Source organism: Musca vetustissima, unplaced genomic scaffold (assembly GCF_032173495.1).
Source record: "Musca vetustissima isolate MV318-11 ecotype Yass unplaced genomic scaffold, APGP_CSIRO_Mvet_v1 utg4915, whole genome shotgun sequence".
In the NCBI taxonomy this organism is placed as follows: domain Eukaryota; kingdom Metazoa; phylum Arthropoda; class Insecta; order Diptera; family Muscidae; genus Musca; species Musca vetustissima.
Genome location: NW_026885991.1, coordinates 217294 through 320086, shown reverse-complemented (window position 1 = coordinate 320086; position 102793 = coordinate 217294). Strand labels below are relative to the sequence as shown.

General features: G+C 32.7%; 4 protein-coding genes across 4 annotated transcripts; 2 read left to right on the top strand and 2 right to left on the bottom strand.

The window, feature by feature from the left end:
• Window positions 1–9133: 9133 nt before the first annotated feature.
• Window positions 9134–68580, bottom strand: LOC133333407 (dual specificity calcium/calmodulin-dependent 3',5'-cyclic nucleotide phosphodiesterase 1). The gene is made up of 11 exons (XM_061541725.1): window positions 68163–68580; window positions 58137–58248; window positions 40656–40810; window positions 35942–36262; window positions 33395–33917; window positions 32994–33107; window positions 32035–32097; window positions 28572–29054; window positions 15994–16243; window positions 14729–15920; window positions 9134–9195 (listed from the first exon to the last, which is right to left on the bottom strand). Exons 1-11 carry the CDS (start codon window positions 68572–68574, stop codon window positions 9134–9136), a joined length of 3687 nt encoding a protein of 1228 aa, XP_061397709.1. The 5' UTR covers window positions 68575–68580.
• On the bottom strand, window positions 25743–26934 carry LOC133333393 (polycomb protein esc). The gene is made up of 2 exons (XM_061541712.1): window positions 26716–26934; window positions 25743–26660 (listed from the first exon to the last, which is right to left on the bottom strand). The coding sequence occupies exons 1-2, from the start codon at window positions 26932–26934 to the stop codon at window positions 25743–25745; spliced, it is 1137 nt and encodes a 378-aa protein (XP_061397696.1).
• LOC133333412 (uncharacterized) lies at window positions 43957–44213 on the top strand. Its single transcript, XM_061541730.1, has one exon. The coding sequence runs from the start codon at window positions 43974–43976 to the stop codon at window positions 44190–44192; it is 219 nt and encodes a 72-aa protein (XP_061397714.1). The 5' UTR covers window positions 43957–43973; the 3' UTR covers window positions 44193–44213.
• On the top strand, window positions 51746–54780 carry LOC133333413 (maltase 2-like). Its single transcript, XM_061541731.1, has 8 exons — window positions 51746–52153; window positions 52230–52567; window positions 52735–53022; window positions 53085–53471; window positions 53534–53684; window positions 53746–53941; window positions 54358–54501; window positions 54632–54780. Exons 1-8 carry the CDS (start codon window positions 51856–51858, stop codon window positions 54705–54707), a joined length of 1878 nt encoding a protein of 625 aa, XP_061397715.1. The 5' UTR covers window positions 51746–51855; the 3' UTR covers window positions 54708–54780.
• Window positions 68581–102793: the final 34213 nt, after the last annotated feature.

Genomic DNA, 102793 nt, shown 5'->3' with positions numbered 1-102793 from the left:
ATTTCCTATTTTATTTACTTTAGTACTGTATAAAACTGCATTAAATGGAAATAAAACAATGCGTTGTACATAACGTCATCGTCCAATCTGCAATACTCCATTTTTAAATAATCATTCTCTAAATGTTTAAGGAGGATGTGCAGGTCAACTCGATTGCAATGACTTCTCTTCGTTTACTAGTGAAAAGATCGCTGTTATCAATATATTAGAAGGGCTATTTTTAAATTGTTACCATTGAGTCGATCCAATTATCAGTTAATTTGATATTGATGCAAAATATTTATATTTTAAAATATATAGTGGGCTTAACGACATTGCTGCTGACATACTGGCGTCATAGACAATGTACACATATAATTATTGCGATAACTTTTTAATACTATTGGGTTTGCTTTATTTCAAATACCGTCGCCAATAAAACAACAGCAGTTACGTACACATATTTGCGAACAAATAGAGTGCAGGCACACAGCTCATTTCGTTTTAAAAGATTTGCCGACTACTCCAGTATGGCATTTGTGCTATATGTGCTTGAGACAACAACACTTATTCTACAAAAATATAATCTACTCTGACGGTTCACCCACTTGTGATCAGATGTCTTAAGATGCAGAATGCAGACACACAAAGAGAAAGAACTGAGAAACAATGAACCAGTAAAGAAAAAGACTTTTGGTAAAGTTTAGGTCAATATCGCACACTTACACCAACAGTACGTGAAAAGCTACAAAACAGTTGTGCCAACACAAATAGCGGTCTTTTCTATACACATTTATTTACTTATTTGTCCCTGCACAAAATGTAAAGCATTGCCAATGGAGATAGGGATACCGACAAGAACATTTATAACTGAGAATGGATCCGTCGATATAACCTCCTATAAGATTATTTTCTTTGTCCTTGTTTAAGATACTAGGGCTGGCGATTCATTATAAAGCCAACATATAACTTATGAACAAACATTTGTGCAATTGTGTACCTCTCTCTGATAATCGTTCAGACATAAGATCAACAAATGACAGTGACAACGACGATAATAATTTCATAATTAAACAATCGAATTAAATAAATATTTACAAATGTACCGTATTCAGAAGATAACTTGAACACATTCCCATTTAAGGAAAGCAGGGGAACAGTAATCCGAATGAAAAATAGCATGTGAAACTCACCAGTCACCAATTTTTGTCATCGCTGGTAGGCATAACCAAACCGACGTCGCCGTCGCTATGTACATGTATGATTTGGGTGGGGGTGGGGCGACCGTCGGAACGGCAGTAAAGTTAAACTGCTTTGCCGAGCAAATAATGAAATATTTAACAATTTCAAAGCGAAATAGTGAAAGAATTATGCACTTCTGGATACGTTTGCGGATTTACAGATTATATTTACAATTACAGTTTGTGTTTTTTCGAAGTTGCAGCACTTCAATCTCCTCGACGCGACACCCAGCTGATTGATGTGAATTCGTTTATTTCGTGTCTACACAACTTTGTATCTAGCCATAATGTTTGCAGTCGATTTTATAGATATTTCATGGTGTTTTACACATCAATGCTGATTTTATTGTAAATTTTCGTTGAAATTGTGTTCTTCACTTATATTTTGTCTTTGGTATTTTTTCCTTAATTCTGGTGATGACACAGTAGCGATTACAATTTCGATAACATTCGATACTTTATTTCAGATGGCGTGGCCAACCTTACGTTAGTGAATTCACCACATATGAACTGTGTAATGCCATGTTCTGACGAGCATTTAAACAACGTCTATTTATAAACGTTATTACAGTCTGTTTTTAGCTTTTTCCTGAGTGCCACATATATCGTCTGATTTCAAACGGATACGTTTATGCCATATTCTGGCCGACATTTGAACAACTGACTGATTTTGATTCTGCCCTCTTAAAATGTAAGCAAAATGAATACGTTGCGTCATCCGTCGTGTTTTTCTAAATCCTACCATTATTCTTTATTTAAAAATGCAGTTGTGGTTACCTTATTTTTTATTAAACAAATTGTTTTGCGTTTTTTTACAATTTATAACAAAACAGCTGATAAAATATTAGTTGATGTTATTGAAAAACCTATACTGGGTGAATTTTCCAAATAAGAGTTTGCTAATACTCAGTAATACAACTGTTGAATGTTCTCTCTCAATTCGCTCTCTTTTACTGGATTTTTGCGTAAACGAACATCTTCCAGTAACAGGGATGGAAAATTCAGTACAATAGTACTTTTTTCGGTACCTTTTTACCCAAAAAAAGTACCGTAGTACCCCCGTGACCATTTCAGTACCATTCCAATCCTTCATTAAATATATATATATATTTTTTTTTATTAAAAAAAATGAACAGGTTTACGACTGATAACTGTTCAGTTATGATTAAAATTAAAACATTAAAATAATATAATGAGTTCCTTTTTTTAAATGGATATGTTTGTCAGATACTCAATTTGGCATACTCTGGCTATCTCCTGAGGTAGGCAAATTGATGACATTCCTAGTCGTCGTGATTACTTCAATAATTTCAAGAGCACTTTGGGGCTTAAATTCATGTTAGTTTGGGGTAGTGAAATTAAAATTAGTCAATATCATACATATTCAAATGGAATCGAAAGATGCAAAAATTCTCACATCAGAAAGATACACAAAGTGATATCTTGAAAATCGATCTTTATAAAACTGAATAAAATGTTTTTTTTTTGTATTTTCTTGAAAAAGTACTCTTTTATTAAAAAGTACTTTTTTGGTACCTTTTCACATTTTTTTTCCATCCCTGTCTAGTAACAATTTATACAAATTATTGAGTAAACGAACAATATGACAATTGTATGGTTCAAGAGAGGAAAAAGAGAAAGCTAGTATGACAGTTTTACGCTGAGAACTTACAGAATGTTGTGTAAATTTGTTCTAGGAATATTTATTCAGAACAATTTAATGTATTGGGAATTAACAGCTGACTTTCGCTGGTTACTTTTCCAGTAACATTTATTCAGTAAGTTCTAGTTCAGAGAGTAAGCCTTTTTTACTCTCTAAGCAAGTAAACAGCTGATAAACAGCTGATTCAAGAAAACATTTGATTTGCGCCAAAATAATCGACAAACAAAGGACGAACACAATTATTTGTATTGCATTTAATATTAAAAATAAAATGAATAATAAAAGAAAAATTGATCTGGTATGTTACCCGGGAACATTTAAGCTTCCTGCATCAATATATTGCCCTCTATCTGGAACTTGCCTAAAAATATATAAGGAATTAGTTTCTAATTTAATGAAACTTTGCCTTACTTAGGAATTTTCTTCTATTTTCTGTAATTTTTATGCAACTTAACTTCAAATTGAACTTTTGTAAATTAAAAAAAAATGCTTGGAATAACTTTTGTGTTTGGTCATAAAACAGCTGATCGAAAAATGGCTGAGTTTGCAAAATCTTACTGCATAAAATTCTTTCAGTAAACTCCAGTAAGTTTGTTGTTGTTCAACTGTCAAACTTGCTCTCTCACTTGACTCTCTTTTACTGGATTTTTGGGTAAACAGACAACATTTAGTAACATTTGGTAACAATTGTTACAAAATATCGAGTAAACAGACAGACCTATTATCTGCAGCTTTGGATGAAAATCTCCCATACTGTCAAATTGTTTATTTTGACACATGGCGCAATTTTGACACAATCGTATGAAAACGTAAACAAACAAATTTTTTTATCAAAGGTTGACCATCTGTGGAGAGGTACTAGAAGACATTGCCATGGTCCATTAATAAACTGTCAAAAATTTGGGAGGTGAATTCGAAGTCTTAATTCACTGTCAAATTTATTGTTTGAAGAATAAATCAAGGCCTATATAAGGTCGGACCAAGGTAGATATACAAGGTAGCTGCATCGGCGAATTTCTATAACAAACATCGGTTGTTGTATTTTGATATGTCAAAAATATTTTGCCAAAACAAACAGATTGACAATATTTTTTTACACAAATTCTTGTAGAAAATGTTAATAAAAGTATTGCCAAAAAAGCTCTTCGAAATTAGGAGATTTTCATTTATAATTTTGTTTTTTTTTTTTTTTAATTTTTTGGTTCAACTTTACAACAACATTTTAGACATTTATTTGCACCAACAGCTGGGCCGATGCGGCTACCTTATTAAATATACCTTGGGTCGGACAGTAAGCACAGCTGATTATTATGTTTGCTGTCAAATCATATTTTGATCATATTCGTACAAAATTGTTTTAGACGTCAAAACGAAAATATAAATATTTTGTGAACATTCAATTTTAATTTTAATTGTCTTTGTCAAGCATATTTGGACTATTTCAAGGTTCTAAAGAACACATTCAAAAAAATTATCTTAAACAATTATAAATTATGTTGGTTTTTTTTTTATTTAAAGGCGAAGTAATTAGTTTTCGCATCGGCAAAACAAATGACGTTAAACTTAGTTTTTTCTATGAATTCGGTTACTGGCCGACCTTATATAGGCCTTGAAATAAATAAACAAATACTATTATTTACTACGATAACCATTTTTTCCTTTATGATATCGAAATAAATTGTAAATAATAGTAGATTCTTGCAGTACGGGAACAGACCACTTATGAATAAACCTTGATTTTTACATGTTTTTAAAATGTTGACAATTTTTTGGGGGATATACCTGAAGGAGTGGACCAATGGGCGCCATCTTCGAGCTTGATAAAGGCTTCGTAAAGATAATAGGTTTTGCAAGGTTTGGTTCAAATCGAAAAGTCCGTTCGAATGATAAAAATAAATTTTCTGCAAAATATTGACCATTTTGTGGGGGAGGTACCAGAAGTAGTGGACATATTTGAACTTGGACTAAGTTTGGAAGAAATATTATGCTCTTCAATATTTGAAAGAAATCGGTTACTCCCTTCGGGTGTTATCGCGCGCTCCAATCGGCCAGACATACGGACGGAAAATTGTAAATCGACTCCAAATTGTATTTGGTCTAAAGAAACATAGGGTCTATAACCAATACTTCGATGAAGCACATTTTTGCCGTATCATGTGTATACCCTGATTAGCCATAAGGCTGAGGATATCAAACATTTAACCAAAGTACCATTTGTATGTCAAAAACTGATTGTCATAATGACAATTTAATTTCAATAACAATTGTAAAGTTTTACATGGATACACCCTATTAAATACACCTTGATGATATCATGGACTAAACCATAAATAAAAGTCTCTTCAGGTTTGCTGTTATTTTATAAGTAAGTAGATTTATTATTTTTATTTCTTAATGTTTTTTATTATTAGGTATGTATATTAAATATATAAGTATATGAATATATAATAAATGTCTTTTTGTTCATTTATGAGATTTCAATTGTTAATAATGGTTTACATTAGCAATTTGTAGAACGTTTCACATTGTCATGGTGAGTGTTAAATAAATGTATATTTATACGTTAATAAATTCTTAAAATAAATTTTGGTTGTTGGTTGATGTCATGTTGTTGAAAATAAGATATCATATAATTTTCTTTAAAAAATGAAACTTGAGAAAAGTTCTGGTGTACGCTTCTGAGAATTTATACATATTAAGGAATTTTGTTGTTGTATTAGGTGCGTTGACTTAAGGTTTGGTTTCTATGTTTGTAATACATGTATACTATTTTGTGTCGTTATTTTTGTTTCTACATTGTCAAGTGTATATATAGTTAAGGTATTTCCTCTGTTATATATTTACTTCAATATAATTTGTATATGTTTCTTTGTGGTTGCTGTTATTCATAAACCAACTAATTTTAAATGATTGCTTCCTTTTCAATGTATATATTTTATATATTTTCACTTTTTATACTATTTGCTGGTTGTCGCAGCAGCGCATTATAATTTAAATTAAGCTTAAGTTCAACTAATATTCTTCTACTAAAACTACACATTTCATTTTTTTATTTTAATTTTTGTGTATGCTACAGGTAATTTTAATAATAAATATTCTTTATTGCAACAAGTTCCATTATGCCTTCCATGTAAATCTATTTTTGATTCAAATCTAAATTAACGATATGCGTCAATAGAACAAGAAATAAATTAGTAGATTTTAGAGCATGTCTGTAAATAAACATCTATAAATTTAAAAAATCAACATTTATTTGAAGGTGTAAGTTTTAAACGATATAAAAATATGAAAACAGCAGTTGTATTATTGTATAACATGAAATATGTGTTCAACAGTATTTTGTTTCATTTATTATGTATTTTCACAGTCATAGAGGCACTGGGTGCAGAAAATTAAAAAAAAGTGTAATAGGACAATGAACTCAACACTGCTGCGTATTGCCACGCGTTGTCGCCTAAGTTAATTTATGCCAATGTCGAGACCTCTAATTAAAGAACACCTGTTATCAAATCTATGTTCAAATATGACGTCTGTATCAGAATATGTAAAGTATTATAGATTAAGTGTGTGCTGCTTGTGTTATTCCGCAGCTAATTTGAAAAATTAAAAAATATCTGAAAAAGTATTCTCATGATTTTGGAATTGTATCATGAATATAAGAATTAGAAAACAATTTCCAAAATAATATTAGAAACTTTTTGTCACTGATATATCTTTTCGAAATACTCTTAGCAAGATGTATGTATCCCCTACATTTAATCATATTTAACAATTTGCAAGTCTTACGTCCTGTGTCCCATAAATTAAGGTTATTTTTAATGGAATTATTATTGTATGAATAATTCAATTAGCCCAATAGATCATGGCTAAAAACCATTCAGATTTAGTTGGTTGTTACGTGCAGTGTTGTTGTTGTTTTCTTGTTTACTAATAAATTATTATATTTCTTATATATTATTATGATGATTATTATTATTTGTTGCTCATTTTAACAGTGTTATTGCTAATGTTATGCAATACATATATATGTAGTATATTTTAAGTATAGTTTAAATCGAGTGTGTATTTCTTTTGTTGTTTTACTACCTTAATAAAGCTATGATCCCAATTTCAGCTGATATTATGGTACCTTACTGCTAAGTATATTTACCATTGCTCTGATTAAAACTGAAACGAAATTGATTTTAATTGCAGATTTGCTCGTCATAATCTTTCTATTTGACAGCGCTATTGTTTTTAATGCTGATAAAATAAACGTTATTGGCGTTTTCGTCCCGCGAAACACTTCCCTACTTCAGGTAAACAGAAAATATGTACAAATAAAATTCAAAATAACAGACAGGCTAGCTTGTTCAGAGCAATGGTAAACCTTAAAAGACTGGTCCCGCTATCAGACATTTTAAAAAACGATTTTATTATAATTTTCTAAACACTTTGTGTGTATTCTCAATTGAGTTGATAACCGTAAAAACCAAAGGATCAACATAACCTGTTTTAAACCAAAAAGACATTCTTCAACACATTCATTCATTTGACTAACCAAAATCTATTTCAAAAGCTGTATAAAAATAAATAACAATCCTCATACCTGCGTTCGTTCATTCTTCCATTCATTCCATTGTTTAATAGTAAATAGAGTTATAGGCTAATTATAATAAATATGTATTTGTCTTAGCAAATAGTATTGTATTGTATTTGTGTTCTATTCAGTTTCGAGTAAGGAGAAAGTTACAGTAACAAGTAAAATTTTTCTTTATTCAAAATAAAAACAAACAAAAAGGTATTCAAAGTTTAGCATAGATAGTGGCAAATAGTATTAAGACATTCAAACTTATTTACAATTTCAGAATAAAATAAAATCGATAACAGTTTTAGGTACATTTTCATTGTGGAAATCACGTTCTGTATCTGCTTTACTATCTATGTATGCATTATGTTGTTGTTATTCAATTGTGCCAAAATTAAAATATTGTACACATATTATACGCAGGAAAGGGGTATTATGCAATTCGAAGTTTTACATGATGTTTTGTGGTACTACGAATTTACGTAACATGCCAAATGTACCAAATAGAATAATGTTTGCGAAATGGTTATGTTTAGCTTGAGGAAAAATGGGAAAACGCCCCTTTTTCAGGCACAAATTGTCAATTGTTTTATCTGCAAATATAAACACTATATTGCATTTGATAGCAAAGATATTTATATCCAAAGAAAAATATAAATTACGAACATATTATCTATGACAAGATTCACACAAAATTCGTAAACCGATAATAAATTTCTATTCATTTTATTGGATTGTGTTTGATTACAAAATTACAATAAGAATCGACAGTTGTGCTACAGAGAGAATTGACGAGTGAAATTTATCAGTAAAAAATTATATTGTGACTAGAAATGTAAACGAACAAGGAATTATGTTTACTTGAGTCATTAAATTCAGGCATTGTCACATGTTTTGAGAAAACCTATTAACGGATATTGAAGAATTGACCTACTTTTAATTTAAATAGTTCTAAAAAACGAATGTGGGCAAGGAAATCAAGACATTACAATATACATATAACTTTAATCTGTTATTGCAGTTATTGATTCTTGATTTATGCTACTATAATATGTTAAGAATTCCACAACAAATCGTACAAATAACTTTGATTCCATATGCCCGTGTATATTTGAAACGCTTTTTAGATTATTTAAATATTACCAAACAATTTTTATTTCACCCTAGAGCAAAATTCCATACAATTGCATAGGACTCCTTTTCCGTACATTCAAATATGTGTATATTACTTTTTAATGTACACTGTATTTATTTAAGTCATATATTTACAATATAGATATATATATATATATATATATTTATTTTAAATGGTAATATACATACACATGTTTAGGGGTTTTATTATTACTTTTTTTTAATTCAAGCGTATTCATGTGGTGTTTTTGTTTGTCTTGTTATTTTTGTAAATAATAATAATATCTTTTTAAAATATATATGTGTATATTTTTTCATTATTTTGTAAGTTAGTATAGTAATTATGTAAAATTATGTTCAATAACATTCTCTTTTTATGGCTTTGTTTTCAGGGTCCTTTTAATATTTAATAATATTATTTAATTTGTATTTGTTAAATATATTTGAGCTTGCATCCAATTGTTATTTCATTTAAATATTCAAAGTTCAAACGAAGGACGTTTAGTTATATATTTCCTATAGGTTCGTATATGGTGATGATTGGTTAATTTAATCCTCAGGCTTTTTGTCAGATTCTTCTAATGCCGTTGCAGCTGCTCTGGCTTCAGCATCTATAAAAGAGAATTACAAAATTAATGGTCATATTTGCAAATAGTTAGGTAGCAATTTATAAACAAATATCGTACTCAATGAAAGTTCTAAAATATGTGGGAGTGGGAGAGATTCTAACCACGGAAAAAAGTGTATAAAATTTTAAAAGTACATTTACATGTTTGTTAAAAATGACATGAGTTGAATAGCTTTTCCTCTTATATAGTTGTAATAAATCGTATTGCCTAAATAGTTTAGAGTAAATATTTCCAAATGCTCAGTACTTCTATGGTCAAAACGGCTCATACAGTTCATACTATTTTACTGAACCTCTGGGTGGAAAACCAACATTTTGTACATAACCTAATATGTACATATTAGGTTATGTACAAAATTTAATTTAATTTAATTTCATTTATTAAGCATAGTAACAAAGCCAAATAGGCCATTTAAGTTACACAAAACAACATAACTTATACTACTCGAAAAACTTATACCTATAATAAAATAACATATAAAAATTCAATTATTTATCCTTAATAACAATTTAACATAAAGCTAAAAAACGATTAATGTAACCGCAGTTATGTAAAAACAGAAATAAACAAACAAACCAAATTAACTAAAGCTTAGATATCATGAGATTGAACATATAATAGAAGTTTCTTTTTAAACGTACACGGAGAAAAATTGAACGCCTTAAGATATGGTGGAAGATTATTAAAAATTCGAGCAATTCTTACCAAAAATTACCTTTCCAAAATAGAGGTTAATTTCGGCAAAATAATTTGTGCGTTGCGTGTTGATCGCCCAAAGGAAAACAGTTCAATGACAGTAGACGGGAGTTGAAGTTTAAACATCTTATAAAAACAATACAAATTACGTATATTGACATAATTCTTAAAACTAGTACCAAGAAAATTTTCTACATGAAAGGAAATATGCTGATGCCAACCTACAGAAAACACATACCGCATAACCCTGTTAAACAATAAACGCAATCTACGCATCACAAAACCACAACTACCACTGAAGACTTCAAGGCCATACAAAAATTTTGGCATTATAAGAGCATGCACGAGACGTATCTTAATAAAACGTGGCAAAACAATGTCTAATGTGTATAACTTTCTTAATGTAAAGTTAACCTTAGACACAATAGAATTCACATGGTCTTCATACGTCAATTTATTATCAATTATTACCCCCAAACAATTTACCTTGCTTACAACATCTATAACTTCATTACAGATGGAAACAGAAATTGCATTGACGGGTAAATTACCAAAATACATAACTTTAGTTTTTCTTGCATTAATACTTAGGCCATTTTCACTCATCCATCCTACCAATATATTCGTAATAAAATCGATTGTATTTTGAAGAACATCTAAAAACACAATATCACCCAAAAACAAAATCTGTAGGTCATCAGCAAACGCAAAAGATAAACTATTCCGACAGCTAACCATACTAAACAAGTCATTAATATACATTATAAATAGCATTGGGCCCAATACAGAACCCTGCGGTACCCCACTACTCACAGACAAGACACTAGACATAAGATTATTGCTGCTAACATACTGCTTCCTATCACATAAGTACGAATACAAAATCTTGCAGGCAGATGATGAAAATTTAAAAAACTGAAAAAGCTTTTCAATTAATTTTGCGTGATTAATCCTATCGAATGCTTTCTCAAGATCAATCGACAAGAGTACGCAACAACCCCCATCACTGACTTTCTGCCTTACGTTGTCGGTCAGACCAATAAGCAGCGATGTTGTGCTACGATGACACCGGAATCCATACTGGCTTTCATGTAAAAGAGAAGACTCATCCAAGTATGTAATCATTTGCCTCTTCATTAAATGTTCCACCAACTTAGACAGAATAGGCATTATAGAAATTGGTCTCAGATCATTAGAACCATTACTCTTTGAAATCGGTACAACTCGTGCTATCTTCCATTCTGCAGGGAATACAGACGTAGTGACAATGGTATTAACAGTATGGACAACATAATCACAAATATAAGGAAACACTAGTCTTAAAAATTTTAATTGAAATCCGTCACAACCAACGGCATTTGACTTAATTAACTGGAAAGCTTCCATAACCTCCTCACCACATACAGAGCGGAAACTAAACCCTTCCATAACACCTTCAGGTACAATTAAGACTCTCAACGTCATCACTATCTGCTACATCCTTAGTATCATAAGAAACTCCATTCGCTTTTAAGACAGACCAAATTTGCTTCGAAGTTTTACTGAAAAAAGATCTTTATGGGCCAGTCTCTTAAATTTCCTCACAACATTTTTTGCCTTATTACGTAATCTGCAGAATATTTTCCAACTCTCTTCACTTCTATCACTCAAATATACTTTATATGCAATATCTCTTACAGATAAACTATACCGAATCTCACGAGATTTGTACCAGTCATCGCTTTTTATTCTGACCATATTTCTTCTAACTGGAAAAGCGGAATTAATGAAATGAAGATGTGTATTCAGCAAGCTCAATTGTACATCAACATCAGACGTACTTAAAATCTCATTAAAATTGCACTGCGAAATTATATCTTCTAAAGCAGCAGTGTCAAGTGCATTATAGTCAATATATTCATAATACATTTTTTTCACGAGGAACGTAAACACCAAGAGACATAAAAATAAAAGCATGATCAGACACGTCAGGACAAGAAAATTGGTTGCTCAATTTTAGCAAATTTGAACAAGAACTGAGAAAGTAGTCTAACAATGACGTAGAAGCATGAGCAACATCATAGTGCGTAGGAATACAATTATGAACTACATCAAGATTCATCCTATTACATACATTCCTAACAATAAAACTTTTAGATACATCAAACAAATTGTTGTTAAAATCTCCCATGATAACGACATTGTCATATCTAACAACACTATCAGAAACTTCATTCTCCATAACATATATATCACCATGTGGAAGATAAACAACACCAACTAAAAGCGTACAATTATTAAATGTTAACTCGCAAAACAGATATTCCGCAACACCATACGAAGTACCTCTACACATAACCTTGTGTTTAATAGATTGGGAGATAAACAATGCAACACCACCTCCTCTTACATCAGGGCGATCACTCCTGTAACATACATATCCTGGAATTTGGACTGCATTAGAATGCACCGAAGAATTTAACCAAGTTTCAGTGACGCCAAAGACATCCAAATGATTACCTTCTAACATACTCCTAATCTCATGAATCTTAAAGGTATTATTTTGCAATTTAAAACTTCTCACATTAATGTGACCAATATTAAGATTATTTTTAAAGTTACATAACTGGGTTGACAAAAAAGAATTATCACTGACAATATCACCTAACATAGTAGAAAACATTTAAATAAATAAATTGCAAATAATAATTCCCGAAATATTAAAAACTAATAAACTATCAACTACTCAGAAATATTCAGCATGCTCTCAATGACATCAGCACTATTATGCGGCGAGTTAGAAACTTCATTCTCAGCATCCTTCAACATATTAGTACAAGCATTAATATCACATTCATTTTCGGTTCCATCGGGAAACATTATCAAAACTGATTTGTTTGCATCTCCAAAGTTTGCGGCATATATACATTAATTTTCATGCTGCTCGATTGTGATGATCGTTCGAGTATATACGACTTCGAACATTCACACCAGTAACATCACAAAGCATCAATGGATCCCGCCGCCTTTGATAATTTGCCATTATGCAGTCTCTGACATAAACGGACTTAAATTTCACTAACACCGACTTTCCTCTTGATACATAGCAACAATGGTGTATATCCCTAGGATGTATTTCAATACCACATAAAACAGAAATTTTCATAATAGGATCTCTCAAGTTCTTAATTCCATCAGGTAATCCACTGATTATTATATTGGATCGGTTTAGACGTCTTCTAAGTATGTCATTTTCAATTTCAGCTTCCTGCATTTCTCTCTCAAACTTCTTAACCGCCGCACAACAATTGTTGTTGTTGTTATTGTTTTAACAACATCTTTGATTTTCAACATAAAACTCTCAAACTGCTGTGTTAAACATAATTTGTAGGATTCAAAATCCTTTTGTATCGACTCAATGGCCTGCGTACCAATGTCAGCATTATTTACATCCTCATTATCGATAGGACTACTTTCAGTAGCAGCACTGTCACGATTATCACTATCAGTTTGCCTCTTAACACATGATGGACATTTAAACAAAAACATCATATTTTTCCTATTCTTATATAGGAAATTGTGCTGCTCCTTCGTAACATTAGCACAATTTATGTGATAAAATAATCCACATATACAGCATCCAACACTGTTTTGATTACTTTTGACAGTGGTATCACACGTAGGGCAAGTATATGTTTTTGTTGTAGAGGGCATTTTTTGTTGGTAATATAAACATAAACATCCAAATCCAGATACAAGATTGATCAGTAAGCAGCAACAAATAATCAATAAACAAAAGAATCGCAACAACAACAATTGTGTTATAACCAAAAAAAATATTAGAGATGTTACAACAACACAGCAGTACAAAGTTTGAGAGACACCAAATACACACCGCACAGCAGCTGCTTCCAAATTTAAAAGTTGAACCAATGAATTCAACGACAATATATGCTAAGGCAGAGAGTATACAGCACAATTAAATTTTCTTCACCATACATACATCAGTAAGCATATAACATTAGCAGCAGTATGATTGCGCGGCAATTTAGCAAATTTTCTTCTTCTTCTTACTCCGCTTCTACAGCACTTATAGTTTTTGTTTGCAATAAATAAACAAATAACAAGCCAAACAACACTCCTCCAATAAGGCTTGACCTTAATACTGCATTGATTGAAATTCGGGATTTTTTATACTGCTTTATACAATTTGTTTATTTATTTTTAAATATTTTCGGGAGCAAAAAATATTTACTGACACATCACGACAGCGTTGCCAGATATCAATGTTGGTTTTCCACCCAGAGGTTCAGTAAAATAGTTTGTTTACTTTGCCAGTAACATTTACTCAGTAAGAATAAATACGATTTTTTCGTTCTCAAGAGAGAATATTGCAAAAAGTAAAATATTGTAGAATTTGTCTGTTCAGTAAAAGAGGGCGAAAAGGGAGAGCTAGTTTGACTGTTCTACACTAAAAACTTTCTAAATGTTACTGGCCTAATTTCTTCCAGTATCCATCACAATTTGATGTACATATTTGAATCAGTCGTTAGTTTTAAATTTTAAGCAACATATTTTCTGAAAATTGACAAATTTTTGGATACGGTTATACAGAACATATTTCTGGTTATAAAGAACATGTTCCAAGTTTCAAACGATAAATCCTACTAAACTATTATTTCGGCGTTTATATCAATGCTATATTCTAGTTATATATAAAGATGTTATACCACTTGAAAATTGGATTCAGCAATTTTTTTTAATTCCACGTACTGTTTTGAGTCAAATTTGTTCTACTTGCCACAACAATTATAAATTCGAATTAATTGATTTTACGTACCTTTGATGGCCTGCTCCTTCCATATTTTCTTATTGTCAGTAAGACACGCAACCCAAGGTTTACGAATGGTAAATTTATGTTTAAATGCAGTTGCTGCCGTTGAACTGGTTCCGCCAGCGCCAACTGCTCCCTTACTTTGGGATGACACTGGCTGTGTGGAATTGTTAGCATCTTCGGATAATTTGTTCTCATTGTCTTCGGTTATTGCTTCGCAGGTTGGACGATTTTTCAAATTATTTCGACTTGTGCTACCCGTTGATGGTGCTCCGTCAACGGGCACGTCTCCAGCATCTATACTAGCGTTGACATTCTTGCACATCGGAGCTATAGGCGCCAATACATGTTCCAACATATCCGCCATGACAGACATACTAGGATCCACAATAAAATCGATAAAACCAATCTGCGATTCTGCCACCAAAGTGTTATTGCGGTCACACAATGGACTGAATGGCAGACCTAATTCCCTTTCGAGATCACCCTGGCGGAAGAATTCTTCCAATAACAACATCGTCCAGCGATGATGGAGACTCCATCGTTTGGCAGGATGCGAAATGTCACAACAATGAATCACCAAGGCCAATGCCTTGGACTTGTCGACAGTAGCCTCATTGAGAGTCAGTAGGTTCTTCATGTTTTTCAGTTGCTGGAAGTGGAAGGACATATCGGTCGAGAGCACCATATCAATGACGAGTGTGCGCAGTTCACGGTACTCCTCCCTCGATAGATTCGAGAGCACATTGCAGTCATCATCTTTGAGCAAACGAAACGCGGCGCTTATATGATGATTTTCCAAGACCGCTCGGTCGTTGTACAACAAGGCCGTCTCAGAGCCAGACATCACGTGGAAATTGTTGGTGGTACCCGTGTGTTCATAGTCATGGATGAGTGCCGCCAACAAAGTTGCGAATATTTCGAGATCTGTTAGCCAGTTCATTAGGCCCGTTTGGCACAACATATGGTGGACCGTTTGGGTGACATCTGCAGCGTGCAAGTTATTGTGATATGGATTCCTATAGCGACAGTAGCCCTCCTCAATACGATTCAAAAAAGTTTCCAACGTAGCAGGTGCAATTTTGAATTTGTGAATTATGCCGTAGCGGTTGAGCAAATCATAACCAAGGTATTTGACTGGCTGACCATTGGCAGCCTCTGCCAATGCAAACACATCGAAACACCAGTCGTCCAAAGTCTAAAGCGGATGATAAAGAACAGTTCATATGGATTGCAGTTATAAATTATAAATCTCAACAGTGTGCACGTACCTTTAGTACTTTGACCACTTCCGGGGGAAATGTCATCAGCGCAGTACTAGAAACTCGTCGATAAATACGGTCCACAAAAATACCAGCCCGTATAGCATGAGCCACAGAACGGAATTTGGGCTTCTCATCTGTTTTTTTGCGCGTAGTGGCCAGCTGTCGAGTAAATGTAGATGCCAACCATTCCCGGACCTCTGGCGGCACAGCATCAGGTTGCACCTCGGATAGTTCATCATCTTCATCGGCAAGGCGTCTAAAGGATTTCAAGGAAAAGTGATGGGGTGTTGGGGATTTTCGGGGTGGGGAAAGAAGCCAATAATATGATTATTAGTATGTGATTGCAAGATATATTGTGGTGGAAAATCAACAACAAAAAATTTAACAAAAATATAAAAGTTCACCAACAAACTTAGAAATAAATATGACAAATTAAAATTCTAGGAAATAGTTTAGAAAAGCAAAAAGCCTTACTCAAATTTAAGGGTTGATTTAACTGAGAATCTGAATCAAAAGAAAGTATTCAATAACTAAAAAAAATTGGTTATGTTTTACGAGTGCGTTTTTAGCTGTTAGATTTTGCAGAACACAGGCAAGTTAGTGGTGTTGGGTATTTTGTGCGTTGTGTGGTGATTCGGTAAAAGGCATTGTATTTACGTGTAAATATATTTTGGGCAATGTGTATAAATGGATGTGAAGTGCTTGTAATTGTGCAGAGCTGTGTATTTGTAGTTTGTGTGCGGAAAGCGGAACTACGCAGAGTATCAGTTATAATTAATTTACTTTGGTTTCAATAACTTTAATAGGATCATGAATTTTTCAAATTGGTATTCCTTGCTGTCCATTAGTATTTACAGTATATTTGTGTTAAATCGAATTCTAGAGAAATAAAAGTGTTTCACTGTTTTCATCCAAGATATTTTAATATAAATATATGTATTAATGTATTCTACAATTCATGCGAATATAGTAAGTAACCTAAAATTCGAACAATCCTCGTATTTATATAAAATATACTATTTTTACTTCATATTAACAAACAATTAGTTTATTATAATGTTAAACTGTTTATACATTATCGTATACATTCTAAGAATTTCATGCAAATCACATATAAGACTACATTATATATATTATAATAGACTATAAACCATATAACCCTTGCCAAATGTTAGTTTGTCTCCTATATCCGTCCTCTTACATCGGGATTGACAAGTTCAACCATCCCTATTTCATACACTTTTCTGTATCATCTCTTCCCGGAATATGTATGTACGCCATAATATGAACATTTTGTAATTTATCACACAAAAGTCTTGGTCTCTTTGATCCTATAAATATTGGACGAACATCTTCAAAGCATGCTTATTCGTGGGCAAAAAATTGTAGATACCGCCATTGGCCAGGACCGAACCAACATTACAATTGGTCCATATCTGCGACTTGTGCTTTGATTACAAATTATTATGGACAAACATACGGACACATCGATTCCTCTAGTCCAAATTTGACGATATATCAAAAGGTGGATCTAGGACCATATAATACCACCAAAGCATTGTTGTCTAGGATGTAATCATGAAAATATATTATGATCAAAATAGTTAAACAACAAAATTGAATTTTATTTCCCTCCAATATTGGTTGTAGTTTTTGTGTTGTTATGACGTAGCGTAGTGGCATATTACAAAACTAATTTTCAGCAAAATTTTGAAATTTTGTGGAAGGAAGTGGACCGATATTCCCCATCTTTGAAGTTGATTTAAGTATGGAAGAATTCGTTGACTCCCTTTGAGAGTTATCGTGCGCACCAGCCAGTCAGACATACATACAGGCGGACGGACATTTGTAAATGGCCTCCAAATTGACTGAAAGGGATTTGGCACAAAGAAACATGTGGTTTATAAACTTGGAAACTTCAATTTCATATTAATATTCAACTAATTTGGAAATTTTATTTATTTCCGAAGAAAGTATACGATTACAGCCTTACCTAAAATTCAACTAGCTCGTTCGACGTTTTTCAACACAAAAGTAGAACACATGTACTTATGTGCGCACCAGCCAGTCAGACATACATACAGGCGGACGGACATTTGTAAATGGCCTCCAAATTGACTGAAAGGGATTTGGCACAAAGAAACATGTGGTTTATAAACTTGGAAACTTCAATTTCATATTAATATTCAACTAATTTGGAAATTTTATTTATTTCCGAAGAAAGTATACGATTACAGCCTTACCTAAAATTCAACTAGCTCGTTCGACGTTTTTCAACACAAAAGTAGAACACATGTACTTATGTGAATGTTACCGAAATACGTCGAACGTACAAAATTTCAAGTTGAAAATTTTCAACTTTGACACAACGTATTTATCATTTTTTTTACTTACACTTTTTATTTGAATACCAGCAATACGAAAAAATTATAGCAAAGAAAATTTGTATACCATTTTTATGAACCCGTCGTCAGCGCAATCTATTGTTAGGCATGATTCAAATAATGCACATCTAAAAAAAAACTGATTTGCATTATTGGAATTCGACCTTCCAAGAGTACAGATAAACGCATTTCAACAATAATGGTATCATATGAAAGCGTAAATAAATTTCTTTACATTGATTAGCAAATAGGGGTCAATAGTTATAGGAAAAACAAATGTGATTTAAATTTTGCATAATCGATTTTTTAATCTACACAGTGCTGCCAAATTTAGAAAAAATATCGGTATTTTAGATTCTTCATAACATCTTAAATCGTAATAATGATTTATAATTAAGAATATACACTATCTTACAGTATCAAAGATTGTTTGACAGAGTCATGTTAACAGAAAATTACAGTTTTCTGGGCTTCTTCAAAACTTTGGAACGTCAGCGCCATCTATTGATGGACATGATTCTAATCGTGCATATCAGTCTTTCCAAGCCCAACTTTCGGAGCGTATAGCATTTGAACAGATTATCGCATTTTTACTGTACTAGACCATCACATTATTACCTGACCTGCAAATAATTCCTATAACAAAAATACTACCGAGAAATTAAAGAAAACTTTAACACATTTCATATTAAAGAATTAAAATAAATATGGTTTTTCTTAGTTCTCAACAAGTACACAAATACACCTTTCACATGACACGAATTTCTTTTAAATATCTACAGGTCAAAAGTTGTAGGAAAAACAAATGAGGTTTACATCTTGCAAATTCGATTTTTGGATCTACTCTTTCAATAGATGGCGTTGACTACAAGTGTTTGATTTAAATTTGAATGAGCATAGAAACATATAACAAAGTTCAGTCTTGATAAAATCGGCTCATATTTTGTCTTAGCTGCAGTATACAACCTCATTCAGCATAGAAGAGCATGTTCTGTTCATTTTGGGTAAAACCCCAAACTCTTACAGATTTTTATGTAATTCCAATCTCAAACTTTCTGTTTTCATTATTATGCTAATAAATGTTTAATAGTGTTTTTGTATATTGAACAATTAACCTGTATGATTTTCCGTACACAGAAACTGGAAAACATTTTGAAATGTACAAAAGACAAATCAACAGTAAAAGATTTTCCATTTAAATCGGCAGATAATATTTTTGTTTTTAGCGTCATTTGGCGATTGTTAAACTGTAATACAATATTCTGTTGTCTGTTGAAATTGCCGAGAGGTAATAAAATTGTCATTTGTTTTACTATTTTATATCCTAATTACATTTAAATCATAACCTCGAAACGTCTTATCGAATGGTTCGACATTTTGCATTCTTTGATTCTCAGTGGCATAGTTTAGAGTTTAAAAAAAATACCTCACAAAAAACCCTTATTGGTATGTTATGCGTCCACGTGTATGCATATTTTCAAGATATTTTTCAACTATCATCATATAGAATTCGATTTAGCCAATTTCTTTTTTAGAAGCAGGTCTTTCAGTCTTATAATGAAAATTTTAACTACATTAGGAATCATGTTTTTTGTTAATACAATTTTATACAAAATACTTTTGTAATTGCATTGTCATTGAGCTACGGTGTTAAGATGATGAATACACAATACAAGAACAACTTGTGCGGATCTTTCTAAAAATTCGTAAATCATTTTTATACACTTTCCTTCTGCCATCGAAATACAACATTTAGGATATTAGTTATTTGAACGTAGTCCTGAAGCAAGCGCAAACACACAAAAACAGAATTCAATAAACGATTCACTGGAAACGTAAATCCAAATTGAAAAAGAATTGAAAATCTGAAGGATTGCACACCTTTTTTTCGACTCCTTGGCTCGATATTGAATTATGAACTGAATTAATTCTACGGTAATTACACTGTTGCGGCTATTTTCGCGTCTTAAGCGACTCATGTCGCATCTGCACTTGGGGTACACACACACGGTATTTTTATTATAATCGTCTTCTGATGTTGGATTTCAAGTATCTACATTAGAAATGAATCTGGCGACTTAGCAAGTCACTATAGGCGATTTAACATGTCACTACTTTTCCACAGATTCAGGCACATTCGGTCCACTAAATGCCAATATTTGCAAATTCATTTTGTTCTTATGTGTGTTCTCGTATTTGCGTATGTATTTATGAAGGCTACAACGATTTCTTGATTATCCGCACTACCGTTGGTCGAATTATTTGTGACTTAATTGGCCGAAGTTAGAATTTAAACTAAATGCTGGCAAAAATTAGCTTTATGAACCATCTATCTGTCTAACTGTCCTTCTGTTTAGTTTATTTCTTTTGGATTGTAATTAAAGAAAAACATTCCCCCTCCCCGTCATTAAATACAACATTTTCTCTACGTCAGTTATTGTCTGTTACCCTTTCGATGGCGCAAAATTTCGTTTGTTATTGTTGCAATACTTGGGCTACCACACGCTATTACGATTAACGTTATAAATTTGTGGCTATAAAGATTCTATAAGAAAATGATATCAATTATGCTGCCACGACGCGAACAGAATTTAGTGCACACACACACACATACACTCATAGGACGGTATCATCCAATTGGAAGTATGGCTAAATTTCTCTGCTCGGCTGGTTTGGCATTTTTGGGCCATAAACACCAACTAACCAACAACATCAACAAATAAAAGAAATGCTATCGAGTCATGAAATGTCATCCGAAATCCTAAAACCAAATAAATTTTTATTGTTACTTAGCTTGTGTTGCTATCGTTGTAGTTATTATAGCTGTGGCTACTATCCAATGGCTTTTTCTTTAATTGACTGCGAGTTCTAGCCACTGTACAACAACAATGAACGATAATCTGACGGAAAGATAGAAATGGCCTGAAAATGTCTGGAGGATCCAAAGACTTGTATCTTTAAGATAACACATGCAAACAAAACACGGAACACTCGAAGGACAAACGGCTGGTTGGGGTTAAACTTCCATTTCTATGATTTGCATGTCTCGAATAATTCCATTCCAATTTGTGTATAGAGGACACCCCATTCTCGATTACAAATTTTGACGATTTTCAGCCGTGCGTTATTTTGAATATTTGCGCATGTTAGTGTTAGGAAACTTGAAGTATAAGTGAATTTGCCTCGTATTGTTGGTCTTGTATTTTTTGGGAATAAAGAAAAGCCCTTCTTACCGATCACTGGAACATTCGAAAACAAAACCCCCTTAATTCACATATGCCATAAGAGTGCTCCCCAAACTCTCGTATATATATCTTTGACTCTTACACATAAAATATTTGAATTCTAACACATAAAATATTAATATTAAAACATGAATACAAACATTATTAAAATCCATACATATTTCTTTTGATATGGTCGTTGGTGAAACAACAATGACCGACATGCCAATGAATCCTTATTTCTAAACGATGCTGAACGACAAAAAAGTGTCACGTGTAGGAACATTTGATTTATAATACTTGCGATGTCGGAAATTTAATTATTATTGAAACTGAAACTGGTTTTATGATTCAAATTTTTAAAAATTATAAAAATTCGGATTGCTGGTTTGCTTTTGCTACTGAATGTCACTTGAGATATGTTAAATTATAATACACATTTGCAAACAAACATATTAATGTCTGCCTTTTTTATCAACATTTATGTTGATAAATATAAATTAAGAGCAAATATGATGATTGTTCGGTAACAAAAGATATCATATAACCTATCCATTCGGGAAATTTACTTTTCTATTAGTTTCAATATAAAATATGTATGGTGTACTCATTATTAACATTATTCACACTATATACATAGTAAGATGTTTTATTGTGGATTGCGTAGTAACCCCCACCCACAATGACAGGACTTTGCGAATTAGGTTATACCCCCCGAATAAACACAGTTTTGGTGGTGTAATGTGAATGAGTATCAACTAAAATGATAATAAAATGTGAAATTCCATTTGGTTGCTATGAATCTACCTCCCTTCCTTCAATCGCTCTAACGATTCATAATGCCGTTTTTAGGTCAATTTGGCAATAGACAAAATCATGTTATCACTAACTGTGGTCGTTACGGGGAGTTAAGGTGGCTAGTTATGGATATCAGTTGGTATTAAGGAAGTGTTTGTGTATTTGTGTGTTCTAATGTAATGATGTGGCTATGAAAGAGACAAGTGGTGAGTGAAAAACTATTCATGGCGCGAATTCGACATGAAAACTTTGGCAAATTCTGGACGAATTTGTATTTTATTATTTTTTGTTTGTTTTGTACTAACTCAAGGACTAATGGGGGAGTAAGTGGGGAAACAAATTGATGATTGATTACAACGCCAAAAATTAATGGACAAATTTGACAAATTAAAAGAAAAAACAATAACTACGCGAAGGAGACAGACATAAAATGAATATGCGATTCGTCAGTAAGGGTGTAGAACAAATTCGTACAAAACTACGAATAAATAGTAGTATGACCTTCAAATCGACAAAAAAGTTTTTAAATATTATTAAATAAATAATAATTTTTTCAACACTATAATATTGCGAACTTGTCCAGAATTTTTTATCTGTTTTAAACAATTGGATTTCATCTATCCGCAGAGGACGATACTTTTATCGAATCACAATTTTATTGTTTAAGTTTTCAAAGCAAAAGAAAACAATCTGTTTAGCGTTCACTGATATTTGGAAAATATAAACCACTTACCAAACCTGTATATTGTAGGAAGACGGAAGACGTATACCTTATAGAACCTCCCTCACAAAGGGTCAACATTTTGAAAACTTGTAAATCTTATATGAATCGAACAGAATATTCATTTCCATCGAAATTTCGCACATAGATCAAGTTTGAAGCCGGGACCCGTCGGTCCTCCCGTTCCGTACCTTCCCCAAAATGGTCAACATGTTGAAAACCAGTAAATTTAATTCCAAGCGAATTGAATAATCGATTTAATTCATTGTTTGCCCATCATAATATTTTACGATGGGCAAACCACTTTTATATATAGGCATATGCCTAATATAAAACGACATTAAACCACGGCTGAGGGTATATATCTCTCGGCAACACCGACTGACACTTTTTGCATGTTTTATATTCAGTTGTTGAAAATAATATATCTCTATAACATATAACATCGACGTTTTAACTCGCCAACTAATCCAGCTGTGAACGGTATCATACGTACATTTTACTTTTTTCGTATGACAAGGACGATGTCGGCATTTGTAGCAGTAGTATTGAAATTAAACACTAATTTTAATAATGAAAAAATAAAACATTTTTTATTCGATTGTGGTGTCGTTCACGTGTGCAATCACAGTCAGTGATTCAAAAGTTACTAGTTTCGATTTTCGCCATAACAGTTATGAGCATTTCTGAATACCTTTTTTGTTTCGCTGCATAGCCTTATATCTAATTTTTTAAGTTAAAATGTTTTTGTTTTCCTAAAACAAACATGTGTATTGTTCGATAAAGTCAATACAATTGACATTATCAGGGTTTCGGGAGGCATGTCATGTTCTGCTTTAATAATTTTACATCATATAGTGTTTTCCCCCAATACAACATATATTGTTGGAGTTTAAAAAAGAAACAATGTGAATTGGGTTTTAACAAATACATACAAATTTAGGTATGTGGCCTGTATATTTTTTGTTTATTTTTTAATAATTGATTGCTGCAATGGTCGTTTACACACTTTTCTACAAATGACGCCTGTCTACGAAATTTTATCAGTCCGATAAAGTTACCAAGTCTTTAAAATGAATTGAAGAATTAAGAATTTAATTGAGTTTATTCATAAAAATTTCGGTGTTCATAGAAATTATTGATACAGTATAAACCATATATATTCAATCGGCTACTCTCACAACACGCGAATCTAAGCAATTGAATAAATATACCCTATATCTCTACTTGTGGAAAGAAATTGATTTGGAATTTTTTCAAAACTAAAAATGAGAAACCAAAGATATTTCTTATGAGTAGCGGCATGTTTTTAGAATAACTTAATTTGTTGGTATTGATACAATTTATATATGTTAAACATAATGTCCACTGTTGACATATCTATAATTTCAATGTGTTCTAAAACTTTGGGATGTAATACATTTCTAATCTAAACAGACTTGACAGGGTTTTTTTGACTTATAAAATCTTTTAAAATTTTAAATGCCATCTCGTATAATTTTCATTTTATTGTTGTATCACGCAACCAGACAAAATCATAATCTTGCCATTTCCAAAGTGAATATCGATTTCGAACATAATTTTAAACATATCTTGGGTGTACACAGCAATCGGATGAAATATCTTGATTTGTTTTTTTTTACTATTATAAATATACAACAATGAAAACACTAATACACTACATCTATATAAATGACTATGTATACACACATCTCACAGGTATTGGATGGAAGACCAAACAAGGAGAATACTTTAAAAGTAACCAACCCCAAAGGATAATTATTATTGTTAAAGTTGTTTCTGTCGTTATTGTTGTTGTTATTGGACTCGTGTTGTTGGTGTTGTACAGATACGTGGTGCCTGTTACGTCTATTCGCCATGGTAACACTCAGGGAGGCACTGGAGTAGGATAACGAAGTAGAGGAAGCTGAAGAACATCTACTAGAATATTAAAGGGAACAAGTACAAATACAAACATACAATATAGACGTATATGCTGCCATAAGAAAACTACATATATAATGATGTAGGTACACACACACAAATAACTATAGAGTAAATGTAAAATTTAGTTCAAAAAATACGTAATTTAATTAAAATATGAAAATACAATTTGTGTGGCACCTGTTGATTTAAAAAAGCTCATTATGTGATCTAAATAAAAATACATTAAGATGGTTACAAAAATAATGGCAAGAAGATTTTTCTAGCTACCTATGTTATATTTATAGGTATTCAGTAATATGCAACATTAGAAAGACAATTTTACAAGTTAAAAAACGAGTACCTAAATTATATGGTGTCATAGAAGTTTCAATAATCTCAATATTGTTATTTATAGTGATGTCATACTAATCGTGCCCTTCAAAAGTTTTTTTTTAGTTCCTTGTAATTTGTTTCTCACTTTTGTGGAAGGGGCTTTTTTAAGTTACATCAGCTTCATTTTTATTTTCTCCTACATTTCTATTCCAATCATTTAATAGGACTTGGATCATTCCAAAACTTTAATAATATGACTATAAAAAAATCCCGAGTTATACACAAACATTTTTTTTTTATTTTCGTTAAAGCACTTTATATTTAAAAACAAAACTGATATAAATTATGTGCTATGTTCTGAAACCATCTTCATGGTGTGTGTACTTCTGCATTTCGCCGATTCCAACGCCATACTGTGCCATCATCACAAACCCACACAAGCACAGTAGCATCACGAGAAAATGCAGTCTGCCGCACAATTGATGTGCATCGAATGTTATTCAATGTACTGGAATGTGTATGTCTCGGATCAGAAGGATCCAATTCCCAAACGTATACCTTGCCATATTGGTTCCCCAGGGCTACAATTTTGTGCCATGGATTAAAACCAAATCGAACAAACCATATTTCACACTCATCATAATTGAATTCGCTAATGATTGTGCACGAAGGGTCATTGGGCTTTAGCTGAGACAGGGTTTGATGTAGTTGTCCCGGTTTCCAACACACAATTGAATTTTCACATGACTTTGAGAGAACAAAATCTCCAAACCACTGAACACAATCAACATAGTTGCGATGGATGTCTCTGGTGGAAAATTCGGGAAAGTGTTGCATAATTGTGGGAAAAGGCAACTGTGATTTATTTGGGTTAAAAGTGCGCGACATATCAATTTTCTCCTTAAACTCGGGTGTGTCAATGCGCCACAGTTTCAATGAGTGATCCATACCACTTGACATAATACGTTCTCCACGTAAGTCAAAATCTATGGAAAGAACTTCATCACGATGGCCCTCTACTCCACCAAAAATTGCTATGCACACATGCGTCTGTGTATTCCACAACCGAATGGCATGATCTTTGCTGCCAGAGAGTAGGAGATTCGCTTGCCTTGGATGAAATTTCAATTCATTTATAGCCTGCCCATGGCCCACATAATTTCCAACCGATTCATTTCTGTGTATGTCAATGACTCGAATAACGCCACGATATCCAGCCGTGGCCAAAAGAGGGGCTGAAGTTTTCAAATCATACGACCAACTGCATGTATAAAATACTTCGTCCGGCTGAAAATTAAAAATTTGTATAAGACATAATACCACTAAAATTCAACAAGCATACATCTGGATCAGCGTAGCACATAATTAGTTTTAAGCCACCCTTGCGTGGACACTCATATATGTTGCATCGATTACTGCCCGCTGTGGCGAATACCATTGGCTGTTCTTTACCCAACAAGTGGTTGAAAGATACACCGAATATTGCCTGTCCATGATCTTCTTTTAAATGGCAGCTAAGTAAAAACAAACTGTTAGCATTTCCAAAATTAGCTTTCTGCATGAAACCTACTCGTATTTATAAGCCGGCCTCTTCACTTTGGATTTACTATGTCCGCGACTCTGTCTTCGACCCCGCGAACCAGGAGATTTGCTGCGGGAGGTAGTGCTGGTAGCAATACTGGCTGTATCGTCCTAAAGAAAAATGGAATGTAATTCGAATTTTCTGCAAAACTTGGCAAAAGCTAAATACTTACTACTGACTCATTATCACTGTTTTCTGTTTTAGCGTTCTCTTTTGGCGATTGTTTATCTACCTTAACTTTTGACATGTCGTTTGGCAGACACGTTACACCAACAATTTTATACACACAACTCTCAATTTAAAATGAATTAGTTTTTTGCACAACAATCTAAAAACAGCACAATCAAAACATAAACAAAAATTGACAGTAAATTACGCGCCAAAATTTCCTTTGTTATCGAAAAGACAACTGAGTCACACTTTTAATATTGCCGGCGATGAACAAATCAAATGAAGGGGTTTAGAAATCGATATATAGAAAATAACATTTGACAGCCCTTACCATGGCCTATAAATCGAAAATACAACAACCACAAGGAAACGATAACACAAACGCTCGAAGTTGATGTGCGCTGCGCTTCGGAGTTAAATATATTTTAACTTTTTGCGTGCGTTAACGCGATAACAAAAAACGCTTAACGCGAGCATTCTGCTTAGCCCTTGACAGTGTAGCCTCTCAAGTTTGTCATTCATGAGGCAACCACAAATATATAAAAGAAGCCAATCAAAGGAACGAATTTACATGAGTGTACCAAAACAAAAAGTAGATTTATTCTGACGTTAATGAGTACAGATTGCATTGAAAACAAAAATATTTTAATATATCATATAATTCATGCCATAATTATAGCGACAACATTCAGCTTTCAAAATTGAAATGAGAATATCAATATCGAAATCTATGCAGAACATGTGTTCAGTTGCCAAAATTACAAATTTTTTAATATTGTTTAATATTATGAAGTTCCCTGCCTCTATAATCTATAAATATAAGTTGTAATACCAATGGCTATATCTTGAGAAAAATGTGTGCCAAAAAATTAAGATATTTTCACGAGTCCCGAATAAAATCGTTTGAAAATATAAATATAATTTTCATATTATAAATTTCTCAAATGAGACTACCTTCCATAATTATGCCATGGATATAATTTTATAAATATTATTTCAATTACTAATAGTCAAATCAATAGAGATTCATGCCGTTTACGTTCTAATTTATAATAAATATATTTACATACATATACACATAGGAAGGAGGATAGTTCAAACGCTTAATTCGCTTAAAGCATGCACGTTGCTCTCAAAGGTGAAATATATTATTTACAAAATAAGAACATTTAGTTGGTAAGAGAGACAAGGGACAGATAGTTATCAGACAAAACGAAATCAGTCAGTACAAGAGAGAGAAGAATTTGTCAGACAAGAACAAGTCGGAAGAGTTTATTTGTTGCGCTATAGTTCGGTGTTGTACTTTGTGGTTTCTGGTAAAAGTGTAGCTGGAGAAGGAGAAAAAACAAACAAAAATAATAATAACAAAGAGAACAAAACATAAGGTAATAGACCAAATACTCATTTAACCAAAATAACTTATTTATAGGTATAAATTTATGTACGTTTTGTTCGTCGACATGGATCTCGCCCAGACCGGTGTTCTCAGACGTTTTTGCCTTTGAATGGTTGCTTTGTTACTACAACTGCTACTGCTAACTGTACTGTTATTCTGCGGACTAGTTGTTGGGGCGGCGGTGGTTGAGGTTTTGTTCCCGTCGGCATCTTTCTGATGTTCAGCATCTGCGGCCGGTGGACCTGTGGGCCCACTATGTGTTTGTGGCGCTAAGCAAGCTCCCTTGGTGCGACTGTCTATGCTAATTTGATTGTTGGACGCATCGTCACCGGGCGCAGGCATTTTGTCCGTCTCTTCTGTTCTCAGAGAGCATTGGCTCTGATCTGTATTGTTGTTATCACTTGATCCGACTGCCGGCGTTTCACCTTCCGTTGTCATTGACGATGTGTGTGTTTGATTGTGTGAATGCTGATGCTCTCGACATTGGACATTTTTACAATTTCCATTACATCGCCCGGTTTTCTGTTCATCTCTGTTTTGTGGTTTAACATAACAGACGTTAAGAAAATAACAGTAGATTCAGCATTTAGCAGAGGAGTAAGGAGCAACCGCAATATAAGGAACGAAAGAATTTTCATTTGAAAGGCAATCACATTATCGGTTGAGAAAAAGAGGCGGCAATAAAAAGTATAAGACAAAGATAAAATAAAGGAAATTAGCAATTAAAATTAGTTTTTTTTTGAACTTCTTTGTGGTGTGAACCTTAAATTGTTATTCGATTAGGGTGAAGATTGGAGACTGTAACATCATGGAATCCATGTTTGCACACATTGTTGCATTAGTATTGGATAATTGACGCAAGTATCGTAGCAATTAAAAAGGCTTGCAGATGATTACGGAGCGTTGCCAAATCCTATCCCATTTTTTCTTCTATTCCGAAATTCGTGAAAAAATACCAGCCATGTAAACATAACATTCGATATAAACGAAACTTATTGTTCATTTCGGGTTTTCGCTTCATGTTATAGAATTAATTTCATGTATTCAAATACGAATTTTAATACTCATATTCTTTATTTATTTATTTATGTATGTATAAAGAGCGCGGGAAAAATAGCATAACATACTGTCTATTACTGAACAATATTTAGAATGAATAATATATGCATGGAATGCAAAACAAAGTACTTTACGAAATGCAAATATGTATATGGACATTTTCGGGAAATTGTGCTGCATTTGTCATTTTCTTCTTCTTGTTTTATGCTAAGAATGACTATAAATGTTATAAAACTGCAATAATAATGCTTAATATTTCTTATTAATGGCAAAGATTTTTGTAGTTTAAAATTTCAAATAATTCGTACAGTTTTCTCAATACTAGCAATGAAGTCTAAAGTCGGTCGATAATATATATGGGAGATATATTTAAATCTGAACCGATTTTCACCAATTTCAATAGGATTCGTCCTCGAGCTGTAACAAATTTCTTTTTAATTGAATTATATATTCGACCTTTTTACAATTTAACATCAACCGACGGACGGATGGACATGCATAATTGGAAAGTGATTCTATGCCTATTCTCGTTTCCTTTTACATATTACAAACACATGCTCAAAGACGTAATACCCAGTACCACAGTGGGGTGAAGGGAAACAATTTATTCCGTGTATTTCAACACCGATTTTATTAAACTTTGGTGAAATTAAACATTTATCAATTATCCGGACTTCGCATTATTGTAAAACTGGGATATTTGGGACAAGCACACTGCATTTCGCAACTTTCAATTAAGCGGATTGATTGTACTCTTGAAATACTACCAAAATTTATTAGGGGCGAATTGTTTATGTAACATATAAAATATTTTAGGCTCCAAGAGTCGTGTAAGTGACCGCGGAAATGCCCATATACATATGCATGTTTGTCATTTGATGTATGTATTCGGCACTCGACTATGCCAACTTTTGGAAATACCTACATTGATACTAAACCTTAGGGTATGCAGGAACAGGTGTCACGTGGATCAGTTAATATATAATAAATTGGTAATATTATGTTTGGTGAATTGATGGTTAAAAAGGGTCTTCAAGAAGAATCTCTTAACAGAGAAATGAATTAAACAAACATTTTTTTATTATTTCCCAACTCTTCGTTAAATTCCTAATTATTTGAAATTTAATATGCAATTTTATGAATTTAATAAGAGTTGAATAATTAGCTATTACTGTGAATATTATCTTTGACGATTAAGAGATTTTAAAATGATCTTTAAGTAAAGAGCTCTTTAGAGAGAATTATATTATTTGTGTTATTTCTCAACTCTCCACTAATGTTCTAAGTACTTCGAATTTCATATGCAAATTTATGTAATTAATAAGATTTGAAATTATTAAAGGTCATTTTACATTTGTAAAGTTTTATTAAATAATATACTTATATAAATATATAGATGATAGTCGGAAACTGTGAAATGGAAATTATTCAAGTATGAAAAGTTAAACAAAGTCTGTACTTATATATTTAGAATAATGTGCATAAAATACACCCAATATGGAGAAAAAAATACATTAATTATTTAGTTGCTGATATTAGTCGAAATATGGTATTTCACATTGTTTTAAATGACAACCACCGAGATATCTGGTGCTTCACTAAACTAAAACACTACTTACGTACGAGTACAAATTTGTTTCTCTCTCCCTCTTTTCTTCTTGATTCAACCAAATCAAAACTTATGACACTACAACTAGCATTACATTTAGATGTACATATATAAAACTAAATCGACACGCAATACACACGAGCATATCTATACGGACATAATACATATTATATATTGTATGTATATATGTTCGTATATGCATATAATAAACTGATGTGAATACACGAAACTTAATATATATTTATATATATATTGAGATATAGAAAGAGAGAGGCGAAACGAGTAGAAGGAATAACAATTCCTTTGATAACACGCAGCTAAAAATTCATAAGTAAATTTGGGAATACAAGCTTCGCATGGAGCAGTTGAAGGAAATTGAGTGTGTGGTATGTGGAAGAACTAATACCAATCCATCATTATCTATCCACATGGAAAGGGGGAATACGGGATTTGTGGGCACTTAGGCAAAAAGAAAGGCATTTTAGCATTTACGATTAGAAATTTGAAATAAGATAGTGGAAATGGAAAACAGGAATGAATGGATGGATGCTGATATGCTGATGAAGATATTTGAATGGTATGTCTGATGTAACACATATTTAAAACATGCCCCGAGAGAAGTTACATTGGAATGAGTTTTGTGCGGTCACAGAATATACGCACAACTATTTTTTTTTTGTTTTGTATTTTTCTTGACGGCGGACTAGGACTTGGGGAAATGTTTGTATGTATGGAGATAGCAAGTGAGATGAGCTAAAAGTCACACAAATGATTTAACATAAAGGGACAATTTAAACAAATCATCATTTGGATGTGGCCAATACCACACCACTCTAAAACTTACTCTTCGCATTCAATCGATGAACTGGAATTTTGCCTCAGTTTTGATTTACCTGACGTGGGACTTCTGTTCAGATTGTTTGTGTTTTGATTTTGATTCGTGGGCGATGTGGAGAGAAAACAAAAATAAAAATTAAATCAAAATAAAAACAATGTCTAAACTAAAAAGAACAACAACACAATGTTGTACATGAAACACTGAAAGCAACATTGGCAGACATCGAATTGGCGGGTCAGGCCATAACGTGGATGGCATAAACCTTGGAATGTTTGTCTAATGGCCCGCAGGAGGCCAAACACAAACAAACCAAATGGGAATTATTAGCATAGGAGTACATCAAGGGTAGATTCAATAACTCTCGCAATGACTTTTTTATACCACAGACACCGATGATGAGAAAAAAGCTTTATGTACAAAATGATGTTTGAATGTTCGGAGGCAAACAATGATTAGTTCTATCTTTTGTTTCTCACTCTGAACAATGATGATTAGGCTAACACTCAAATACAAACAGTAACGATGTATATGTAGATATTGATAGATGCTAAGAGTATGTACGAATCTACGTACGGGTCTCAAAGTCATGAAGAAATGGGAGAGAGAGATAAAAAACTTTGTTATGTTTCATGATCCAGATGATGGTGTTATGTATTTTGATGTTGCAAACCATGATTCTATCTACCCATAAAAGCGTTACCTCACCATTCAATTTCCAATTCGTATTTGGTTAATGCATCACTGGCTTTTTAGTAGTGACAGTTATCACAAGGACTAATGTTCTAAGAAACTAGTAAATTAGTTGCTGGCTATTTAGCATTGGCTGCTGCTGTTTAACTCATGATCGCCGGTACCGGCCATAGATTATTTTCTACAAACTGGAGGTTAGCGTACATAGGCTTGTCGGCAGCCGAATCAGCCGCACAAAAACTTCAGTTGCAATGTTTTAGCGAAACAATACTTACTTGGACTCGTCGATGAAAACGGCTTCCAATACCCGTGCTGCATAGTGTAAGTTCTTTTGAAGAACGTCAGCGGATATTTCGCCAGTACTTAGCATGCGCAAGAGATACCGCAATCTGTGCAAAAAAATAATAAATGATCACAAATTGTCTTCTGTATGCAATAGGAATACATATATTTGCGAGTGGAATTTTCGATATTTTAAAAAAGACTTTAAGTATCTCTTTTTCTATTAATAATTTATTTTATTTTAGAAAATTAAACTCTGATACAGAACAAACGATTTCAAAGTTAGGACATTGTCGTGGCTAAGTCCCAACAACGATTTCATTTTTTTCAACGTATTCCACTTGCTGCACAAAATTCCAATAACAAATTTATAGTGTACTCATTATTTGCTTACCTCAACGCAGCTTTGTCGCAGGCATCTGGTGTATCGACAGCTGGTAGATTTTCCGTAGCCAAATCGAGATTGGCCTTGGCCGACCCGAGTGCCGACGCACTTTCATCCGTGGACATATTCGATTCGGAAATATTTTCATCCTGAGTAGTGTCGGTGGCTGTAGGTGGTATTGGTGCTGTATTGCTTGTATTCGGCGATGTGGGCAACATTTTTGCTGTGGGAGATGATTGTTGTGTGGTAGTTTGGAATAGTTGAGCGTTGTGTGTTAATGAGGATGGTGCTGTTGAATAGGATTGTTGTTGGTTGAAGCTAGACGACGATGATTCGTTGAGACGATTGTCGTGTTGTAGTGCAGTTGGTGTATTGGCGGGATGCTTTCCTACAGATTCATCTGTAAGAAACGAGCCTCTGGTAGACGACGGAGTTGGAGTAGATGATAGTTGTTGATATAAATGCTGTGTTTCAAGTTGTGTAAAACTTTTGCGGCTATTCGAACGACGAACTATGGTAAGAGCACCGTGTCCTGAAACGAAGAAAATAATATTTTCATATAACGATTTGAAATTTAAATTTTGAGAAATTATCGTTAAAGTCCACCTTTTCCGATATAATTAAAAAAATGAAATGTCTTACATTTAATCTGTTTCCTTACTGCAAGAATCTACTAATTATACCCTACACAACTATGTTGTCAGGGTATTATAGCTTTGTGCAGCCCCAAATGTTTGTATCGCCGCGAAATATTGGTCCTAGACCCACATTTAAGTATACCGATCGTCATATCTCGACTAGCTGAATTGATCTAGACATGTGTGTCCGTCCGTCCGTCCGTCTGTCCATTATAATTTGTAAACACGATACAGGCCATAGTTATGGACCAATCTTTGGTAAAGATCGGGTAACATTTAGGGGATGAAATTGACCAAATACTTAACTTTTGTCGGTTTTTCTGGTCGCTCCAGAGGCCGCAATTCTGGCCCAAACCTATCGAATTTTTACATGTAGAAGGGGATTGGGCCAAAGAATAAGCATGCCTGTTTGGATAAAGATCGGTCAATATTTAGAGGGTCAAATAGACCCCGACTTTTGTGTGAAAAATTACAAAATATGTATTATATAGCTTATATATTTACTCCTGAAGGACACAGACCCGAGAAGTTGATAGTATATCCAAGAGGAGTGGTTGGCCTTTAAATTGATACCAATTATATTGTCGTATGTACTCGGATGAGGGAGTTACAAGTAAATATTTACAGGTGCTTACCTATTCAGATATTGTTTAGTAACCCATTACCACACTAGAGGGCGGAAATATAGCGCTGATCGCTTTGAAATGTTCCATGAGGTTCCAGTTATGGTCAAGGACAACGTCTATAATTCGGTGATGATCATATAATAATTTTGGGATGAAGTGGACCGAAAACTTTTTTTCGATTCGATATATAGGCTGCAATTATAAGCCGAACATCACAAAACAACCCACGGTGAAGGGAGTTTGGACAAGTTATTAGAAGAGCTGTACTGAATATTGGTAATATTCGGAAAATATGTCAGTATAAGGAAGAGGTGATGTTGACCTTTAATCGGGCAAGAGAGTGCAACTATCACGAAATATTACCCAGGTTCTGTTGTAGTTGTGTAGGGTATCGTATGGTCGGTCCCATAATATCCCATAATAAGTGCAATTCAAATCATAATTAATGAATGACAATTTCAAATTAAATTATCGAATATGTTTATTTGTTTCAAATAGTTTATTTCACAACGTCTTAATCCCGAATATCAAATTCAACCATATAATACAAATAAATTGTAATATTTTTGCTATAAGTATATTTTTTGCCATACGATAGGCACTCAATTTGAGTGCAGATTCAACTGTATCCATGTAATTAAAGCCTGGGGCCGGGATCAATCTGATACACCAGGTTGGTTAGGGAGTTATACATTCTAACATTGCCTTAAGTCGCTTCTGGGTATCCCAAAAGGTCCATTTACTAACGAAGATGTGTATGAAGTAAACGAAGCGGTGTATGGTGGAAGATATTTACCTACACATACATACATGTTTGTGTATGTACATTGCGTGTATAAGTATCCGTATCCGTGAGTCATGGTAGCTCTAGAATTACGAGTTAATGATGGCAAAGCCTGAATTGATAAGGGCAGACATTTTTTTACGTTTTATTAAACAAATATGGAACTGACAGATTTCTATAACAATGAAATGATTTAACCAAAAACCGTTGTCTTGTATTGGTTTTCTCTTCATTTCATTTGAGTAACTCGGATCGGAAATGTAACATAACAAGTAATCGATGACGAAAAGCAAATACTTATCGTTTTAAATTGAAACATTTTGATGAATTTGTGTATTCCACAATTTAAAGAGAACAACTTCATCACAAATCTGTATTCATGTAAGTATTTCCAATTAGAATTATATGTTATGTGATGGCAAATGTATGTTATTAATGCTTAGTGTATAGATTAGTTTATGAGGCTTTAATTTTGTTTCTTTGTCAGATACATGTGTTATCTACTTACGTGCAACTTGACCATTGATAGACGAGACAATGCTGTTGTTTGTAATTGAGAAATTCACACTTTCCGATTGGCCATCAGCACCGGAAGGACTATTGATCTTGGAAAAATCTTGAGTATTATTATTGCCACAAGTTGTATTGCCACCTCCAGAAGCCCCTGGAATTGCTTGTGTACTGGAACCACCACACTCTGATTGATTACTCTGCGCACTAGCACTCTGTAGGGAACAACCAATGCCACCGCTATTACTATTGCCACTTCCAACACCGGTCGCACAAGATGAATCTTCTCGTTTTGGAATATTTTCTGGTGTGCTGGCAACTGCAAATAGAAAGAATAACATAGGAATTATTAGGGTTTTCTAAAATTACATTGTAAAAAGATTTATCGTTTTGTTATTTTGCCTTTAATATAATTTTCCCATTTGAGTGTCTAACATATGTTGCCTCAAGTAAAGTACTTTCAATTAAAAATAGAAACCATTCTGCACCACCAGCTTTTGTCCACAAAAGGTTGGCAACATTTTCATTTCCTCAAAGGACAAAAAGCCAGAGGTTGTGCGTCATTGAAAATTAATAACAAAAAGTCATTTTTAAGTCGCTTAGAAAAAAAGACAAGGTATGGGTAACCGAATCCCAGTTGAAGCTGGGGAGAATTCCAAAAGCGATTGTAATGGGAAATTACACGAAAATAGGTTTTCATAGATTCGATGCACCTGTTGTGCGTTATAACAAAAGGGGTTCATTTATGACTTTGAAGCATTGTGTTTGGGAAAAATTGAAATGAATATAAGAGAGAATAGAATGCGGAGGACATCTGTGGTACAATAAAATCCGGAATTTATTTAAAGGATGAAAATAAGGGGAAAATAATGAATCTTTTGTACTTGACTACCATATTGAGATGAAATCAATTTCACGGTAGAAGGGATTATTCTGGGGAATGTTGGAGTGTTTTTTCTGTATTTTGATCCTTTAACGAAAATCGCATTTAGGTTTTCTTGTACATATTTGAGCCCCAAAATATTTGAATGGGGTCGTCGGAGATGGTTTGTTAATGGCCAATATTGCAATGTATGGACTTCAAATCGATTACAATGATTCATAATATGATGTGTGCACCAAACAGAATGATTCATGCAGGAGTATCAAACGTGTATATATATTTTCAATATTATTGTGCTAATTTCTAATCTAGGTACTTAATGTCGATATTGATTTGGAGTTACCACAGTAAACAGGCTACGTGTTTATATTCCATCAGTGATAGCATGCAAGATTTCTTTGCTAGCGATATCAGAACATATTATACAGATAACACACATACATAATGTAAACAACATTTTAGCATTTGTCCGTCCATATGAAACATATTATTATTAACTATTAGTTATAATATACATATATTTGTCTTTTGCCTTTGGTGGTGTGAAATGCAGTCCCACCCCGCTCCTACAACACTATGCATTTTCCTTATCAATGTGACATTGTTTGCTGGGTTACCTCGTGCACTGTTGTTTATAATTCAATGGCCTTAATCATTTCTAACCATTATAAGTCAGCAATGCTATTTTTTTTTGAATAAAATATATTGCCGTGTTGTTATTGTTTGGGTTTCGTAAAATTTTCCTTATCACGTTCACGCTCGACAGCCAAAAAACCCACAGAATTTTAACGTAAACTGTAGAGGAGTTGTTTATAACCAGGAAATTTTCGCCCTTGGCCATTCAGTTTATTCAAGTAGTCGGTGTTGTAAACACTCCCAATTACAGAGAACCTATCAAGGAAAATGAAATTATTCGCAGTTTTTGCATTTGTTTTAATGGCCTTGCTGGCCTTCGTTTCGGCCGATTATCGTGTGGCCGGTCTTGGCAGCGAAACCGAGGCAGATGGTGAAGTTTGCAAGTGTGCACGTATTTTGGATCCTGTTTGCGCTACTGATTCGCAAACCTATCCAAATCCCTGTGAATTTATGTGCGCCCAAAAGAAACTAGCTCGTCGTGGAAGAAGTATTGGCTTGGCTCATGCTGGACAGTGTTAAAATTGACTCACGGGAATTTCGAGACAACGAATTTAAATTGGCAACCCTATATTTATCAAATTTTATATTTTTTAATAAAAATAACAAAATATCTGAAGTGATTATCATAAGTGTTTCAATTTTTTATACGAAGGTCTTTCAAAAAATAATAAGATTTGTGTCTATGGTCGATGAAAAATGATATGCCACTGAAGTAGTAGAATATTCTGGTAAAGTGCGAGAATTTCTATTTTAAAGATAAGTTAGCAAAACATACGTATATATATAGAAGTGTGGATTTGCAAAATGTTTGCCCTATATTATTATTTTATGTAGTATGTGCTGTACCAGACCGACGTTGTTTATATCTAATGTTAATCTATACAGATATATGTATGTATAGTTCACCGCATTGTTAATATGTTTTTGCTTTCCCACGAAACAAGCATTAGATATTCCAGCTATATGCATGTGTCATTTTAGCACTCTTGGTTTTGGCATTCATTTATTTAGGAGCAATACAAACAGTTGGCGAAATTCGATATTTAAAGTTCTGAGGCGTGATCGAACGGAACGATGATTTTACCATGTATGAATGGTAATTGCATGTATTGTACAAATAACAGGAATCTGTTTTTGAGTGCAACTACAATACAATGCAGAATATTTTACGACCTTATATTAAATCTGGTTTCTGAATCGGCATTGTGCATCAAGAAACAAATAACTTTCAATTCATTATTTTGTAACAACTGTGGATCACGTCGGTTGAACCAATCATAACTTCGTTTATAATTGATGTTGGATATTAAATGTCCAAATATTGATCCGAATTTGTTATGCTCCATAATAAAAAATTCCAATTAAAAATTAATGCTAGAAATTTGAATACGGGGAATACAAAATTGTCCTTCTATGAAAAATCCATAAATACAACCCTAACCACTAAAAGTTCGTACTCCATGTTAAAATATTAAAATCTCTCAAACTCCCATACAAGTGGAACAAATTTAACCAAACGACTTTTATTTGAAAGATTTTTTTATTGCTTGTAAAAACTTATAAAATCGCTTATTTTGAAAATTCTTTATCTATATTTTTAATAAAATTAAAAGGAATTAATTTAACATTTAATGATATTTATTCTTTTATTTATTATCATTTATTCCATTACTTATGACATTTAATTTATTATTCAAGTTTTGCACTCATTTGGTGTGGTAGAATTCGATATTTCACTAATTTTTCCTACAGTTTCTGGGGTTCATTTCTTAACCGCCTTTTCATTACAGACCACGCATGTTCAATTGTGTATAGTGACCACAGGTCAGCACAGTAACCATAGGTGTGTATACAGACCAGTTGGTCTGTATAGAGAACACAGGGGTTTATATATTCGAATTTATTGGTATAGAGACCACAGGCCTTTACAAATACCAATTGGTCTGTAAACAGACCTATTGAAATTCTAAAGATACCATAGGTCTGCTGAGAGATCATAGTTCTGTATAAAGGCCAATTCGTCTGTATAGAGAAAACTGGGGTTCATAAATGCCAATTGATATTTATAAAGACATGTGGTCTATGTACCGAACAAATGGTCCTTATAATCATGTTTTCAAAATAGTCCAATTTGTATTTGCAACAGGGGTTGGTATTTGCAAACCCCTGAAACTAAAATTTAAGGTAGTATATGGAAGAGCTATGGAAGATTTGTTCCAAACATGTAGCTCAATATCGGTTTTTAAAAGTGCAAATTTATGTCTATAGACATCCATTTGACTGGGGCTCTTTTTCACTCCTGACTTCTCGGGGATGACTTTGTATCCAATATTAGTATATGATTACTTGGGTCTTCATGTCAGGACATCAGACTGCTAATATGCGTCAAAATAATGTATTTTCGTTAAAATTGTGTTCATTCAATTAATTTCCTACTTTAAACTCGTTGAAATTAAAAACGTTAAATTTTTAATTGTGGCAATTTATTATTATTATTATTATTGGGTGCCTAATACAATATGCAAATAACTAAAATCTATTTTTAATGCGAATTTGTTGAATTAGTCGACAATTCAGAAACCATATATGTTTGTTGTGGTTTTATAAACACACATAACATATAAACTTAAATAAATTTTATAAATAAAATAACCAATTCTAATTCTAACCAACTATATATTTTTGTATTTATGTTGTACAACAATGATTCAAATATCCCCTTAAGCACTCCCTTTCGATTTCAAGAAGGAATAACGTATATACCTTTCACACCCAAATAGATTACTAATTTGTGGAGACATTGAAACTGGAGTTCGTTCCCAATTTGTTTTTATTTTCTATGTTCTAATGTGGTTACAAAGCAATACTAAGAGACCCATGCACATGTTTATACTAGCATCTCTTAAATATTAATTGTCAGATCTCACAATTGATTAAGCTGGGTCTGAAAGAGCTATGGACATTCGGCACAAATAGGTATGGTCATGAATTACGGAATTCGTGCTATTCTATCTAATCTAGTATAAATGATATTCTTAGAAACCACCACACAGAAACACAATATTGATTTGCATTAACATTTTATTTTTGCACAAAAATCACTTTATTATTTCCCATCTTTTTTGAATAATCAATTTTTAAAGATCACTTCCTTCATCCTCCACTGGCATTTGCTCATCTGCTTAGCATGGACCGGAACGAGCCAAACCCAAACTGCGACCACTACGTTCCACTTCACGTCTGGAGCACTCGAATTCACAGCGATTCGAATAGGTTACCGAATTGGAGCCACATACGGGATCGTAATTGCGTGGGCATGGGCACAATGCAGCATCAGTGGATTGTGTGCTAAAGGCGAAGATCACCAACACCAATGCAAAGAATAGTTGCAAAAACTTCATTTTTATTTGGTAGCGATTAACTGCAATTATTTTCTTTCTGAATATCCTTAGCGTTTCGAATATGAGAGCTAACTAAATCGTTAGTCACAAAAGTGTAGACCCAAACAGTAGGTGATTGCTTGTCTTGATAAATGATATCTGTCGGTTGGAATTGAACTGCGCCGCAGAGCGTATTGACGTGTCTATCTTATCTTTTGGTATATTTTGAAACATACCTACATAGGTATGTAGGTATGTGATCCGTCATAGAACGAAGAGGTTTTAGTTTTTATTTCCCGCATTTTGATGTGTTGTATTATTTGGATTGGCTTTGGTTTGGTTTCCGAAGAATCGACACTTATTACATGCGCAGGGGATGGGAAATTTCTAGTATTGAGTTTTTAATCGGGATTTTTGTTGTCTTTGTCACTGTCCTCCACCTATCCCCTAATCGTTTTAGTATTTTGCTTTTCATCGGGACTTTTGCTGGGTATGTATTTATGTACGAATCGCGCTTGATTTTTAATGAAAGTGTCAATTCCATATTGTAGCCGATAACGTGTGAAAAGTGCCCACAAAATTCATTTGAAATGATAATAGAGCCGTATTATTGTTAGCGACTTTGAATAATTACGAGAGCGCGGTAGTCGGAACGAATGAGTTGTTGGTATTATCAGGCATGTGGGCTATTGATAAGAAGTTTGCAGTTGAGTGCAGTTAACGCTTTTGTTCTATTTTTAGTTTTCAAATGAGTGACTTTGAAGTGTTTTGCTCCAATATTCTCCGTACCTAGGTGCTCGATCCGGAGAGTTAGAGTAAATAGGTGAAATGTCACTGTGGTTACAAACTATATGGCGTCTGTACATTTTTTTTTTGGTTTTTACTTGAATAATATCGAGATGTTAATATTCGATATCAAAATGCAAAATAACTGATAAAATTACCGATAAATTCCATTTGCAATACCAAACTTCATAGAAATACCTGCAATATTGCGATATATATAGTAATTTTATTCTGATCGTACTCCCCACAACGAAAAGTTGAGAAACTGAATGTATGTTGTATGTTCAACTTTACAATGTAGAATGTATAAGGGCATCAACAGGGATGGTCCGTATGACAAAACGTCATATACCTGTATAAAATGTAATAAATGTAGTTAACGTGATTTATTTGAATATTATCACCATATAAAGTTATTTTCAAGAACATATATTATTTTTACATATATCTGGCTATTCTGTACTAGAACTGATAAAAAATTCTAAACTTTTTTGAGAATAAAACTTTGAAATTTTATATGGATTTGGGTAATGCGGTGTACACACTAGCATTTTTGAATGGCACTCTTGCCCAAATTTTGCTTGTTTGATAGTGTGGCCTCACATGTTTGTCATTCATCAGGCAACCACAAAAATATTTATGGTTGTTGGACAGTCAGTAATCGATAAAAAAGCTTACGTTATTTCCAAATCGATAAATGGAAATAGCTATTTTTTCGAAAACCTAATGGTTTTGGGTGTTTGTTTCCGACGTTTCTGACGTATGTATTATACGCCGGAAATGTATGTCTTTTACCCGACTGTTTCTGACAGGCCATCCCTGGGCATCAATCTTCATTAACTAGGAAATATGTTATTTTATTATATTATCAATTTTAATTACAATTTTTTAAATAAAGTATAAAAGCAGAATCAAATTAAAAAAACCCCCTCAGTGATACGTCCCTGACAATGCCTAAGATAACGTTTGAGACAACAAAAAAAAAAAAAAAAAAAATTAACAAAAAACGCTTTAAATTTCAATTTCACTCAATCAATTCCGAACATTGACTCTTTTCATAGCCGTATTCTCTTAAACGTGCAAAATATGGTTATTTGTCTAATTTAAATGCAAACATGTTCGCTTCGAAACGTTGTATGGTAATAACGTGAGACCGTGTCTGCCAATATGATTGGCTTCAATCATATTTACGGCAGTTCAATGCCTTTTTTTATAAAATCGTAATTATTGGCGAAAATTTGATTATTCAGATGAATAAGTGAAGTTACTGTTTTCAATATTACTTTTTATAGTGTTTCGCTGATTCACGTCAGACAGATATTTACAATTATGTATGTTATTGTATATGTAGTATATATATTGGGATATTCAAAATTTGAATAATTTGCATTTCATTAATTATTTAGTTTAATTAATAATTGTTTACTTAGTTTGGCAAGTAAGGCAATGAATTAACCTTAGTCAGAACACAAAACAAAACAAACAAAAAATGAGAGAAATGGTGAGTATACTACTTATTTTTATTTTATTTATTTATCTCTTTTTCAACAAGTACGCATTTAAGACATACAAATTGAATGATGTTAATGTTGCGTTTTTATGTCATACAACACACTATGGTATTGTCCATTTCTTGTAGCGTGTAAAATAATCCATTCATTTTGAGAATATGATGGGAATCACTTTCTGAGTTTATTTGTGACGATTCCGATATGCATTGGAAAGTAGCATAAATGGCAATGAACTTGCCCAAACCACATGCAATTTGTACAAGGTGACCGAATTGAGCCGAACTAACAGACACAAAATGTTCGACATATTATTAACCTTAATGTATAAGAAGAGGCGAGAAGTTTGGTTCAAATCGGTTCCAATAAAAATCGCAAGAAATCATTCTGAATATATACCTAAGTCGGCCTCAACCGACTTTGGCATGTTCCTTACCAGTTTATATTCGAATGTTTACGTTTTTATATATTGTGAAAATATAGAAATAACGTTCATTGAAGGGTTTGTCAGGTAAAAAATTATACCACTTAATATAATTCCACACATGTTTAGTAATTTTTTTCAGCACTAATGTTGATCTTGTATGCCACACATTGGCAACATTGAAACTGACACTCTATCGCTGGCAGTAGTACTTATATGAGCGAAGACGAAAATACTCAGAGTTAATAAACAACAAATAAAATAAAAACCATTTAAACCACTTGTTTTGCAAGCTCTGTTTTAGTTGTGTTAAACATCAGCATTGCACGTTTACCCACCGGACAACGAGCACACTTATTTCAGTGTTATTCCGTCTAACTACGAGCGAAGATCTACGTTACGCGTTTGTGAACATGAAGTACCTCAGCGTTCTGCTGTTCGTCATCCTAAGCTTGAGTGCTCTGATGAGCGTCACTCAGGCCATTTATTGTCCCTGTGATTTGAAAAATAAAAAGCCTGTCTGTGGTTCAAACGGAATTACCTATGTCAACCGTTGTGAATTCGAGTGCACCCAGCGTGAATACAGAAAATTGGGACGTGTCCTAAACAGCGTTAAAGATGCGCCCTGCTAGATATTGAGTACTGTGACCGGAATATATTTACCAAATTCAAATAGTTTGCAGCATACACATTCTTCAATGAGATTCTATTCTATTGGTTAAATGCAAAATAAATACAATTTTTTTTCGAAATCGTTAAGAGAGTTTTTTTTTTGTCCACCAATATTTTTGATAACTGGATGACCTCGATCGATTGTTCTGGGTGCTAAATCATCATTAAAGAAATTATGTGAATTGCAAAAATTGTATGAAATAGTTTTGTAATAAAATTTATATTTGTTTTTCTTTAAAATATGAGAGCGATAAAAATAAGAAATATATATATATATACAATAATTTACCCTTTTTAATGGCTCGAGCTGCTGTGATTCACAATATAAACAAATTGTTTAGATAAATATTTTTATCGGTTTGCTTTTATATTCTAGACGTTTAAATTGTTTGTACAAGAGAGGAGTCCAACAGCTTCCGATTTTGGTGACGAGTAATTTAATTTCGTGGGTGAAGACGGTAGAGAAATATCGAGAACGGAGTAGGGCAATGAGATAATGTGCTATTCCGCCAAATGCAAAATTCATGTTTTAATATCTCATTATTAAAAAGTTATGAACCAGTACTTAATTATGCAGAATATGACATCACAGGTTAATCTCTAATTTTCAATATGAATTCAAATGAATACCTTAATATTATAATATTAATACTAGCAAAACCAATAGATCATATTAGATATTAGATTATTAATTGAAAGGCTGTTTTTTATTAGTACAATGTTAACACTTATTTACATTTCCAGTAAAATAATCGACAATGAAAAACAAACAAAATACTAAGGAAAACAGCTGGTGTACAAAAATGTATGTTTCCCTTTTAAGACAAATGTAATATTGAAGGATAATGCTTTCTTCTCAATTGTTTTGATGTGGTATGAATATTCTAAAAATTAGATCAGAATTTTGTATAGCTGTGATATATAATCAAAAAACAGATGATGGTACTTGAAAACTAGAGTCATTTTTTCCATTAACAATTCGTATATTTTCAGTAATACTACTGCAAAATCTGCACCCTTTGTCCATTATTTTTTACAATACTTTCCATAAATTTAAAGATTTGTAAACGGATGCATTTAAATACATAATGATATTTTTCTGTTAGAAGAAACGATTTTTATAAACGCAATGGTGGTAATTAGATTTCTTGTTATTTTTTTAATAAACTATAAAAATCGTTATTATGTTTTTTTTTATATATAATTTTTATGTTATAATAATAATTAAAACACATATTTTCAATGTAATAATTAAGATTTATGTTAACTTGTTTTATCTGTATTTTGGTAGTTAACTTACCAATTTCGTTAATTAAGAAATTTTAAGCAATATAAAATTTGTAGTTATCGATTACATTTACAGATGTGAATAAATTTAAAAAATCCGAGCAAGAATTTGGTTATTATATTTTTTGAATATTTTCAGTATCACACATTGAAAAATCAATCGACTAAAAACATTTATCCATTTGGCTTGGAAATGTACGACAAATATTATAATGGAAATATATATTTTGTACACTGGTGGCCAAAATTGTTGCAACTGACAATTTGCGAAAATAATTTACTACAGAAAGTTATTTTGGAGAAATATTCCATAAATAAATCAATGATTTCTCGAAAAAAAGGTTACTTTATGCAATCACAGAGGGAGGCCGCAAAAAATATTAGTTCGTACTTTGATCAGTAAAAAATACCCATTTAAGAGTGCAATGAAATTGGTGAGAGGGTTATGGTTGGGTACAACCTCAGTGGAGGAGCTATGAAGCTGAATATCTGAAAAATAGAATAGAATCGGAATGCCAGGATGACTTTCGCAAAAGCTCATATTAATTGTAATCCGACTCACCGGAGAAATGTTATGTCCTCTGATGATTTAAATTTTAACATTAAAGGCTCAGACACGAAAAAAATACCATGAGAAAGTCAAAAATTTAAGTCGAAAGACATTGTATTGCAATATTAGCAATAATGGTATTGGTATGTTTTCCTTTTTATGAAGATCGATCTGTTTTACGAGAATTGTTAAGTAATGGATTCGATTTTTTATACAAATGTGTTGGAAAACGCTATAGTTCCCTTCGCATCACAATAACCTCAAACTTAAATCGAAACTTGTCAAAGATAGGTTGTGGTGGTCAAAAGTAAGGGGTTTTATAATGACCAGCAAAATTATCAAATCTTCAACCTATAGAAAAATCTTTGGAGTATCATAGATACAACTTTAAAAGAGATTCACAAAAAATAAATAAATAAATTTTTCCCAGTGGTTCAGGATGCTAGAAATTGTATACCTATGTGTATGGTTTTTCAAAATAAATTTAATTTTTGTTGCAAAAATAAATTTTGCGTTTATATTTTTTGTTGTTTTTAAGTGAATTAATTATCTATTTATTTCTGCAAAACAGGCACTATAAGTTTATTTTTAAAAAAAGTAACAGGTCATTTATTCTGTTTGCAATTCTGCTTCTGCAGCTGCTTCAGTTTTGAACTCCAGGGTATATCAACTGGTTTCTTTACTGGAAGTCAGTCCTTGAGAGAGCAAACACTCTCTTGAAGGATGTTAGTGAGTAATTTTTACCGGGAAAATGTAGATTTATTAACGTCTAACATTCATGTTAGAGTCTGTGTTCTATGCATTACAATTCAACTAATTCTAAACATGTCGAAAAACATGACTATAACTCGAACTACTTGTGCCGAGTCCGTTATGTCATTATAAATCGTCACGACGCAATTAAAATTGCGGTTTCAAACAAATGATACAAATTCTATTGAATGGAATATTACGTTTTCATTTCAGAGCCCGTGAAAATGAATATATATTGCACTGCTTTTGTTATTTCTCTATGTTGTTGTTGTTATTGTTGTGCTTCTCAAAAGTGATGGACAGACATCGCAACGTAGCAGATGAAATGCAAAGCAGATTTTACTAATTAGTGATATTTCCTCTTTGAAATAATGTTCATTATCTCAAGCGGGCAATAAACAATTCTATTAAAATATAAATTAATCTATCTACAGCAGTATGTAGGCTGGAAAAGTTCGAAGGGTTGTTTGGTAGGCGTTCGTGCGAACAGTACAAGGAAGCTGCTCACAAAATTAGTCTGCGAATTTATTATGCAGACCTGATTTTTCATTGAAAATGGTTTTTATGAAAGGAAATCAACTCGTTTCTTGTGTGGAGGATAGAAATCCATGGCAACCTTTTTTTCTTGTTGTTTTTATGTGGTGTTCCACCTACGTTTTTCTTTTTTTTGAGTTGTGAAACCAATATAATACACCTTTTATTATTTCTTCAATGTAGCCACAAACGTTGTATTTATTTCCTACCGATGCCAAAAAGGGTCATAGAAGAAGAATTATAATGTATGAAATAGATTTATAAGAATGGTTGGTAACATCCTTTTAGCAACGTTACTACCACCCATCCATTTGCCCTGGTTACCAAATATGCAAATTAAGTTCTTTTATGAATCTCTTTAAAGTCTAAGACGTTTCGGAAAAAGTAATAACGATAGAATTTGTGTTATAAATTCCCAACATAATATGGAGGCTGGGAATTTAAATTTAGAATTGGTTTTTGAACACTGAAAGGCATAACAATATTGTTGATATTTATGGACAGTGTCGGAACACGTGACGGTTTTTTACAATAAAGATCAAATAATTCAATTGATTATTGCGGTACTGCTGCAAAGATTAGACTAACAAGCATTGCTCTGCTCTGCCAGATCATGGCGTGTCATAAGTTTATATTTATTTTTGAATAATAAACACTTTCTTAAGAAGTATGAAATTCACAATATTTATTTAACAATCCTCGTACACATGTATAGGTTTTGTAGGTGTTGTTGCCTTAAGATTCCAACGAGAGGATATGCCAGCTCATGACCCATAACGAACGTCTAAAAGCCTTCAGTAAATTTCATTTATTTCTATTTGACAAAACGTGTAAACATTCCAAGAATTTATTTATTTCACATTCACTCACATTCGATGCCGTTGCCATTCCAGGCATGGAATAACTACAAATTCGATTAAAGCAGTCATTCCTCAAGGATGAAAAGGATTTTGTTCAGCAAATTTGAACAAAGCCACGAATTTTTGTCATTGTCATAGCGGACAACTGTAGCCGTCAGCGAAGTATTTTTGCTCACTAGATAGCAAACAATTGAAGGACATATCTTTTAAGGGATTTTCGGAGGGAACGTTCACAATACAAAAGGCAGAACCAACATGTATGTGAGACAATTGATGTTGTAAAAATTCTTCTCGTGGATATTGTATATTTTTGTTAATGACGAAATATTCAAAATTTTCTATTCGTATGCAAATCAAATTTGAGGATATCAATCTAATTTATATATCTAAAAAATATTTTGTTTTTAAATAAATATTTGTAATGTTGAAACAGAAATACTGAGTGTATTTGTATCTTAATAAATGAAATGTTTTATGCAAAACCTTTTAAGCTGTAATCCTTACTTCCGTTAGCACCGACCGTTAAAGTATTGGATTTGCAAACATTGTTAACTTTATTGGTGGACGTGTGTATGTTGTGCGAGTGGGTGTTGCAAAGGTGTTATAGTTTACAACCTCAATTCTCAATTCGTTTTTACGACACACATATATATTTTTTGTTGTTGTTTTAAAACAACTCTGTTGCAGTTTTATTATCTGGTGGTGCCATAAAACGCCCTTTTCTCCTTTCTCGCTTAGATGCATTTTCATTGTTGAAAATGAAAAAAAAAGAGAACAAACCAAACAGCAGCTAACTAACAAACATCGACGATGGCAACGACGACGGGATTTCTATTTTTGTCTGTGGTTGGGACATCAACATCAGGATGGGTTTGTAACATGACCTACAAGGTCGTACACAATCTAAAGTAAATACTATGTGTGTATGTACAGATATAGTTCGATGTGTATGTGAGTATACATGTGCGCAAGAGGAGTTACCCCTGACTGACTTTTACTTTCACCCCAGAATATTCATTTGTGATTTTTTGTTGCTGTTCGATGGGGATTTTCTTTTATATCTCTGTTTCACATAATTTTTGTTTAAGACTCCGTTTTCTGAGCATTTTAGCAACTTCAGCAAGAATGTATTTTTTTCCAGGGTACAGATTAAAGAGAGGAGTTACTAGATGTTTCTGATGTTCTATGATTTTAATAGCATCTCTGGTTGTTGTTTATAGCGAGGCTTCATTGTTAATTAATGGAAATAAAATTGTGAATATCCAGAATGGCAAGAATTCTAAATACAGGGAGGGTATTTACAATCCTTGTTAGTTGAACAATGAATCGCTCATTTATATATCCCATATTGTTTTATTTATTATTATGTGAAGTGTGCCTGGACTACAACTCGTAACATAAACGGAATAATACGTATATGTCATGATAAATGTATATCAACGTTTATAGTTATTTTTGAAGTATACTTTTAGGCATTCCACTTAAAGTTTAATGGATGTAATGCATTTAACATGTTCGTTAACATACAGGGAAGCATCAATTACTTAGACATCATAACCACGTGAATATACCCATCAAAATATAAACGAAGTTTGCCCGACCAACCAAATCAAACAGTTTCATGATCTGTCGTGTTTGCTTTATTATCAGTTTTTATTATAAGATACACTATGATGGAAGCAGAATATGTTTTATCTAACTGGACAACACAAATTAAGGCCAGGAAGGCATTGTTATCTCTGAATTGAAATTAATCGAAGAATTATCGTTCTAACAATTATTAAATTGTTACAATGCTTGATAACAAATTGCATGCTGCCAAATGTTTTTATTTCCTAGAAAATGTTTTGTGACTCGGTCTGTCCACTGTGTACTAGAGTTGAATGATAGCCATTTTCGTTTGCCAAACTTAATGCAATTTCATTGTAACACGTACATCAATGGAATTTGAGAGACAGGTGACCTCTACAAAATGTAGAGAGATAAAAAAATTAAATATCCTTAACACTATAAATTCATAGCCCTACATGTTTAGGGTTAACTGAATAGAGTATTATGACACATTCTCCTCCACGTTGTATATTTACTTGTGCAATTATTAGGCTCAGACAGTTGTAATATCTGCGTTTAAGTTCAGTATGCAGTACAACAACAAGACTACAAACGTTAAAAATCAACAGAAGTTGGTATTTCTGACTACTGTTTTTTACGTTTTCTTCTCAAAAGTCTTGTATTTTTTGAATTGATTGAACAAATCGTTGGTAGTAACAACAGTTAGATATATTGAAATATTCGCGCTATATTATCTAAAACAAATAATATTTTCGTAAAAATCTGCAACGAGGAAAATAATTTTTTTAAAGTCAAAATTTCATATTTTTGTGAATACAATTTATGTTTGAAAATATAACATTGGCAAGTGTCAAAACATTAAAATGAAATGACCGTGAATTAAACAGTAAGAATTATTAGTAATTTGGAAATGCTCATCAAAAAATATAGTATATAAAACATCTAAATAGTTTCAAAACCTAGTGGCATCCGAACCTCTAGGTCTATAAAAAATAGACCTAGAAAATTACATACAAATATTTAATAAAAAAACACAGCATGCTGATGATGAATTGGAAGATATTAGCCTTCAACGAAATTGGCGGTAATTTATGTTTTTTTTTTTTGGGGGGGTTCGCATTATGTAGCACATATTCTTTAAATATTTTTATTTCCTTTCTTAATCTAATTTTTTCTTTGTTTGATCCGCCATTTTTTTATTAATTATTAAAAACTCCACAAAACGTGTTCAAAAATTATTTTACCCTATTAAACGTTTACCTTTATCTTGCAGAATCGCTATCAGCGTCCCTTAAATGTAAAATTTATTTATTTCAAAAACGATCTGCTTTAGTTCTGGCCAAAAAAGTGGGATCTCTGCCCATAGTGGTTTCTATAACTTTTTTGTTCCCATAGTGTATTTTTAATCAAATTCACAAAATTCTTGAACAAACACTTAATTTTCTTAAGGTCTTATAACATAAAAATCATTTTCTTTTGATGTTAGAACCCAACTCCTAAAACTAAATAGTAAATAGTAAAATAGAGTAACTCAAGACATTTTAAGCGATATTGCGATAAGATAGGGTAATGTTGTATGCTAATATTGATAGTAATGATTCATTCATATGATGACTGATATTTTTACGAACTCAACAAATCATACCAAATGTTCAAATTGTCGTCAAACATTTTGTTCACCCTGTACACGAATTCATTCCCTTTTAATCTGAATTTTGTTTTTATATTTGGCTACATGACAAACACGCCACACTTTGTTGAATGAGCGAGCGACAATCACAAATATTCTGAGTAGTTTCTGGCGTGTTTGGGAAAGTGTTGTCAGTCGCACAATCTCACACATCGTCACATACAATTACGGCGATTAATTAAACTAATATTGGCGATAGGCGATCTCATTGCGGGCCACTATAATTCCGCTAATGAAAATAACAACTAAATAATTGTGCAAAAAAGTGTGGAAAACTATGGAATAATTAGTGAAAAATCTCAACGAAATGAGGTGGCTTTTTTCGATATTTAAGCATCAATGCAAATTGCTGTAAGGTTCAGTTGTGACCCGCGAATATGCCAAAGCAAAACATAAAAAGTACAAACAAAGAGAATCGAGAGAAAACAACGTCGTTCGTTTGTAGAAAATCGTGCGGGTATTCGGTGGAAATGTTTTCATTTAAATATTTCTCTTTTCTGTTCGTCGCCTTAGTAGCTCTTCAAACGATGGCGGCGAAAGCATCTGAGAGCAGTGAAGAAGCCAGCAATGTTATTGCGGACATCGACAATGAGTGGTGGAAGACGGCAGTGTTTTATCAAATCTATCCAAGATCATTTATGGATAGTAACGATGATGGCATCGGAGACCTGAGAGGTATTTTGTGGCGAATGATTTATATTTTTGGTGAAATGCTAATAGAGTTGTGTGCGTGTGTGTGTTTTGTTCTAAGGTGTCTTGTCGAAATTGAGTTATTTGGCGGAAACTGGCATAACAGCAACCTGGTTAAGCCCCATATTTCAATCTCCAATGATCGACTTTGGCTATGACATCTCCGATTTTAAGGCCATTCACGAGGAATATGGAACCATGGAAGATTTTGAGGAATTAATTGCCGAAGCAAATCGTCTGGATATAAAAATAATTTTGGACTTTGTGCCCAACCATTCCTCGGATCAATGTGAATGGTTTATAAAATCTGCTGCTAGGGAAGAAGGCTATGAGGATTTCTATGTTTGGGCAGATGGTAAAATGAACGACGATGGTGAAATGGAACCGCCAAATAATTGGGTAAGTAATCCGATGTGAAGATTTTAAATTCCAAAAACAAATTAACCAGACAACCAAAGGCCTGACGATATAGTATCCATCTGATGTTTTCTTTACCATCTCTTAGGACAATAAATTATTTAGCAAAAAACATTGTTTCAAATGAAATTATTAAAATTTGTTTTCAGCAATCGGTATTTTACGGTTCTGCATGGACTTGGCATCCGGAACGAGGTCAATATTATTATCATCAGTTTACCGCCGAACAGCCTGATCTGAATTATCGCAACGTAAAAGTCGTTGAAGCTATGGACGATGTAATAACATTTTGGTTGGACAAGGGTGTAAGTGGATTCCGTGTCGATGCTGTTAATCATCTCTTCGAGGATCCCGATTTAAAAGACGAGCCATTGAGTGGAAAAACTCAAGATAAATTTTCACATCTTTATACAGATCATATTTACACCAAGGATTTGGTAAGTAGGATTGTTGTTGAACTTACTGTAACTTTAGTAAATGTATTTAATGCCTATTGTAGCCTGAGGTATACGACATGCTGTATCACTGGCGTAATCTGCTCGATGAATACACTGAAACGCATGGAGGTCCTGCTCGCATTATGATGACAGAGGCATATGCCGATCTAAAATTTTTAATGGATTATTATGAAAATGCTGATGGTTCGAAGGGCCCCCATTTCCCATTCAATTTCTTCTTGCTTACCGACATTTCTCAGAAATCGGATGCCCGAGATTATGTTTTCAATATTCAAAAATGGTTAACCTATATGCCACGAAATCATGTTGCCAACTGGGTCATGAGTAATCATGATAATCCGCGCATAGCTTCAAGATTGGGAGTGGATAGTGTCGATGCAATGAATATGTTGCTAATGACTCTGCCGGGTGTAGCAGTGACATACAATGTAGGATTTGCGAACAACTTCGTAGGGACGTTGATTTAATTTAATAGTGAATGTGTTTGCAGGGTGACGAAATCGGAATGGAAGATTTTCGTGATATAGCCTGGGAAGATACGGTTGATCCACCGGCACGTAATGTTGGCCCGGACAATTACAAAGAAGTTTCCAGAGATCCAGTACGTACTCCATTCCAATGGAATGCTGAGAAAAATGCAGGTTGGTTTATGCAGGATATATTGATTTTGAAGAATTTTTATGCCAATTTGTTTATTTAAAGGATTCTCTAATGCCGACAAAACTTGGTTACCGGTCCACCCCAATTACGAAGAACTCAATTTGGAATTACAAAAATCAATGGAGAAAAGTCATTATAGCGTTTACAAAGATCTCATAGAACTTAGAAAAATGCCCGTGATGGAGCAAGGTCGTACAACACTGGAAGTCATTTCACGAAATGTGTTTGCTGTAATAAGGTAATAATGAATATATGTAGAAGTTAAAATAATAATGAATATTTTGTGGGTAGCCATAATTGGATATATACTTACAAATCTCCCTATTAATTCGAATTTCGTAAATAATGAAATTCTGGAATCTAAATTTTACTCGAAATGGTTTACAGACGTTGGCAGACTCTGAAAATGTATATTTTCATTTAAGAATCTCTCTTGTTCTTTAGCATAATAATTTCTCCATAGGGCGTAGTAATCAACGAACGCAACTGTTATGTTAGGTAATTTAGTTTTTTTCTTCTCTTGGATGTAAACCACAAATTTACACAGCTAAAATTCTTAACAAATTGTGTTACGTCACAAACTTAAGGCTATGTACTACCACTCAAGGACATTGATTGCACCTTATAACATTTTTGAATTTTTAACTTTTCTAGATCCTTTAAGGGCCAGTCATCGGTGATAACAATTATCAATACCAGTACCGAAGAACAAATGATAAATTTACTGGAAGTGTTGGATGATGATATCAAACAGTTGACAGTTCTTGTGTCCGGCGTTAATTCCATTTATGACAAAGGGTATGTATAAGTACCTCATATTATTAAAAAGTGTCCTAGTGTCCACCTATTTCATCTTCGTTGATTATTGATTGAAAGGCATTATCCATACTTTTTCCCACATCGCTTATCCCAGTTTATCCTTTTGCAGGACTGAAATACCACAAGAAGATTTTGAACACTTCATACTGACGCCGCAGGAAGCTCTTGTTTGCATGATTGAATAATCACCAGTCCATATTCCTGTTTCCGACTACAATTTCCTCTCCATGTTTGTCTCTACGGCGAGGAAACGAAACTAAAAAGAATAACTTTTCCCAACAAGCACTGGAATTAATTTACAGGAAAAGTGAGGCCGGTATATTTACACATAGCATTAATCCATAATAAACAACAAAAACACAGAATATTTTTGCTGAAAAAGTATAATTTTTGTTAGTTTCTTCTTTATCGCTAATTACTTATGAATGTAGCTCAGCAGGTTCGTGTTTGGCAAGGGGTGGGCCACATCCGACAGCAGAAATAATAATAATAATAGAGTAATGCTCTTAACAGAATTTCCCCGGGGATTGTTTATTTAATATTGAAAAGTGTGCAAATGCAAAGGATTATAAGCACGCAAACGGACATTGTGACTGACGACGAGAATGACTGAAATGGAATGGCAATTAAAATGTTCTTCTCGTACCAGCTTAGACATCAACTTAGCCGGGCGGCAGACATCGAGTGAAAACCTGTCATTCGTATATGTGGTAAATATGTATGTGTGTATGTGTTATCCGGTATTCTAACATTTATCATTACTTGATAATATATGCAGCATTTCCTATGGTATGCCGCTAATTAGTTGCATGTTACAAGCGAACCTAACCTCTGTTGGCCAAAATTGTGGCCAAGTGGTTTTTGTGGTTGGCCAACCGCATTGTAATTAACTAAATATTGAAGTTGTGGTCACTTTAATGGAATGATGACGATGATGATGATGAAAAAAATATGTTTGTCTCATCAAAGGAATATTTTTCGCATACATATTTATTTAATTAGTTGAATTCAATGGAAGTAGGCAATCAAACAAAAAATGAATAAAATAATTCATTGTGTTTTTATGTAATGTTCTCTGAGTGCGCTTAAGCTGATTTGCTTGTATTCAAAGAATGTCGATTCTATGAAGAATTTTACAAATGAATGTTACTTTTATTGTGAAAAAAAGAAAAACAGCGTTCTTTGTGGTGGGCTATTGTTCAAGTGAACATATATTTGTGTCCAAATCCGCAAATGCCCGCCATTTTGAGTTTGGAATTGGTATCTCATCCTTTGTATTCCTCGAATTTAGTCCCGTACATACACATTTTCCAAAAAATAAAGATTTTTTGCATAAAAAAATAATAAATAAATAAAGCGTTATTTTATTAAAATATATACAGAATTCCTATTCACAATATTTCGACAACTGCCAAGCCACAAACAATTATTTTCCCACGTTTTAGTTATTTTTTATATATTGGGTATGCAGAATCAAATATTAACATGAAATTGTATTGCCGTGTTAATGCAGTTTCGTTTCAAATGCGTCATAGAAACGTTTTCGTTTTCGACAACAGTTGAACACATTTTTCGATGTAATTATCCGAAAAACTGCCCTGAAAACTTCCTTAACAATAGACTCTCTCAGTTGGAGAAGGAAGAAATGGTTTTGACAATCATCAATATTTAATTATACGCATCACTTTGCAGTTTTGATTGAAGGAATGGAAGCAGCTGTCTTGGTGCCAATCATATACCATTTTTAGTTGTTCGTCCAAAGTTTGTTGGCCTGTTGTCTGCGATAGAACTTTAATTTGTTTGTGACGAAAGCAGATACGGAACGGGATTCTTAATTAATGAGGCTAAGAGCACTGTTGCAAAAAGAATTCAAAATCAAATTAACATTTCCTAAATGCAAAAAAGAAAGAATAGAAAAAATAAGCAATTATTCATAAGCATTTATCACAAGTTTACTATGACGAATGAGTAATCTTCGCTTTAATAAAAAGACATTCATTATCCATCACCAACCACACTCACCACCCTGGAGCTGTTTTCTTAATTCGAAATTGAAAACAGGACATTATTAATACATTTTCTTTAATGGCCAGGTTTCTTGTCAGCAGCAATACAACTTTTGATAACAACAACAAAAACAACAACAATGTGACATCAAAGTTCTTGACAAATAAAGCCATTAACCTAATCTTAGTGGGCCACGAAGGCATTGTCTGTCAAATACCCAAAGCCATGTCAGCGTAAGTATTTTGACTTTTCACTTTGCAGTTTTAAAGTTCTCGTGTCGATTTGCAGAGAACGACGAGCCCTGGTGCGGACCATTGTGAAGTTGGCTAATGTAATTTTGGTCGGACTTTTGTTCTACAAATTATGGAATAATAAATGGACAAAACTGAATTTCAACAAAGAAGCCGTATTTTGAGTACGGGGAATGTAAAAATATCAACAAAGTCTCGATGCGAATATAATTATCGCGAGTTTTCTTAAAATGTAAATAGGTTTAAACGGAAGATTGTTATAATGCGTATAGATTGGTTTTATGCAAATTTTATTATTAATAAAAATACATTAGAAATGATACCTATAACTAGTACATTGAAGTTATTTATATCCACTAAATTCATTATAAGACATAATGACATTTGTCTATAAAATCAGCACTTTGTGACTATAAGTATGTTACTGTACATATGCCATATATGTAAGTATATTTGAAAATTATCATTTTCAGATAATAATAAATATTGAAATTGAATACTTCTTTATATTTTATATTGCAAATTAAATTAATAAGTTCAACTCGAAAGAGGCAAACAAATTAGGACATAGTTATATATTGACTATTTCAATACATTATGTAAATTTTTTTCGAGTATGCATTGAGAATCTTATGAGAATTCCCAATGTATTCCAAAAAAATGTCGTTGTTAGCTTCCATTATCGATTGCTTACATTTGCCCTCTGAACATACGGACATTATCTATGAACGTGTCAATGTGTGTACTTGGATATTTTATGTCAGTTCCATCTAGACCACTTCGGTTATCTTCAATGTGATATATCATTATTTTGGTTATAGATTCAACCACCAGCCACTGTTGACATTGTGTGGCTCGTGCCATTTCAAATTCCAAATAAAACATATTTAAACATCTGGACTAATTCCCTGGCACACATTTTAATCCAGCCACAGCGGCCTACTCGGATCGTTTTAAAGTATCCTTGCTCCTTGTAAAACTTTTCCATTTCCTTACAGGTGGTTGTTTTTCCAGGCTAAGATTTTATTTGTTGTTGGAGATAATAAAAACCCAATTATAAGCAACAAAAACAGAAAATAACATCTTTTAGATTTTTCGTTCTTGGGGGATGAATCTTGGGGATGAGCTGGAATCAAATGAACACCTTAGCGAAGTTGTGTTTATTATCATCAGAAGTATTTTGTTGTTGTTTTCTTTTGAATTTGTATTGAATCTCATTTAAACGCTGTGCGTCTTGCCCACTTCCTCCCACCATTAGGATCAACACCATTCAAAGGCTCTTGCCGGTTGCGGGGTTGTTATGAAGACTGCTTGATTTTCGTTTCATTCTTTGAAATGCCTGAGAAAATAACTAACAAGTTACGAGTATGACTAGGCCAAGCCAATTGTAGTTGTCTGACAGCGGCAGCATTTTGATCGTAAGCGTTATCGTAACGTACAAATCTAGGGAAACAGAAATTGACTCGGTCTGAAATTGCATGAAAACTTAACGAGAAAATATTTCCGATGATTGACTTGTGAAAATGGCAACAACAACAACTCCCATGCAACTTTGAAAAACATCCTTATTTCTGATGCGATGCCATTTCGCCCCACGACATAGCTACACACCCAAACATTCACACACACAGACACACAAACACAGAATGGTACACACAGCTCATTGATGCGAACGGATACAATTTTGTTTTCACAGTCCCTTGAAAATACAAATGGAAGCTGGTAAATGCGCATTCGTCAATGTTCAATGTCATTGTTGTTGTAGTCATTTCCGTAGCACCATAATGGCAATGTTTGCTATTATTGGCTTTGTTTTGGCTGTCATCTACTCTAATCCTGTTTGACTCGAGGTTTGTTATAATGGTAAAAATCCATTTGAAATCAGTTTAATATTCATTCCCACTCGAGTGGCAATATTACAAATATTTGTTTGTAGGATAAGAAAAAAGATTAAAGTTTGTGGTTACGACTAAAAGCATGCTCCATTAAACCAGAATAAGAAATGTTCCCTAAGGAATGCTCCATTCGATTTAATTTTTGAGGTTAAAAAATATACTAATCTACTGTTGTGCTGTGTCTCACTAATGTGGGAAGATAGTGGTGGTTTAAAAACTGTAGAGTTTTGCTGATCTAAGCGAATATGAAATAAAAATTTAATTCAGATAGAAGAAACTTTAAGGTATAAGTAGTTTTAAGATAGACGAATATAAGAATTCACAGTACAAAAAAGGCTCCAAATTGATCAAATGACGTCAGAGGCCGCGAAAAAATATTTAAGTGCAGGTTGTTTAAGGTTCATACTTAAATATAACATATGTAGATTGTATGATTCTGAACAAGGTGTATTTAATAAGGTGTATGCATCAGATACAACAACAAATATTTTACAAAAACAACATTGTTGTTATAGAAATTAAATTGTCATGCTGACAATAAGTTTTTGACAAAAATAAACAAAAACAATTATTAATTTATTTTTGTCAAGAACTATTCTTTGAGGAATAATTAATGAATTTTTGTATTCTTGGGTTATTGGCGGTTTTAGGTCAGTGAAAAATAAAGTTTAAGACCTGATCGCGATTAATTTTAAGCCACCCACATGTAGCCAAAGGCTCTTTGTGATGTTGTTTATATTGTGGATTACAATATAAACAACATCAAATCTTGCCTTCATAATGAAAATTTAAGGGCATAAATCCCCGGCCAAAGACTAAATCATGGAAATTGTGTTGACCATATAAAATCTTTCCACAGGCGTATTTAACCTCCGCCTAGAATTGTGACAAGCACCAAGGGGCCGATTCCAATATAGGCTAACATAATCTCCTTGATTTTATGAGTAGATAGGATTTCTGGACAGATTTCCACACATAACATAAAATATGTGGACTAATACGTGAACGGGGTTATAACTGAGCCTAGGTTTCCTTTCCGTCCGCCTCTATGAATGTAGTTTACTTAGATTTGTATTAATAAAAAAACATAAATTTAAAGACCATTTTTGAACTTGAAATGTAATAATGTTTTTTGACAATTTGCTTTACAAACAATAAAGAAAAAAGTTTGAAACCATATGATTGTCACTTACACCTTATTAAATACACCTTGATTCTGAATAAAAAAAAATTAAAAAACATGCGCGAATATCAGAGTCAAACTTCATTTTGGACGCCGTTCACGTACACAAACAAAAATTAAAAAATGCCAAATTAACATAACAATCCTGAGGTCCTCTTATATGTTTCCCCCTTTAGTCAGAAAATAAAAAAAAAACTTCAAAACAATATAACCTAGGCTGGGAACTAACCTAAATGTTTTGTTGACACATACATAGATGTGTGTGGCGACGGAACTCATTTACAGCCCTGGTCGCTTTCTCCACCCACACATAGACATACAAAACTCAACAGCTCTATAAGTTTTACATGGCAATTCATCATCACATACAGATACTAAGCACTCTGTGTTCATGTACTTTTTGCAAATTTATATACTAACAGGCTAGCAAGCGCAATCAGCCGGTTTTGACATCTTTTGGGCGCCAAACAAATTCCAACCACAATATAGCTACACGCCATGTCATTCCGTAGTTTTTATTTTGGAGCTAGAAAACGAACAGTGCGGAAATTGTGGAAACATGTTTAGTTCCGATTCTGAGCCTTCTCTTCGCCATACTATGCTGGGTAGTAGGTACACAATTGTTGTTCTACTCTTGTTGCTCTGTGTTAGTTGGGGTTATTGCTGTTATTGTCGTCTCTGTACCGACAGTGTCGAAGCTATTCAGTTCTAATAAATGTAAACTGCCGTTGAGGTAGTGGTAATGACTGTAGTTGTTAGTTTTCAAGGATTTCCAAAGTTACATGAGACATAACAAAAAATGTCAAACTAAATTTTAGTGAAACTTAATATTATAGGAAAAGGAAATCTCTGCTTAACATTTACAATTTCAAATTCCCTTTATTGTGGAAATGTAAAAGAATTTCAATTATCAAACATAAGATTTACTATTAGATTTATAAATTAAATGCCGACCTCATATTCCCCCTAAAAATAATTATTTGTTTAGGGGGGAATATGAGGTCGGCATGATGTATATATATATATATATATATATATATATAGTGGAAGTGATGCAAATGTGGTATAGGTTGGTAATGTGGTAAACTGAAAGTTTTAGAATAACTGAAACATGTTCTATAGTTGCTGTTCTCAAAAAAATAAGATAGCAATGACCTGTTTAATTTATTTAAATCACGTTGAGAATCAGTACCAAAAATAAATTTTTTCATGAAATTTACTTTTTTTCTTTGAAGTTTAAAAATAATTTTTTGTTTTACGGATGTACTTTAATCGTTATTACTAAAGCATTAAAATAATCAGTATAAACTAAAAATCAAATAATATGCGCGATTGCACCACATAATCACCAATTTGGAAAAAAACTAGACATTTCTTCAGTAAACACAAGTGTAGGTAATGTGGTATACCTTGGTTCTGCATGAAAAAAGGCCAGCACTAGACAAAATCTCATTACTATGTGAAACATTTGTACTCTACGAGAGTCTACCATGAATCACAAGGATGAAAAACAAAGGCTATGAGTTTTAACAACTTCTCCATACAAAAATTAAATATTGACATGTGTAGACATTATTATATAATAAAAATTTAAGTTCCACTCAACGTATCCGTTAAAAATCTTAACAGACATAAATCTCGAGATAATTCGCATTCATTAAAAACAATAAATTATATAAGATATCAATTGGAAGTGAAAATTATACTATACCACATTAACATCATGTGGTATACCACATTACCTGCACTTTTTTTAAAATCACTTTTTATGGGATTTCAAATATTTTCTCAAATATCTCTTAAATTGTTAGAATAATATTATTTTCAAATTGATACATGGAAAGACAACACTTGTAGCATGTTAAGTGCAAAATTTCAATTTAATCGGATAAAAAATAAAAATTTGGCAATCTAAAAACAAATGGGTATACCACATTTGCATCACCTCCTGTATATATATATTCTAACTCAATTTATTTCAACTTATTATATTGTGAATAATTTTGAAGTGAACTATCGTATAATTGTACCCTCTCAATGTATTTAAAAGGCTCTTAAATATAATGTTTAAACTTTATCTTTAATCTTTAATATTTTAATATTTTATTGCAAATTAATCAGTCGAAATCCAGTTTATTTTTTATATAGATATAGCCAGACATTGGATCACATCAACAAATAGATTTAAAAAAAATTACCATTTCTATACTGTCTGCCATTAACCTTTGTTATGGAATTTTATGATTAGGAGCAATAAAGGAGGCAGCAGACACAATATTTTCAAAACAATACTGGAATATTTGAATTAACAGTTAAATTGCCCATATTGTTTCCATAAAATTGACGGTATTACAATTATGAATATTACATTTATTTCTTTAATAATAATATATATTACCTTAGGACATAGCAGTGTTTTTGGCCATTAAAGTCTGTTGAACAGTAATAATTTTTCGTGGACTTTTATGTTTTTAAACGTCTCTTGAATACTTTAAAATATTTAATTGTTTAATATCTACTTTTTAATGCGTATTTTAATTCAGAACATTGTGACACAAAATCGAGGTCATAGTCAGGGGGTGAAAATGGGGATGAAAGCTCTTTGTAAGTGTACTAAGAATCAGAAGGACGAATTCGCAGTATGCTATGTTTTGAATAAGGACGAAAAAGATGCACAAGTTCCGGAGAGAAGAGGATATGTTTTACAAAAATGTTCTCATGCTCATTTAATTTGACCGATTCCTAAAATACAGTCTAATTTGTATATACTTAATTAGGAAAAAGATCCAAGATGGATGGTCAGGCAGTTAAATATTATTTACTACCATATGTTTAAAATACAAATATCAATAATTTTATAATCTTCCACGTCCTTTTACTGGTTACACTCTAATTATGCTATGGGGCCTGTTCAGAAATGCAGAACTGCGCTGCATCGTATGATTATTATACGCAATCTGCAACATCATTTATCCACGATGCAGTGAAAGAAAAATAAATTGTATTATTCTGTTACAGAGTCTTTTGTTCCTGCTGCACGACCATTTGTCATGATGCATTTCAGTTTCCGTTTCTTTGGCAGCCAGACGTGCAGGCAGGGTTGAGTGAATGCTTCTTGCGTGGCCATAACCGGACATACATATCTCTGTCCTGTATCATGGAATGCTCACAGAAATTGCCATTTATATTTCAAAATGATAAACGACTTTAACAACACTCTTTATGTTTTAAATAAAGACCCAGATCTTGAAGAACATGTACAGCAAACATAATTCTATGCGGATGTTATGTGAAAGGGGGTGGGGTTATGGTCTGTAAACACTTAATGTTTAAGTACAATTGACATATGGATTTAATTTGACATATCACATGACAGCCAAAACAAATGAGATGGTGGCAAACTGTTTAAGCTTATTCGGATTGTTTTAGTTGGACATGTAATGAAAGAAGGAGAATATCGATTCTTTGTAAATTGAACATGATAACCAGCAAAATGTGCTAATATTGAATGTTATGATATGTACATATTTGTATGCTACCAGTCATTGTGTGGTACAACAATACTAGGCGAACAAGAAAAATCAACGCTGCATGGAGTGGTTTGTTTCGCCAGATAGTATTCAGGTATGAATACTATGTCACTGATTGATTTGATAGAACTCTATATAAGCAACATGATTTTGGAGGTAGCATATTAATTGGTGAGTATATTAAAAACCCAAAAGGACTAACTCGCCATTTCAGAGAATTCAGCCGATATGCCAAGGCTTTGATTTATGGTATGATATTAACTGGATATTTATATATCTGTCCAGACATCTATATTCGTATGTTTCCACTATAAATTGGTGTCAGGCAAATGCGAAATACCCAGTTTTCCACTCAATTGTGCTAAAATACCGAAAATGGGGTACCATCAAGTAGCCCATTTCCAAAATCAAACATCCTAGGAGTAGTAGCAATGTATTTGCAAAATGCCAAAGCTCTATTTTAAATATTGCGAGCTTTATCGAGACAGATTGACATTCATTATTCTGATGAAGAATGCCAAATTTCATATAGAATCCACTTTTTGTGGAGGTTATAACTACATTGTGCAAGTAATGCAAATGTAAAAAAAAACAAAACCGAAAAATAAATTTAATAACAATTTTTATACAAAACATTTTTTAAACTTTCATGAACTTTAAAATGTGACTGGAATCACACACAGATTTCGATGTGATTTGCAACTTGTTTAAAGTATAAACATACTCTCCCACACAGCTTGGCACGTAGACACAACGTAGTTGCTGAGTGACAAAATTGCATTTCGCATTTTTTCGTGGTATCATTCTTCTTCCTAAAACTTTTATACAAATTATTCCATTGTTTTCCCGATTTAGTACAACTTTATTGCTTATCATAAAAACCAACCGAGAAAAAAGTGTATTCCATTGTTCTATTGTGCATTCAATTTTTTTTCCTTTTTGTATTCTCTATTCCATTCTCCAAAATCTGCACTTTATTTGAACTCGGATTTGGTATGCGTGTTCGTAGTAAAGGAAGGTTTCATTGTGTTGAAAATTGTGATAGTATATCGCACCCCCCAATATTTATGAGAATATTCTTTTGTTTCTCTGTGAGCACCAAAGTAACCACAATTTAGTTGGTTGCTGACGATAAGATTACTTTATAGCAGATACACAATTTAAATTATCACAATTGATGAAATATGTATGTTTTAAAGAGATATGTAAAATCTTCAAATGCATTTATTGACCCTTACATTATGAATATGGAAAGTTTTTGTTAGTTTGCAGTTTATAATACCTAGTAAAATAATAAGTATTTGTTATACTATCAGATCTGTATATCTCTGAGTAACTGTTTCAGACACCAAATTTTGAAGATAATTTCTTTTGGATGAAACATTGCAATATTTATATTATAAAGAAAAGCCATTAAGGATCCTCTCCAAAATTGGTTTCTACCTAACAAAAGCGGACAACTTGCCAAGTTCTTTATTATTGTAACGAATGGTTTATCGTTATTAAAAATAATAACTGAAAATTGTAAAAACGTAAATTTTACCTTAGTCATGTTAGGTTGAAATGTTATACAATAGAAGACCCTATACATTTACGGATTAAGAGAAATCGAATAAATATAGATCAGAAACTCATATTATTTTTCAGATTACTTACATTTACAATAAATCTTCTTATTTTTTCAATAGCTTTTTTGTATCAGAAATTTTAATTTTTTTATAGTTTTTTGAATTTCATTTGTAAAACATTACAACATGTAAGTAAATTCATTATAGGTCAATCATTCAAGCTATTTCTTCTACACCATACTCATATGTAGATTTAATCACTAATACCGTACAATGAAATCATAATTACATTTAAGTACATAATACGCTTATTAATATTCATGTATTACCTTTTAATAGAAATTCGTCTACAAATCGGTGTTTACACAGAAATTCATTTAAAAGGGATTACCATAATATAAGGATGGATTGGCTCATTGTTTGTGACTTCAATGTTCCGCAAATTGCAGTAACATACAGTATGTATGACCATTAACTTGTATTGACAACTGTTACAAGCGGTTGGGTCTTGTTTCGACATAGTAAATATATACTCGCACCTACATACATACTCGTATGTACGTGATGCCATTAAATGTGTCCACAATGTTATTATCTTTTCTGGTTACACTTGGTCAAATGAGATCCTTAGTGGTCGCCATTGTATTAAGACATTAAAGAGGTCCTTTTAATTAATTAATGGCATGTTCTGGTGAATCCCTCGACACTGCGACGATGCCTCGCTTCACTGGCAAGCAGCGTTTTATGACATTCATATGGTCATAATTGTGCCATTATCATAATTTTGTCTTTGTTTCTTTCGGTTACTATCATTTCATTAGGATAACGTGATGTGGTGGAGAGGGAGAGGGGCAAAGATAGGAAAACACGAGAAAACTACATTTGCCAACAAGACCAGGGGCATAGAAGTGAGAGAAGGGTTGCTGCCCACCACAGCAGTAGCAGGAGGCATACATACTTCAGGATTCTGAAATGTTTGTTTTCTTTGTCTGAGCAAAGTAAAAAATTCTTAAGTAGACAAAATTCCTGTTTGCCCAACATCTGAGTGCAAAGAACACACTGAAGGTTCTGCCGTAAAGGCTGGGTTTCCGTGTGTTTACCAAGGCCTCAAGTGTCAGAGCACACAATGCCATTGGCATAATATATGTTCGTCTATGTCAGTTCACAGGCAAAGATACAACAAAGATACTTTACGAAATGCCTATCGTTTGTTGGTGCCTTTACTGGTCGCTGGTGACATCAAATCGGCAACAAGCTCACAACAAGCCAACAGTGCCCGTGTTGGCTCACACTGAATGCTAAGAGAAAAGCCTTTAATAAAACTCTCATAATAGTGTAATTTGAGATAAAAATTCCCCCTTTTGCAGGAGACAGGCATTGGTTTCCTTTAAAATGTCGCCAACTCTATTATTTATGTTGGCCAAAGGACAACTTAAAGAGCATAAAAAGGCAACAAACGAATGTTCGTGCCGGCCTGCAAATATTTATTTCCGAAAGGACCCCTTGTATAAGAGGTCACAGCAGAGTCAACACTTACAAATGACCTTTTCATTTAAAATTCATAATTGCGAGTAAAACAAAATTAAAAAAAAAAACAAAAACAATTTTTATTAAACAAAACGAATGAAAGATTGCCAGGGCCATAACGAATTACTTACATTTGTGGTGTCATTATATTCGTTGGATTGAGCACAGAAACAAACACTTACCTAGAAATAGAAGACATTTGAAAAGAACAAAGTTATTACAAAAATAATTTATTATTTAAACAAATGCTACTTAAAAATCCATTTCATAAGTAATTTTCATTATCCTACTGTGCTGGGCTGAACTTGGTAAAATTTCAATTGCAGAAATTAATTTTACCTCATTATACCTGCCAGCAGAATTGCATATTTAATTACCAGTAAATGTATGGGTGTGTGTTTGGTTTACTTGACTCAGCTAAATTACAGTATTATCCTAAAGTCCCGCCCTGACGAGCACATAATTATATGCGTTACTAAGCTCGGCAGTTCATAATCACCCGCATTTAAGGATTTGTTTGGGTCGTTGCTACAGCTCTCTATAACATGGGTGTGTGTGTGTTCTAGTCAATGGCGGTGTTAATTTCGCCATCAAATCCTAATAATGGCAACACCAAAACAATTATCATTTATAATTATGGTCAGTACTGGGTTCGAATGAACTACTCGCGAGTGAGGCAGTGATGCATGTGTTAGTTAGTTAAATTATTTACTACGTTACATTTTGCGAGAGCAATTAGACAACGAATTGTTTATGTGAAGGAGAACCAATCATGGACTCTGAAAAACAACAACAGTACACATCGTGTGGTTAGTGTTTATTTAGAAATGTTCACAAAATTGTTATAGAAAAATCCGTAGATTGAAAAACTAAATATACAAATTTTAAAATGATGGAAGGAGTAATTTATAGGCCGCTAACCCAGAAGTCTGAAATAATATACGTTAAAACATGTTGCGTATTTTACTCTAACATATTAACATTTTCCGTTAGTATACTTATTAAAGAGTATACATTTGCTATACTTATTATCTTATTTTTTGACGTTTGTATGCTCGGTTTTCTGAAGTCGACTAATTTTCGTTGATAGGAATGTAGGCTAGAAAAGATCGCGTTCACGTTTTCAGAGACAAAATAACATTTTAAATATTAAATACATAAAACACGATTAATTTTTACAATTTACCATTAACACTTTTTTTGTAGTTTTTTGAAATAAAAGCCCAAAAAATAGCGGTCACTTACGCGACTTCAGTTGTTGTTGTTTTTTTATAAAAACAATAAACTGAGATTCAGCCTGACTATTTTGCAAAAACAAAAAATATGAAACATTATTTTTACACTTTCAAAATTTAACCTAGTCTTTTTTGCGAAGGATTTTTCTGCGTCACTCACGCGACATTTTTGTTTTTAGTTTTTATTTTTGTATTCTTAACATTTATAGTCATTTCATTAGTATTTATGGCATGCAAAAAATGAAATAATGACAACTGTTGTCATTTCAAGTTCAACGGCTGTGGTTTACCTTTTCCTAGAAATGACCACATGTGTATCGCATTTCGGTGCTCTAGGAGTCTCCCTAGTAAATCTTTTTATATTCTTTAACTAAAAGATTACTTTTTTCGAATTTTTTCTCTTTGTGATTAACAAATATTTGAAAAATTTTGTTCCATACTCACCAATTACATATGAATACCCATCTAATGTTAGCACACATTTCCGTGTCGTTGCACCAACACTACACGGCAGACGCATTGAACGACCCACTATCGATTTAGCCAATGAGTTTTGACTATTCGGACTTGTATCGTCGTAATTTAAACTTTCACGACGTGGTGTATTTTCACCATTATTTTCAAATTCATTTGAACCACCTACAGCTGCTGTACTCATGACACCATCAGAAGAATGATCCCGCGGCGAACGCGAATCCGTGCCGATATTGCTACGCGAACGCGACCGATTCTGATTTGCAATTACATCAGAACAAATTGTCGATGAATTGTTGTCATTGAGAGAATTTCGAGATTGTATACCATCTAAAGTCTGAGGTTTTTCCGGACGCGCCACTGAATCCATTTTATCGGTCATTTTCCTTTAAAATTGGAATGGATTTTTAGTGTTTCTTGTCCGTGTCTGAATTAGAAGGATTTTATGTTCATTTTAGCGAAATGTTTTTTTTTTCGACTACGGAAGAAAACGAACCGGTTTAGAAGCTTAACGAGTACAATGTCTATAGACCATAGCTGTCGACTACACCTGATGAAGTCTTTGTTGATTAATTTTTATTGTAATCGTTTTGATTTTATTGTATTTTATTAATTTTCTTTTAACTTCAATAAATAATACTCTAAAGTTATGATATTAGATAAATCAAAAGAAAAAATGTCAATATAAAATTAAGACTGTGAATTAATTAACTATATAAATAATAATAAAAATTACAAAAACATTGTAGTATTTTGTATGTGGTATATAGGCGAAGTCTTGAAATATTTGTATATATAATATAATTTGTTGTCTAGGATTATAAGTATTATATTTATAATATTGTTTATTCCCATTTGTTTTATTATTTATTTTCTAACCACTTCTTATTTGAAGCTTCTTTAAATTATAATTTTAACACACATATGCATCTACTAGCAGAGTAGTTTTTTAAAAATAAAAATAATGAAACCAGGAGAGAAAACTAAAACAAGAATTCTGTTTCACTTTCTTGTGCTTTACAAAAAAAGAAATAATATAACTAAAACGCTCACACAGTGAAAGGACAACATTTGTATTCATAATCGCACACCTACACATGCAACGTCTAGCTTGTGATCGCGAACATGTGTCTGCATAAATGCACACATACAATGAAATCAGTCAAGTGTATGTTAATCATTGCAGAGAATTTGCATAACAAGGGCCTTTGAAAGAAGAGCAGGTTGGTTGCTTGGCTGAACACACGGTGGAGCGGGCCACACACACAATTCCTTGTATTTACAGCAATGAATAAATATTTTGTTAAAAAGGACATTTCTTTAATATATTGGATACACTGTTATTTAATGTTATACAACATTTAATATTTTTTATTTTAGGGTTTACTTTGTAGTTTTCAAGTTGATGTCTACTGCTTAAGGGTCAGGTCCGAATCATTACCATAAAGGCCAGACAAACAAATTGTAAACTTTTAAATTATTGATTGGCAAGTGTTGTTTTCAAGGATTACAACCGTTGAATTTTTATTTTATGATGGCCTGTATATGGATTGAAAATAATTGGAAAATAAATTAAAAAAAAAACTTTGGAAAATAAGATTGAGTCAATTAAAAGGGGACATTTTCAGGACTTTTTATACATTTTAACCATTTATATTCTATTTGTATATTTGTTTTACGATTTTTGAAAAAAAGAAACACAAAAACGTTGGTATGTTTTTACAACTGCCATATTGTAAATTATTGCATGATTTTACGCATGATATATGAAAGAAGATATTCGAGACAATTAGTTACTTTTCTATTTGTTTGTAAAATAAATCCTCAAAAACTATTTAATATAAAGGGATGAAGTAAATTAAAATAATATTAATATTTTATCATTTGTATTCAATTAAAAAAAAAAACAACATTCAATATCCTTGCCCTCGAGGATCTGATTACAAGACGGCGGACACGCAAAGCAATCTATCGATTCAGAATATGAAGACCGGCAAGAAAAACTCTTGAGGCCGCACTTCCGGTATGATTTTTAACTTAGTATTATAAGTGATATTAAAATTGGAAAAATATTCAAATTAAATTCCTGCCCCAAAAATAACGTTTTAATAGTAAATGCACATATCTGTCATTTGAACCATATATGCAATAATTTTTATTCACGTCAATAGGCAAATAAGAAAACGACAACATACACCATCAACTAACATATTTAAGAATTTAACTTTATTTTGTACACAAGTTTCAGATTTGACCTCCTTTGGGGAATATGGACCACTGTACCACTTGGCTCCATAAAAAATAATCTAACACAAAGTCACATCTGTACATTTAAACACACACACACAAACGGGCGCGTTGAACAACCACTTATACACGAACACTTTGTGCCTTCTGTGTCTATAGTTTGGTTAGCTGTAAAGGATTCGAGCGTTCTAACCATAAAATATGTTTACAACTATTAAACGATGGTCGAATGCTAACATAACTGAACTGTACCAAGCCCAACAGAACCGGGCTGCAAACATGCATTTTGGAAGTGTTCCAATTTTGTTCTGTTCATCTATATATGTAGATTTTCTATATATATAAAACCAATACTCTATATACTATTTAGAAAAAATCAATAAATTTAAATAGAAAACGAATTTCCATTCTCCTTTGCACACCCTCGTACAAACTTCTTCATTGGCAGATTGCGAGTGGGCAAGAAGTGTTTATGATTCTAAGGCTGCCGTTAAATATTCCCCAGTGTGTACTTCCTTCAACTTGTAGTCGTACGTGAGATATGAGAAAGTAGAGTGAATGGAGGTGACATTGTCGTCATTGTTGTCTTCACACACGCACACAGCCACACACAGAATATCGAAAGTTTTACATTTTCACTTGCACAGCATTTCATCGGAGAACTAAACTAAACTCCTGTTCCATGCTAGAAGATATTTTCTTGGCAATTCTTTTTGTTCGGTATTTTCCCCTGGCCTTTGATGAAGAAAAATAAATACGAAATCCAAAAAGATTGCTTTGTAATGTTTCTGAGTAGCAGAGCGAGAGTGCAAAAGCAAATATACGAGAAGGCGAACTATCACACAGACATACTTGCAAAGCACATGCAAGCATGACTGACTGGGCGTGAGAGTGATTGGCATGAATAATAAATTGATTAAATTTGTGCATATTTTTTAATTTGTTTCATACATTTAATTGCTGGTAAGACGGTTTATCTGTCAATGGGACCATTTTCCTAATCTAATTTTTAGATTTTATTTTTTTTTCAACTGCACCAACAATGGGGCACATCAACATGGTTCCTAAATACGAAGTTCTAAAGAAAATATATTTGGCATTGACCTGAGAATGGCAGGCATCGGTCGCATTATTTAAACAAATGGTGGAAAAAGTGGATATTATTTTAACAGAGTTTGTGTGTATGTGGCGGTGATAATAAGTATCAAAGTTAACTGAATTATGATTTCAATTCGCACGTTTCAATTAAATGGCGAACATGGTAATAGCGAGGTATAACCACTAAATCAATGGTTAAAATAATTATAAATTAGACTACAATGGTCTGTAAAATGGAAGTTCAAGTTGATGTATCTTTTATAGAGTTAAGAGAGTTATTTTTTTTTTTAATTTGGTGACTGATGCAGTCTAAGATTAAAACATTAAATTCAACTGACATTGTTTATTAAAGAAAATTATTAATATTTACCCCCTACTTACTGAGTAGTTAAAATGAGAGGGAATAAAGAACAATGCCAATTTCCCAAACATTGTTCATACATAACAATTGTTATAATAGAATATATAAAGACGAGGACATTTGCATTTAGATTCAATCTTTCTGAATGGTTATTTTCAAATAAAATTTATGTTATAATAAGTGTAAGATGTCATGTTTGCATATAAATGATCGGATGGAATTTAAAAAAAAAAAAAAAAAACATGTTGAAGGGAATGGCTGCCACCCGCTATTACTTGTGTTAATTTTTTGGTCAGCTTAGGTTTTCTTTTTAATTCAAATACATTTAATGATATCCTTTGTTTGCCTTTGTTTTTGTTACATTAAAACTCACAAGCGTCCAGCAAACATTGCCATAATTGAATACGCTTTAAATGCGTTCTTGTCTTGTCTTATGCGAATGAAGAGGTCAGAAATGTGTGTTTTTTTGTTCATGATTACAAAAAATGAAAACAATCTCTTGTACTGTAATGAGAATATTACACTCGCCTTCGTTTCTCAAGGTTCCTCGTCGCATTGTCACACCCAGCGTGAAGAGGAGCAAACAAAGACAAATTTCAGCAAAGTTATATAAATCCTTAAGCACAATTTAAGTGTTTTATTAAAAAGTTCATCAGCGGTGGCGGTGCTGGTGGCAACGGCATGCGATTGTTAACATTTTCGGGTTTTGTTTATGATCCTTTTTATATCCTTTGTTTTCTTTATGAATGTTATTTGCTACTTTTAAGACTCTTAAATGTAATCGCCTTTAAAGAGATGTTGTTTTTTATATTGAATTTATGAAATGAAATATTGTGCGACATCTTTATGTGGTAGATTGATGAGATAGTTATGGGAACGGATTGCAATGCACAATAAAATTTTGAGATTGGGGGTTAAATACATTGTGAGTTCAATGAAAAGCCAAATATTAGTGTGTCTGAAGTCGTATCTGCAGGATTTTTATTTCATAAAAAATCTTTTTTCTAAGAAAATGAAGCCCTTTTAATCAGTTAAATAATAATCAGTCAGTAAAACATTTTGAGTACGAAATTAATAAAATTGAAATTAAAAATTACGGTTGTGATTTTACGGATACGATATTTGTTAGAATAATATTTGAAAATTTTGCCACATACTATGGATGGATCCTTTTGGACACCACGAAAAAATATAGGTTAAATCCTGGTCGCCTGCCCAGGATTAAACCTTGTTTTTTTAAGATCGACAGTGAAAATTAGATTTGGTAAATAATTATTAATAATATCATTAGGAAACCTCATACTATAAAGAAAGAAAGCGTTCAGCAGAGATTTCTGTGACTATATTAGATAGGTCTTTGGAGACATTATTTGGTAACCTCAGTAACCCTTTGTGGCCCAATGTTGCGTCTAGTAGATATATATGATTTCATATGTCAAGATACCAAAAGAAAAATATAAAAAAATTCAATTTATTGGTAAAGTTATGAGCTTTTCAATAAAGAGAAGAGAGCAAAAATGTGGACAGTACTAATTTGTGTATACAAATCACTTTGTATTCGAATTGTACGAATAATATAAATAATAATTTAAAATAACTTTTCTGTCGATTTTGCATTTGGTTTCTTGATATTGGACTTTTATTTTTCAGAAAGAATGTACTGTATCTCCCGAATGCAAGGATTTAGCGATGTAAAATTTGGTTCATATCCTATTTAGGATAGCAGCATTGAATGTGAACAGAAAATTGTTCTATGATTACGGAAAAAATTCGGCACAAACGGTTAAGAGAACATATGTTTACCTATGTTATATGATTTTTATGGAATAACTTTATACCTTCACATTGGTCTACTATTAGAAATGTGTATGAGATCTATTAAATTCATATGTTAATCTATCAATATATAGTTCTGATATAACGTATATTTTTTCTATCCGTAATAAATAACACAAACTATTACCTTTTTCGAATTTTGGAAATTAAACGTAAATAAATGCATGACACTGAGTTCAATCTTTTTTTTTGTTTTTTTTTTTTTTTGATAAATTTCATTTACAACGTATTTCCTTCTGCGTCAAATAAACACAATATTCTTGTACAATTTCCATATTAACGAAGCTGATAATAGGTAATCGCTATTCGAATGAGTGACAATCATATGCCGTCTGTAATGACAATCATACGTCACATGGGTCAATTGCTTTTAAACAGTAACAATCATACGTCACCCCAGACACACATATTTTTGGCCGATGTGTGTATGCGATAACGAGAAATATGTGTGTGTGTGTGTGAAGCTTATTTTCCTTCAAATACAAGTTCATTTATCTATGACCCATAAATACAAATGTTTGTGTCATTAATGCGTAGTACATAATTTGTATATTTATTATTAATACCGTTATGACGGCCGAACGCAATAAACATCGACAATTATCATTTCAAATTTCATTACGTTTAGTTGTTGTAGTATTATTTATACAAATAATATACACAAATAAATATAAATTAGCCCCACTCTATGTGTGGTCGTATATGAACATGTGTTTCCATTAGGATTAACAGCGGGGGCTTTTATGCTTATTGACATTGGTCGTTTATTAGGTGTTCTATAGATGGAAATGTATTTGGAAAATAAAATCATTAATTATACAACATTGAAATAATTTGATACTATAATTAGCACCTTTCGAAATTGTACAAAGACGTTTTAAGACCAATTACTATTTCTGTTTCATTGGAGTTACAAAAATGTCAATCAATTTTCTATACAGCCATAATGGTGCATCATTTGAATTATTTAATCCGTTACGTTCAGTTTCAAATGACTTTGTATGGCTTCCAGGCAACGTTTTGTATATTTTCATTTCCAAATTAATATTTCGAAAACTTCTGGCCACATAACATGAATCAATTTCAATGTTTGATTTTTCATAACTTTTGATTAATTGGGATTATACATTGAAATAATATTTCCATGAAAGGGTCACTTTCATGATGTAGTAATCCTTTTTGTTTTCTATGAACATAATTAGTACCAACATAACATAATTAGTACAGTATGTGCGTTTTGTGAATATTGCTTTTAATCCGATAAAATACCTTGGGAGAATTATCAATTTTGTTGATTCGAAATTGCTTGTTCAAATTATGAAAACGAAGAAAATCACTAGGAAATTCGCCTCAAATATGTTAATAAGGTAAAAGGTCGATAATTAATCTCTATTAACCATGAATTGTATGTTCCATGTATTTCTTCCTTGTCTTTAAATACAGGGTTAAAATTTGAAAAAATAATGTGTGCATAAACGTTTAAAATTGGATATAATTAAATTGAATTTGTTGTAAAATATTGAATTATGTTCTCACAATTATACCTATATTGCCTATACCTATTTAACATGTATAACAATTTTGTATCTGGTTAATGTCCTCTGATTTTTAATTAAAAAACCCGACCCAAAAACATATGATAAATTAGTATTAGTTAAATATTTTTATAGTTTTGTCAGAAAAGTAAAGGTGCCCCAAAACCGGTAGCATTTTGATGGATCTTCTAAAGGTTATATTTTGTTATAATGCCCTACTCAATGTTTGACGTTTAAGGTTATATTTTCTAGCGGCGGAAATAGTTTTTTTCCATGGCGTTTTCATCAATAGTTTGGTCTTATGCTTGTAATTTTTTAAAAGACAAACCTAAAAACAAAGGAAATAATATAGCACATTCTGTATATGGCCGACTGTATCCCAACTTAAAATGCTGAATCTTTTCTGTAGTTTGTTGTCATTTTTTCCATTACACTTCATATAGTATTACTATTTTTTATAAGAAAATATATATAGTAATTAATAATTTTTTAAAATTTGAAAAAATTTTTGCGCAAAATACTAACGAATCGCGTGCAACTAAATAAGCTTCTTGGCTAAAGATTTCAAACTTTGCGACAGTTACTTTTTTTGATATTCCATACCTATGGATCCAATGAAACGCCAAAAACATCATTGCCAAAAGCACCCCAATGGCGAAACTGCCCAGAGGCTCCCCTATACAGATATTTGGTCTGTTCCAGAACCTGCAAGAATGTACAACTTTTTACTACGATAACAATTTTTCTCTATGATATCGAAGAAAATAGTAAAAATTAGTAGAGTCTTGCAGTTCGGGAACAAACCCATTGTCCAAAATTGATTTCGCAAAATTATTTATAAATATATTTTACATTTTATAATTTGACGTTATCTATTGAATTTTGAAATTTTCTGAAGCCTTTAGTAACATTTAATAGTGATCTCCCTGTGGAATGTTCATATTTCTTCTAAGAAATTAAAAAAAGGGTTATAATTTTCGATCAGTTATTTTATGTACATTTTCATTTGTTTTCCGGCGTGGTATAGTCAACCCTGTGAGCCATCACATTGTATATATTTTTATCCATTAAATAAAAAAAATATTACTAAACAGATTTCACTTCTCCAATTTTTTCAACTTCTTAATATAAAGACGAATGTTATTCCAATACAAAAACGTCCTTGAAAATCTAGTATCCTAATTTTATTCCTTCGCCAAATATTACATGAAAGTGTAGACAAACAAATGACAAGAAATTGATATTTGACCAAATTTCTGTGTTATTTTGTTACATCAGGACATCAGGATTCATCATGGTACACAACTGGACCCTAGGTATGAACCAATGTCATTCGCAAAATAGCAGAGAGTAAGCAAGTAAATATGTATGTACATCCATCGTTATCATTCGCATTATTTCTGCGGAACTGGAGCCAGTATCGTTTGGGAAAACGTATAAATAGTAGGGAAATAGGATATTTTTGAGTTTCCTACAATCCTATATTTGTTTACAACAGAAATAACGGATACAGAACAGAAAACATCTCGCCATTGGCAAAAGACAATAAGTACATACAGATACACTGTCACACACACACACACAAACACATGCCGCCGCATGCAAACGTAGGAGACTAACATCCTTGATGGCGACCCCATGGCGCCAACAGTAATGGTTGTACAAAAGCTAAATAAACAATTAAAATGTTATTTACCAAACGGCTAAATATGTATGACGGATGTGTGTTTGTGTGCAGCGTAACGAAGCGGAGCTCAACTCAGCTGCTTGGGTATACGGTCTGTATAACGAATCGGTTCGAGTTGGCCAACATGTTTGTTCTTGTTTTGAATCATGACAAGGAGACGAGTATTTATTTCACAGCACTGTAGAGTAGAGGACACCAACTGTAAAATTCCTTCGTTGGAGTGTCTCCTGTGACCCACTCCTGTTCTCTCTGTACGGGAGTCGAGAGTTTGTGGTGTTCTCTTTGGCTTTACGTAATCATAGCTGGTGGGTATCCGTGGTAGTGGTTGCTTGTAATAGTTGTTGTTGCTTCTGAATGAATTTGAATTTATTTTGCCTGGTGTATCTCAGCAGACTGTTGGCGAACAATAAATTGCGGCTATATATCATTGGAGGGTTTTTGTACTCATTTTTTATTTATTTTATAAGACTTTCATCGAAATGTCTTAACCCTTGACAAATACGATTATTCGAATAGGTTTTCGTATTATGAGAATATGAATTTATGTACGTTTATTTTTGTTTAATATATTTATATTTAATATATTCATAGGCTTCACATAGTGCTTAAATTTGCCAGCTGATTTTTCACACCAGTTATGTTGTTGTGAAAAAGGTGGGACATTTTATAGAAATCTGTTTAAATTTATATGTTGGCAATTGAAATAAAATATTTTATAGAAATCTGTTTAAGTTTATATGATGAAATAAAATATTCGCCTTATCATTAAAAAAACTACAAACTATTATTCAATATAAAGTCTAAACCGTTTGTAACAACATATCGGCTATAACGACGAAATCCAGATTTTTTGCCCTTTTATAGCCAACACAAAAGAATATCGCTTGTAACAACGACATATCGGTTGTAACGACCTGCTTTTGCAAAATATTCGAATTTTCCTATACCGCATGTGTTTTAATTTCTATGAATTATTTTAACGCATATCAGACGAAAATATATGTCTAAAAATTACTCTATATATTTGTTTTAATATCGCTTATAACGACCAAATTCGCCGGACGCTTGACCGTCGATGTCAACGATTTCGACAGTATTTGGTTTTGGAAAATGAAAATGTTCATGTCCATTTTTGCTTTCCTCTGTTGTGCCAAAAAAAAAAAAAAAAAAAAAATAATAATAATAATAAAATTTGATACTTTAAAGTTTTTTGTTATGGATATATATGAAAATATTTATGTGTTCAATAATAATATTTTGAACCGACCAATAAAACTTTTCCATTTAAACTTTTTTTGTGTGTGCAAATATATTCTACTGCATGTGTATGTGTGTTGGTAATTCGTTTCAATTGTGATTATGAATAATGAGTTGAATGACTTCGAAACTATTCCGTGATGACGGAAACTGAGCTATGTGTCAGCGTCTAACATGAATAGATCTCCGAGGAGCATAATAGGGTGAAAGTTCTTCCACTTACAATAAACAGAAGAGTAAAGTTTCTTTTTTACATTTTAACGTTCTCGTTATTCGCTATAAAAGTTCTGTGAACTTTTGCTAATATTTTCTTTACCAATGACAACGATGATTATGACCGAAGAAAGTTTCGCAGATAATCATAAATTGGTAAAGGGGTGGAATTTTTATTTTTCAAAACTTTTCATAAATATTTTGAAAATAAAGCAAACATTGAATAGAGTGTTTTTTTTCAACAAACAATTTAAGCATGATTGTGTTCAGAAAAACTGTTTAAATAAATTAATTGCAGCTACTATTAGTTTATTGGCACCATGGTAACGATAGGCGAAGGAAAAAAATATTATTTTAGCTCGGATTTGTGTGGACATTTTGTCCCAATCATGAAAAAGGGAACATTGTATGAAACTAAAAAAAATAAAAAAATATACGAAGCTTACATTAAATATCTCCAACAAAAAAATCTAATGTGTTGTTTATAAAAAAAAACAAAGTATTGTCAAATATTTTTACAAATACCATGGAGTTTCCAGCATCCCACAGTGGTGATGTATTAAATTGATGAATATATCAAATCCTTATAATGTCGCCTGGTTTAGATGATGCTTCAGATTTTTTGCAAAATTTTTAAAATTCATAATATATATGTAAATATATATATATATATATTTTTTGTTTGCAAATAATACGTTGTCTTTTATCTTGATGACAAAAAACAATTGTTATGGTTTGAACAAAATAAATTTATATAAGGATTGTTCGGTTCATATAATAGTCCTAATAATTATTCACCATGGTGATGGATATAAAACAATTCTATTTTAATTATTTTCGTCGACATATTATGCAATATGCAAACTTTTAGAAATTTTGTTCAAAATTATGGCCGGAAATATGAAATATATTGTCATTTTGCAACAACGTCCACACAATATGTAAATAAACGTACAAACTAACACACACACACACACACCTTTCAATCGAGTGCATATTTAAACTTTTCTAATCCAAAAACGTTCTATACGTATACAAGAACGAAACAATTTTGCAATTTTGTGGCGGCTAGGTTGTAAATGCCGGTGATTATTTTCAACCATTAGTATGCAATCGCCTGGAGGGTTGACTGACACAGAACAGAGCCGAATCGGGCACATCTGAAATGTAAATGAACCTGGCCGTTAGCTGGAAACATGGATAGATAGAAGTGAACTTTTGTAAATAGCGGATCTAAAAAAAAACACTGTTGAATTATATTAAAAGAGGATATGTAACGTCCAGGCATTTTTCACCGCCATAAGCTGTTTTGTAGGGAGGTGGGAAAATGAAATTTGGCAGTGGATATTTTCTTGGGGTAGTTGTTTTATTTTCAAACCGCAAAGAACATATGATGCGCCTAATTTGTAATGCAAATTTTGGTGAAAATATTACAGTTGATGGGGAAAATTTGTATCTTATTACCAAAACAAAAAAGAAGAAAAATTGCTGCTTAATTTTGTTTCCCATTATAATTCATAAAATAAAATTTAGATGAGATTTATGTAGTAGGATAACATAAATTATATTTATATTAATATACTGGTTTCTTTGCCATTTGATGTTTCCATTTCAGGAAAGGAAAACGGAATTAAGTCAATTCATTGAATATTTTATTCTATGCGAAATTTTATGTAATGTAAGTTTTCAGAAAATTTATATAAATTCAACATATTAAATTGAATAAAAAAATATTTTTTTGGAACATGATGGCCGTACAAATTAAAAGACATTATTAAATTATTTTCAATGCCATTTCAGGATGGCGCAGTTAATCTCAGTTTTATTGTTTTCATATTTCATTTAAATTAATTTTATTTATTGCTGGAAAACTATCGTTTTCTTCGACAATTCGAAAATAAAAGCATTTGTAATTGTGTGTATTTTATAGACATAGGCACAACATTACCAAATCTATTTAATATAGTCAATTTTCTTTTGTGATGCGTAAAATAACTTTCCCAGGAACGTTTTTTTATATTTTTCACAGACAAGATCACATAAAATTTAAATGACTTTGCATATACATAATTGTAATCTTTACAAAGTTCAGTGTCGAGTGACAGTTTCAATTCGATGCTGTTGATATCATTTGTGAGGGCTGCATGTTTTAATTTAGCCCAATACTCAAATTTCCAATGTTGTAATTTTTGTTGTTGATATAACAACCAGACTCCTTCATTATTTTTTTGTAATATCGTTTGTATCGACAAAAACAACAGCAACGTGAACGATACACGTTTGAGTATTATGAGATTTTTAATGTGAATTTCCAAAGGCATTCATGATATGTATTTGTTTTTTTAGGCATACAACATGGCTTGAATAACATTTTAATTAAAATTTGCTTTTCAATAGAACTTATTTATCGAATGGAAAAGTACAATATCATATGGGATTACAAAGTTCTCGATAAATTTAACGCATGTCGTAAGTATTTTGTTTCTAATAAAAAAATTTGAATAAAAAACAAATCTTTACAAAATGTCACTTTTAGGGCCAATATTGAGTGGGTTGATCTGAAATATTTGTCTTATAAATATTTTATTATTTACCTTTACAAATAAAATATTTGATTCTCATTTCTCGGCGACGGCAATCGATACAGCGTATGTACCTCAGTTCGTCTGATAATTATACCTGTTCCGCGCAAGGTTCGAAACTGGTGTAGACCGATTGTTATGGGATTTCGACCAAGTAAAAAAATGGTCATTACGATGGTGGATTAATATTCATAAGATTTCTGTCGGGTTTTCAAGTCGCACTGAACCTCAGTGCGAGGAAAAGAGTTCTGTTTAAGGATGAAGTCGGTATATGTTCATATTCAGTGGTTTTTAGCTTAAGGGTGTTTATGGAGTAAGGGTACCTCGAATTTTGTGTGAGAAATTACAACCAGTTTATTCTATATATATATTAACGGGATATACATTAACGGGCCAACAATTCTCGATTACAGTTTTCAATGATTTTGAACCTGCTGATACAAGGCTTTTAACTGTGAATCCATGAAAATAAATTAATATAATTTTGTTGTTATTTTTTTGAATTAAATGACAGTTTTTCTTTTTGACAACAGGTATGATTTGAGATCACAGGAATATATAAACCAAAAATGTCAACTAGTGTCGACTAGCGCTAACATCATTAATTGATAATATCTTCAAATATTTTTTAAATTTTCACTAGACAATTTTAAGATACAGTCTCGAGTAGTTAAAGGTTCTAATTATAATTAAATAAACAAAATTGAGTTTTTGAAAACGATACTGGATGTGGGGTCCCCATAATTTGAGGCAGATATTAGCCAGCATGTTCTAAAATCTAAATTCTAATTAATTTCTTTATAACAATATCACGAACTGTTCTTGGTCCTGATACGTTTTTGTTCCATAAATTATTTGTTACGTTACTTCAAATGCTTGTCAAAACATGTCTTTATTTTTATTAAGATTTATTATAAATCGAATTATAATAAATATCCCTGTTATTCGATATGGTTTTAAGCTACTTTTGTGATCGATTTCAAGGCCCTTTCTCCTAAATCATGTTTCAACCTAAATTTTCTGCCTTGGCATTACTTCTTGAAATGGTTTCCATTATTAGCTTGTATCTCACTTGCATGTCTCATTGTTAATTTGTCTTTCATTGTGAAATGTCTACCAAATACTTTCGTCCGTTTGTAATTTTTAGCAGAATGACCATTATCCTATTCTTGAAAATATCATTGTTCACGGCTCATGTGAAGCATCCATGGAGACCAGAAGCAAATAACGATGTAGATGCCAACACATGCAAAGCATCAACCGCCAGTCAATTGACCTACCGAACAACCAACCGACCCATAGCAATTATCTATTGATGTAGTCACTCAACACATTTTTAGTATTTGTTGTGATGTTCTGCCGATGATAATGTCGGTATGCATGTACAGACAATTAGACCGTCGTCGTTGATAGCCAACCATACTGGTCAATACTAAGCTCTGTGTGGCTATCTATACAAATACAAACTCGTTTTCATCCTTTCTCCCTCTCTCCCTAAAATATCTTACAATTCGATTCAACTTCAACACTTCATTGTTGGTGTACTGTTATACATAGTACAATAACAACTATACTATTTTGCAAACATTTACTTTTTCCCATGTAGGACATCCGTTGACCCTTCTATACGATCTACTGCCTCGGTACGATTTACTGCTAATAACACTCAAGTATTCATACATGCATGCATGCTCCTTCATGTGTGTGTGGGTGCATGTTTTGTGTTAAAGGATATTGTCGATGTTTTTGTTACTATTACTATTATTATTGTTCTTGTTGTTGTTAGTTTTGTTGGAATTGCATTCTACAGGCGAGAATGAAATTAATAGAACAATTGTTTTCCTATTGCAGCTAAGCTAAATGCTTGCCATGTAAAAAACGTGTGTGCGTGTGTGCAAGTAAATTATAGCTTCCCCTTATATCACAAAATATGTTTGATCTACTTTTAGCCGGGTGTAAAGTAAAACTGATTGTTGTTGGGCGTGTATTTGCATTCTAAGTTGCAGTACTTGTGAATGTTTCGATTTTCCTTTTCGGTTGAATGCCTTTGAATAAAATGGTCTAAATAGTTTATTAGCTTGAGTATATCTACAAGTATTTAATTGATGGGTTGGGTCGACAACATGTGTATTTAATAAATTTACTCAATGAAAATATGATATAGACTCTAACATTGATACTTTGGGAATCTGTGTTATAATTTAGAAATTTAAAAATTAAGCAACTAAAAACTAAAATGTGGAAAGTGTTTCAAGTTCATAAAGGGAAAATCAAAAAAAAAAAAAAAAAAAATAAAATTTTGATTAATATTAAATTATTTTAGGATCTGGAGCAACTGATACGCAAAGATGGCAAAAGAATTGATAACTTGTATAATACACAGTTATTATTATATATCATCGTGCAGTCGACATATTCAATAAATTTGGTAGGAAATTACACGACACCAAAACATATGTGTATATCTATTAGGTATTTCATAACTAATGACAGTTTTGTTGTTATCAAAACAAAAAATTTCTAAAACGATATATATGTGTTCTATTCATATTACATGTATATGCAATACTTAATTACTATATATAATACTATACAGCGTATTATACATATATGCACGATTGATATTTTAACTGATACACACAAAACACTTTGCCATTGGTCCATTTGAAATCTACTTAGAATCTGCAATACAAAAACATTGCCATCACTGTACAATGAGTTTTTTTATCATTGAATTGGTTTTCAGTTTTAGGAAGATTACGATACGAAAAAACTTGCAACGATACCTATATGTACACTTCAGTAATTTCCAATTTTTCCTGTTCATTCAACAAACAAACAACATTTCTTCTTAATTTCATTTCAGGATAAAAATTGTTGATTCAAATCTTTGTGAAAATGTTTCAACCCATTAAGATTTTTTGTAGACTTATCAAGAGTTCGTAGAGCATTTATACATGAGAAGATTTTAATATTCATGAATAGATTTTCGATTCATTACTCTAGGTATGGAAATTATTGACTTGTTATGAAAATAAACAACATCTTAAATTTTGTGGAAAAGTGAATTGCAACAAAAGGCATAGCATCCAAGGAAGTTGAAATGAAATTCATATTTAATGCATGGGTGTGTGTGTGTGTGTAAAATTGTATTTTGGTATTGGCAAATAAGTAAATGTAAGACTCTCTTCGTCATACATATATATAAATGTATAGAGTGTGTGAAAATGTAACATATGGCAATGACAACATCGCCTTCCCATTTTCAAATAGAAGGACGGCATAAAAAGCCAGCTGATGGAGAAAATAATCATACAAACTTTATTACGACAACACAAATAAAGTTATTTGATGAAAAAATGTTTACAAAATAAACACTCGCATGCAACTGCTCATTGGAAAAGCATACAAATACGTCGGAATGCTCAAGATAAAATGTCAGTTGGATAGAAGAGAATATTTCATATCGTTCATCTTATTGCTGTCATTATGTTTTGCTAATATTTCGAAGCATTTGCCTCAGAATATATGTACAAGTGAGTCTGGATGATCGAGTTTCCCAGTAAATGAAATGGCAATTTCGATCAGCTTTTTAAACGTAATTCCATAAGTAACAACTATAAATTCAAATCATGTTTGCCTATAATTTAGTCATAAATCGATGCAAAGCCACACACATTCGTATTGCCATAATAGATTCGGTTCTATTTAAAAAGGTACCACCACATTTCAATAATTGGTTCTTTTACATACTATTTAAATAGTAACAAATATTCTTCACAACAATTTTGATATTGCAATTGTAAATAATAAAAACATTCATACTTTGTAAATTGTCTGAATAATGTATATGTATAAATTACTATATAAAAATGTGTTTTTCTCTGGCTGTTGTTTTTCATTTTGTTATTTTATAAAACTACTAAAGAATTCCTGAGCGACTTGAGATTCTTCATTATTTGCCATACGTTTTTTTGTTGTTTTGAAATGTTGAATACCAAACAGCAAGTAATAAGAAAGTTATGGAACTTGTCTTGAATATGCATCTGCTATGTGAACAACAAAACAAACGTCAAAACTTAATTAAAAAATTTAAACTAGAGTCATCATTTTGCCATTAGGGCGAATGGAACATCCTAAGAGGTGGCTATACATGTAGAGTCGTTTTGAAAAGCCGCAGTACAACTGCAATTAATTCAAACGTTTAATGGGAAAAGTTGTAAATTAGAGCGAAATATTTAATTTTTAATCGCCATTGTTTAGCTGAGTACAAATTCTTTGTCGTTTTTTTTTTTTTTGTTCAGAATTCTTTAGTGCCGTTACACACGCAAAAGCCACAACGAATGAGTTTGTGCTGGTATTTTTCGTTTTGTGCCGTGCAGACCGCACAATATATCATCGCACACACTGAACAGTCAGTCAGGCAGATAGACAGACGACACATACTCTCACAGAGCATTCAATGCAATATGTCTCTATTCGCAGGAATGTAAACGGGCTGGTATGCAAATACCACATTCCAAATAAAAGTTTAACCACAAATTTTAATGTGAAATATTGGTAAGTAACAAACGTCCTGACAAACAAAACGTCTATCTGGCAATGGTGCATGCAACACAATGCCTTCATTATTTTTGTTGCCACCGCCACTACCGCAATTGCAGTATAAAAAAGTTGTTTCATGTCATGTAGGTATTTGTACTTGGTCGATTTTTTAGACATTTTTAGTACCACATTATTTAGATAAGTAAAATATTTTTGGAATCGAATCGATGATGAGTACTTGAGTAGTTTGTTCTTAGAAAAACACGGTTTTCATATGAAAATGAGTATCGAAACCAATGTTCAAAAATCCCAGAGTATGTCGCCTCACAACCGATATCTAAAACATGTCCTATATTCAATTGTTTCAGTGGCGCTCCACCCACATTCTTTTGTCAAGGGTTAATACGATCAATTAATGATACTGATAAAAAAATTTTTCGCAATCAATCCGCCGGTATATCTTAATATCTGAGAGGTCATGAATGAAAAATAAAAACAGAATAGTCGAAGTCTTTTATACAATCTTACATGATTTAGGGGACCCGACGAATGGCGGCCACATTAAAAACTATTAATCCAATCTGTCCCAATTGTTAGCACGTTATTCTGGGCCTACATGGCTATCGCATGAAGTAGGGTAAATCTAATCGGTGAAAATCTATTCCCGATTTTCGAAAAAATTATTTTCCTGGGTCTGTATTTTGCATATTTTCGAGCGAAGTCAATAATTCTAGTTCTTACGTATTGGGTCTTTAAATACATGTATACAAAGTTACAAGTCTTTAACATAATGCCTGCTCATTTGTTAGCCGGTTGAAACTCGTCGAAATATGAAATCGAGAACGGGTGGGAACCCCTTAAGTCCCTTATATTTCAGAATATAATAATAATATACATTAATATAATATCCATCTTGTGTTGAATGGTACAAATAACCTTCAAACATTGTTGTGTTTGGGGATTGATCTCTTCCACTACTTCCAGAACAGAATCTATTAATACACCTTCGCACCTTTTTTTCGCATTGCAAATATTTACCAGAGCACATTTTTGTCATTAATATAAAAGTTAAACAAAATACTAAAATGTTATCATATTTTCTGTTCTTGTTTTCCATGTTTGCAGCAATTCACCCGTCAATTTTTAATTCCATTAAATTTTTGTCACTTTTCAGTCCGTCAGTCAGTCAGTCGCTGGCGTCGTTAACGCGTTTACATAATAGTGTTAAGCTTATCAATTTAAAAACACTCACGTAAACGTGGAGCTGTCAAATGGTGTTAGTTTGTTAAACGTTCATCATTATTGTCACATCGATTGTTGGCTGGCTGGCTGGCTGGCAAAAAGTGTGAACTGCAAACATTTTAGACTAAGGAAAGAAATGTCAGGACAAAAAGGGACAATTCCGAAAAAAAGCATTTGCATATGTCGACGTATACATGCATACACGTGTGTGTGTGTTCGAATACATTGTCAAATGTTTACAGGGACAACAGAACGGAAGCAAACAATTCCTTAGCACATTTACAAAGTTAACGAAAAAGGAAGGAAGCTGCCGATAGGGAAGACAACGTTAGGACAACCGATTGGAAAGGGTTATGAAAAAGTAATAATACTAGATATTTGTGTCGAATAAGTTAGGTCTATGTTTTTATCATGCGGCCAAGGAGTTTGAAAAATTGTTTGTTCCGCCAATGCAAAATGTAAATTTTTGTGGTTGGAAATACATCGCCTCCTGCCATTACAGAAGATTTCATTAATTTTTATAGCAAATTCATTTTATGATAACCCTCTATTATTTGTGCTTGTATGAAGGATATAAAAGCGAATATAAATAAAATATATGTTAATAAGATAAGAAATTGTGTAGTCAGGTGCTAAAAGCATTATTATTTTTTTAAAACGATGTCATCACAATAAAGTCATAACACGACAAAAAGCCATTTAACACAGTTTTTGGCCTCCATAAATGCCATTAAATTCTATGGAATACTTGTGGGTCGTCCACTTGGAACATTGGTTGCCTGCCAACACCCGACAGTGGCATCAGGTGAAAATGTTCATCAACTTTGCATACATTTTGACTTTTTTGGCTTGTGTTCACATGCTTTTCAAATCTTTTTTCATCTTATGTTAATAATGAATGAAATGTCTAAAGCCTTTTTATTAACTGATAATCAAATGAGAGTATAAATGTAAAATGTCTAAGAGAGATTGCTGGGTTTATGGGAAGGAGGGAATTTGATGTGATCTCAGATGTTGAAGTTTGATTAAAAATGAGTTTGTTGAACTACTTACTTTTGTAAAGTACGGGGGGGATGGGGAATGAAATATATGCGGTAAGTATCGAATAAATTTATTTTGGTTGGCACAGGATTTTGTTTTTATATTTTTGACAATAGGATTTCAAACAACAATGGAAATCGTTCAATTTTAGCAAAAGAAAATAATTACAATTCCTTTATTCCAATGTTCCCTTTTAAAATAAATTGCATTTTACCACATCTGTTTTAGAACTAGACATGATATAGACAGCTGATTAATAAAATCTCAATATTTCGAAATCCATTATAATGTATTTCCTTCCTAATATGGAACATAATATTAAATTATTCATACGTAACGTCGACTAATGCTACATATGTACATTCTAATGTAATTGTGTTAATATTCACACACATTCAGTCAACCATGACACCTACCAAATTGACTCGCACACACACATACATATTGTGGTCCGCATTTAAGCTTCATGATATTTTTCAACATTAAGAAAATTTCTATTCAGATATAGAGATTTCGTACAAAGTACAACTAATAAAGTGCTACCATATATTTTACTCTTTGGACAGCTAACGTAGACGAAGTAGACGGAGATGGAGAAGCATTGGCTGGCTGTTCAATAGATGTCACATAAACTGGCAAAAGAACGTGCGAAGCATTCACAACTAAATAATGCTTCAATGACTTCGTTGGACAAATACCATTCTACAGTTTCACATCCTCAGACGAGGATATGGGAGAGAGAGTAATCTTGAAACTATAAAAGAAAATTTCTTAGTGCAAATCAAGGACGTTCTTGTCGTGTTGGCGTGTGCTTAGTTCGGCTATTTTGCCAATAGTTAAAAACAAACACTTTTTTGGTTAAATGTTATTTTGGATGCCAATGTTGGCTTGAGCTGATGAGAGGAGCATTAAATGTGCTGTTATTGTAAGCTAAAGTGGCCTGATGCCATTGTTGTTGGCGAGACCAAATACTATTCGAGAACTAGAAGAAATAAACCATTCATCTTTTGGTGTCTCACATTTAGAAAATCAAAACATTTCTTCCTTAGAAATTTTTTGTGATACTTGTGTTTGTCGAAGAAAATGCAGATAGTAAACGGAGGAGGAAGTCCAAAAAACGTATACCCTTTTTTTCTTTATAAGATATTTCGATAATTTTTTGATTGAAAATAGGTTGAATAAACGGAATTAGAAAAATCTGTTACCAACGAAATATAATTAAAATTGATGTTCTATTGCGAATGAGATCAAAAAAAAAAAAAAGAATGAGATCATCACAATAAAGTCATAACACGACAAAAAGCCATTTAACACAGTTTTTGGCCTCCATAAATGCCATTAAATTCTATGGAATACTTGTGGGTCGTCCACTTGGAACATTGGTTGCCTGCCAACACCCGACAGTGGCATCAGGTGAAAATGTTCATCAACTTTGCATACATTTTGACTTTTTTGGCTTGTGTTCACATGCTTTTCAAATCTTTTTTCATCTTATGTTAATAATGAATGAAATGTCTAAAGCCTTTTTATTAACTGATAATCAAATGAGAGTATAAATGTAAAATGTCTAAGAGAGATTGCTGGGTTTATGGGAAGGAGGGAATTTGATGTGATCTCAGATGTTGAAGTTTGATTAAAAATGAGTTTGTTGAACTACTTACTTTTGTAAAGTACGGGGGGGGTGGGGAATGAAATATATGCGGTAAGTATCGAATAAATTTATTTTGGTTGGCACAGGATTTTGTTTTTATATTTTTGACAATAGGATTTCAAACAACAATGGAAATCGTTCAATTTTAGCAAAAGAAAATAATTACAATTCCTTTATTCCAATGTTCCCTTTTAAAATAAATTGCATTTTACCACATCTGTTTTAGAACTAGACATGATATAGACAGCTGATTAATAAAATCTCAATATTTCGAAATCCATTATAATGTATTTCCTTCCTAATATGGAACATAATATTAAATTATTCATACGTAACGTCGACTAATGCTACATATGTACATTCTAATGTAATTGTGTTAATATTCACACACATTCAGTCAACCATGACACCTACCAAATTGACTCGCACACACACATACATATTGTGGTCCGCATTTAAGCTTCATGATATTTTTCAACATTAAGAAAATTTCTATTCAGATATAGAGATTTCGTACAAAGTACAACTAATAAAGTGCTACCATATATTTTACTCTTTGGACAGCTAACGTAGACGAAGTAGACGGAGATGGAGAAGCATTGGCTGGCTGTTCAATAGATGTCACATAAACTGGCAAAAGAACGTGCGAAGCATTCACAACTAAATAATGCTTCAATGACTTCGTTGGACAAATACCATTCTACAGTTTCACATCCTCAGACGAGGATATGGGAGAGAGAGTAATCTTGAAACTATAAAAGAAAATTTCTTAGTGCAAATCAAGGACGTTCTTGTCGTGTTGGCGTGTGCTTAGTTCGGCTATTTTGCCAATAGTTAAAAACAAACACTTTTTTGGTTAAATGTTATTTTGGATGCCAATGTTGGCTTGAGCTGATGAGAGGAGCATTAAATGTGCTGTTATTGTAAGCTAAAGTGGCCTGATGCCATTGTTGTTGGCGAGACCAAATACTATTCGAGAACTAGAAGAAATAAACCATTCATCTTTTGGTGTCTCACATTTAGAAAATCAAAACATTTCTTCCTTAGAAATTTTTTGTGATACTTGTGTTTGTCGAAGAAAATGCAGATAGTAAACGGAGGAGGAAGTCCAAAAAACGTATACCCTTTTTTTCTTTATAAGATATTTCGATAATTTTTTGATTGAAAATAGGTTGAATAAACGGAATTAGAAAAATCTGTTACCAACGAAATATAATTAAAATTGATGTTCTATTGCGAATGAGATCAAAAAAAAAAAAAAAAAAAAATACAATATATTCTCAATATACAAATTAAATATTAAACTAAAAAATCCAAAATAATTGATAAAAATTATAATGGTAAACAATTGTACAATAATATAAAATATTTCCAATAATAGTAAAATAGTTCATACCACATGTATTATTAAAATATATAGCACAGTTATCGTTATATGTAAAACATCCAAATATTTATGAAAATTGTTTGCAAGAAACATCGTAATTGTTCTATGGAGTTATTGTGACACAAGTTCAACATACTTCGAAAATTGACTTTGAGGAAAAATGCTTATTGAAGACTCTAACTGCCAAAGGACAGTCAATTAAAAGTCAAATTTCAATGCCTACATTTTGACATAGTCTCCATAGAGGTGCTTGACTGATTTCAGTTATTTTGAATGCCCTCCTTATGTTCAAAAATTCAAAAACTTAACGAAGTTTTTTACTTTTCTATCAAAAACGAACGTATATATTTTTTATTGTAAAAATTCGAATTTATTTATTCCTTTCCTATTAATTCACTTTTAAATAATAATAAATATATTCCATAGTTATAGATATCCTTCAAATCCTTATTGGTCTTGGACAAGAATTTTTTTTTGCTGGGTATTGATGTGTCTGTGTATGATTTCATTGTGACCAAATTACTGGAGCAAGCAATGAAGCCAATTCAATGGACAAAAACAAACTTTAAGAGCAAAGAAATTGCAAAGGTGTTTCCCGCTGACATGCCTGTCAACGATGTACGGGATATGTGCTTGGTGTGCCGAAGTAATTGAATGAAATATTCCTTTGAACGATGTTACCAGGCTGTCATTACCATCCCCTTTAGGTTATGGATGGGTTTTTGGTTCTTAAGGGTGTAGCAAAGTGCAACATGGCAAAAAAAATTATTTATACGTTTGTCATGTATATATGGGATATCTAATTGATTTTTAACTCTATTACTGGGGACTACCAAAACAGTTCGTGTTAAATTTATTGAGTTTTTCTGCAAAAATCCAATCCATTTGCAATGCACGTACAGATTGAGTTGAACGTAAGCTTACGTGACGATGGGCCACAGCAAAGAAAACTTTTTTCTTGTCCTTCTTTTATTTAATTTTCGAAATCTTTTGTTATCCTCAGGAGAGATTTCACACAGAACATCACATCTATCTTTGATTTCTAACAAGCGTTTCTTTTGTGCGTCTTACCCACACCATTTGAAGCGGCTTTCTCCTTAATTCGATTTCCGTTTTCTTTGATGTTATTGTTTATCTTCCGGTACTGACAAACGATGTCAATGCCAATTAATGACATTTTGAATAACACCAAGGTCTCTTCATCATCATTTATACACTTATTCTACAATTATGGATGACTAAGCTAAGTGGAATGAAAATGTGGCACCACCAACCTTCTGATTAGTTTAACAAACTCGAAATGAAAACTTGTGACCGCTTCAAACAGTGACCGCTTATTGTTGAAACAAATATCTAAATGGGACAACTTTTCATTTAACTGGTTTCGGTATTGAATCCTTCCTGGCCATGTTGTCTTTGAGTTCTTAATTGTTAAACTTTGCATAATGTTGTCATAAATTAAAAGTAATTATGACGAAGTCACAACTTCAGCTGACCCATTCGTCGAAAATAACGTTCTTACCTAACGGAGTCGAATTGAAAACTTTTTAGGCCCTTACTTAAAAAAAACATACCAAACTTCCACAGAGCGTCATGAATATGTCGACGTCAAAACAATGCCAACAAAAAGAAATTTCGTCCTTTAAAGTAAAATTGCACAAAAACGTTTTTTGTTTGTTTGTTTTTTTTTTTTTACTTTCGGTTGACATTTGCAACTTGGTTTGGTTAATTTTTCTCCAACTTTAAGGTGGTAGGAGGTGGAGCCAATGCAATTGGAACAAATCCAAACGTGAGCAGACATCGAATATTCGTTGTGAAAATAAAACTACCGAAACAACAATGCAAAATATGTTTTCAGCTCTTTTTTGGTGTGTTCTCTCGGTTGACTAGCTTGCATGCATTAAAGGTTTCACATTTCATTGCCCAGGACCGGAATCGAAGTACAATGGAGGTTGCCTAAAACGTTTTTAACAATAGACTCTCGTTGTTTATGGTAGCCTTGTAAAAAGGAATGTATCCCACAGTGTGTGTGAATAAGCAGTCATTTCATATTTTTTTAAAGTTGAGTAGGGGAGACTGGGGCACCTTCGGCACTTTTTTTTTAGAGCTCTATATCTCAGTAATTATTCAACATATATAACAACTTTATGGCTGATTATTGTCCTCTGACTCTTAATTATAAAAAATAGTACAAAAAAGATATAAAAAAATAGTATTAGTTAACAAATTTTACAGTTTTGTAAAAAAAGTCAAATTCGCCGAATGTGCCCCAACCCGGGGTAGCTTCGGCATTTGATGGGGCACATTCGGCATCATAGTCATAGCCGGGTAATTGTCATCGCTATCAGTCTAGTTGAAATTCTGATCCTCTAAAGGCTCTATTTGGTTTTAATACGCCACACAATGTTTGAATTATAGGGCTTTATTTTCTAGCGTCGGACGTTTACATCTGAAGGTCGCACACACCATCAGAAATAGGGGTTTTCTATCGCATTTTCGTCAATACAAGCACGTCTGATCTTATATATGCGAATTCGACCCATATTAAAGGATTAGTTTTAAAGACAAACTCAAAAAAATTTTAGGGAAATAATATTGCACAATCTGTATATGGCCGAATGTGCCCCACTTTAAAATGCCGAATGTACCCCGAATGTACTTTTTATAGTTTTTTTCATTTTTTTCGATCAGATTTGTAAAAACTTATATTTTTAAATATTTTTATAATAATACACATCGTAGTTAACCACTTTTTAATAATATTGCCTTAAAAATTTTAAAAGTTTTATACACGAAATACTTACGAAATGGAATTGAAATATTACAGAAACATCTATAAAAATACAAAAACCTATGTATCTAAATAAGTTTATTAGCTAGAAATTTCAAACTTTGTGTCAGTTATTTATTTCGATATTCGATACCTATGTATCGAAACTAGTGATGTACGGTGAGAGCTTCATATCGAAAACGCGATTGCCGAAGGTGCCCCGATGCCGAAGGTGCCCCAGTCTCCCCTACAAAAGTTATTGGTAAAAATATATAAATATATTGGTATGTGGTTGGAATTTTAAATATTTACCAATATTCGCGTGTTAATCAATTGATCGATAATTACCTAGTATACATGCATTATTATCAAATTAACGACATGAGTCGGACTATAACAAAATCGTGTTCTGCTTTCTATATAACCCAAAATCTTCCTTGCACAGATATTGAAATTTTAATCAGATTTAAGATTACAATTATCGTGTGTTGATTTTGAGTGTTCGTTACTTTGAAAACACTACCACATGATAAAACATGTTGATTTCTTAATTAAAGTGGAACCTGTTATGAATTAGGACATAATTTCACTTATATTATTTAATATTTTAATTTTACTTCGTATCTATTTTTATAATTCTTTAACCAAAACAACTCTTTTATATTTCATTAATTGAGTGTCATCTACAAACGTTTTCACGGCGAAAGAGCTGTTTATTTTAATACATATTTGATAACCTGTCACGAAAATGTGAAATCTTATTTATTTTAAGCGTTTTTCACATAAACCACAAAGTCCCCTTTGTGTTCAAACAGATAGAGAGTAGGGTAGGTGAAGTACTCCTTTTTTTAAAGGAGACGCTATTCCAAATATTGAATTGGGTTTCTTTCCCAAATGCTTATAAATGTTTAAATGCTGCCAGATTATTTTCTGTTTGTGGCGGCTTCATGGCTGTATGTGGCACACGCACATACACACACACACACACAATGAAAGCCGAATTTCGTTCAGATAACAAGTAACGTTCCCATGTATCTGGGGCAATTTCTTCGACACAATAGGACTTGGGCAAGTTGAAATTGTAAGGCTAAAAGTGTTAAAAGATTTCATGAAAGTGAAACAGTCTTTGATAGCAATTCAGTGCATGGCCACTGCAAAAACAAGTACGTGAACACGCACAATTCTGGATTGAATCCTTACAACGCCATCTGAATGGTTTGAGTTTGCCCTTTTCTGATCAAATGCAAACTAGTTACTAAAAGTTCAGAAAAAAGAGACAGCGGAAGAGGAGCCCTCTTTCTATAAAGATATAAAGAAAAAGGTCAGATAGTCATTAATTACCATTTTGGTTAGTAGAATTCTAATAACTAATGTAGTTTGTTATGCGTCGAGATACAACCTAAAAAACATATAACAAAGTAGGTGTTTAATCACACAACAGTGTGTTGTTTTATTTACTGTAATTCATTACATGAATAAATAATAAAATGTGTGCCTTGTTTTCAAAAACAGCACCATTACTCGAATTTATTTCTAATAAAACAGAAAAAAACTAACAGCAACTAAAAAAAATTAATAAATATATTTATACACATGTAATACATGTAATGTTTTTATACAAAATTTGGTTTCCGAATACGAAAAAAAAAATACTTTTGTACGATTTCATTTGAAAATCTTAAAAATAGTTACACGATGATGATGACAATTTCCATTAGGCTAAATTCAGCTTTCTTAAGTCATTTGATACATAACAAGTCTCCAAATTTTGTTTCTGCAGAAAATGAAATCACTTACTTATCATGGAAGACACAATTGTGTCACATCACAAACGGTGAACACATCAGGACTGTTATTCTAACGCAGACCAAACAATGTTGTCCTTTGTACTGGCGAGTTGGCTGAGTTATTTCATCTCGCAAGGATTGTAGAAAAAAAAAACACAACGAAACAGACACACCGCTGAGTTGAGTCATTTAAAATGTTGGTAAATGTTCAAGTGCTGTCTGTTCTATGCAAATATGTGTGTTAATAGATCACAGAGGACTAGATTCGTTCGTTCATTCGTATGTGTCACCCTGGAGATACACTGGCATACAAACACAAATGACTTTGTTCTGTTTGTAAAGTCAAACGCACACAGTGATAACTCAGCTGACAAGTACATTTCACACAAATGGTATTTAAATGGCTTTATAAATATGTAAGCAAGGCTTCCAACATTCACAAACACCACCACCAATATACATACATATGTACGCATGTAATTGCGTACTTGTTTGTTGTTAATAGCAATGTGACAAATGTCATGACGCTACCACATACGACAGGGCGCACAACAACACTAACTGGCAGAAAATATGCCCAGAAAATATGTCGACATCATAAATTTCGAAATGATTCAAGTACAAATTCCAAAACGTGAAAGAATTTCGAATGGAATGACTTAATAGACAACATTTGTTCTAACCACAGCCTGGGCCACTTTCTGGGACTGGACTGACTGTTTGCCATGTCATAACATCGCTACAATGAAAGACTTGACGAAGTTAGAAGTTAAAAGGATGAAAAGTTAAAAGTCATTTACTTGAGTGAAAATAAGACATCAACAACAACGTTGATGCCTGGAAATAGAAATAAAGAACTAAAAACTCATTTCAAGGATTGATTTTGTTGAGTAGCTGAGTAATTGTGTGTGTGGGAGAGCGTGTGTGTGCGTGGGTACATGTTGGCTAAACCCTATTTCTTGTCACTGAAAATGTTACAATGTGTGCGTGTGTGTTTGTTTATATGGGATTAAATACCATGTCCACAGTCAACGCTGGATTATACCCTCCACCTATTTTGATTTCAGAATTCCGCTTTATTAGGACAGCTTAAAAAAAGGGCATGACCAAGTTTGTTTTCATTTTTTGCGCTTGACAAATATTTATGTTATGAATGACTTTAAATGAATTTTGTTCAACGCTTTGCAAAAAACTGAAGTGTAACGTCCCTTTTCATCTGGGGTAGAAAACAGTCATGACTGAAAGGGAGTCAGTCAACCAAGCAATCAAACAAACAATGTAGCACATTAATTATGCACTTAGACCTTTTGAATTGTGGCAGCCAGCAAGCAGCAAGTGAAATAATTCATAATGGATTTTTGTAATTTTTAAGCATTTTTTGCGACTGGGTTGTGGCAACGTGAAGATATGCTTTGTCGACACAAATTGTTGTGACATTTGTTTTGTTTTCATGGTCATTTAAAGTGTTCTTATATAGTAATAGCAATTTATACCAATTTATATTTGATATTTAATTGTTGTGAATACTTGGCAAATTACTGAGTTCTCTCTGTATAATTATTTATTATAGAAGCAACATATGTTCATAAACATATGTTAATAAAATGAGATTGTATTTTTATACCCTTCACCACACTGTGGTACAGGGTATTATGTCTTTGTGCATATGTTTGTAACAGGCAAAAGGAAACGAGATAGACACATGGTTCCTTTTGAGAATATGCATAGAATCACTTTCTAAGTCGATTTAAGCATGTCCGTCCGTCCGTCCGTCCGTCCGTCTGTCCGTCTGTCCGTCTGTCTGTCTGTCCATGTTAAATTGTAAACAAAGTACAGGTCGCATTTATGATCCGAATTGGATGAAATTTGGCATAGGTCACTTATTCGGCCCAAGGACGAACCCTATTGAAATTGGGAAAAATCGGTTCAGATTTAGATATAGCTCCCATATATATATTTAACCGATTTAATGTAAACGGTCCCTATATATCTTTCGATTTGCACGAAATTTGGTACAGCGTAATCATTTAAGTCTAGAATGATGTCTGCCAAGTTTCGTGAAAATCGGTCCAGATTTAGATATAGCTCCCATATATAGTTTCGTCCGATTTCATGTAAATGGTGCCCCAAAGTCCCTATATATATTTCGATTTGCACGAAAATTGGCATAACGTATTAAATTAAGCCTAGAGTGATGTCTGCCAAGTTTCGAGAAAATCGGTTCAGATTTAGATATAGCTCCCATATATAGTTTCGTCCGATTTCATGTAAATGGTGCCCCAAAGTCCCTATATATCTTTCGATTTGCACGAAATTTGGCATAACGTATTAAATTAAGCCTAGAGTGATGTCTGCCAAGTTTCGAGAAAATCGGTTCAGATTTAGATATAGCTCTCATATATAGTTTCGTCCGATTTCATGTAAATGGTGCCCCAAAGTCCCTATATAGCCTTCGATTTGCTCGAAATTTGGCATAGCGAAATGGATTAGGTCTAGATTGATGTGTGTTAAGTTTGCTGAAAATCGGTTCAGATTTAGATATAGCTCCCATATATATTTGCGTCCGATTTAAGGTAAATGGAGTACCAAAGTCCCTATATATCTTTCGATTTGCACGAAATTTGGCATAACGTATTAAATTAAGCCTAGAGTGATGTCTGCCAAGTTTCGAGAAAATCGGTTCAGATTTAGATATAGCTCCCATATATAGTTTCGTCCGATTTCATGTAAATGGTGCCCCAAATTCCCTATATATCTTTCGATTTGCACGAAATTTGGCATAACGTATTAAATTAAGCCTTGAGTGATGTTTGCGAAGTTTCGAGAAAATCGGTTCAGATTTAGATATAGCTCCATATATAGTTTCGTCCGATTTGATGTAAATGGTGCCCCAAAGTCCCTATATATCCTTCGATTTGCTCGAAATTTGGCATAGCGAAATGGATTAGGTCTAGATTTATGTGTGTTAAGTTTGCTGAAAATCGGTTCAGATTTAGATATAGCTCCCATATATATTTTCGTCCGATTTAAGGTAAATGGTGTACCAAAGTCCCTATATATCCTTCGATTTGCACGAAATTTGGCATATCGTACTTAATTAAGTCTAGAATAGTGCACGTTAAGTTTCTCGAAAATCGGTTTGGATTTAAATATAGCTCCTATATAAATTTTCGTCCGATTTAATGTAAATAGTGTACCGAAGTCCCTATACATATTTCGATTTGCACAAAATTTGGCATAGTGTACTAAAATGAGTCTGGAGATTTAAGTGAAATGAGATTTATATATAGCTCCTATATATTTTTGCTTCCGATTTTATGTAAATTGTGCACTAAAGACCCAAAGTTTGTCCGATTGCCACACAATTATGTACAATACAGAAGTTAATATAAGATAATCTCTGCCATTCTCATTGAAATCGGTTCAGATTTTGATATAGCTTCTACATATATATTTTCGTCCAATTTTACACAAAATTGACACAAATTTTGCACAACGTACTAAAGTTTTGAAATTTGGAAAGTGTAGAAATCGGTTCAGATTTTGATAGAGCTTCTATATATATTTTCTTCCGAGTTTTGGTAATTTTGTCCCATTGTAAGAAGCAACCGTATATCTGAACAAATGAAAAATTTAGTATAGGTTGCAGAATTCGACGTCTATTAGCATTCATCTGTTGAATATACCCAAAGTGGTGAAGGGTATCATATAGTCGGCCCCGCCCGACTTTTCTACTTTCCTTACTGGTTTTATTTTGCATATCTGTGTTATTTTGCTATTACAATGTTGTCGGACTCAAATCCAGTCTTGGGTTTCAAGCAATTGTGTGAAGAAAACTGAAAATTCGGATCTCGTCACAGTTCCCTTAGGTTGTCATTATCTTAACACCGTTTTTAGTTCTTCATTTATATTAAAGTTTGATCATCTTGACACAAGATATGGGTCTGTAAATTTGAAGTTCATTACTCGTAAGAAAACATTTTGCCTCGAATTAAGTTATTCAGCCAATTTCGCAGGAAATTGGAGTTAATAAAAACCTTAACAGAGTAATAAAACGAAACCTCTCCAATTTACAACAACGCTGTATTCGTGTATGCCACTAAATTAACAGTCGTTCTATGAGTTAGACAATAATAGTAATATTTATTTCGTTTGCCACCTCAACATTTGATTGTCTATTCTATACATTTTGGTATTTTCCGACATTCATTAGCAGATGCTTCGGGGAGTTTGATCAGGTTTTAACAACTCATCAATAACCAACGAAATAATAAACGAATGCGTTAATCATGTTGTGGACGGGAATTCTTCCAATTTCATGTTTCTATAGTTGTTCTTTCCGTGCTCACTTAACAGCTTGTTGCTAAACTTTGCGCTTGATAAATAAATCCCTGTGGGCCATATGATGAGCTCGCCAACCGTTACAAATTCCATTAGAAATAATGGCAGAAGACTAGCGATATCATCTGTCAATTGCTACCAATAACTCGGCGACTAACAAATTTATGGCGATAATAAAATAAAGTTGCACAGCAAAAGTTTTTGCCACACAAATCAAATAGCCGAGAAGAGTTATGGCCGAAAGATTGAATGGCAGTAACTGTTCTTGTCTTCTTATCTTTACATCTCCCTCACGATTTTGTTTTTTCTTCACGTGCTAATCAAAGAACAATGGTAAATTTAACGAAATGGAAACAAGTTATATCAATAACAGGTAGATACGTTAATAGCTGCTCGACTTTGAGATACACTACAGGTATGGTGTGATATTTGTGGTGGGAATTTAAAAGGGGTTTGAGTAATATATCTCTATCTAAAATTTTAGGAATGTGGAACGACTGAAGTAAATATGCCGCACGCTGTTCAATACATAATTTAATTTTGTGTGCCTAAGTAAATCGGACAGAACAGCTTTAAACTAAGATTAGGACACTCAATTCAGGACGTAACTCGGTTAATTGTTTGTTTGGATTGGTTTTATGATTCGCGTTATATATGGTTTGGATCTACATAACGCTATTTTGCTGGAAAGTAGGCAAAAATAAAAAAGATAATATAGAAAATATGTTTTAAATTTTCAGTTGACTTACACCTTACAATGTATATAAGAACTGCTATACACAACTTGAAGTTGGTTATAGTAGACAATACTGCACTCTAAACTCAAAAATTACGATTTTATTTAACTTACTTAATATTTTTACCCCTACACTATTGGTTATGTAACCAGACAGACGAAGCGATGTATATAAAATTGGACGAAATTATATGCGATTATTATTTATTTAATGCTATATATCTAATAGTTTTTTTAATGTTTAAATAACCGACCGGCTAGGTTATTTAAACATTAAATAAATACAAATAAAATCTACAATATTACTTCATTCGCCGAGTTTAAGTAGCTTTTAAGCCATTGAAGGCAATCCATAATACAGCAAATAAAAGTATGCATTTCTAAAACTACATCCATACCCCAATCTTATACTCCAACTGTAACCTTATTTCCAAATCTCAGTTCCAGCTCTATCGGTTCACCCAAATCCACATTTGGTACACATTAGTACAAATTTCCTAAATTCCAATCCTACACCCCTAAAATAACTCCAATTACTCCTACCCTAACTCCAAATTTCGGGATTCCTGCTGTATTAGTTCAACCAATATTTAAATTGTACAAATCTTGGTACACATTAGTACGAATTTTCAAAATTCCCTACACACTCCAACTCCAAATTTCCAAAACTACGTACATATTCCAATCCTACACTCCAGCGGTAATGTTAATTTACAATTTCAGGATTGTACCTCCAATTAAAAATTGAGTACACGCTTTCAACCCTACTTCTCAACCTTTATTGGCACTCCAAATTTCAAGTTTTTAGCTCTATCCATTCACATGCTACGTAATTGTAGCAACTTTAGTACATTTTAGTACTTTTTGAAGACTTATAGTTCGAATGTCCTAAAAACCCTTTGCTACATCTATTCAATGACCCTCAATTCAAATTTCACAGTTCCAGCTGCACCGGGTTCGCCAAATACAAATGGTACCACATTTAGTAATTTTCGTGTCTTATATTTCAATAAAGCTAAAAAATGTCAAAGTCAATTGATTTCAGTGTAGGGTACAACACCGAATTAAATACAATAAAAATAATAATAATAATTAACACATACGTCATTATGGAAGAGACTGCAACCACATACGTTTTTTTTTTGTTAATAAAAACCATTTCGAAGTAAATATGGGAATGAAGGCAGAAAGAGAGACAGGTGTTTGAGAGTAGCTAGATTCGTCCGTACGTATCTCGTCATTTAATGATTTTTATCGAAAAATAAACATAACAAAGTGTTAAGTGAAAACGAAATGACTCTTCCGAAACAAATTGCTACTGAGTAATGATTGAAATGTTTATTTTCCAAGCAACCGATGGCCTTTGAGTTGAGTTGCCAAATGATGCCCGCTCGAATGCCAGCCGGCACAAATCGTCCGATATAGCACACTATGGACTTCAAACGAATCAACATTTTTTTGATCAACACCAGCCATCGATCGGTCGGTCACCGGACATAAGGTATTTATTTGGAAGATTGATGTTTTTGAGGTCTGTAAGTTATGTGCGTATATCGCTGAAAAAAAAAACAACAAAATCAACAACAATTGATTTCTGAAAAAAAATGATTTTACGGAGTTCTTTTTTTGTTGTTGTTCATTAAGTTTATAATTTTCACTGTTGTTATTATGTTTTTGGCTAATAGAGAACATTGTTGACTTAATTGTTGAGACACATGCTAGCCAGTTAAGCAGCCAACAGTTGTGTTTTGTTGTTGATTGTTTGTTTTTTCTTGTTCAACAGAGTAAATTAAGCATATTTTTGTTAAAAACCATAAAACGACTTTGTGATGTGTGTATGTTTTTTGTGTGCTTGTCTTGTTGTTGTTGTGGAATATGTTTTTTGTTATTTCGTATGTTGTTCGGTGATGTTTAACAAATCAAATGCACATAAATTGCGAACGTATCATTGTAGCAGCTATCGAGAAGCCAGAAGCCGCAATACAGCCAATAAAAACAAGACAACTCAAATGCGTAGAGCAATGCTAGTTAACACCGGTTGGAAATAATTGTGGAACAGACATGTTGACTGCATTTTATAGCTGCAACAACATGAGAACATTGAAACAGTGGCTGTTCTAGGTATTAAATTACAATTTCTAGCAACCAAAATAAAAATAATTATATTCTAATTGGATTTATGAAAAAATATGCATGTATGCAATAGGGTTATGACGTTTCTTCTCAATAACCATGCTCTAAAGCTTGTATTTGTGGTTACAATGACTCAATTTTTTTCACGTCTA

Excerpts from the sequence above, each read along its gene's own strand:
- LOC133333393 (XM_061541712.1), bottom strand. The coding sequence starts at position 26,934 with ATGCAGAAAGCTAATTTTGGAAATGCTAACAGTTTGTTTTTACTTAGC. Across the intron at positions 26,661-26,715 it reads TGTGCTACGCTGATCCAGAT|CCGGACGAAGTATTTTATAC; the intron begins GTATGCTTGTTG and ends TTTAATTTTCAG.
- LOC133333412 (XM_061541730.1), top strand. The coding sequence starts at position 43,974 with ATGAAGTACCTCAGCGTTCTGCTGTTCGTCATCCTAAGCTTGAGTGCT.
- LOC133333413 (XM_061541731.1), top strand. The coding sequence starts at position 51,856 with ATGCCAAAGCAAAACATAAAAAGTACAAACAAAGAGAATCGAGAGAAA. Across the intron at positions 53,472-53,533 it reads GTGTAGCAGTGACATACAAT|GGTGACGAAATCGGAATGGA; the intron begins GTAGGATTTGCG and ends ATGTGTTTGCAG. Across the intron at positions 54,502-54,631 it reads AATTCCATTTATGACAAAGG|GACTGAAATACCACAAGAAG; the intron begins GTATGTATAAGT and ends ATCCTTTTGCAG.
- LOC133333407 (XM_061541725.1), bottom strand. The coding sequence starts at position 68,574 with ATGACCGATAAAATGGATTCAGTGGCGCGTCCGGAAAAACCTCAGACT. Across the intron at positions 36,263-40,655 it reads TTTGGGTTTGGCTCGTTCCG|TTGCCAGCACACCAGAAAAT; the intron begins GTCCATGCTAAG and ends TTCTATTTGCAG. Across the intron at positions 32,098-32,993 it reads GTTTTCATCGACGAGTCCAA|AAGTCCCACGTCAGGTAAAT; the intron begins GTAAGTATTGTT and ends CAATCTGAACAG.